Below are 144,179 nucleotides of genomic sequence, written 5' to 3'. Positions count from 1 at the left end.
TCCCTGAACAGTGCGGAGCGGCTGCAAGCCACTCCACTCTCTTCAGACTTATGCCATCTCCGGAGGTGGTACAAGTCTGAGGAGAGCCATTGGAGCTGCAATGGCTTACCAGGGGTAAGGGAAAGAGTGCCTCTGGCTGAGCCACTTCAGGCCTCAATCTTGCTCTGGATATAGCACAGGCTTCCTGGCCTGCCTGTTCCAGTGCAAGATTGGGTTGTGCTGTATGTTAAGTAAGAAAGATGATCAATATGATTAAATAATGTGTAATATGATGCCAGCACATGTATGCACGACATAGTCACCATGGAGACAGTGATTATGTGGCAGTAGCGAGTATTGGGAACATGGCAGTACAGGCATCTTGCAGGAAGAAATACTAAAGGTCTAAACCTGCAGTGAAAACAGATTCAGAGCTTGCTATTCCAGACTTACAATAACCCCCTTCAAGCTGTTTTGAGCTTTATCCAACATCATATACCTGGTCCTGGAGTAGTCTTCGGATATTGTCAAAAATGCCAAGTGTGTCCCTCTGAAAGCCTTTTAAGCTTCAAATGGGCCAATAACTGAAACGTTATATGCACCTTTGATATATTACAAATGATTTCAGAGCTTTACAGATGTGTCTTATAATTTTGTGCTCTCCTTCAGGCAATTTTATGAGTGAATTTTACATGCCACGATGCCAGATTGCCTTCATAAAATGGTGCTGGCAGGTGAATCCTACTGTTTTTGTTTCTATCCGCCCTCCAAAAGCATAAGTCACATTCTGTTAAAATAACATGTGCTTGACTCTCTCGAGGTATTGTAGAAAAGCCTCCCAAGCTCAGAGCTAGCATAATTGCAAGTCAGATGCATATAAATCATCCAGAATGTCCTGCATTATACATGTTTCTCCTCCCCCAGCAAGAAAGAAAGCTCAAGGCAGGCTGCAGTCTTTGCAGGGTCCGTTTCCTCTGGAGACAGATTGCGGGAGGCACATGGTGATTTGGTGTCGGGGAAAAAAAATTCAACATACAAGTTAGGAAGAAATTTGAGCCTGCTCTCCACCAGTGACTGCTGAACTGTACTTGTCATAAAAGAAAATCAGTGTAGATTCCTAGATCCCAAAAGCAGTCCAGAGCACAGCAAACCACCTCTGCACAGCTTCAGTTTCCACTGGGGGCTGGGGTTCCCCTTTGGCCCAAATGGGGCTGCATCTCTGTACAGCTTCCTAAGGCTGGGGCCCTTTCTGAGTGAGGGATGGGCAAGAGAAGGCTGAGGTTGTTTGCCTCCGCAGTTCTCTCCTGCCCACTTACAGAGTGAGCCAGAGAACTATCACTTGTCCCAGCCGCCGGAAACCATTTGAGGCCAGCATCCCCACCACTTCTGATCTCACCCCTACCTGGCCATCTCGTAAGAGCCGGGAAAAGTTGGAAGCAGTGGCCAGCTGTGGCTTGTCCACCCGCCACACCATGGTACAACTGTTTGGAGGCAGCAGTGTCCACCCACTGGCCATGCTATGCTGCCACCTTCCCTTTCACTGGCAGTGGCTACTGTGGCCCCGCCGGGCTGGATGATAAGGGCCGACACTCACAAGGACACCAAGAATACAAGCGGAAAGGTTCTCTGCTGTGAAGTGTTGTCATGTTAAATAGTTATAATACAGTGTTTGTTATTAACATAAAATGATACTTGCTTGTGGATCAAATAGGAGAACACATTTCAGGCCTACTTCCTGCCAAACTTCCTTTGCAGGATGGTAGTAATTCTCTACTTTGTGTGTGATCAGAACATTCAAAACCCTCCTGATATAAAGATGAGATAGAGTTACCCAGAGGAGCCTGACTTGGGTATCTCGTTTTGTGTCACTGCTGCTGACTTACTTCGTTCTAATTAGGAGATATGTCCAGAGCAGAATACCAGGGATAGAGATGGTAATTCATGACTCAGCACCAGGAGTTTGACTCGATGTGGATTCCACCACTGCAAAACCTACCATTGCAAAATGCTAGTGGATACTAATCCAGGCCATCCTATTGTCTTGTCAAGGCAAGCATCGCTTTCCTACTGAGACAGGAACAAGCGTCTGAGCATTGGGTGATCTTGACTTGTTTGTGTGAGTTCACAGCCCAAGACTCCCCCCCCCCAGCCTTACATTGGGAGAATGCCAAGTTTTCATTAAACCTCTTATAAACTCAGAGCTCCTGTGAGGCTCCATATGGCAAGGAAGCCATCTGTGATTCGTATAGTCCTGCTCCAACAAAACGACAACAGTGTGAAAAACTCTTTTCTCTGGTTGGCAGTGAACTGTAAAAGTAATGTTAGTAATAGCTTCTGCAGGCTCGGAATGACATAATTGACATTGGCTTATAGCACGAGCATTAGCTGCAAACTCTTGCCAAAAGTTCTGGATTGATTAATACCTTCATTTAAAAACAGAGACCAGAATGGTCAAGGGCCTTCTCAGAGTCAGCTTTCTATTGAATCATGGAGGTTTCTGGGTTGCTATTGAAGGACAGTATTTTAAGCCCCCTCATAATCCTTTCCCATAATGCTGCTCTCTTTCAGAAGAACCCATTTGCTTTCTCCATAAACAGAGCTTGTATTTCTGATTGTTTCAGAACCTCACGGCACGGCCCACCTCTCAATCATATCTGTTGCAACTTGACCCAGTGTCTGTTATTTAATGCAGAGCTGTAGCAAGGAGACTGGGCTGGCAGCCATATGTGCATACATTTCTTGATTGCCTGATATTTTCATTTTGCTGCAGAAGACCTGTGTTGTGAGGACTGTCCATTTACAAGGTCCGGGATTTTTCTAGAATATGTTGTTGCCACCCTTGTTCCACCTTTTCTTTTTCCCCAGCCAAGCAGATGTTCATATTTGAAAATAAGCACATGAAGGCAAGAGTCTTATCTCTTCAAAATATGGAAAAAAAGAAGAAATCTCTTCTTTGAAAGCTTGGAGTCTTTGTTTTTGAGATCTCCACTGCAATGAGGTTTAAAGACCTCAATGGGACCATACGGCATTCAGAGAGGGCCTGCCAACTGGAGCAAATGTTTAGAAAAACAGCACCTAATAACAGCAAGGCTTCCTTTCCCACCTCTCCAGTCTACTATTTTTATAGATAGGCTGAGCTGAAATGCAGAAGCATTTCATCGTTTGTTTGGATAAGTAAGTGGCAAAACAAATTGGACCAGTTCCTAGAGGCTTTACGCATGTTCTGCGCCCCTTATTTTTATCCAGCTGTCACTGGGAATTTCTCAAAAGAAAAGAAAGCTGAAAAAGTAAGTGTGACATTGGAGTAAAGACTGACAGATTTCCATTTAAGGGAGGCTCATGTGTTGACCTGGAAAGTAATTCCTCTACCCGGGTCACCTTCTTCTGCAGAATGGTTTGTTTGTTTTCCTGATTTATCTGGGAGTTTTTCACTAAACTAAACTAACTCCTTGACCCACATGTTCCTGTAGACTGGCCCACCTTGGTGCTTCTACCAAGTTTACACTGCAATCTAGCCTGGTTTTAGTTGTCTTGATTTCCTCCTAGGAACTCGGGGAATTGTAAATCTGCAAAGGTGCTGAGGATTCTGTATTAAGTATCATTATGTTGAATCCCAAGATTATCTTGGGGAAGACATGACACTTCAAATGAGTTTATGGGTCATGTATGGGTATGACTCAGCTTGTGGTGCACAGTAATCAGGGTGATATAGATTAAACTGTCTGGAGAGTTAGAAGACATGTCTCCCCCAGTAGCATGTGGTATGGCTCAGTTCCATGTGTCATCTGGAGTGATCATTTCACTGCTTCTGTAATTTGAATGTGTGTGTGGGGTGTGTGTGTGTCTGCTAATCTAATGGAAGAAGATAATTTGGGGAGAAACATGTTTTAGATCAGAGAGTTTGCACATGAACCCATGGATACTTTTTCCTTGAGATTCTAATGTTTCTAGGATACGTCTTCACTATGAGAAATCAGGCTGAGTGGTCAAGTAGTCTTATTTTAATTTTCCTGTTCAGATATTTGAATATGTAGCATGGTAAGACTCCCAGTTTTAAACAATCCATTTAACTTCAGTTCCTAGCCATGGAAACCTCCTTAGGGCGCAATCCTAACCCCTTATGTCAATGCTTTCCAGCACTGGCATAGCGGTGCAACTGAGACGTGTGCTGCATCCTGCAGTTGGTTGTCACTCACGGATGCCTCCTCAAAGTAAGGGAATGTTTGTTCCCTTATCTCAGAGCTGCATTGCCCTTATGTCAGTGCTGGAAAGCACTGACATAAGGGGTTAGCCCTTAGATACATGTGGGGATTTGCTGATTTGTGCTAAAGGAGAATTGTCTAGTATTGCAATGCACTCCAGTAGTAAAGCCTTTGGCTGACTTTATGTTACAGTGTGGTAGCAAATCAGGAAGGAGGTCACTTCTATGGGCTAATTTACTCTGAGCATACAGTTCTACTGAATGACTCACATCTTAGGTGTGAGACAGACAGAAGAGCGGGGGAACTGGTGGAAGAAGCAGGTGTCAAGGCAAGAAGTAGACCAGGGCTTGAGAAAACAGCAAGCTTTGGGAGGGAGGGAGAGATGGGAAAGGAGAGTAGCAAGAAGTAGGAATAGACAAGTTTGTTCCTAGAAAGTTGGAAGAATAGAGAAAGAGACTTGTTTGGTCTCAGAAGAGAATGTGACCAGAGGGAAATATTTGAAAGGGACAAGACAGCTCAGATGGAAAAGGGGCCAGGTCACACAGGGATAACATTAAATTGCAGTCATATTCAATTGAAATAATGAGCCAAAATTTTGGCTTCATACCTCTAGTTGTAATTCCTCTTGACTGGTCTGAGAAATGTTCAGCTTTGAAGTAATAGTGTTTAATTTTTCAACAAATATGATCTTTAACATACCTTGTTTCTTGTCTGTAGACCACCTGTTAAGACCCCATTATAATCCTCTTCCGTTCTTCAGAAAATGGATATAGAGGGAATGGCTACTCTCCCAGTACAGGGGTGTGGAAGCATGCCAGCTAGCCACACCCTTGGTGCTTCTGACATCTGTGGCCATGTTCCCTGCTGTCCCCAGCATGTCTCCAAAGGCAAGTGCTGATCTCAGGGGATGTTCCTCCCTTGGCAGCAGTGGTTATGGCCATGGAAGATGTGGAAGTAAGGGACATGCCTAGCCAGAATTCTCCCATTCTCTGAACCTGAGTACGTGCCTGTAGTGAACTTGTGAATGTTGTCATTTATAATCAAACTTGTAAGGCTATTTTGTCTATTAACTGTAAGATTCACACAGTATGTGGTTTGTTTGCTGGTCAAAAAGTAAAATCTAAGCTGAGTTCACCACTGGAGCAACTGAGTTCTCTAGTGGACTCATGAAGTCAGCCTACATTGTTTATATAGCATGTCATGAACCATACTTTTGGCAAAGGAGCAATTTCATTTCAAAGTACTGGCCTTTGTTTTCTATATTGGGTACTGGAACAGGCAGGAAGACTTGTGATCAGGCTGATCTCAGAAGACTTGTGTGTGGGTTGCTAATAACAAAAACTTTTGGCTGGCAGTGGGTCCAAGGAATAACAGACTACAAGTCAGCTTGCCCATATCTTTAACATATACATATTGTATGATAACTATATTTTTGCAGAAGAGCCATGAATGAAATCAGCAAATTGCCATGCCACAGGCACTTATCTGCTTATGTGTTCTGCTTTTAGCAGCTATTGGGATCAGAATTCAAAGTAATCTAAGCCTTATGCCATTATTGGTGTCACATCTCATTATGGCACTGAAGACCATGTTCCACAAGCAGTTCTTTGGCTTCTAGCTTGAAAGTTGGTGTTAAGAAAATTCCTGAGTTGGTCACAACCAACAATAGACACAACCACAATAGACACACAAAGCAGATTAAACATTGGACCACCTTCAGTTGTTAAAGCTTTCAAAAGTTTGGGGGTTTGACAAATACCTTTATATTTTTTCATTGACAAATAAATCCTCGTGCTTATCCAAACGTCTCCCTCACATTTTTGTTGCTCTTTTCTTAGGTGATGGGAAAAGGGCCTTTTGTCAGTTTGGTGACATGAAGATATTCTGGATCGAAGATGACTTACCAATGATAGCAGCAGTGGCATTTCTTCGTTCTCTGAGGAGGGGAAGTCTTCGGGAGGGGACTTAGTTGAAGAACCCAATTTAATCCCTGACATCTCCTGGTAGGATGGAGAAAAATTCCTGACTCGAATCCTGGAGAGCAGATGCCAGTCTGTGTTGACAATACTGAACTAGATTGAATGAATGATCTGACATAATGCAACGCAGCTCCCATGCTCTGTGAATTTTGACAGAAAAACCTGTAAGGTCACTTCCTAGGAAGCCAGGGGAAAATTCTGGGGAAAAATGGGGGGGGGGGGGTCAACAGAAACTGACCATCGCAAAAAGCAATACAGCTGCCGCCATCAGCAGAGATGGATCATTTTCTTGAAAAGAAAAACATGCCACTGGTGACCCATCCCCAATACCCAAAGTTATTAAAAAAAAGTTGTGTTCCCCCCAGATTTACCTGGGATTCTCCTGCCTGCATCACCCTGAATAAATACCGGGGGGGGGGGCGTATTTGTGGATCCCATATCTGTAGTTTCAGTTAACTGCAGTTCCATGTCCACTCCTGTGCCCCTTCTAGAGGCGAGGCGAGTTGTGCTTCCCTTGCCTCTGAAGGGTGTTCTGTGCCCCACAGAACAGTGCCCCTCTGCAGGCCTCAGAATGGCTGTTAGAAGGGGGAAAAGTTACTTCCAGTTTTATTGTAAAAACTGGGCCTCAGAATGCCTTATAAGGCAATAAAAACATCACTTCCAGTTTTACAATAAAACTGGAAGTAACTTCTCTAACAATCATTCTGAGGCCCATAGAGGCTGTGGGCTGATGCGCACAGCTTCTGCAGGGCTCAGAACATCCTCTGGAAGCGAGAGGAGCACAGCTCCCCTTGCCTCCGGAGGGTGGGGGGCATCCCCCCATCCACAGATTCATCTATCCATGGGGGTTTCTGGAATGGAACCCCCACAGATACAGGGGTACACCTGTATTCCAAAAAATTTTCAGGTCAGTACTAGAAAATGCTCAGTATGGTCACAGTGGTGGCAAATGTCCATGCTCCTGCCCAATCATAGCAGTTTTTGCTGTTGGTGAGAAGAACAAAGCTAAATTCACAGATTAACATAGCATTTTTCTGTGGCATCCGTAGTGTACTTATACTTGTTGGCCAAAAACATATTATTGTGACTTTTCCTCACAAACAAATCCAGGTTGAAGCCCTGTGGTGTTAGCGTGTTACAACTTTTATTATATTGTCTTGCTACTTCACAGGGAGGGGGGAATGCCAGAGCACTGTTGATCAGTCTTCTAAGAATGGGGGAAAGGAAACCCACTCCTGGACCACCTTATTTTCACCTGTTCTACTGAATTTGTGTTGGGATGAGATGTAGCATTGACCACACCAAAGCGACACACTTCAGAGTTGAAAGGGAGATAAGGGTCTATTTCTAAAAGGATAACTTATTTCTACCACTAAGCAACCATTCTAAACCTTGTCTGGCCTCTTCCGTTTTATAGAGGTAAGGGAAAGAGCACCCTAGAATAGTAGTTCTCAGAGGTTTTAGCACCGGGACCAACTTTTTAGAATGCCAATCTGCCGGGACCCACCAAAAGTGATGTTGTTAACCTGGAAGTGATGTCACAGCCAGAAGTTACATAATCGGTTTAGGCTTCAAACCTAAGCTGTGATCAGCCAAAGGTCCCATTACACAGAGCGCTGCTATTTTGCATAGCTCAGAATTCAAACATTCCAACTTGGAAGTCAAAAGCAAAACACAAACTTGGATCCTTCTCCAAACACATAGCCCTCTCCCCTTTCCAGTGTCCCATCTTTCCACCTATTCAGGTCATGCCTCTCTCTCTCTCTCTCTCACTGGGACCTTGCCCTGCCGAGCAGCTCTGTACCTTGTATTTTCAGCTCTGTATTTTCAATGGCAGCTGAGTTAGGTGCTACGTGACCCACCTGATATTGGCTCATGACGCACCTAGTGAGTCCCAACCTACAGTTTGAGAAACACTGCTATAATTCCATGCATTCTGTAGGGTTTTCTTTCTTCTTTGGCTTTCTTGTATGCATAGATTCCTGGTGGAGTTACAGAATTTTCCCCTGGGCAACAACCTAGAGAGAAAAAGGGATATTCTCTTATCAGAAAATGACTCAGAGCCCAATCCTGTGGCCCGCGGCACAGCTCCATGCCACGGACCACAGTTGCAAATGTGCCAGCTGGAGCTGGGCTAGCACGCAGCAGTCACCCGGGTTCTGTGGCTTGGCGGTCGCACGGGTTCCGCGGCTTGGCAGTCACCTGGACCGCCGGGCTGCGGAACGGGAGGTGGGGGCATGGGAGAGGTATTCCAGGGAGGGGTGAAGCATGCCAGAGGGTGGGCGGGAGACGTGTCAGGGGGAGGGGGAGAGACGGATCCAGGGCGCTTGTGGTGGGCTGCGCGCCCTACATGAGGTGCCTCCCGAGGTGCCTCCTTTCTCCCGAGGTACTTCCCGCGGTAGCGCGGGAGGCGCAGGATCCGGCAGAAGCCCTCCACAGAGCAGACTAGCCTGGGCGCTGCGGGCAGCTCAGGATTGGGCTGCCCGGCCCTGAACAGTTTGACTTGAGATTTTTCTGTTTTCTACATTATTGGGCACTTTTCCCCAATAATATCCATGAATTGTGCTTCACAAACTGCACATTTGGAATAGATTTTCCAGATATTTTCCTACATGTTCCTGTCCCCTGCGCTCCGACCCCCCTCCTCTCATGTTATGAGTTCTTGGAACTTGCAGGTTTACATACAATGTAGTTGAAATGTTGGGTTGTCTCTGAGTTTCTAAAAAAAAACAGCTGTGACTTAATGTTCCTGTGTGTTGGTCTCACAGGACACAAGAAAAGGTAGTAAACACTGGGGGGAAAAATAGCAATGATGCTAAGCAAGAACATGGAATCCAAACTTACTTGAAAGTTTATGATTTTGGATTCATACTTGGTGGCTTGTCTTGGAACTCATTGTGTATGCAGAAATAGCCCTTGTTGGGTTGTGTAATGCAGCAGCAGCATTCTCTTTGGTTCCCTGACAAGCCTTGTGTGCACCCGAATGTCACAGGGGCTGAACCACACGGTAAATGTTAAGTTAGAGAACCAGCAGAACAAATACCAGAGAGAGATATTAAAAGTGGCAGAACAAACACCAGTGAAGTAAAAAAAACTCCATGGGAGAGCCTGTCAAAATATGAGGTTTTTTTTCCTTCTTTTACACTAAATGTTCACACATTACATTGAGCCAGATTTTCTCAGCCTCTCTAAGCTCAGGTGCAACCTTTATGACGGTGGCAATCTCCACCTTTGATGTTGCTCCACTGAAAACAACAGAACGGTGCCAGGAGTGGCCAGACATGCAGTGCCCTTTTCCCCCAGGGTGTTACCTAGAGGTGTGTGAGAAGTGCTATTTCTCTTGCCATGGCAGGGGCTCAGGAATGGTGCCACAGCTGGGGAAAAAAATTGCTCTCGTTCAGTTTCAGAGCTTTCTGCAGGGGGTGAGGGCGGAAAGTGCAGAAAGTCTAGCCGTGATTTTTCTATGAAGCAGTTGTTTTAAATTTCCTGGAAGGTTAGGTAAACAAAATAATGCATGTTGTCATACTTTAAAAAAAAAAAAAAAAGACTTGTGAAGTGGATGATCCAATATTACACCAAAATGGACAAGCTCCTAGAAATGCCATGAGAAATGCCAATTACTGCTGTTCATTGCAATTCAAATATTGTAGCTTATCATGGGTAGAGAAATATTGTCAAGGTGTTCTGTCTAGCATTATAATTCTTTTCGTCATACATTAGGTCACATCCTCAAGCAATTTTATTTAGTGCATAATCCACACCAACCCTTGGGCCTGGCTGGTTGGCAACCTTCAGTCTCGAAAGGCTATGGTATAAGCCTACAGCACCCGGTATTCCCAAGCAGTCTCCCATCCAAGTACTAACCAGGCCTGACCCTGCTTAGCTTCCGTGCCAGCCTGGAGGTGTCCTGAAAGTGCTGTAAAGTGGCGGCAGGCAGGTCCGTGGGCAGGCTGTGGATGAGTGGGGGGTGGGGCCAGGATTCGACACTCGGGTCGGATCCTCACCCCAGTCTTGGGCGACCCAGCTCAGCTCTGGGCTGCTCAGATCTGTGCCACCTCTTTAGGCCCATTAGGACTGCTGCCACATTGCCTGGGGTAAGGGGAATGAATCCCCCTTGCCCCGGGCTGAGCTGCAAGCTGCTCTAACCCTGCTCTGGATATGGGGCAGGCCAGCTGGTCTCCCCGTTCCAGCGCAGGTTAGGGTTAGGCTGCCTGTCATATTCAGGCGAGTGTAGCAAAGATGGTGCATCATTTCAAATGCTGACTGAAAATAACCTCCCTCCCCCAAATAGAAGCACGCCAGTTAATTTAGGGAGCTCTTAGCAAACAAGAGAAACAGCCCACTCCTATCCAGTGCTTAGGTTGATGGACCTCTACGACTGTAAGTCCTTGATCAGCAACACAAAAGCCTTGCTGCTGTCGTGTATACAGTACTGAGGTCGCCAAACAGCCAAAGCACAAATGCACATGCAAAAGTGGTTGTCCAGTGCCCTGCCAGATCAAGTGGGCCGGCAGAGCTGTGTACTATGAACTGGCAGGGGATAGAATTGGACTGCCAGCTTTATTGCCTTATTCAAACCAGGAGGACTCCAGAAACAGACAGAATATCTATTTCTTAAAATGTTACGGCATTCGGTAAATGTAGAAGATTAAGCTGAAGTGTTCCCCTTCGCCCTCACAGAGAAACACCAACTATCCTTTGAGGAGGAGGAAAAGGAGGAGGAATAAAGAGAGAGAGAGAGGCATACCCTCCACCTCCACTTTAATTTTTATTCTACTGGTATGAAGAAAAAAATACAGAAAGACGCCATGGGCATCTCCCAAAGAGAGATAAATACTGTATGTATGTATGTATGTATGTATGTATGTATGTATGTACAGAGTTCTGACTTTCAAACTTATCCATTCCAATTCCCTGTAGCACCACGTCCACCACATGCCATATGTGTGTGACCCATCACACACACCCTTGAGGACCACATTGGCAGGAGCAACAATTCACTTTGCCTCCAAGGGCATCCCAGTTATGACGCCATGGAAAGAGCTATCTATAGATGGACTCCAGGAGGCAACGGTATTTTATCATTCTTATTGGAAAGACTGTTCTATTATTGCAGGTTTTGGAATGATGCCACTCACTGAAAAAGCCTGTGTTTCTGTTTCACCTTCCACATGACTTTTTTTTTTTTTTAATTAAATCCCACTGAACAAGACAAATTACTCAGGATCCATCTTAATGGTGGAGATTTAATTAAAGGAAAGTGAGACACCATACTGTGCTCTCTCTGAAACCCTGATGACTCAGGAAGTAAGTAAACTCCAACTCCATTTCAAGTCATTTTGTTTCTAGGAATGTTGCAGTGGAGCCAAGTTCTTACTTGGAGCCATTACCATCTACCCTCCTATGAGATTACTGGAGAGCAATGCCAGTCAGTTAATGGAACTAGAGAATTACAAAACCACTCACCTGCTGCAGGGTCATTCTCCATTCTCATTTGCAGATGAGTTTTGTTCTGCAAAATCCTTAATAAGCTTTCTATTTTAACTGTGGCAGATGTATAAACTTATGAATCAACATTTCAGTTACAAAGTGTGACCAATAAAGGGTATGGGATCAGGTATGGGATCAGGGATCAGAAAATAAAATTGTCAATTTCACAAGCATCCAAAAGAATACCTAACTGCAACCAATGTTTCCACTGCTTAACAGGATGTGACACACACACACGAGAGAGAGAGAGAGAGAGAGCGCGCATTATAGGAAAATACAAATACTTTCTCTACCTTGTTTCTAAAAGAGGAAAACTATATTTCCCACTCACCTTAATCAGCACACATACAAAATACCTTAAACCTTTTGAGAGGTCAAACACCTTGTGGTGTTTTCATACATGACCTTACAATTGCCCTTTATGAATTGTTAGTTTAAAACTCACAGGATAGGCAGACCATTTAATTCGAATGACCTCTTCATAAGTTACAATGAGCATCCATAGAGGAAAGAGCAGGATCATGATCACTGTCCTTATTCCTGCAGTCTACACATGCTTAGCACATTAAATGCCCAATCCTATGGGCCACCAGCCCCGGCCCTGGGTGTCACAAACATGTTGTAAGACATGTCTAGGGCACCTGCTAGGACCAGTTGGCACTGGGCCCAGCACCAAACGAACACTGCCTGGAGCAAGGTAAGAGCTCCCAACAGCATTATGGGTCTTGGGGGAGGGGGGAGACATTCTGGGCCAGGGGAGGGCATGGCAGAGGAAGTGACCAGCCTGGGAGGGTAGGTGGAAATGGCATAGCTCTGCTATGCCAGATCCTATCCTCCCTGTCAGGCTGCAAAGCCTGACACAGAGGCTCTCAAGTCTGCATCAGCAAAATAGCCAATGCAAACTTGAGAAGTCCCCTTCTCCAAGGAGATCTCTGGTGACTTCAGTGGGGCTGCTGAGTACAGTGGTAGCCATTTTGGTGGTGCTGCACCAGGTGTTGCCACCGGAGATGGGCTGTTAGGCTTTGTTCAGTTTATATGCAAGTAGGCTTCTTCACATGTTCTACTGAATGAATGTGGGCGATGGGAATGCAGGTAGCACTAAGATTCTACTCCATGCTACCCAGGTACATCATAACATGTGAAAAGTGCTGTAGTTTTTAGTCCAAGCACAATTTGTATCGGGATTAGTAAATTTTGTCAGTTCTACTTTATAATTAATTGGTCCACTGGACTATTTTTCTCATTGTCAAAAATATATTCAGAAACAACATGGCAGGTCCTCCATGACCCTTCCTAACTAGACCTAAATGACATACCATAGGCTGATGATCTTCTTGCACCAGCATGCCATGTTTCCACTCCACGCTGCAGCAAAGATACTTGCTGTGAAGATCACTTCAAGAACCCTGTTAAGTGCCTCCAGAATCATTCTCCAAATCAATGGGAGCTAACAGAATCTATTTCCTAAGTTTTGGCAATATCCCTGGTTTTACATTTACATTACAGATCTGGGAAATGCAATAAGTGTTTTAAGCATAATTTGTGCAAACACATCATGGGGCTGGAGCTACCTGAAGATTATCTTTTTCAAGCACCAATATTGGTCCGGACTTTATTCATGCATTGAAGTTCAACCAAACCATACATTCTCTTTCAACGTGACCATCTTTCTCAGTGGTTTGTGGGAATATATTATAAGTTGCTGTTTGATAAATAAATAGCTGTACTAACCCAGCATCCAGCAAGTGGTGCTTCTCTCTCAGGATGCATAAAGATGGCTAGCACCTGTGTCTCATAGTGAGAGTTTGGATTTTGATCCAAAAAGCATAAATTGATATCTTGTGAGTTGGAGCCCCTTCACCCTTCCTTTAATATTCTGGAAAGTCTTGTTTAAGTTTAAACCCTAAAGTGAGAAGTCTTGCTTTTGATGCCACCCTAGCTAACTGATCCACAATTTCCCCAAGCTGACTGTAAACCATAATCCTTTGGCACTAGTGAACAGGTACGCTTTTAAGCATATTTGGCGAGCTAATCACCCAGCAATGAAAATAACTGTGGTGGAATTAGTTCTTCCTCTAAATCTGGTGAAAAGCAGTCATCCTCCTCACACTATGAAGTGTCTAGAATATGAATAATGTTCCCAGAGAAGTCTTGGCGTCTTTGGCTGAAACCACATTTTTGTTTTGAGCTTTAAAAAAAAAAGAAAAAAGCACAAGGGCTTTTCTTGTATTCAGAGCCAGAAGCAGCATCTTTATGTGCAGAAAAAGCACCTGCTTACCATTTTAATGAATTCTACACTCTTCGCATAGATTCCCATACAGTCAATTGTTTGCCAGAAGAAAGGCTGTTTTGTTTCCCCTTGATCAAGAAAATGAAATGCAGGATTTGGGTCAATTTGCTAGATGAAACCATGTGAAAAGAATAACCGAACCAGAGGTATTTAATTAGACTTTCATTAGTATGCATGGAGCTCTCTGAAAGTCCTTCAGAACAGAATCTAGCGGGCTGGATGGCTCACTTGTCACACTTCCATCTTTCAAAGAATGGGTTTCATTTTTTTTTCTACTGTGTGTTCATTGGAAGCCATTTATTTTTGCTGCTTAAACATAAAAGAACTCACATTAATTCACATAAGAAATGCACCATGTCTGTCAATCACCTTCATTTAAAATATCGTGCATGGAGATGAGGCAAAATCTCAAATATTTTGTCAAATCAAATTTCTCCTTCATTTAGCAATTCCCTCCAAAAACCCAAAGCCTCCCTCCATAATTTCCTTTGTTTGTGCTTTTTGCACCAGTGTGCACCAGGATCCTATCCCCTCTTTTTGAACCTCTCCCCTTTTTACTCCTCTGACTTCCACCAGCTATACAGCTGGCATAGGTCGAAGGAGACTCATCGCATGTCACCAGGAAGTCTAGGGAGAGGTAAGGGAAAAATATTTTTCCTTACATCTCCCAGGTCTCCTGATCACCTCTCTCACCACAGCGTTTAGTATGTCCTCTGTCGATGCAACTGCATTGTTGCCAAACTTTGGGGTAGGATTGGACTGTTATTTATGTATCCAGGCTAAGTGAATGAGGCTATATGCATATTCCACGAACTGTGTGCATGGAGTTTCAGTCTGCTCACGTATAGCTTCTCTGCAGGGCTCTTTCCTCAAATTTTGAAATGGGGTCCCCAGTCATATGGAGAGAGCTCTCCAGGATCTCTGTGAGGTGAGAAGCATTTAAAAAGAGATGCCAGAGGTTGGACCTGGGAAGTTTTGCATGCAAAATATTGGCCCCACCAAGCAGCCAAGATTCCTTCCCATCACAGCAAGTAGGCTAGAAAAGCCAGGATTATCAGGTGAATGATGTTCTAAACAATGTACCAAGAGAGCCCCTCAAAGAGTAGAGGAGCCCTGCCACAGGATACTGAAATGTCCATAGGAAAATAAACCGCCATCCCTTACTAGTAAAGTGATGGTCACCATGGGCTAAGTGCAAAACCAGCTCCCTTCCCTGGCTCTTGAAAATCCTCAAGTGAACCTGAATAGTTTGGCTCCAACTCCGAAATGTTGATGTTTTTCTATGTTGTTAATGTGGTGTTGAACTAAACTCCTTTGTGTTACACGTTGGGAAAGGTCTGACCTACAAAGTATCCTGTTTTAACAGCTTGTTTCTCCATTAAGCAGGTTTGGGGGGCACTGATAAAAGACATTACGCTGCACGCCATGATGCATATCTACATTATATTGTATTCAGCAAGGCCAACTCCTGCAGGCAACAGATTAAAAAAATCATGTGCAGAAGCTCTATCTGGTTTACTTAGGGATAGATTCATGTGAGACAATGCATGTGTACTCATGTACACAGCTTTTCCATAAATAAGGCAGGAATGTGTTTTAAAGAAGTGTGCCAGATAGAAACATTTCCTTTTTCAGACAAAAAAACAGCTACAGGGGCATGATTCTCACTGGAATTGTGGCATACGAGGAGGGGGAAGTTAACTCTTTCCCTTCATGCTGTTTTCCCATTGAAAGTTGTGCAGCAGCTATTGGGTTGGCACCAGGTTGTCGGGGTCACCGAGGGGGAAAGTCATGTACTGTGTAGATTCTCTTGTCCTTGTATGACAAGCTGCATGAACTAACAAAATCCTCTCCTCTCCCCAAATGTCCCAGAGGCATCTGTTGGGCTACTGTGAGATACAGGAAGCTGGACTAGATGGGCCCTTGGCCTGGTCCATCAGGGCTCTTCTTATATTCTTATGTTAAAACAGCATGTACATATATACAGCATGTATAAAACAGCATGAACCAGCAATTTTCAGTTGGTGTACTGTGACACATTGGTGTGCTGTGAAAGGTCCACAGGTATGCTTTGGGAGTTTGGGGCACAGCAATTTGAAAACTGCAGAAATCAGAAAATCTCTTCCGCTTTCTGTGACCGTTTCTTGGGCAACTGTCTGTGGTTGCAAATTCAATATTACAAGACAGTTGCCTTAGAAACAGAGCCAAAAAAACATGGAAGAGTCTCAGGAAAGCCGGAAGTGACATCACATAGATGTTATGGTGATCATATAGTGACCATAGAGGTCAGTGTGCCATGAGAAGAAAAATGTTGAAAACCGCTGCGTTAACGGTACCAAAGCCCTCCTTCGCCTCTAGTCACCCTGGGCGGGTTTATATTCACATCTCCCCTTGTCTCATCTTGGCCTTCCATTATGTTTCACTTTTATGGCAACATCTAGCTGCCGGAGAAGCATTTCAGCAGAACATGTAATGAATAATCCTCCCTTTCTTTGTGTTGGCTGTGGGAGTTCACATCCTCTGCCTCTGCTTCCTCACAAGTCAGTTCCCTTAAAATCGAGAGGCATACGAAAATAACATTAAAATGAGAGAACAAAGAATTCTTCCAGCCTTGTAAAAAAAAAAAATGTTCTGGGAAGAAAGGAGCAATGGCCAAGTCATTTAACAGAGTCAGTATATTTAACAAAGCATCAGGAAAGAAGAATCCAAGCAAGGTTTTGCACACCCACATTCTTGAACAGTTGCCGATGGCAGAGTTGACTTCATCTCTTTCTCTTCTGTCTCTGCTAATGTACCATTAGTTGTTTACCTGTAACCTCATCATGAGTGTCACATCACAGTCTGAAGCTACTCACAGCTAAAACTATCATGTTTCCAGAAAAATCCTCTTCTGTGAATTTTCCAGAAAAATCCTCTTCTTCTCGTACCATTCCAAATATAATTATTGTTAATGATATTTCTTTTAGTGCTTCATCTGCTTGGTTGTTAAGTTAATAAAATTAGGGCCCATCCTATCTTTTCACCAACATAGCCAAAACAGTCTAAGCTACATGCTGTGGTGGAGGACCAATCAGGGTGCTTAGAAGGGGAAAGGGAAAACATATTTCTTTATCCAAATGGGTATCCTTGGACCCATGCTAGCTTCTTAGCTGGTGGAAAGCTGAGAAGACAAAGGGGGTGGGTCACTCTGAGGAGGACAGCATTCAGCACAAGTTGCCTGCAACTGGCATGATTTTTTGTGCTCATTACTGTTGCTCCAGCAGCATGTCTTTCTTTTCATTCCCACCCCCAGATGCCTGCCATGCCATAATGGTGGCCTAACAGATATAAAGAGTGATGAGAATTGTAGTTTTCCCGTATTACTTTCACCAAAAACCAGAAGTGCATTTTGGAGGCCTCCAGGAGGCCTTCTAAGGTGCAGAGAGGCTATGCGTGGCCTCCCCACTCCTCAGAAACCCTCCCAGATGCACCTCTGAAAGTACACCTGCCTCAGAATCTGCCATCAGGGGCAGGGTATGTGTTGGTACCCCCTCAAGGTGTGGTACCTGGGGAAATGTAACCCACTGTCCCCCTTAGCTATGCCATTGCTGTTTCTTAAGGCTGATGTTAATGCTATAAAGTCTTATATAAGTGCAGAGGACTTATGGCACAATCCTATCCAATTTTCCAGTGCTGGTGTTGCTGTGCCAATGGGTTATGCATTGCTTCCTGGGTTGGGGAGGCAGGCACAGAGGCCTCCTCAAGGTATGGGAACATTTGTTCCCTTACTTCGGGACTGCATTACGGCTGCACTAGTACTGCACCAGTACTGGTAAGTTGGATAAGATTGGGTGCAGCCATGTGGAGAGGACTGCAGCCTCAGAGCTCTTTCTCTGCCTGTCTACTCAGGCTGCAAGGCTATGACACTTTCCTGGGAGTAAGCCCCATTGAACACAATGGAACTTACTTCTGAGTAGACATGCTTGGGCTCTCAGGCTGCAAGGCTATGCACCCTTTCCCAGGAGCAAGCCCCATTAAGCACAATGAGACATACTTCTGAGTAGACACGCCTAGGCTCATGCTGCAGATTGGCAGTGGGGCTGCACCAGCCAGCTTCCTTCCCCTCCTCCTCCACCAAGCCAGTACCTGGGCATTCTGTGGGTGCCGCAGCCCGTCTCCCTGGCTGGCTGGCTGGCTGGCTGGCTGGCTGGCTGTCCGTCCTCCTCGGTGTCGGTGCGTGTCCCCTGTGCCCTCCACCAGCTTGGAAGCTGCGCTGGAAAGCAGAGCGCGGGGGGAGGGCAGGCTGGTCTCAGGCAAGAGCTTGGAGATGGGGCAGGAGGGGGTTGTTGTGCAGTCAGGCAGGGGCCAGGCACCCGCCCACCCTGCACCCCCTAGCACCCACCCAGCAAATGCCTCTATTTTTCTTCCCCCCCAACTGGAATGCCTCCAAAGGGAAGGGGCCCCTGCAAAAAGGTGCCGGAACTCCGTCCCCCCCGCGTTCCATTAGAAAAAAAGCCCTGGCTAACACTATTGGAATATACAAGCTAAACAGGAGTAAAATGGAGGAACATTCTGGCCTGAAAGGTGGTTTGTTGAGTTTCTTCGTAGGCATGGGCATATACCAGGGAGTTCAGTAGAAGGGCACCTGCTCTGCATGCAAAGGGTCCCAGACTCAATGCCTGGCACCTTCAAGTGAAGCTGGGGGAGATTCTTCTGTCTGAAACCCTGGAGAGCTGCTGCCAGTCAGTGTAGACCAGCCATTTTCAACCACTGTGCCATGGCACACTGGTGTGCTGCAAATGGTCTGCAGGTGTACCGCAGGAGTTCGGGGGCGGGTCGTTTAATAGTAGAGCCACTGGGGGGTGTGAGCCCCCACCAACAGTACAGTGTGCCTTGTCAATTGTCAAAAAAACTGATGGTGTGCCTTGACAATTTTGGTACCTTATCAGTGTGCCATGAGATGAAAAAGGTTGAAAATCACTGGTGTAGACAATATTAAACTGGATGGTTCAATAGTTGAATTTAGTATAAAGCAGTGGTATTCAAACCACTGCCCCTTAAGGGGCGGGGGCAGCCAGGAGACAGGGGGAAGGCAGCGGCACGATCCACAGGACCGCACCGCTCAGGGGGGCCTGCAGGGACTTGGGTGCACTTGCCCAAGCCTCCTGCAGCCTCCCGGGGGTGCGGGGAGCCCTGCACAACCTTCGGCAGGGCTCCCCTGGTCAGGAAAAGTGAAAGTGGAGCAATTGCGCCCCGCTCCGCAAAACCGGAAGCAGAGCACGATCGCTCCGCTTTCCCTTCTGACAGGGCTGCAGGGACTGGGGTGCACCCTCCAGTCCCTGCAGCAGCCATCCCTGTGTGCAGGGAGCCCTGTGTGAGTGCCTGCAGGGCTCCCCACGTCAGGGAAAGGGAGAGTGGGGCGATTGCACTCCGCTTTGGCTTTTGCAGAGGCAGAGCAGATCGCTCCACTCTCCCTTTCCCTGACCTGGGGAGCCCTGCAGGCGCTCGCGCAGGGCACCCCACACACAGCGATGGCTGCTGCAGGGACTGGTGAGTGCATCCCAATCGCTGCAGCCCCCTGAGTGATGCGATCCTGGGGATTGCATCGCTGCCTCCCCCCCCCCCGCCCCTGCTGCACCCCCTCCCCGCCCCTGCAAAGACTTACTGTAGGTTTCAAACTCTGGGAGAGTTTGAAAACCACAGGTATAAAGTAACCTCCTAGTTATATAGCCTCCCAGTTATACAGCCCTATGTACCATGCATAGATGCAACATTGTGAACTACTGAAGAACCCAAGTGCCTGTTTTTGGCTCTAGATTCTAGTCTAGAGCAGGGGTGTCCAAATTTTTGGCAGGAGGGCCACACCGTCTCTCTGACACTGTGTCGGGGGGGGGGGCGGAGGAAAAAGAATTTACATTTAAATTTGAATAAATTTACATAAGTTTACATAAATGAATATATTAAAGATGAACTTATATGAATGAATGAAGGTCTTGCAATAGCTCAAGATAGGCCTTGCACAAAGCAAGGCTGGCCTTTCCTTTGCTGCCGCTACTGCATTACAGACGTGAAAAAGCAAGCAGTGGAGGAAGCCCTCATCCCACAGCTCACGCAAAAAGGTCAAACAGTCGCCCTCATGCTGAGAGCAGCTGTGTCGGGCCAGTGCAGGCTCCAACAAATCTCTGGAGGGCCAGAGGCTCATTGGAGACTGCAGGCTCCCTGAGGGCCGCATTGAGAGGCCTTGAGGGCCGCAAGTTGCCCCAGGGTCGGGGTTTGGGCACCCCTGGTCTAGAGGAATGTTCCCCGGAATCTGAGTCACCAGGTCTGCAGGACAGAGTTGGGGGCCATGCCAGACAGTCAGAACTGTCTGTTGGAAGGAACAGTGGTTCAGTGTATCCTCTATCAATGCTAGACCAAGGCGATGTAACCACCTCCTATTAAAGGTGGGCTTGTCTTTTGCTCTCTGGTTGAAACAAATGACAGCTGATGCTTGAAACGTAGCATTCTAAGCCCGCCCCATGAACACCCCTGTCATCTCCTGTTGGCACCACACCACCGTGGCTCAGGTTGCAATCCCATACACACTTACCTGGGAATAAGCCCCATTGAACTTACCACAACTTACTTCTGAGCAGACATGCCTAGGATTACACTGACAGATGTTTACTCCCTGTTCAAAAATCTGGTTCTGGAACCAAATTCCTTGGAAGGTCATTGCATTCCAAATCCTAACAGCCTGATGTGTTTCCTAGCTGACCTTACATGCTGTTGGCATCAACTATGATAAATTCCCATGGGCAATTCCACCAAAGCTTGTAAACAACCCCCTCTCCCCACCCATGTTATTATCTTATAACACTCCCAAAATTGCAAAATGTGTTTGCTTTGACTCAGAGAGGATAAACTATCAAGAATAAAATAAAGTCATATGCGATCCAGTAATTTATTTAATTTCTTCTTACACTGCTCAAGCCCTGAGAATAACTGCCATTTCCTGCTGAAGAAGGAAACAGTGTTTTCCTTGACTGTTATAAATATTACTTCCGTGCTTGTATGTTTTCCCAGTAATGGAAACAGGAGAAGAACTCTTCCCAGCCATAAAGTTTGTTGGCTTTAAAAAAGAAATGTGTACACCAAACTACACCCAGTTTCCTCCAGACTGTTCTGGATTGTTTACTGGAGATAGAAGTCAGAGGTGTAACCACCTTAGTCCATATATCCATGTGTGGGGTTAGGCAGTATATAAACCAGAGAATTCATTGCAAACTTGCAAAAGCACATTGCCACATACATCCCCCTGACACCAATGGAGCTGAAGTTAGTCACGAGGAAATGCCATCATTGCTTTCAATGAGCTGCAATTAATTTTTGCTAGGTGGTAGTTGAGGTGTGCATCAGTATAAAGCCTACAGGTCTCTGAAAGGAGAAGGCTAATTTCAAGAAAATCAGGTGCTGTGCTCAATACCTTGAAGTAAGGCCCCTCCTTACTTGTGTATGTGTATGTGCAACCTCCTGATTTTTGAAATGGGCTATGTCAGAATCCCAGATGCAAGGGAGGGCACCAGGATGAGGTCTTGTTATCTGGTGTGCTCCCTGGGACATTTGGTGGGCCGCTGTGATATGCAGGAAGCTGGACTAGATGGGCCTATGGCCTGATCCAGTGGGGCTGTTCTTATGTTCTTAACTACAATTCCCAGAATGCCTTGCAGGTCTCTTGTCATCTGGTGTGCTCCCTGGGGCATTTGGTGGGCCGCTGTGAGATACAGGAAGCTGGACTAGATGGGCCTATGGCCTGATCCAGTGGGGCTGTTCTTATGTTCTTAACTACAATTCCCAGAATGCCTTGCAGGTCTCTTGTCATCTGGTGTGCTCCCTGGGGTATTTGGTGGGCCGCTGTGAGATACAGGAAGCTGGACTAGATGGGCCTGTGGCCTGATCCAGTGGGGCTGTTCTTATGTTCTCCTACTCGCCGTCACAACCATTCCGGGCAATGACAGTAATGCACAGGAGAAGCAGTTTGGTTCTGTGAGCACCTGCACATTGCCTGGAATGGCTCTGACAGTGAGTAATAGGGGCCACTTACTCGGCCCATTGCAGTGCCTGCAGTACTTACCATTTTACCCCCCCCCCCCGCTACCGCAAAGAGCGTAAGAAGGAGGAATTGTGACAGCAGCCACACTATTCAGTAAGGAGGCAGCATTTGGTACACTGCCTCATGCATGGGAAGGTCTTGGGCCAGCCCTGAAGAGAAGTTGTAATAATTAACAGAGAAGAGCCTCTGGGCCAGTCGAAGACTTCCTACTGCCTGTATTTCCCCCTTACCCAGCAGTGTACCCCGTGGTTCCCTGGATTTTAAAAGGAAGTCGAGCATGGAGCAGGAAGAAAAATGTAGAGGACAGTGGTGAGCCAATGCACTGGAGATGCTTCCTCTGCCACTCCATTTTGCACTTCCTTTTTAAGTCCAAAGAGGAGGAGGAGGAAGAAGAAGAGTGGAGGAAGATGGGCAGGTGGACAAAGATGCAGGTACCCCAACAATCTGCCACCTGAGACAACATTCTCAGGCAGCTTCATAAGTGAGCCAGTCCTTGCCCCCATTCAATCCCATCAGAAGTGCATGGAACTGCTGCTGAACTTCGAGCTAGGAGATATTTGCACTGTGGTGGTGCTTTTCTGAACAAGTCTCTGCACATGCCATTGCTGTGATCTGTACTATTGCTGTGGCTAAAAAAAAGAGAGTGAAAACCATGGCTGCTGATTGCACATGGATGCATCAGCTGATGAGATGGAACTTTTGCATGAGTATGTGTTTCCCAACGGTGTGCTCACATCTCTGAGGTTTTCAAGTGGAAGATAGCAGATACTATGAACCAGCCCATATATTCTGGGATTATCTTACTTTACCAAGAAACCAACAGACTCCAAAGTAGGCTAAACATTTAGTATGTGTCATAACCACGTTTTTTGTTTTTTTTAAAAGATGTATTGCATCTTTACTGAGCCTAAAGATGTATTGCAAATGTTGAGCCTGGCATCAAATTGTGACTTACCTTCAGTGGCGATCCTGTTTCCTGTCTGCTCTAATCCTAGAGTGGAAAGGTAATATCTAACTAAAGGTATCCTGTTTTTCTCTCAAAAATAACAACAACATTTGTTCCAGACAATTAATTCTCTTCAAACAGGGACATCAGCTTGGTAAACAACTTAGCTCATATGAGTTTAGTGGCATCTCTGCATAAGATTCCAAGCTGGATGGAGTACCATATGTTTTGCATTACACAACATTCCTTGTGGAGCCCAGGTGACAGTGTGTTTTGGAAATTTGTGTTTTATAGAAAAAGAGGCCAGAGCAAGGAAGTCTCTAACTTGAGTTGAGGCGAACTGTCATATTGGTTTATTAGAAACTGTGCCTTAACTGGTAGGGAAAGTGGAAATTTTGTAGAGCAGTGACAGTTTTCTAATGCTTCCAGGACAAACATAAAATCATGAGATTATTAGCCCAAAATGGTGCTTTTCCAAATAGGCCAAGTGAAGGTACATAATGTTCAGAAGATTTTAAAAAAATCAAATTTGTTACATCATTGTAGATGACTCCAAGAAAATGCGCTGTTTACTACATTACCTCATTTGTCAGAAAACCTTTCCCAACTGTCTGAAATGCAGTTCCTTCATGACATTTGGAAGAATTCCATTCTTGCTGCAATCCTCTTTATTTGGGATTAGAAAGCCATGCCAACCTGTTCCATCTGTATTATTTTTCCTTTGCCACACAAGGAATTACACTAACAGCTGAATCCTATCCACCCCACCAAAATGGCGACCGCTGCATCCTTTGGTGAGGGAATAGTCCAGGAGTCCTCCTCTGGATAAGGGAACAATCTGCCACCCAGTTTTTAAACACACTCAACCCTAGGACAGCTCTTACCCACCCTACCGCAGAATACATGGGCCTAAGCCCCCTGACCTTGCTTCCCCCACCCCTATTCTCACCAGGAGAGAGCTGTAGGGAGCAGGATGGTGTCCTCACCACTCCAGTAATTGTCACAGTTGTTGCCAATTTTCTCTATTGCTACTGCTGTTGTTGTTGTACTGTTCTTCTCCTCTCCCTAGTCACATAATATGAGGGAGAAGGATTATGTAGACCCTGTATTGTGAGGGCTACCAGGAAAGAGCTCTCCAGTCTGATGTAACCAGGTACTCAGTCTCTCTGGGTATGATCCCCTAGGCGAGTGGCATAGCTAGTGGGGGGTGGGAGGGTGGTCCACCCCGGGTACCACCCTTAGGGGGTGTAACACCAGAAATGCCCCAACATTGCTAACTTTGCAGAGGTTAGGAATAACCCCATCATGTTATATACCGTTGGATGTGTAATTTCCAGCAGAATACAATGCAGAAAACCAGATCAAAATATCGCCTTTCCATCAAAAGTTATGGCCAAAAAACCAGAAACCCAAAAATGCATTGAACCCTATGGAAAATGAAACCGAGCCATATTGCGCGCTTACTCGTGAGTAGGCGAACTTGCCATACTTCGTCGGAAAGGGCAGGCTGAGAGGAATCCAATGACACCAGAATGGTTCCCATCCAATGAAAGTAGCCCGCAAAAAACACCCAAGAAGGAAGTCCCTCCCTCCAAGCAGAAGACTGTATTGAGCCCTATGGAAAGCAAAAGTAAGCCACACGACCACGTTTACTCACAAGTAAGCAAATGTGCCTTGGCTCCTGGTCAAGTCAGGCAAAGAGGAATGCAAGGCTAGCTGCATGGTCCCCATCTAATGAAAGTGGAGCTCAACAAATGCTCCAGAAAGCAGCCCCCCCCCCCAAAGAATAAACCAGAGGCTTGAGCTGGTAAGGTGGGCACTGGGGAGGGCTGAAAATCTCACTGATTTTTTTTGTGGGGGGTATTATTGCAGGAAAGCTACAGCCAAAATTCACTTGGTGAAACAGGGCTGGCTTCCCCTTATCTGTTTTTCTTTAATTTAATTTTTTTAATTATTTTATTTTGCTTGATGATGTCACTTCCAGCCATGACATCACTTCTTCTGGTGGGTAGTGGACAGATTGTCATTCTAAAAAGTGGGTCCCACTGTTTAAAGTTTGAGAACCACTGCCTTAACTCAAAACAGGCCAATGAGACATGGGGGGGGGGGGGGTTTGACACCCTAGTGATCAAAATTCTGGAAATTGTGGCTTTTAGGAATAATACCATCATGTTATATACCATTTGATGCAGAATTTCATCCATTGCTTGGGGGGAAATATTCACTGCATTTATTTTTCTGGTCATTATTATTATTCATTACATGTCACGACTATTACGACATGTACATGACTCGTACTATCTCTGTCTCACCTACCTCACAGGGTTGTCGTGAGGACAAAATAAGGGGAGGAACCATGTACACCACCCTGAGCTGCTTAGAGGAAGGATTGTATAAAAATGTGAATTAATTAATAATTAATTAATTATGTCATAGGGAGTGACAAAAATTTATGGGCCCCGGATGTCAAATGACCTAGCTTCGCCTCTGCCCTGGGCCTCACACCCTGGTGAGCCAGGGCTTAAATAATATCTGGAGGAGAGGAAGGGTGCTCTGATGAAGACTCACCAGCCCAAGGCTGTTCCCCAGTAGCTCTCTATTAACTCTCCTTCGTCTCAGAGTAGGCTGGCTGAGCTGTCAAAATATCAGAATCTGAGCTTTGGACCAACTGTCCCTCCCCCCCCCCCCCATGTAAGAAATCAAACCAGCCCCTTGAAAGAGGGAGATGGCCAGGATGTGCATGTGCTATGAACACCTGCCCCCCCCCATTGTGCTGGGGTGGTTGAATGGTTGAAATATCGTCTGAACCAATTCTATGACTGATATACTGAATATATATTTGATTGTGTTCATTAGTACAAATGCAAACAAAAATACATGTAAGCCCATGCTTGAGTAACTTCAAAACATCACAGTATACTGACAAATTTGCTGAAAACCATTGCTCTACACCCTGGACTTCAGTTCCATGCTACCTCCGAGAAAGATAATTATGAGCTCAGTTAATTTTTACTCAGAGTATTACACTCACTTGGGAAGAAACCCAGCATATGTCAAAATCCAAAGTATAAATGACTTCATTCATTATAAACTATGCACAGCTCAAATTTTAGGAGAACTGTCCAGAAAAGATGTTTTTTAAGCCACACAATATGATTAATTTTGTTTTCTCAAATTTGCAGTGCTTCATGTCAAAAATAAATTGATATCTTTTTCCTGGAATTAAGATTTGGATTGGTCTTCAGTACAGATTAAACATGAAGTGGTGTAACATGAAAATGTACAACAAATGAATATGTTTACTTTTCATTGAAGAGGGTGAAACCAAATATATTTTATAAACAGTACTTAAAATATATTTCATTTTATTCAAATAGGATCTCCTTACAGTTGTTCCAAAGACCTATCAGCAGAAAAGCAGTGTTGGCTTTCCTTCGGAATGTTAATTTGTATTAGGAATAAGTGGACACATAAGAATCCTAGAGATATTTCAAATTGTAATCATTAGAGGACTTCATTGAAATTGTTTCCTTCCCTTGCCCTTCCCTGTTGACCCATAGCCAGGTGCATGAACACTGCAGTGCACTGGCTATTGTCTATCTGTGCCTCCCATACATACACCACTCACCTGCCCCTCCTTAAGACTTTACACACAGGCTGTTCGTTCTCCATGGCCCTCTGAAGGAATGGAGTTCTATTAGATTCTCTTCCATGCGCATTGCTGCACTCACAGAAGGATCAATTCATGAACATTGTAAGCAGGTGGCCAGATACAATGGAAGACAGAGTGCCGATACCTTTAACCATTGTACGGAAGAGGGAATTTTGGCAGGTGTTGCTTTTTAAACCCTTCCAGGTTGAGTTGCACCTGCTAAAATTCCCTCTTCTATGCAATGGTTAAAGGTATAGGCACTCTGTCTTCTGTTGTATCTGGTTACCCTAGTTGTAAATCATTGCAGAGTAGGGAGGTTACTGCATATTCCTGTAAAAAGGATCAAGAAGAACCAGCCTATTTCAAATTCACATGTAAGGGCCCAATCCTATCCAATTTTCCACTGCTGGTGCAATTGTACCAATGGGGCATGCACTGCATCCTGCAGTGGGGAAGCAGTCACTGAGGCCTCCTCAAAGCAAGGAAACGTGTTGCTTTACCTTGGGGCTGCATCGCGGCTGCACCGGTGCTAGAAAGTTGGATAGGATTGGACCCTCCATAAAAGGTAAGAATTGAAAGTTTTAAAAAAGCAACATTTTTGAAGTTTCGTGTTCTCACAGGAATAACTCCTGAAGTTCTGGTCTTTGATCCTTGGAAAACAGAAATGAAAACTATTGCAAGTTTTATTGATCTAGGGCAGTGGTTCTCAAACGTTTCTGACCCATGACTCCCCTGATCCTTGTGGCCATTGACCACAGCTCCCCATTACAACACCTCACCTTAGTTACCCCCAAAATGGGGATGAAGGTGTTATAATTATACACTAGAAACCACAACAACAACAACAACAAAGCTGCCAGCACTCTGAGGCTGCAATCCTAACCACACTTACCTGACAGTAAGCCCCATTGAACAAAATAGGACTTACTTCTGAGTAGACCTGGTTAGGATTGTGCCCTGAGTTTGTTAGTAGCACAGCTGGAGGATTTTGGAAAGGGAGGAGGGAAGTGATGAATTTGCTGGGGGAGAGGAAGACTTTGTTTTGTGTGTATCTGCTAATTGCAAACTGAGACCCAGAGACTGTTTGGCTGCAATCCTAACCTCACTTTCCTGGGAGTAAGTCCCATTGAACACAATATGACTTACTTCTCAGTAGACCTAGCTAGGATTGTACCTTTTGTGTTACAATAGCAGCCAACATGTTAAGGAGCCCCCCCCAACCAGAAGGAAAAAGGGGGGGGTTGAAAAGGAATGAGTATTTTTATTTTTTTAATCAATTTTTGGAGACAAAGCCATCAAGTGACTTTTTTTCTTTTTTGAAGGGGGAGGAAAAAGAGAAAGGTGAAGATCCTTGGTTAAGCTGACACAGACCCCAAGCCTAGGTAGGTCTACTCAGAAGTAAGTCCCATTTGAGTTAATGGGGCTTACTCCCAGGAAAGTGTGGATAGAATTGCAGCCACACAGAGCAAGATTGCAACTCACCCCCTAAGTAGATGGGGGCTGCTCACACACATACACCCCAACATGCAGATGCCACCCCTATCCCCCAGGCAAGGCGGAGGAATGCAGGTTGGGGCATTTGGACACTAAGAGCAGGCTGGGCTCCCCAAGCAGAGGACTTACTGCAAATACTCAGTATAAGTGACATTTTTGCCAAGTAATCAAGTTCCAATCATCACTTTGCCTTATCTCCGGGTCAATCAGAGGGCAGAGCCTTTCAACTCTGACCAGTTTCCTTGCACTGCTCAGCTCAGCTCAGGCAGGCACCTCCTTAGTTGCTATAGTGATTTTCCTGGGACACTCCAGCCAAAGTTAACCTTTTATTCTCCTTCCTTCTGCTGCAGCCTGGTTCTGCTTGGCAAATACTTGCAAAGCAGGACTGTTTTTTGAAACACCAGGATGGGATCATCCTTCCCAGGCTACAATTCAGTGCACCATTACTTAAGAATAACACCCATGGAAAGCAGTGGGTCTACTTCTGAGTAAAAAGGGTTGCAAATATCTCATCTCTCTGCTGTAAATTGAATTGCACACTCTCAGTTATGTGTTATGGGTTGTATGTTGTATGTAGAGCTTCTGGCTTAACACACCAGACACCTTAAAGGTGGATTTGATTCATGGTGGTTCCCAACCTTTTTCACTTGCCATATCCCTTGGCAGCCTATTTCCATAAATTGTACCCTTCATATTAGCAAAATGTTCGTAATTAATAATACAAGCCCTCATCTCCTCTATATGAAAGCCCAGACTTCATGTATTCATCACACATTTTCTCTTTTCATCTGTTTGAAGAACAGAAGACTCTGCCTTTGCACTGTTTTGCACCAGAAGTGTGCTGAGAAATTCTGGCTGATTGATCACTTTCCATATTATGTTTCAGCTTTTTTACTGTGCTGGTTTTCAATCACTGGTTTGTACATGAATTGATGACCCAAAACTAGCTATTGGTGAAGCTTTCACAGCCAACTAGCTACCTCCCTTCCTGCCTTGCTGATCCTTGCAAGGCATTCCTGTCTTGCAAGGCATTCTGGAGCACGGCCTGCCATTTTCTACCATTATTCCATTCTTTTTCAAGTACCCCTAAAGGTCCTGTTGAGTGTCCCTGGGAGTACATGAATACCAGGTTGGGAACTACTGTTTTGCTGGTATGTAGTTTACAGTGCACTTACTCTGATAGTGCTTACAAAAAGGTGGTGAAGACCAGAATTTTAAAAAGAATAAAATGTATCTTATGATCCTATATTTTTAATAAATTAGAGACTACAGTTCTTAGTTAGTTCTTAGTGGTAGGTTATTTTTCAGGATCTGACCTTGGGTAAAATCAGACAAAACTATAGTTGGACACCCCGCTAAGTTTAAACCCCCACCCCACTTATCCAAGGGTCATAGAAAATTCCATGATTGTTGGCTCAAAACCTGCCCTTGACATCTGTGGGGTCGACTTATAGGTGAGTATCTGCGGTGCTCTTCCCTCTTGGTTTGAAGCCTGCCAGGAACGAGTCCTGTGCTGATGAGATGCAGCACCTCTGCCCAGCCAGCCTTCTCTCCCTCCCCCCACATGTTTCCCACACCCTCCCTACCTCACACTGCCCCACCCACCTCATTCACAGCCACAGAAAAGCAGCAATTAGGAGTACAGCTGAGCTGAGCAGTGCAGCTACGGCCATCTCTCTCCCTGAGATGCCTCACGATGCCTCTGTCAGCTAGCCATGCCTCCCTTGGGATTCCCTAGGAATACCTCAGATCTAGGATTAGCAAAAAAATTATGCACAAGAAAAAAGGGGAGATAACTGACATGGTTTCACTGTTGAGAAGGATTTTCTGTGGCCCATAAATTAGTTGTGAATCTGTTATGTGATGCTGTGGTTCAGGAGACTAAGGGCTCAATCCTATCCAACTTTCCAGCACCAGTGCAGCCACAATGGAGCCCTGAGGTAAGGAAACAAATGTTCCCATATCTTGAGGAGGCCTCTGTGACTGCCTCCCCACTACAGGATGCAGTGCATGCCCCATGGACACAGCGGCACTGGCACTGGAAAACTGGATAGGATTGGGCTCTAAGAGCCCAATCCTATCCAACTTTTCAGCCCTGGTGTAGCTGCAGTGCAGCTCCTATGCAGTGGAACAAATGTTCCTTTACCTTGTGGAGGCTTCCATAACTACCCTTCCACCACAGGATGCAGCGCAAGCCCCACTGGCACAGTTGCACCAGGGCTGGAAAGTTGGATAGAATTGGGCCCTAATGACCCTAAGACCATTTTCCAGTGCTAGTGCAGTCATGCTAATGGGGCATGTACTTATCCTATGGTGGGGAACGAGTCACAGAGGCCTCCTCAAGGTATGGAAACATTTGTTGTCTTATCTCAGGACTGCATTGCAGCTGCACCAGTGCTGGAAAGTTGGATAGGATTGGGCCCTACATGCCATTTTATGGCTAAATGCCATGTAAACAGAAACATTCTTCCAAAATTTAAAATGGTGTGTCAGAAAATTTTCATTACCAAGACTAATTTCTTTTTTGCCTTTTTTCTAGCTGCTAATCCTAACCAACTTTCCAGCACCAATGTCCCTTGTGCCAGTGGAAGCCATACTGCATTTTGTGGTGCATTGGCAGTCACAAAGGCTTCCTCAGGGTAATGGAACACTTGTTTGGCATTGCATTGGCATTGCAAAGTTGGTTAGGATTGGTACGTCAGCAGGGACATGTGGTGTGGGTGTGGCAGGCGAGGCAGAACCACCCCATCCATGGAAAATCCATGGAAAAGCTCCACAGCTGCTCTGCCTGCTTACAACCAAGGAGGCTCTCCTTACACCAGCTTTCTCAGGTGTAAGGAAAGCCTCTGAGGTGTAAGCAGACAAGGCAGCTGTGGTGCTTATCCATGGACTACAAAGGGGTGGTTCTGTCTCTCATATCCACACCACACATTCCTGTCCATAAGATGAATTAGGCAAGCAGGTCAGAAAGGTTTAGAAGGAAATTTGAAGAAAAGCAAAGCCTAAGGAAATGGAACTGCAGTTCAGTTATTTTATCATAAGGTGTTTTTGTATTTCAATTTTTTTTTGTTTTATTCAGCAATGTTTTTAATATGGGGAATACCACCCTGTGGTTTCCATGGACTTTGAATCAATTTTTTTTCCCAACTTAGGAATAAGTATCACAAAAGCGATCCTGAACAACTTCCATGTTCATCCATGTTCATAATGACAGCCATAAGATGACTTGTGGAAAAGGTGCTCCTGTGGATTTATTTCACCTTTTGTCAGACAGTTTGGCAGCACCAATTTCTAAGGCTGCAGGTCAACATTCATGGGCTTGTTAATGAACCACAGGCAGATTTTCTTCTACAACACTTGTGTCCCAAATCCATAGTCAGAATATGATCATCAGGATTGTACCCTATTGGTAGTGCACTTTAAATGCACTCAGATCTCGGTAGTAATGGTGAAAGATACTGGACTAGAAGGGCTCCCACATTTAGGAGATGTACTAATCAATTATCAGCATTCCCACAACTAAGGCAAGAGATATGTGATTACCTGTTAAAAGTGTATAATTTTCCAAGTCTCCTTACCTTGCTCTTCTCTTAAATCTGTCATTAAGAATTACTATATATAGGGTTCCTCGTCTTATCCTTTAGCATTTCCTCTGTACTTAGCAAGTCATCAAAATAGAATCCCTCTTGTTTCTTTGTTTACTTCCTTTAGAATTCTGGTGTGCAGCTCTTAGGGGACTTTTTGATCTTTGACTCTGTTGACCGGACAAAATATATTAACAGGCTTTTCACTTTTGCTCTCCTCCCAGGAAAATATATCCGATATCTAGGGTGTAATAGCCTTCTTTGCAGAAATAAACAATTTGTTAAGCTTCAAAACAATAACAACATCATCTGTCATTAGCCTCCTCCTCTGTCTCCAACTAGACCTGCTGACTCCTTGTCAGTTTCCTTTGATAGTATTTAAAAATATCAAAATAGCCATCTTTTATGTCCTTTGCTGTTTTTGGTCTATAACCTTGATCTGTGCTATCATTTTTCACTTCAGCTGTATTTAATCAGACAGTCCATTGTCAAGGTTATGGATAAAGAGAGAAACCAATAGGAGCCATTCTGTGGGGTGGGTACAGATAAATGTTCCTTCAAAGAAAATCATGTTTGGCAGCCTGTGATGAAGAGACACCTGTCCTTTACTTTCAGTGACTTTGCATTAGTCTTGAGCCTCAAAGTACAGCTTGAATGCAGGAAAGTTGAAGCATTTGCACCAGGAGAAGTTTAGCCATCTATTTATGTCATGGTTCTTGCCACATCTTGCAACAATGAAATCCATATGCTGCTTCATACAGCATGATAAAACATTTTATTTTGTTTGTCCTGAAACTATGTGCAACCTCTGGGTTTTGGAGGTAGCCTGCCTCTGAATGTCAGATAACAAGGGTTTGGCAACAGGATACAGGGATCTTGTTGTCTGTTCAGTCCAGTGAAAGATGGTTCAAGTTATAAAGTGCCTGTTGAAACAACTTTCTTCTTGTCATTTTGGAAGGTGGTTGGATGCAATAAAGCATCACTACTGAGAGACATTGCTGATGATCATTTTCTAGATCATGATTCTAGTCTGTGGGTGTAGATATACCCACAAGCTTAGTAATATAACTCAGTCATGGTCTGCAAACACAGATACAACCTGACATTTTGATCTCTGTAGCAGCAACTTCTCATCTTATGGGACATGGCATGTTTAGGGAATGCATTGATGAATGAAAGTAAGGGAGAATCAGTGACCATCATCACATCTTGCGGCTATGAATTCCACAGGCAATTATGCACTATATAAACAATGTTCTTGTCTCTGTCCCAACTCTATTGTCGATCAATAAAGTCTATAGCATGGGCAGCAGAACTGCTGGAAACCTGGAAGGAGGAATCAGATGGAATGAGGAACTTGTCATGTTGCTGGATCTGATGGGCTCTTTGGGCTGGTGAATGAGATTTTTTTTACTAGCAGAAATGTTGGCCTTTTTCTTTCTTCGAACAACTGCTGCTCTCTGTGCCATATCACAAGCTGGTTCATGCATGGTACTTGTGATTGCCCAGTGACAGTTTCAATTTTGTAATACTTTGTACAAGCAGCCCCACGTGCCATGTTGCAAACTGCTTTAAAATCCCCTTTGCTTTGATAGCAGTTTCCAATGCTTGAATGGAACAGGCAGTCCCCTTAGCTTTTGTTACAGCCCCCTTGCTACTGTTTTTAGGAGACTAAAGAAGGGCCATGATTGGTCTAAAACTGGAGTACTTAGGGAGTGGAACTATTGGATTCCATTTCATTATGGGCCCTCTACTATGCCCCCCTCCCCCCATAATTCAAGCACTGGGCTTACTAATAATATTCATTTTCTTTCTGGAAAGAGTTTTGAATTTCTAAGCGACTGCAAATTTGGAAAGAATTAAGAATTCATGTGGAGAGGATGTTTCTATGCTCTTCAATGTTTCTGTTTCTGTGTCACTTTTCCGTACATTTCCAAATGAAAATAAATTGGGGGAAATGTGGCATTTGCAATATCAATTTTCACAGCCTGTCATGCCAAGCTTTACAGCCACTTCATGACCATTTTTGATAACATTTCAAAGAAGTTGAATTAAGGGGAAACTATCAGACATTCTAACCTAAAGAGAATGCCTGGCTTTTGCAATCATACATGTTTCAAACTGTGATCAGACACACTGGTAATTGTTTCATTGCAAAATTAGTCCTGCTCCTGGCACAAATCTACTTTATGGATTCAAATCAAGCTTGCTGCATAGCAGTTGTTGGAAACTGTTGAAGAAAAACTAATGTTAATGTGCACTTCTATATGTTCAATGTAACACAGAGATCTGACATGTTGACGGAGGAGACCACCCCTTATGTCTATCTATGTGCCAAGAAACCACGTGTTGGAATCCAATTTTTATTTAATGTTTTCTTCAATGTCTCATAACTTTTCATTTTAACTCTTGCTTTCTTAGGGTCTGGCTGTGGTTGGGGAACTGGCTGTGTAACCACTTGAAATAGAATTCAGATGAGAAAAGTAATGAGAATAAGTAAACTGTAAAGAACCATGACCCATTCTTAATCTGTGATTTAGAGGGCTTCAGTCTTTCTTGGCCCCCAGGCATTCAGTATGCCAGACCCCATTAGTGCAGTGGTTTCCAAACATACTAAGATCACAGTGCCCATCTTTCATGGTGGTTTCCTCTTCCTGGATCTCCCAAGAACCACCATCTTGAATCACACAAGATTTCACGTAATCCATGTTGGTGGTGCCTGGGACAGCCAGGAAGAACAGGCCGCCTGGGACATCTTGCAGTGCCCCTGTGAGTTCACTGCAGCTCTCAGGCACTGCGGCACAGTATGGGAACCACTGCATTTGTGTTATGTAGTACCTCCATCTTACATTTTTTCCGGTTCGGGCCTATTTAGTCCTGCAGTACTTTCACACCTTGCAATCTCAGTTCTTGACACAATATAATAGAATCCAAGTGAAGCTCACTCTGATGAGTTTGTTCTGCTCCAGTTTGTGCAGAATGTTATGGTCTACCTTTGGATGATGTTTTAATTAAGATTTCTCTTCTGAATGTGAAGTGAACAGGCCATCTTAATTTGCGTTTGCAAGTTGTAGGTCCAAGCCCCTTTGCAAAGCGTCTGCATAGTCCAGAAAACAGAGTGCCATGAGATAGTGATTTGGTAACATAGCCACTGGGTAGGCTGTAGCTGAAGATACAGGCTTGTTCCCTGGCATCTTCAGAGAGAGCTGGGAAAGATCAGAAGGTCAGTGGCGTCGCTGGGGGGGTACAGGGGGTGCGGGCCACACCGGGTGACACGCAAGGAGGGTAACGCACACTGGGGGGTGATGCGCTAAAATTGCAGTGGTTAGGAGTAGCCCCATCTTGTTATATACTGTTGGATGCAGAATTTCCAGCAGAATGCAGGCAAAAAACCGGAGCAAAATATCTCCTTTCTCTCAAAAGTTATTAGCAAAAAACCAGAAAACAAAAATGCATGGAGCCCAATGGAAAGTGAAACCAGGCTGTATCGCATGTTTACTTGCGAGTAGGCAAACTTGCCTTAGTCCATTGGAAAGGGCAGGCTGAGAGGAATCTAGCAACACCAGAATGGTCCTGGTCCAATGAATGTAAACACCCGAGAAGGAGGTCCCCACCCTCCAAGCTGAGGAATGTATTGAGCCCTATGGAAAGCGAAACTAAGCCATATGGTCAAGTTTACTCACAAGTAAGCAAACGTGCCTTGGTTCCTGGAAAGGTCAGGCAAAGGGAAATGTGATGCCACAAGAATGGTCCTGATCTGATGCAACTGGAGCTCAACAAATGCTCCAGAAGGCAGCCCCCCCCCCCCCAAAGAATGAAACAAAAGCTTGACAGGGTAAGGTGAACTTTTTTCTGTTTTAGGCTGCAATCCTATCCACACTTTCCTGGGAGCAAGCCCCACTGACTATAATGGGACTTACTTCTGAGTAGACAGGCATAGGATTGGGCACTCAGACTTGTAAAGCCAGGTGGGTCCTGATAGTGATATGCTTGAAATAAAAGAACTTAAATTGAACTGGATACTGGGTAGGGGTGAAAATCTTACTGATTCTTTTTTGGGGAGGGGTGTTATTGCAGGCAGGCTACAGAGAAAATTCACTTGGTGGAACAGGGCTGGCTTCCCCTTATTTAATTATTTGTTTACTTTAATTATTTATGATGATTTATTTCAATTTGCTTTATGATGGGTCCTGGACAGATTGTCATTCTAAAAAGTGGGTCCCAGTGCTAAAAGTTTGAGAACTGCTCCAATAAGGTGTTAGTAAGTTGACACCCTAGGGGGAGGTGACACCACTAATGACCAAAATCACTAAAATCGCAATTTGTAAAAATAATACCATCATGTTATATATCAATCAATGTGTAATATCATGCAGAATGCAATGAAACAAACTGCATTGAAATATCTTTATTCTATCAAAAGGTACAGCCAAAACCAATGAGGGCAGGGCGATGGTAGATCACCACGCCCACCACCTGCCCCGCCCACTGCATGGGGGTGACGCGCTGGCCTCCTGCACTGGGTGACACGAACCCTAGTGACGCCACTGCAGAAGGTAGATGGTTGTTTCCCATGCTGTATATTGACTGGCCCCTAAATGGATACATTCAAGCCTTCTTAATATCAGGAGCATAAAAATGGAACACATAGTTGTGTCATTGTCAGATTGTGCTATTTATTAAAGCAAGGCAAAGCCATGCACTGTCCAGTCACTGTCCATTGCTTTCTCTGTGCATAACTGTAGCATGACTCTGTCCAATGAATGTAAGTTGCTTGAGAATAACCACTTCTGTCACAGATACCAAGTCAGGTGGTGGGGCCAAAGGTGGTGGAGAAACCCATGCATGCTGGGCTCAGTATTCATTATCAATGCCCAGCCAGTGAGAAAGTCCAGTTTTGCAAACGGTTACTGTTGGCCAAGCTACTAGTAAGGCATGATGGCTAAACACTGTAGCCACAATCCACCACATTTGGTTCAGGTAACTGAAAGCAAGGGTCTTAAGTATGCCTAACATTGTGTGAATGTGACCTAGGCATCTAGAGGGCTGCAGAAAGAAACAGTCAGTGACCCCTTAAAGCAGCCATTTTCAACCACTAAGCCATGGCACACTGGTGTGCCACGGATAGTGCCCAGGTGTGCCGTGGGAGTTTGGTGGAGGGTCATTTATTAGTAGGGCCATTGGGGGATGTGAGGCCCCCACCAACGGTATGTTGTGCCTTGCCCATGGTCCAAAAACTGACAATTTCAGTGCCTTGTCAGTGTGCCATGAGACGAAAACAGTTGAAACTCACTGCCTTAAAGGTCATCTGGACAAATTCATAGTCTTCCCCTGCTGCAGCACGTAGGGCTGTAGCCAGTCTTCCTCACTTGGTAAGATTCTCATATTTTGGGGTAAGCTTTCAAAGAAATGAATGAAAACTCAGTAGGGCTCTAATATTTAGGCTGAAACCCTTTGCACACTGACATGAACATCAACTCAGTTACTCAGTGGGATTTACTTTTGAGTAAATAGACATCAAATTGGGTTCTGTAATTCATATAATTAATTTTCTATAAATCAGGTGACAGCTGTAAAAATCCATGGCTGAATTCAGATGGAACACTAAAGCATGACTTCAGTGCTACAGGAACAAGCCTAAGAAAGCTGCATGCTCACTTCTCCCTTCTCCTCTCTTATGGGCAAAGCGACTCATTCATATAAATGCTGAACGATGATTCCATGCTATGTCTAAGCCAGGTCAGTGATTGCCTGATATCAGTGATATTGCCTAGGGCAGGGCTGGCCAAATCCCGGCCCCCGAGCCACTTGCGGCCCGCAGGGGGCCCCAATTTGGCCCCCCAGGGAGCCCCCATCTCCAATGGGTGCTTGGCCTACTGGAGACCCGCTGGAGCCCTCACTGGCCCCATGCGACTGCTCTTCGCGGCAACAGCGAGGAAAAGGTTAAGCACTCACAGGAGAGCAGGAGCCCCGCCCATCCGCAACCCTCCCATTAGGTTGGGGAGGCTACAGCTGAGTCCAGGCGCTGGATGGGGATGAGAAGTCCTGGGTCTGTTTGCCCTGCTGTTTGGGTTGGGGGGCGGGGGTAGGCACTGAGGAGGGATGGGAAACTGTGGGTCTGTTTGTGCTGCTTGCATGTGCTGGGGGCGGCACTGCAAGGGAGAAATCATGGGATGTTTGAATGCCGCTGGAGAGCATGTCTACTCAGCACTAAATCCCATCAGACTCAGTGGGGTTTACTCCCAGGAAAGTGTGGATCCAATTGGGCTGTGAGTGTGCTTGGGGTCAGGGGCTGGCACTGCAGGGGAGAACTCACGGGATGTTTGAATGGGGAGGAAACCTACTGCTTTTGCTTGTTGGGGTTGCTGGCAGAGAGGGAGGAAGATGGGGGTCCGTTTGTGAAGGGGGAAATACACACAGCTCTCTGCATGCTTCTAAGTTTGTTTGGTGCTCCGTGCAGGCTGGAGGAGGGGGGGACTGAGAGAGGGAGACAGGCAGCTCCCTTCTCTGTGTGAATGAGGAGCAACAAACTCCTGTCCTGAGGGGGCGGGTGCCCACCAGATCCCTGACTGATTGTGTTCCTTTGCTGCTGCTTGTTGCCAGGATGGGGGTGGGGGGAGGAGAGAGAGAGTGAGTAAAAACATGCTCCTGCATGGGGGGGGGGGGGAAGGAGCCCATGCTGACTCCTATTAAGTTTGTTCTGTACTTTTCCTAGGGAAGAGGTGTGTTATATGTGTCAGGAATTATTTTAACAACCCCCCTTTTCTGGATCTCATGTGTATTGTAAATAAGCTCAGTAAAATTAGTTCGTTCATATAAGTTCCGTCTCTAATATATTCATTCATGTAAATTTATTCAAATTTGAAATGTAAATTTCCCCCTGCCCCCGACACAGTGTCAGAAAGATGATGTGGCCCTCCTGCCAAATATTTTGGACACCTCTGGCCTAGAGTCAGGATATCACAATAATGGGGTCTCAGAGAAGGTAAATGGCTATTGCCATTTTCCCCCAAGTGTGGCCAGCACACTTGGGGTTTCTACTAGCTTAATTTTTCCCTGCTGCAGGTTGTTTTTATTAATTCCATAAATTACAATCATCCCAAGCCACTGTCTCATGTCCTTCTTGGGTGGTGCCTGGGTATAGCTCTTATTCTATGAATAGCTCTCATTCTATGGAATGGAAATGTCACATTTTTAAATACTGCTGTTTTGTGAAAGTATCTTAACATGGACCAATTCAGTGATCTAGACTGTGTAGGGTTGTAAACACTGGCTTCACTTTGGTAATAATACATTAAAATTCTTAGCAGGTTATAACTGAGTTGTAACCTATACACTCTTTCATGAACATTGGAATACAGGTATGCTTGTAACATCTGTTCAGTGTAAAATTAACACATTTTCCTTCTTGGTCTAATCATCTATTTCTTTTAGGGTGACTATGGCATGAAATAATTGTGGCTGGAACATGCATTTATAAAACACATTTATACAGCAATGTTTTGCAAATACAAACTTTAATTTTGTACTCTACAAAAGTCTTGTGTATTCCTCTTTTTACAAAAAAAAGAAACATTACAAAAATACAGACAATTTAATATGATTTTTATACAATTGTCTTTAGTTGTTATTTTCATTAAAATATTGCTACCACAGAACTACAATATTTTAGTCGACTATAAAAAAAATTAAGTCAATGCTTTTTTTAAGCAGCAAAATGTAAATAACACAGGTCAAAACACAGTTTATAATCATAGTGGATATATCTAAAATTGTTTCAGAAATAATATTTTACATAGTTAATTTTTAATGTTTTATACATTATTTATATAATATTTATATATATATATTTATAAAAATCATAGCTTGCTAGAATTGAAATGATAGGACGGATTTTGGGTGATAAGGTTGTGCAAAGGCCAGTCTGCTGGGTTAGCATCATCGGATCAGGTCTTGAAGATTTTTAAACACATAGGACTTTTCGAGTTCCGTTGGAAAGCCTAGAATTAGAGTTACAGGCAAAGGTATGCTCTTGTTTGCCTTCTTCCTGTGCTCCCGGTGTTGCTGAGAGCAGCATTCAGCCAAGTGTCTAATGAATGGTTTAGAATTATCCCTCTTCTCCAGGCCGTGGAAAATACAAGGGGGATTTGAGTGAATATCAGGCTAGGACAGTCCCGCACAGCAGTCTGCCCCAATTCTGGAGAGTTAATGGATTCTAGGTCTCAACCCCAGATCCCATAGTATGAGCATGCTTCAAGACCGACCACCAACAAGAATATTTTATAAATTCAACATGAGGTGACCTTCAATCATTCTGAAAAATAAGTTCGCTATTTGTTTGGATCAATGGCAGAAAGGGGAGATTTTAATTAGACCATCCAGCTAATTTTTGCAGGCTGAACAGTTTATACAGTACTGTTGACATGAGAGATATAGAAGTATGGGTTCCATACTTCAAGTGTCCCTTTATTTGACCAATCCAACCTGCTCTTTATGTATTAGAGATGGTAGGACATGAAAATGAGAATGCCAGATAATGAAGGGGATACGTGATAGATGAAAACAAATATGGAATGATTCCTACAATGAAGGATACACATGCAGTAGGTTGGGTTCCATTCAGAAGGAGATTTTCTTAATCAGTTATAGAAAGGTATTGTTTTTCCAGGGTTTGTGTAGTGGGAATAGAAACCTTTCTAACATCTTACTGGGCAAGCTTTCCTAAGTCACAGTATAGAAATGAGTTAATGAAAACCAGTATTTAAAATAAAAGGCTATCCTTACAAAGTAATCGCAAATCCAAAATCAGTGCTTATTTCTTGAGAATAGTGCTGTAATTTAATTGGCAAGCGTTTTTCCTCCCCCCTCCCACCCCTTAACAGGAACTGGAAATCTTCATAATTGAAAAGAAAAAAAGAAAAAACAAGAAAAGGCAGAGATGGCCAGTTTCCTAGTAATCATATAGTGTTCATTAAGCTATGAACAATTCAGCATTCACTACAACATGAACACTTAGCCAATTGCACATTTAGAATTCCTGCATCTTGTTTGGATTCATTTTGTAATTGTTGCCTTTGCCTTTGTTGAACAACACCCAATTTATGCAAATGTTGTAAGAGTGAAAAAGGCCACAGATTAAGACCTTACTGGTCAGGCAAGAGTCTCTTCCTACATTCTACTGTCTGATGAGATTGAGAGCAGCAGGTAGTTGCTGTCAGCAGTCATTTTGCATAAAAACAAAACAAAATAAAGTCAAATGTCTACACCATGTTGTGATGATTGTTCCGATCAATGATGTCCACAGGTGAAAGCGTCTCCCTCCGGATTGGTGGTGGAGGCTGGGAAATCTTTGTTTTTTGCTTGAAGAGGTCTGAGACATAAAAGACCTGTAAATGCAATTAAAGTTAATATATATATATATACACACGTATATGTTCACAACTTTATTCCTACTCCATTTTTCTTTACACATTCTAAAACGCCCGTTTACACACATTTTAACCTTCCATCAGTAAACAGAGTTAACAGACTGTTTAGAATGATACTGCTTCTAACCACACAGTCAGGATCAAGTGTGTACTATCCTAGAGTCACTTACAGGCAGAATGTCTGAACCGCCCTTAATTGCACAACTGATATGCTACATTAAAGAGGCTTATGAACCATGTAATTAGGAGTGGCGTAGATATTCTGCCCCAGCTGACTATGTGGCAGCAGGGATAGCATTCTGGGGTGGGTGAGAGGAGTGTGTACACTTGCTCCTATAATCATGCAGTGGGCAGGAGTTGCATATGAACCAGCACAATTATACTGCATTTCCAAAAGTCTTGATCGCTCCCTATAACACAGCTAGGTCAGAGACATTTTCAGTCTGTCCAACAAATGACGCATTACGGAGAAATAATCCAAAGAAATCCAGTGGAGTTTGGCAACCAATTCCACAAGGCATTCCAAATCAACATGAATCACTCAACTCAGGGATATGAAAATGCACCCCCCTCCCAATTTCATTTCTAAGTTGTTTCTGTTTTATTTCTGCACTGGGCTAAACATTCCTCATCAGTTTAATTCAACTACTATATTGATATGCATGTATGTGCAAATGTGTGTGACAGAAAAAGAGATGATTAAGGGGCTTGAGGGGAAGGGAAGAGTTTTGCTAATTCAGGAAATAGCAAATGTTCTGCCTTTCAAAATGATTATGCTGTTGAGCTTTTTCCCCCTTTTAAATATATTCTCCTGTCCATAATCAATGAAATGTTGACATTGAAGTTCACACAACTGCATTTCCTATGATACTTAAAACTTGCCTAAAATTAAACTTCCCTTGAAAGTCAATTCCCTGCAATCATTAGTCAGGGTGGCTGGATATTTCCTCATTTTCCCACCCCTCCTCTTCCCCCACAGGCTTTTCCTTGATACTAGTATTAAAGCGTACTCAGGATGACTGTTCATCGTTTTGAAAAAGAACAATGTTAAGGAAAAGATATTCCTGACTACCTTTCCCTGAAATAACTAATGACGTCTCCATTCCTATGGGTGGGAAAAGGCCTAACACTTGACAGTTCAGAGAGGCAGTCATACAATAAGAAAGGCCCAAGAGGAAACTTTGACATCCTCTCCCAGTTGCCACAGTCTTAGTCTTACTATGTCAGCATGAATGATGTACTTTCCCTCTTGCAAACTACAACTTCAGTGCTGGCAAGGAAAGGAATCAGCAGAATTCAATCCATCTTTACTTAAAAGTGGGGCATACTCTCAGAAAATGTGCATATGATTGCATTCTAAGACTCATATTAGACGCTGTTTCGGAACCATCATTCAGAGCACGATACCATAGTCTTTCAAAACTGAAGGTTGCCAACTACTAAGACTCATCTAATGCCAGAAATTTGGTACAAGCAAACCCAGTTTTGAAACACATTATATATAGACATGGTGCAATCCTGTGATCAGTTTATGCCAGAAGAACATAGGGTTGCTATTATTAAATCTCTTATGTCAGTGCAACACCAGCATTTCTCTATTTTAGGTGCAATCCTATCCACACTCACCTGGGAGTAACCCCATAGAATATACTGGGACTGACTCCTGAGTGGACATGCATAGGATTGGGCTTTTAGTTGCAGTGGTGTAACATAGCAGTTTAAGCATTAAAGCCTCTATGCTGCTATAACTCCACTGTGCTGCTCAGTGAAGTTAGAATGACATAGTGACAAAGATGCCATTTGTAGAAGCTCAAGTTTGTGTAAGTGCTATTCTAAGACAGTATAAGAAGGAGAATGGGAGGTGCTGGGAGTGTACTGTCCCTAGTTGTCCAGTGATTAATTTCTAATGCTTTAATGGGAGAGGAGACAAATGATATTCTGATGCCATGCACTTCAACTGCCTACTACTTTTTAGGACAAGGATATCCACAATCTACACTGAGATCTCCATGACAAATCAATTTGTGGCAGGAGTGAGGTGGTGGTTGCATGGTGCAAGTGGCAGATGGAGGATTAGATTCAATCTGGTCTGTATTTTCTAAATGAATAAGTTATGGATGGAGTGTCATCGTGGCTTTCTTAGCCTTTGCTCTGTAGTTCATGGCATGTGTGGCTTTAAATCGGATAGTTGGTAGTAGAATTAATTTCACTCTAAACTGTATTTCACTTTGGCAAGGCTTGAGGTTATAAAAACACTTAGAGAAATCATGAAACCTGATCTTCTAAGGTTAGAACAGTGTGTTAAACCCTACTAATGTTTCAGCTGCTTAACACACACACACAAAAAGAGAATAAATGCATGGAGTGTTTTTCCTTGGATTTATGCCATTTCCTGTAGAAGGTGCTCTCTGTGCATAAAGAAAATTTGACAGACAACTGGGAACGTGCAATGCAAACTTGTAAGCTGGTAGCTCACAACTTCAGCTGATCAATTTTGTTTTTCTTCATTATGTTAGAAAACACCCCACTGGATCCAGAAAGCTTGAGCAAAAATCTGACATGAATTGATGGTGGTAAGGACAGGGAAAATGGGTTCTGGATTCCCACACTACCCTGTTTCACAGCTATGTCTACATATTTTTGCTGCTAATGTTGTATCTGAAAGGTATTTTGATTGCAGAAATCCTTAGGACATTTCAACTCCAAATAAAACAGAAAAGTGTTTCATCAGCTGGGAGGCTTTGAAATAAATGTTTTTTGAATGTGTTATTTCAGGATGGGAAAAGCAAGTGTGGATATAGTTTTCGTAACCCTTGAAGATGAAACTTCAAATGGCTTCAGTGGAGAACTGCTGCCTAATGGTGGGTAAACTGAAGAGTCTTGAAATATTATCAGGGCTGAGACAAAGGGGATTTCTGAGTCATCCTTGCCTTCTTCTGGAGTGAGGTGAAACACTGCTGTGAAGAAATACAGTGGCAAATGATAAAATTGGATTGTGGAACAGCAAAGAAACCGCTGGAGCAGAGGCCAGATTTCCTCAGTGATCTTTCCTGCCTTAGCGGGGTAAAACAGAGGAAGAACCAGTCCAGTGAAATGAATATGACTCCGTATGTCAACTTGGAAAAGTTTCCATGATGAGGAGGATTTTAAGTTCTCTACCCAGATTTAATAAGCTTTGAAATGGAAGGAGATAATGAGAGTTGGCAGTGGCAGATATTATTCTGCACGGCTTAAGGAATTACATATAATATTAGTTCACAACACTGACTCCTCTACAGCCTACAGGCTTCTGATGAAATTCTGGGTGTCAGCTTTCAATTTGAAGAGCTCCCTAGCCTTCTGAGTTGCAGCAATTGGCTTGGAAAAATATAGGCAAGAGGTATGACTTTGAGGCACACAGTCACCCATGTCTCAACAGCTATGAAACAATATAAAAGTATATCACACAGCTTTTTCACTGAGTGAACACATGAAAACATGAAGTGTTGTGAAATTTACAAATCATCTCGCCAAAAGATTTTGTCTACAGGCCTGCTACAGAAAACACTACTGCCCCTGTATCCTATGGGCCAGGCAGACTGAGGTAGTAAATAAACATTTATTGACCTCTTCTGTCGTTCTGTGGTCCCCTTTGGGCCTAATCAGATATACGCAAGCTCTTTTGCTGGCATATATCTGTTGGGTCAAAGGGGGCATGTCTGGGACAGGGGTTTAAGAATCGCTGTCTGCCAGTGCCACCAAGACCTGCCCCATTGAACACCGGGTTCCTCGCCTGATCCAAGTCCCATTCTCCCTCCATGACCGTGCCAACAGCCTGTCTCCGTGGCACCACTACCAGCATGTGGCCTTCCAGTCTTTGCACCAGTGGTAGCGCTCCACAGACTGATGGAGGAGCTGTTGCAATGGCAGACCACGTGGTGCAATGGTTGAGCTCAAAATCCACCAGTAAACTGTGTGTATAGTATAGGGCCATCTATACATACATGAAGGGCCATCTATACATCTATAGGGCCATCTTATACATGAAGAGGATAAATACTACAGCCGAATAAGAAGGCTTTAACTTCAAGGGATTTTCATGGTCCGTATGCTCTACATACTGGAAAAACTTCTGTCTAAAATCTTGAAGGGCTAATGCTAATCAATACTCTCTTAGACAGATCAATGATCTAACTCAGTAGAGGAGAGCTTCCTATAATGTTTTAGAGGTCAGCAGGACTACTGGCTACTGGGAATTATTGTTGCTAAGGGGAAATACTAAACCTTAAGGCCCTGTCTGGTCCCCAAAATAGGACATACATGGGAAATAAATCTTATGTAAATATATATAAAATTGTAGTGAAATGGTGGATCCTAGGGTTTTCTGAACACTAAATGACATTTTAAAAACAAAACTCAGGATCTAATTGGAAACTTAAGCCATTCCTTGGCAACAGGAAATCACAAGAAGACATAGGAAATCACTAGCCACCCCTTTCTCAGCTTCCTACTATGTCTTTTTCAGACCAGTTGTGAAAGGGCAGGGCAAATAGTGACCAATGTCCTCCCCATATCCTGGCTAAGGACGAAAGCATACAAAAGAACAGCAGATTGGGAGGGCGAGACCAGGGCAAAAAAGGAAGAACCCTGCATGTGTGTGGTGTTTCTCATGCAGCTGCTTCCTCAGTGGTTTTATCTCGTCACAGGAAAGTCAGCCTATCGCAGCCGAACTCTAACCCCTCTTTTGGCCCAGTAAAACATACCATCTGTTTACGGGTCAGGGAGAGAGTGCACCAGATTTGCAACTTGTCATTAGGCAGGAAATGGTGAAAACGGTCATCTCTTGTATTGGGACCCCTTATTGTCTGCCAGAAGCTGTTCTGGTCTGAGATCATCAGCACCTTGCTACACCCTGCACTGTATGATTTTTTTCTCTCCTCCCTGTGCTCTTTGACAAAGCTCTTAGAGTGACAAACAAGAGAGTTTACAGGACTGTTCTATACAGCCAGTTATGACAACGCACACGGATGGCGTCTAGTCAAAACCACATGAAACAACATGCAGCACCTGAGCCAAACAGAAGCTACTTCACTGTTGAAAAAAGTTGCCCAAAGCCTTAAAAACAATTCCAAGTGTCTTTGGGGTGATGCATTGTTTCTTTAACTAGCGGGAAGAATAATAAAAAAAAAGTCACCAGTGCTTTGAGGAATACTGTTATGTGCTTGCAAATCAGAAATGTGGGGCCTAATAATCCTGCTACCAAAAAAAACAGCCACAAAGGTTCTCTTCCTCAAAATTACAATTGGGGGCTAGCCTAGATCACAATGCTAAGCATGTCTACTCAAAAGTCCCATTAAGATCAATGGGACCTACTGTCAAGTAAGTGCATCCACATTCACCTGGGAATAAGCTTAATTGACTATTATGGGACTTACTTCTGAGTAGACATGCATAAGATTGGGCTCTTAGTCTTTTTTTGCCTGGAAAACTAGTCTCTGAAACTAGAAGTGAGCCCACCTTGGGAACAAATGGTTGTGGAGTTGCAGGGCAGCAGTCCTTCTGTGTTTAGTATGTGGAATTTGACAAATGAAAAAAAAATTTGAGCAATAAAATGAGAATGCAAAAATAGCCATTTTACTACTTTCCAATTTCTTTAGCTCCATTTAAAAAAAAAAGGCAGCACAGGGTATTCTACAAAAGTATCACATAAATGACGCCTTTCATTTCCTACCCAAGACAGCAAAGGCTGTTAGTCCTTTCATTGCAGCTTGGCTACACTGCCTACATGAAAAGTGTTTTATCATTTTGAATTAAAAGGGCTGGACAGCCCCCCTTTGGAAAGTGATTTGCCTAAGAAGCCATTTTTCACACCAAACTTTTCAGCATAATCAAAAACAACAAACGCAACCAACTTCTGCACTTCTAATCAAAATAATAGTCCTAAGTTTCACATTCTTGCATTTTGTGGTTAAATTCAGAAGCGAGACACTGATCTGTGCATGCTCTCTCAGGCTCCAAGCTTTTCTGCTTGGGTTTTCAATCTGTACTTGGGAAATCAGAGACTACATTGCTCATATAAATGTTGACAGTGGTTTGGCTAAAATTGGCACAGATGGAAAAGAAAAAATTATTCAGCTGTCTTTGAAAGTGTTTTGCCTTTCAGGAAAAACTGCAGTAATCATTTATACATTCACCTACATGAACTACCCTGGTAATATTCCCAGTTTAGCACATGTTCAAGGAGAGCTCCTTTCCATGCACTAAACACATCAAACCTAATACTAAGAGGGTAATGCACAAAACAGCTGTTTCACATATGTTTTGATTCTATGCATATCACACCTGAAAGGTCACAGTCACTCTGCACTTATCTTTCTAGTTTCCAGAATTATTATTATTATTATTGGAGCATCTCAGATTTGTTTTCTTTACTTAAAACTGCCTATCTTTTTATTTGTAGTCTCACAACACTCTGGATCGATCCTATTTAAAAGTAGGAGAATGCATCCCATCACAGTGTGAAATGGGTTCAGCTAATTAAAATTGTTTCATTTTAAAAAAATCATTATTTTTGTTTCCTGGGTCACTACAAGTTTGGATCTTGTCGCACACTCAATGACATAACTGAATATGTGATTGATCCGAGCACCTTCACCACAACAAACCTCTTCCCACAGACTTATAGCATCATCCCAGGTGCAAGGAGTCCTGGGTCATACATTTTCTAGGACATATATTAAGTCCCTACTTACTCATACAAACTGCAGAACTACATGTCCCAACATCCCTAGTGTTTGGGGCACTGCCTCTTCAGCACTTTCTTTCCTAGAAAAGATGCCCCACAGAGGAGGCTTCCATAAGGTCTCCCTGTTGTCATTGTCAGAAGCAGCAGCTGTGGTGGTAGGGAGTGAAGGCAATGGTTGAGGTCATTCTGCGCTGGGCTGAACCCATGGCTGGCTCATTCATGAAACACATAATGTGGCCTGCATTGAGCACAGTGACAAACAGCTTCAAGGTGCCCTTTATTTCAAGATAGCCACTGCCTCCCTCCAGCCTGCTGCAGATGAAGCCACGTTGATTCACTTCCCAGTCACTAAATGGGAGCAGGAAGGAAGTGGCTCAGAGGGCAGCAATCCACTTACCGATTCACTCACCTCTCTCCCTCCTTGTGTGGTCCCTTTACATAAAAGACACAAAATTCTACACTTCCTGTTTTGCTGAAAAGGGCCATCATGTTGGACTATTCCTGCTTGAACCTCAATAGAGTTTGACAGGGCTAACGTTATAAGCTCCTCAATTATCTGCCATCACCTACCCTATGCCTCAGTACTTCTCCAAATGCAAGATTCCACTCAAAATGGGAATGCATAAGCCAATTGGTCATGAACTGAAGTGAAAACATGGAGGAAACACCAAGCCCTTGTTCTGTTCTCACTAAGGCATTCCACTCATTGATAATGCTGTTCTAAATAGGTATTAAATTATCACTGTTTTATGTTAATCCATGACTTTTATTCCATATTAATCAGCCAAGAATGTTTTCCAGAGTTATCAGCAGGAAACAAAAATCCTACTCCAATTCTTAGACCTTGCAGTAAGCTATACAGTAAGCCCTGCTTTTAGCACTTTAAGTACCTTAATTACTACCTTAATTACCATAAACAAATAGATGGCTAAAGGGTAATCAAGCAGTCTGGGAGCATGTGAATGCACTCTACACTTAAAGGTTTGTTTCTAGAGCAAAGCAACATGGCAACTGCACCAACACCTTTGAGCCACACCTAGTCATCTTCTTTATGCATATATTCCTGTCATTCTCCATTGCTCTGAGTGAGGGTGAAAGCTGCTTAAATGATTTTGGATACTGTCTATTGGCTTGTGTAATGTCTCATAAGTGCTAGCTGCCACAATGCACCTGGACTCCTATTATTGTCTCAATTACAACCTAATACCTGTCAGCTGACAGATAAACAGCAAGAATGCTGTCTGTACCCAACTGCTTCCGCAAGCTGGGCAAAGAGACATCTTTTAAACTGGTGGTTCTCTTATCTTTTGCAGGGTGAAAGCATCTGTCCCTGCTCACTCCATCACAGGATCCTTCCACTGGCTGTTTGCTGACGTGTCTTGTTTGTATGTTAGATTGTAAGCCCCCCTTTGGACAGGAGGTTATCTTTTAATTCACTGTGCTATGTTAACCACTTTGCAAACATTTGCTGAAATCAGCATGTACATTTTAATCATCATGACAGTAACCCATCTTACAGGCATATACTGATGCCTTAACAACAATGGTGCACTGGTAATATGAATATGGTGCACTTACAATGAAATAAGCCACCAGGGCCCCTTGTGCAAAGCCTGCCAGTACGTCTGATGGATGATGTTTGTGGTCTGGCACCCGAGACAGTCCTGTGTAAAACGCCATCATTATCAATGTAAACTGTAGCAGGGGACGCAACAGGCGGGCTCCTTTCCAGGTGAACCTGGCCTGCAGGTACAGCTGTAAAGAAAAAAAAAAAGTAGGAGAAAAACCATTATAATGCTGCCTTCCTAACAAGGTCACAGTGCAGTAAATTTAAAGTTCCTTGGCCGTCAAACATAGCAAGTGGGAAATGATATTGTCACTTCAGCAAAAGGGGGAGGGGAAAACCAAATCAATGATCAAGATTTGACCTGAAATGAAGTAGCTGAAATGATGTCAAGCAAGCATTGTCCCCTGCCTCACCCCTCCCCACTTATCCTGGTCTGGTTTCCGCTCAAAAGCGGTGGGCACAATCTATTCCTTGGGTTCCTGTGGGAACTGGGGAAGCCAAAAAAGGAAGAGTGAACAGGAAAGGCATACACAACTACCCACAAATCAAAGGAGCTGTGGGCTGACCCAGCCCAAAAGGCAGGGTGAGGGGAGTGTGTACATGATTGAGTCCTTTGCCAACTGCTGCCTTCCTGTGCAAGACTGAGGAAGAGAAATAATATAGGGCAGAGAGTACACATGCTATGAGGTCACAGGAATGTTTACAGTGGAATCTATGCAGAAAACTTTTGGAGAAGAGGGAAAAGGAGGATGAAGATGTTATAAAAATGGTTGGCAACCTTCAGTCTCGAAAGACTATGGTATAAGCCTACAGCACCTGGTATTCCCAGGCAGTCTCCCATCCAAGTACTAACCAGGCCTGACCCTGCTTAGCTTCTGAGCTCAGACAAGATCAGGCATGTGCAGGGTAACAGTTGCTATATTACTATCACAAATTAGTGTATAGACAGTTACCCAAATATTTTTGGTTATGAGCTATGCGCCTCATCATTAGTCCTCATCCTGCTGGTACGTTAAGGACAGAAAATTTTCAGTGGCTACTTTCCAGATCCCTGAATAAACAGTGTGTGACCAGATTCTTTGTCAGTGCTTAATTACTAAAATTCTGGGATCAGACATGAGTTGGAACTTGCCCTTTGTAACCAGGAAATCTTTTTTTCCTTAATCCCAGGCATGTTAATAACAGTTATGGTAACTCAGTGGCTGGGGAAAACCCTTCTTTACTCTGCTTGGAAGCACACTAATTTCTTACTACTTTATATATTTTTGGGCTTCACTGCAATCCAGCACTGTAAAGGAGGGACATGCAGGAACACAGACAGACAGGCAGACAGATGAAAAATTTCATTGTCTTATAGCAAGGGTGGACAAACATTTTGGCAGGAGAATCACATCTCTCTGACACTGTGGGGGGGCAGGAAAAAAAGAATTAATTTACATTTCAAATTTGAATAAATTTACATAAATGAATATATTAGAGACAGAACTTGAATGAATTTTACTGAATTTTATTGCCCAATCCTATTCAACTTTCCAGCACCAGTGCAGCTGCAATGCAGCCTGGCGGTAAGGTAACATTTGTTCCTTTACCTTGAGGAGGCCTCTGTGATTGCCCCCCACCAAAGGATGCAGCGCACACCCCACTGGCACCACTGTACTGGCCCTAGAAAATTGGATAGGATTGGGCCCTTTTATACACATGAGAACTATAATACAGGTATGTAGAACCACATGAGAACTATGAAATGTTTGCCACGTGCCTCTTGCACAGTGAAAACATACAGACCAAGCCAGCGACACATAAGTTGTTCAGAGGTAATTGGGGGGGGGGGCAAAATATTGCCCAGGGTAAAGCAGAAAACACATGGAGACTATAAAAAGCCTTGCTCTAACTTGGCCAGCAGCTCATGTCTAGCAGCTACGACCAGCAGTCACAGGCCATTGCAGGCTCCAACAGGCCAGAGGCTCATTGGAGATTGGGGGCTCCCTGGGGGCTGAGACTCCAAGGGCCATAAAAGTTCCCTGGGCTGAGGTTTGCCCACCTCTGTCGTATAGAAATTGATTTAGTTTCTCTTGAAAATCTTCAGATATTTCTTCTTGGGAGAAACTCTAAATCCATTTCAAATTTCACTTTTTAAAAAAGTATGACCAAATTTTAAATCACTATTAATTGGTGAATAAATTTTGTAACAGTTTGCAAAGGGTTAACTAACCCATTCTTGGAAACGAAACCCATTCTGTGCCTCGTCCATGATGCGTTTTTGTCATTGATACTATATTCTTCTGCCCTCCCTATATCCGAAAGGTTCTCATTATATAAAGTGAAACCAAGCTAAAGAAAACAAACATTTCAAGTAAAAAAAAAAAATGTCTGATTGCATTTAAGTTGTTTTTACAGCAGACAGTAAGTGAATTACAAGTGGTTTTTGCTAAAGTCTCCAACTGCTGCGAACTCAGTCATAGGAGGTTTCTGGAGGCGCCTGTGTGGTGTTTATATAGTGACATAAAATGAATAACTATTACTGCAGACCAATGAGTGGCAATGGGAAAAGAGGCATCCAATAGCAAGAAGGAGATGAGTGTGACGAGACCAAAGAGGGAGGGAAGAAAGCAGTGACCTGGTGACCATATCTAGCACTAGCTATTGGGAAACCTCTCAAACCTCTGGCAGTAGCAGCATCACCACAGAACAGACAGCTCTGAGGACAACTTGCAATGCTTCCAGTGCCAGGGGACTTCCACTGATGTCAGTAGGAATAAGCTGTGGTCAGCCAGTGATCCTGCTAAGCGTATAAAATGAGATGTTCATGTTCTTGCAGCCAGTTAAGGAGCAACAGGGGAAAAAAATTAAACAGTTGCTCACATCCTTGCTTTTCAGATTTTATTTTTATTATTTTTTTCGTAAGAAGATCTTTCACTCCATTTCCAGACAGTGATTCAAATTGGATTCATAAATCTGGCAGGATTGTCCAAGCCTATCCACTACCCAAGTGTCATTTTTAGTGATGCTTATAAATACATAGGACGTGAAGTCAGTGTTAGACTTGGCTGTGGGAAAGCATCTTTAGCTAGTTCATGGAACTGCTCTGGGTTGTTCTGTTTGGGCAAAAGAAGAAAGACGTGGAACAAATACACTCAACCTTTGTTTGGCATTTGTATGGTGCTACAGCAACTGTATTGGGTTCGGACACTCTAGTCCCATATTCAACTCTTATCTTAACCACTCCTGGGAGGAATGGCCGAATCTACAGCCCAAGGTCATTGTGGAGATGATTAAGGTAATCATTGTAAAGTACTTTGTAGGCTGAGAAGTGATTTTGGAAATGGTTCACAGTTTCCACAGGTAGTGGAAAATTAACTTTTCTTTTCAAATGAATGACTGCCTGAGTCTAGCCTCATTCAAGTAGATAGGTTAGAAAAAAACAACAAAGAAAAAGTCTTTCCCTTTGTTGAGTCTGTTAGTTTTTAAAATCTGTTACTGATGTTTATCTAATGACAAACAGATTGGCCATGATCCCACTGCAATATAGTCAGACCATTGCTATTTGGTGTCCCTGAAGCCATGAACACACTGTTCATCATCTGTCCATAACGCAATCCAGGGAACTCAAACAAGCAGCATTTAAGGTGACCACCTCAAGGGGTTTTTTTTCCCCCCAAATGTCCTAAATGGCACAACTGCACACATGTCACTGTAGTTATGTAACAAATTAAATTAAGTCCCAGTGGGTAACATTATACCTTGCATGCAATGCAATCCTGCTCCTGTCACATGCAGTCAGTGCAACTTACTGGTTGCACCCAGGTAAGAGTTTGCAGAATTGCAGTCCTAATCTAGCAACCTATGAAATTATTTGTTATAAAAGCAAAACAGTACAGGTCGTGCCTCATTATCCACTGGGGTTCTATGGATACCAAACCAGTGGAAAAATAGCTTTAAATAATAGCTTCCAGGTTTCTTGCTCCTCTATTGTCGGCCCAGAATGCATTGATATAGACACTATACTGCATTCAGCCACTAGATAGGGTGATTAATGGAATCCAATGGACTGAAACAGTGCGAAGGTAGGAAATTGGATTTTGGTGCTTTTTTCCCCTTGTTAGAAGGCATTTAAAGGTGAACCTCCATATCAGTGATGAGTCAAATCAGTGGATACTGAGGTCCCACCTGTACTAGACAGGTTTTTGCGCATGGGAATGACAAGGAAATGCGCAGTGTACAAGAGCTAGTGAACTTTTGTCTACCATGTTCTAATACCACATTCCAAATTTCTGTAGTAAATTCGTGAAAAGTTGTAATTCCATGCCCACTACCACTCCAGGGACCTTCATGGAACCAAAGCTGTTAACTCTTTCATTTCCATTGACAATTATCACACCATCAGGGATAGTCATAATTACATTGCGATGCTTGTGATAGTGAAGTTAAATGATTAACAAGATACTAATCATATGCTGGGGGCCTTCATCTCTCTGGCTCATAAACCTCACTATTTCCACGGTGAATCAACACTCAATACACAGACTATGCATGTGCAGACATGCATCCATGCTGACTTCACTCCTCTATTCTACTTATGCTAAGAAGGCTACTGGTGGTTTATCTTCCATCTGGGTAGCCACATTGGCATATTTGCCAAAATAGTAAAGAGTTCTGTGGAACCTGAAGATTGCAATATACCTTAATGGCCTACAAATTTATCATGGCATAAGGTTGTGGAGACTCAGAATATGGTCATTCTGTCATTTGCTCAGTGGAGATGAGATTTAAGCATAGCCTGTTGTGAAGAACATGGGGTGCCACAATATTCTCCCATAGAAATACTCTATATTTCCAAAGAGGAGAAATAAGGCAGAAATGAATTACAGGTCGGACCCTGGTATCCATGGGGGTTCCGTTTGGATACCAGGGTTCACATTTAAAATGCTTGAAAAACAAAAAAAAGTGCCAAAAGCGGGTTCCCACCATATCGCAACCAAACTGCACCATTTAGCAGCCTATAGAGCTGTTTCTATCACTGAAAAAACCACATCTGGGTCACGTGGAGGCTTGCCCCAGTCAAATCCGCAGATGCTGGAACTGTGGATACTGCAGATTCACTATAGCTGGCAACAAGCAGGTTCTCCTCACCTGTATTTTTATTCCACAAGGAGTTCTGGGATGTATAGCCCAGGCAAAATCAAATCTAGCAGATATCTGGTTTTATATTTATGAATATGGATGACATTTTATGAATGACATATATGAATCATATGAATTATATGAATAAATATGAATATTTATGAAGAATAATGGTTATTTCCACACAGTAATAGGCCAGAGTGTTGAAAAGCAGTGTCTAGGATCCTCTCTTTTGGTGGCACTGCAAATGAGGTGGGTAGACCTAACTTTTAAAAACTCACTTAAAACTACTAAAGGTGCAATCCAGAGTTGCCCTTGGGCCAGCATAAGTCCCTTGCGCCGGCCCAGGAGGGTCGCAAACCTGCCACTCCACTCTCCTCAGACTTATACCACCTCTAGAGGTGGCTGAGTCCGAGGAGACTTATTGGGGCTTCAGTGGCTTAGCCGGGGGTAAGGAGAAGAGTTTCCCCTTGCCTCTGGCTGAGCCACTTTGGAGCCCTAACTTGTGCTGTTAGGCCTCCTGACTGCCTGTTCCAGCGCAAGATAGGATTGTGCTGTAAGTTGACGTATTAGAGAAAACAGGAGAAAGTGAATCAGGAGGAGCTTCTCCACCTGTTATTATCATAGTATGTTCATGCTGCAGACTGATGTTGTATAACCACTAAAACCATAATGTGCGCAGCATGTACTTGTGCACACTCACAGCTCCACAAAGCACATGTACACAGCATATAAAGGTGTACAACGTTTAAAAAAGAGACATGTGGAAAATGCTTCCATTGTTACAGCTTTGACAGGAACAAAGCATGAGCCTATATTGGAGATCTAATGTGTCAAGTGGCCTGAGGAACACAAATGCTGAACTTGCAGGAACCAAAAAAATGCAAGCTGGCAAGTTTCATGAACATCTACTCCCTACAGGGTTAGAATACAAGTGGGAGAGCCTGTCAAGCCAAACAAGTTCAACAGTGGCAGTTTCCTCCACCTGAAGTTAAAGCAGACCAGGAGAAAACACTCATGGGAGTGTTTGACATTAGTCAGCACTTCAAGTTCTATTTTTTTGCAATATAACAGAGGAAAGCAGCAGAGCTGGTTTTTTTTTTTATGATATGATCAAGCTAGGCCCACAGAACCTGTAAATTGCTTCTGCAGATTCAGAATCAACAATTGCATGGTGATGACAGTGGTAGAGGTGCATTGTGGGGTGGGGGGGAGAAGAGAAAATAAGCTAGCAGCATATTTTCAATGGAATAATACCCAGAACACCAGACCTAGTCTTGCAGAAACTGCCATATACTTGTTTGAATATGCCAAGTTCTTTTTAATGAATCCAAAACTAAAAGTGAGTCATTCAAGCAAAGGAGACTTATATGAATATTGGAAAGCATACCTAGTATCAGTTCACCTACAATGAAAAAAACACGCGCGCACACACCTTTTTCAGTATCACTTGGGGAGCAATGGCAACTATCGCACCCTCAGGTGGTAGTGCTATCATTAAAATTAAAACTACTTGTGTCAACGGAATGTACTCTTTCTGGAAATAGTGTAGTTGTCAGATAGTATGTGGTGATGGAAGGGGAGCCCTAGTGCCAGTGCCTCCCTCCTCCCCTCTGACTGACTCAGATATACTGGGGCCAAAGCACTGCCACCATGAGCACATATTCAGGCAGAGAGAGACCATCCACCTTCCAAGTCACAAGGGGATTTCTCCCAAAACCTAACCAATAGCATGTAGCCAAGGGTCAAGGAGAACTGGTGCAAAATGCTGATCAAGTTCAACCAAATAGCAGCAGGAGTTTTGGCCATTTTGTGTTCTCACCAGGCCCCTTTTGTGCTTAAATGCTGAAGAACGTTCAGCTCAGTTCTAGAAATTTATCCAAGTCAACCGTGTTTGTAATCATATGATGTTGCCCTACATAGTGGTTTCACCACTATGAATAGTCTCCCCCATACCCCACATGGAAAGGAGTTTTTCTACTTCCTCCTTATTGAAAGCAAGTTAACAGAATTCACTTCTGAAGAGATTGTGCGAAGGGTGTATAGAACCACATGGATGGGAAAGGAGGTACAATTTCATGGCAAATCGAAGTAGTGATTGGTAAAACAAACAGTTTATTCAGGAGACTTAGAGACCAGCATCATTGCTGCAACCATGTGCCATACACACACATTCCACCCATGAATTCTTAGTGCAGAGGAGTGGGGAGGGGGCCCTCCTCCAAAGAAGTTTTAACTTCTTTCATGTTGCATATCCACCTTCCAATTCATTGGCAATGTCATTTTAGCATCGCTGAGAGGAAATGGTGTAAATGTTTATGGAATAACTTTGAAACATTTAAAGAAAAGTGAAAGGAAAAATATGAGGAAATAAATTCATGCAGACCCCCAAACAGTCTGAAAGGCATGGTAATTAAATTACAGAGGCTGCTTCCAGCTTAAAGAGTGGAGGGGAGGGGAGGGGAGGGGAGGGGGGAATACAGCAGGGAGTTTTGTGTTAATTTATCTTTTTGGACTGTAAAGAGAAGGAGTTGTGGTGGAGAAGGACTATTCATGGATATATAGACATTCATGTTTAATGTTTTTTGTAAGTTTAGGTCTGTTTACCTGCTCCCCCTTTATTTAATATCTAAGGTTACAGGAGATGCGGGGCCCACAAATCTTTTGAAAGTCACACACGCAAAAAGCTTTCTCCTAATTACATTTACCACAAATCACTCCCTAAATATCTCTCCTTTTTCCTTCCAAAGAGCTTATGGTCGTTCCACCCATAATTGACCTGTGCTGGGTTCCTTTCACAAGCTCTATCAAACATGCTTCCAGCAGCTCCACTCAGGAAGCACTCTGGCATAACAAGCCGAGGAAAGGAAGGGCAGAGCCATTTTTCATTGACAAAGAAAAACAAGACCAGCCCCATAGTTTTGGGTGAAACTACGTGGGCAGGCCTGGTCCACCTGCCCTGCTTCCTGAAGGGCTGTGCAGAAAGGAGACTTTTTAAAAATCCTAATGAAGCAGATAATTATGATTTTTACTCAATGTATGCAAAACCTAGATAAGCAGCCTAATATTACACTCAATTATGTCCCCTGATGAAATGACATACATGCAGACCTACATTCCTTGCGGTGAAACTAGGACTGAAACAAGTTAGGCAGATGTGATTTTTTGAGGCAGATAAAATACGCAATCCACCACTCTCCTATCATAGGATCCAAATGCCTCTTCAGTCTTAGTGTAAATAAACAATGAACCTGTTTTGTAGGTCGCTGCTGATGAGGACCAAAGCAAGCAAATGTCTGATGTTACTCCCTGTGCACAACATTCCATGATAATTTCCCTTTACCTCTCAAGTACAGATAAGACAGTTCTTAATGCCACACTCTAAGCCAGGGGTGCCCAAATCCCAGCCCGGCAGCCACTTGCGGCCCTCAGCGACTCACAGCGGCTGCGGAGAGCATCTGGCCCTCTGGAGACTTGCTGGAGCCCATGCTGGCCCGATGCAACACTCTCAGCATGAAGGTGACTGTTTGACCTCTCACATGAGCTGTGGGACAAGGGTTCCCTCCACTGCTTGCCTTTTCACATCTGTGATGCAGCAGTGGCAGTGAAGGAAAGACCAGCCTTACTTTGTGCAAGGACGTCAGAGAGATGATGTGGCCCTCCTGCCAAAGAGTTTGGACACCCTGCTCTAAGCCATGCTGCTACATCGGGTACACTGTCTTGAAAGGTCACTGGGACCAGAAATGGACCAGAAACATTTTACTCCAGCCTATCAAACCCTGCCTGTAACCCCTGGACATTCTGTAGAAAGTCTCTCTCTCACACTTGTGCCAATTTAAATCTAAATTGAGATTGACATTCTACAAATCTGATAACCATAATTCTAGGGTGAAGGTTGTACAGTGTCTGCCATGTAATTTACAACACGATGATACATTTATAAACCAATTCTGTCCAGGCCTTACAATGGCAGATCTTGTGATCCACCAGGGCCATTGGCACCACAACGGTTTCATCATTCCGCAGCCCATTCAAGATAACATGGGAGCTGGTGAGCCCCAAACCAGCAGCTGTCAAAAGTTTCAAGAGCATACGTCTTAAACAGCATGAATTGCTAAAGAGCATTAGGCTGTGTTTTATGCACAGATATAAATGTTATGTACAATCTATGATGGTTAAAATAATAATACACTTACCACCAAATAAAGCATGGTGTAGAGAGAGAAGGAAGCATGCCCAGAGAAGAAAGATTTCCTGTAAAATACAGAAGCAAAGTAAGGAACTAATTGAATTACTGAACAAATGGCGAAATGCCATCAGTTTGGCTATACAATACACCTGCATACAGTAATGCAGTTTGCATTAAGGTGATCGCCCAAACAATGATTGGAGGAATAGAAATTAGCTTTGTGCCTTCCCTTCCTCCTCCCCTCTCACACTTGCAGCCTAATGATTTACTTCCTGGCTTAATCAAACCATAGCTTACCTGTAAGCCAGGATTGTGTGTGTGTTTTTATTAGATAATATCCCCTATCCATTTTGTCTGTGTGGTAAAAGGTGGCTCATCTGAACTACTCCTCAACACACCAATGAAATGACACTTCAAAGCAGCACTGAATTTGTGAATTGAGAAGTGCTTTGGAAAACTCAGTTTATCTCTCCCTGTCTCCCCCCCCCCCCATCAATGTTGAGCAAGCTCAATCAGTATTATTTCCTTATTGCAGATGAAAGGCCAACACTGAGAGCTAACACCACCTAGTCAGTTCATAGCAAAATATGAGATTCAAACTGAGGACTTGCTTGTTCATAGCTCAGTGTATTAGCCACTGTGTTGTACCAGCACAGTAAAAAATATACAGGTGTCCTCCCATATCCATGGATATGTATGTGGATTCACTATCTGTGGTTTTCTGCACCTCCCACACCGATTAACTATTTGCCTGAACTTTGGAGCCAAGCACTTCTGCCTCTTCCTTTACAGAATGCTAGAAGAGGAATGAGACAAGCAGTCATCTGGAACTCTGTAGGCGGTGAGTAAGAAAATGCTAACAGGAAGTAAGAAGCTTCCTACTTCCTGTAGCGTTCTGGCTGCATCCCTCCTCCAGCGTTCCAGATGGCTGCTTGTCATGTTCCTCTTCTAGCGTTCTGTAAAGAAATGAGAGTTTGGCACCGCACAGAGTTCCCTTTTATCTGCAATTTTGGTATCCATAGAGGAATGCATCCCCCACAGATGGGGGGGGGGTCTGCCTGTACTTCCACTTGAGAAATAGTGTGAAAGCAAATAAAGAGTGAAAAGTGTTCATTACAGTTTTATAATTCCAAGGATTATGAAAATTCCTATTTTTTCTCCTGGAAGAAAAACACTTCATAAATACAATAGAGACATGTATTATAGCTTGCTCATATTTAGCTAAGTTTATTTTACAGTATGTTACAGTAACCTCAAATGATGATTAACATTTTTCCAAGGGTCAGATTATCCAGATATTTTTGATGCTTCCCATCGGACTATGAAACAAAAGCACCATTTTGATTTAAATCACATCTGTCTCTGCTGGAATTCTACTCACCTGGCTTCCAAGACTTCTTTTTCAGTTCCTTCGGCGCACTGATAATTTTCGATATAACCCTCAGAGCAGTTGATCGTGGAAAAATTCACTTTGCAAACAGCAAGGAAATTAGGTCTCAAGCGTCCAACAGACACTTTTGCGATGTCTGTGAAAGATTGGCTGATGGCGCAACCGAAGGCAAAACAACCCACTTGCTTGTACAGGGCGGCCACATATGGGTTCTGGATGAAGGATCGAGACTTCTCCTTCAAGCAACAGATCCGATAAAACTCGCCTATGATGATCTGCAAGAACAAAGATCGGTTTTCAACTTCTTAGAGGAATAATATGCAACTTCAAGTAGGCATGCCACATGACAGTAACATGATAAATCAAATGTTTGTTAAGAAATATTAGCACAGAATTATCTTTTTCAGTTATCCCACTTCTGTTCTCGTAAACTACCAAAATCTTTCTGCCGCATATGTTATGAAAAATATGTTCAAGAAAGATAAGCAGGGTGGTCCATTAGAAGCTTCCATTAAGTGTGACTCTCCACACTCCACACTCACTCTCCACACTCCACACTCCACACTCACTCATCACATCCAGTGTGATGAACAGCTGGTTATCAATGGGAGGAAAGGTCTCAAGCACACCTGGTGAATTTATCAGCATATTCAAAATTTTGAACCAGTCATTTGAATTGTTCAAATAGAAAATGGGCAGCTATCTGAATAACTGGTACATAAGAACATTTTCTTTACTTTAAAGACTACCATATCAATGTAAATAGAATTCCATAAGCATTCACGCTTCTGTTTGTGTGTATATTGGTTTGTTTAATCCAGATCCTGCAATATAGATGGGATCACCACACATTTTTAAATGTTGTGCAAACTTTGTCTGAACATTTTGGAGAAGTAACCTTAGATATCTCCCTAGAAGCTTCCCAGGGATCTAGAAATTTGTGCCTTTACAAATCTCCTTTGAGGAATTCTCCATATTCTAGCTGTCAACAGAATGGTGGGAGAAGGCAAAGCTCCCTGGTGTTCAAGTCTGGCTTCTGGATGCATTCCCATTTCACTGTATCAGAGTGTGATTAATGTGAGGAGGGCAAGCCTCCCTCTTGTCCTTGTTACGTTGCATCCCTCTGCCCACTTATGAGTGTGTGAATTGTATGAGTTCGCTGAAGTTCCTGTTGTCTCCCCACAAATATGCAGTGCCATTATATGAGAAAGAGAGCTGAATGACACCTAAGGCCTAAGTAATTCTCTTAACATTGCAGCCACATTGAGAGAGAGTATTTATTAGTACATAAAACAGACAGTACATTGAAAACTATTAAATCTAGCATAACTTAGGATGCAACATTCAATCAGAAGGCTTCAGGGGAACCGTATACTGTTGCACATGTTGCAGCTGGAACATTATTGTTATAGGAGGGCCCCTGTATCCAGAGATTCACTTATCCATGAATCAGGTCCACTGGTCACTCACTTATGCACGCACCCCACGCACACCTCTTGAAGGGTCCTCTGAGCCCAGCAGAGGCTGCAGACTTCCCCAGGCCTCCTAATGCCTTATAAGGCACCTTCCAGTTTTATTAAAAAGTTGTAAGTTATGTTTTTCACCTCTGGGGCTCCGTCTGAGCCCAGCAGAGTTGTGAATGGATGTCCATGGCCTCTGCTAGGCACAGAAGACCCCCCCCCCCAAGGCAAGAAGAGTTTCCCAGCCTCCAGAGGCTGTGGGTAGGAGTCTCCTTGTATTTGCAGATTCAGGTATCTGCGGGGGTTTCCAGAACATGCCTGTATATCTGTTATTCCACACAGGTAGCAATGACAAGCTCAAAGACATCATTATAAAAACTGATCTCGTTACTTCCATATGAAGACCCTTTCTATGGCATCTTACCTAAAAACTAAAAGCAACAGGAACAAATAGAAAAGAATACATACACTTGGAAACATTATATTCTACATGGTAGAAGCGTCAGGTTACTAAAAATAGCATTATTCCAGAGACATAACAGTTGCTAAAAGCTGAACCACTAGGACTACCTTCTCACACCCAAGAGACTTGAAAATCCTAGTATCCTAATTACAGTTTAGCCTCCATGGTAGAAGACATCTAGGTCACTTCTCATTATCATTTTTTAAGTTGCAAAGAAACTTGCTCCTTCAACATACACAGAGTAATGTGGTTTTATGAAACTAACACCATATGGGAAGATCACAAGCCACCACATCCTGAAAAAATTACAGGCGTATGGACCAAAAGTCATACTGTCATACTAACTGAAGCGTCCAAAAGACAGGGAAGTTTTGGGTTAATCATGTTGTCTTTCCTATCCTTGTGAATGCATCAACGAAACAGATTAAATGGAGAATCACTAGAGAAGGAAACATTATACTTTCTAGTCATCTGCTTTTCTAGCTTTTGAAAAGGGTTTAGTGTTACAGTATAGTATTCCATTTCCAGTAAAACATAGTAATGGGCAATACTTATTTTCATTTTTCATATGAGGCAAGTCAGAGTAACTCACAGCCCAGTCCTCAGCTGCCCAGCGTCCAAGGCTTCAGCAGCGCCAAAATGCCTGCCGCTGCATCCTATAGACATTGGGCAGTTGTGGGCGGCTCTTGACACCTCCTCGGGGGAAGGGGACATTTGTCCCCTTCCCCTGAGTAAGGGAAGTGGCCCCACAATTGGGCTACTTGACTCTGTGCTGGCTAGTGCAGAATAAAGTAGTCCTGTGTTGGGCTGAGAGGCCCAACAAGGGGCTGTAGATCCAGCGGAGCTGAGCTCTGCCAGTCTAGCCCCCTCTCACCCTGCTCCCTTCCCCTGCCATGCCTTCTCCTTGCCTTCCCCCCCCCCACCCTGGCATGCCTCCCTCCACACCCCCACTCACCTCTCCACCACCTTGCGCTCACCTGGAGCTCTGGGTGGTGGTTGCCCATCCTCCACCCGACGTTGGTTCACGCTGAGTCAGTGCCCATGCTGGCCTTACAGCACACTTGCAACACTACATGCTGGTGCTGAACTGGCACAAAATGTTCAGGATTGGGACCTCAGTGTGTTCCTGGGGAAACACAGTTGTCTATTCAGTAGGCAAGTGTTCCTCAGACTATGGGGTTGGGGAGAAGAAACAACATTGCATGTGTGAAAGGCGTCTACTGGTTGTGACTTGGCTATAATCACTGAAAAGAAAGAACAGGGTCATAAGAGGGTCACAAGAGAAGCAGTGACTGCTTCTTTTGGCGATGGAGGGCCCTCAAGATAGCAGTGAGTTCTTCTGTAAACACAGTTCATGTATGTAAGGCACAATATCCAGTTTTCAAAAGAGGAAATGCTCAAGTTTGAAAGTCAGCAGACAGGAAAGGTGAAGGGGAGACTAGCCACAGGAAAGAAGATTTCCTGAACTTGGAAGGCTGGATTCACAAGGAGAAAAAAACAACTGGTTCATAGTGGTTCAGAAGAGCAGGAAGAGGATGTGAGAAACGAGCATCAGAAATGAATGGGCATTTCAGGGCTACTTGAAAGTTATGTTTAGAGACTCAAGAAAGTGCATACTTGCTAGATTTGTGAGTGGATAAATAAAAATGCACATGCTAGTTGCAATGAAGAGTTGCCACGTCTTCGCAAAAGGAAATTGCTATCAAGGTCCCTGGAGTGGGACCAAGGCTGCCTAGGGTTTATGAGCTAACCTGTTCCAGTGCTGTATGCAGGCGCTAGAGAATACAAGTGCTCCACAGCTGACAGCTTATCTAGTTCCTGGACTCTCTTCAAATACAGGCAATGAGCCAGAGCCTATGTTTGCCTGTGGGACGAATATAAACATCTGATTCTCAATATCTCCTTCTTTGGCAAAATATAATTAATTTACCACAGATGGCCTCTCTTACTTGTTTACAGGCAGGGTCTCTCTCCTGCAATCGTAGCACGAGTCTCTTTTCTGTACTGCTCATTTACTGGAAGGACAAGTACTTTACAAATCCCCTGAGGCTTTTGTGGACTCTCGGGAATGCATTTCCACCACATACGCACATGCAAAAGTGGCCTGTAGGATTACCACATTTCGAAGGGCAAATAAGAGGCACAAACGCAACTTGAGTCAAAAAAATCCATCTGCCCTTCAGCTGTCCTAGGATATGAATGTAAATGGTCAGTGTAAAAATGTAGAAATCTGTATTTCACAGAGGTTTAGAATTCAAGGAGGGGAAAGAAGATGAAAATGAAAATAGGTACCCCGTTCTATCCTCAGCATTTACAAACCTATGGTGCCTCTTAAACCAAAGATGCATGACCAGAGGTATCCATGTGAATATTTTGACCAGGGCCAACAAAGTCTAGGGATTAATATTTTTTCTCACTGCTGGTGGTCCCGGTAATTGTGCAGATGTAGCAGACTGTAAATTGGAGACTTCAGCCCCCCCACCAGCACACAACTGTGTAGTCGTGACCCGTCCTGCTTTAGTTGAAATCAGGGCTGAGCCCTTAATGAGAAGCCGAAGTAGGATAAACTTGTTCTTTTGGCAATGCTGTCCCTGATTTTGCTTTTGAAAAAAAAAAAAGAAGGAAAGCAAGCAAGCTCAGGCAACTAATTCAGCACAGATGTGCAAAAGCTGAAACTCCATCCTGAATAAACAAGTCCTAAAGATATTAAGCTCCTCTTCTGACTTGTGTCTCCAGCAAGTAGCATGCATGTGGTGCCATAGCGCAAATGGCTGGAAATGCTTAAAAGGGGAACAAAAAACAAAAAGTTGAAAAATGGTCCAGTTTTTGAAAAGCAGTGCTACAACTCTTTTTTCATCAGATCCTGGAAATGACCTCCATGCAATTACAGTCCAATCATTCAGTTGCCCTCATTGCATCCTTCTCCTCCCCCCGCCGGCCCTTTTAGGAATGGTTTGTTTTCAAGGTACAGTTTTTACCAGGATCTAGTCAAGTGAGAACATGTAAAATGTAAATCTAATCAAACATTTCTAATACATTTGAAAGCCCCTTCAAATAAAGGTTGCAAATAAATGTCCAGATTTTCTTCTCATTTTGGTTGGGTTGATTCATTTTTCTAAACTGAACCAGAGATTTTGTTTGTTTTAAATAGCATCATGTCACATGAGTGCTTGAGGTTGAGAATGAACAATGATATTCCCCAAAAGAGGGTTTAGGGATGGATAAACTGTCCCCTTTCACTTCTCGGTCACTGATTCAAATCCAGCTGTGACCAAGTGCCCATGTTTCAGCATGAAGGCTCTGGTGCAATTCTGTGTCTTAGAAAAAACCCAGTAAAACTTACATTCTGTTTAGAAGAATTACATGGCATCAGGTCAATGCTTGCCTCCTCTGTACAGGATGAACTTTTGTTACAGGAGACAAATGTTCAGGCTGAGCAGAGATGGCAAGAAATGGACACTTATTACTTATGGAAAGACAAAGAGAGAAGATCTCTATCACAGATGCAAAACTTACTGGATAGCCAGTTAGGGGACGTAGGCATAGTTGCATCCATGACTATGGAAAAAGTAAGGATCAAACAACTCGTCCTTTCCAATGTAAATGAAACACATTGTGGAATATTTTAGGGGAGGTCTGGAAATCACAGTCCCCAAAGGCAATTAGTATCTCAAGGGTCTTGTGCATTCATATCCTCCCATGTACTGATGGAGTCAAAGGTCATAGCCTCTGACGTTTACTTAACAAGAACTTTATGGGTCCTGCAAGCCCCATAAACATGACCTAGACCTTTTGCTCCAAAGACTGTGAGTCTAGAGACTCTGCTGATGACACCATTTAAAATAAAGGGTTAGTAGTGTGAAAATGATTGTCTTGCTTATTGTTCCCCAATGCCCCCATGCCAGTCCTGTGTTTGAAAAGCAAACACATCCAATAAAAAGGGGACAAATTTATGCTTTACGTATTTGGGAGTAATTCATATCATTCTACAACAGTCCTGATGTTTGGGTTATGTCTTTATTAGTAGCATTATTTAAAAAAAAAACAAACCAAAAAAAAAAACAACACCCCACAAATGTCTTTTTAAAAAATACAAGCACTGGGAGAATAGGATTTAGGACTTAATCCTAAATTGGGCCAGCGCTGGTGCCAAGCTCCAGCACGAGCACTGGGTGTCGCAAATGTGCCATGAGGCACGTGTGTGACACCCTGTGTGGAGTCAGTGCCGGAGCTTGCCCAGCGTCATTTGGACCTGAGCCCAGCACTGGTCAGACACTACCCAGAGCTAGGTAAGAGCTCTAGGTGACGGTGAGGGCCTTGGGTATAAGGAGGAGGTGTTCTGGGGCAGGGGAGTGCAGGGGAAGGAACTGGGGTGGGAAGGGGGTGGGACTGGCGGAGCTCTGTTCTGCCAGATCCTGAACTCTGTGTCGGGCCAGAAGGCCCAACACGTAGTCTCTCAAGTCTGTGCCATCAAAATAATCAGCACAGACTTGAGACTTGCAGGACTTGGGTCATTCCCCAGGGGAAGGGGACAAAAGTTCGTTCCCTCCGAGGAGACCTCTGGTGACCTCAGTTGGTACAGCTGGATGCAGTAGTAGCCATTTTGGCACTGCTTTACCTGGCAGGATTCGGCTGCCCACATCTCATCATGGGTCAGCTTGGTGGAAAGCTATTTTAAGGTTTATCGAGATGGCATCTTATACCAGAAAGAATTGCAAAGATTTATAAACTGGAAACTACCAGCTGTTGGTGACGCAGAGCTGAGAATGGTGATATAGACTATGTGTGTGGTTGTCTTTAAAGATTTGGGAAACAGATGATAGACATTTTTCAGATTAGAGTAAGTATGAGCCCACTGGCTATAGAACTTGGTTATTTCAAGGCGCATGAACAGTTGATTTTTTAAGGCTGCAATCCTAACCACACTTTCCTGAGAGTAAGCCCCATTGAACAAAATAGGACTTACTTCTGAGTAGACCTGGTTAGGATTGTGCCCTAAATCTATTAATTATACTGAGGATATTACATTGCACTAGAATGGAAAGCTAATGAATTATCCTTGAATTGTCTTAATCAACAAGCTTAATATATCCTGGCCTGTAATTTTCTTCTAAAATTAGCAGATGCCTACAAAGGAAGTTACAATTTTTGAATACATTTTGCAAGATGCGTTATGGAGAAATTAGCTACATCAGGTAAGAGATTATCAAATTAATCATGGTTGATTTTATGATAAATTGTATTTCTTTATAAGTGAGGCCTGTTGTATGTAGCATTTTTGTGTGCATGCTTGTTTATATAAATACAAACATATAAATGCTTGTTTTGTGTGCATGCTTGTTTATATAAATACAAATATATAAATGCTTGTTTATATAAATACAAGTGTTCAAAATAAGCCAGAGTGACTTAATTTTTCCATATCTTTTATCACAGCAGTACATGTGCTATTTTCACTAGCTTGGTTAAACCTTTGTAACTCTTCGTAATAAAAGCTCAATTTGTTTGCATTTTCCATACAAGGTCTTGCGGCTTCCACAATAAAAATAACCAAGTGCAGAAGCATCTATTTTACCATCAGAGTTCCTGAGTATTTCCTTTTTTTTCTTTGCCAGCTTCTAATTAGCCAGCCATTTGTGTTAGAAAATTGATGGATTATATAGGTAGCTGATTAAGTTTCCAGTCACATTTCCAGCACACACACCCCACTGACTTGCACCACTGATCAGAAGCAGACCCTGCAAGAGTCAAAAATGATAGTATGGTAGGTAGTAACATGAAAATGAAATGCTTCTTCAATTTAGTTTATGGCTTTTCCATAAATCGGAAAGCTCCCCTGCAGGGTGGAATTCCTTCTTGTTTATAGGTTTATTGTGCTAGTACCCCCCAGAATAAGCACACATGACACAGATCTGGAAGAAATCAATGGCCATGTTTACTGGTTGTCAGCGCATGAATGTGTTTTGTTTGTAGCAGGTCCTGCTTAGATGGTCAACCTCAGCTGTGCAGGCACCTAATCTGCAGAAGGCAGTTACAGCCTGAATCCTTCCTTCTGGTATAGCCTCCCTGGCTGAGAATCTAAGATCTGAGCCTTCAGGCTCTCCCAGTTTATTCACAGCCGACCCCCAATAAAGGGAGTCAAGGAAGCAGAATTGCCCTGCTAGCCCTGCACCCAACAATCACTAAGCTGGCATTACAATCCTAGTCTTGTGGAGGGTTCATCAGCCTGCACCCCAGTGCCAGAGAGCCACTTGGAACTGGTTTTGGTTGTGCCTCCTAACTCTTGCTTACTAAGGACAGACACCTTGGGATCCCTCTCTCTCATCCCTGCCCATACTATACTGCCAGGCATGGCTGACCTAGCACCGCCTTAAAAAACCACACAGTCTGGGGTAGGTGTAAAACGCACATTCCTTGGGTCAATAAGGAATGTGTCAAAAACTCCTACCCACCACCCCAAGGGGTGACCAGATGAGCATCAGACTGCATAAAGACAGGGGGCAGAAGGGTGGGGTTCACATCCACCATAACAATGGTGCTGTTCTTCTTGCTGGCCAATTACAGGCATACCTGCCTGTTCCAGCATGACCAATAGTGGTCAGGCAAACCCACAGCTTGTGCTGGGGGGGGAGAGCCTTTCATGTTAACCCCGCCCACAAATGCATGTAGACAGAGTGGTAGTCACATGCTTTTTCACTTATGTGTCCAAAACAACAGGGTCTATTGGTTCTTAGTAGTAGCTTAGTGATCGTATACCTTGCTGGCAAATCAAAAGCTTACCCCACCTCCCAAAAATGCCTTGTCTCTTCCTCCTCACTGCAGTTCCCCCACCCAAGTTTCTAGAGGACAAGGTGACCCTCCAGAATAATTTGGGATGTGGCTCTGGGGCTGCAGGGGGAGAAGGACAAATCTCCAAAACATGAGTTCAACTCCTATTTTTGAGGGCCGTTTTCAAGGATTCTCCCTCTCCCCTCCAGTGCCACAGTTTCTGAGGGTCCCCCTCCCCAACCCTTTGGGATGGCTTTGGGGAGGGACTGCAGTGAGGAGGGGCAAGAAAGATTTCTTGCACATTCCGAACCGTGGATGCAACCCAATGAAAATAAATACAGAGCCCACTCCATTCAGTAACATCTTATTCAGTAACAAGATGCTAGCAGAATTCCTAAAGAAAAACACACCAAGCAGAATGAACTATTATAATGCAACGCTATCTGGGAACACAGACATTGCTCCTTCTCTTTAGCCCACCAAGTTTCAGATTTCTTTTAAAAAATATGCCTGGTTTACTATATATTAGAACCTAATACTGCTTGTGAAATGTTTCCAAGTCAGTGGCTGGCTGCAAAGGCAGAACATACTTCATAACCCAACATGAAAAATGGAATATGTAAACACCACAAAAATTATCCAAGTGGGGACAACAGACACCAAATCCTTCAAGGCTCTAAATTCTATTTTGGCTGACGAGCACAGATTAGCTGAAATACGAAATGGCTCTTACATTGGTTTATTTATTTGTTTAAATGATTTACATGACAAATCCCCCCTCCCGCAAATAAACCGAGTGCTCAAGGCAGCATAGAAATGAAATACAAATGCAATAATAAAGAATAGTACAATTAAAAAAAACATTAAAACAAAATGCAACCGCAAAACCCCAAGAGATTACAGTAGGTTCTCAGTGTCTGTGGGAGATCTGTTCCCAGACCCCCTGCAGGAACCCGCAGATAACTGAATACACAGGTGGGGGCCATTACCCGCCTCCAGGAGACCTTTAGAGGCTTCAGACCACCTCCCAGATATGACTGGAAGACTCTTCTGGTCACGTCTGGGAGGTACAGGTCAGCCTTTCTGGCATGGGTTGGGACCCGCATTGGGTAAAATCTGTGGGTCCCGAACCCATGAATAAGAAGGATCAACCTGTACTTTAAAGAAGGGAGGGCCAATAGGAAAAAAAAATTAAGTTTTCAGCCCTTGCCAGACGGCTAACAAGGGAGGGGTCAGTTCTTAATCTCACCAGGAGGGAATTCCATAATGAAGGCACTGACACAGAGAAAGCCCTGCTCGGCCCCTTGTTGCTTTCAATCTGGCCTCTGCCAAAAGGAGCATGTGCGGCAGGGCCTCCTCTGCTGATCCTAGGGGATGGCTCAGTTCACATGATTGGTTCAGCACACAGGATTTGATGTGCTTCTGTATTTTTTAACGTCTTTACAGTCCAAACTAAGTTTATTTGCCTGATACCTGTATTATTTCTGGATCAGATAATGAACAGAGCTCTTCCTAAATTAGAATTCCAGGGAATGTCTCAATCTTATCTTCACAGTTTGGATAATATCCTAACTACTTAAGTCTATGGATATTTAGAGGAGTCCTATTTGCAGATAGATTGGTTCTACTCCACTTTCAATGGTGACCTAAAGGGCACTTAAAGTCTAATCCACAATCCACTTTCTTCCTTACAGTGTTTATTTATGATGCTATCTGCATACATGTTTTTATTTAAAAGATTTGTATCCTGCCTTTCTGCCAATGGATCCAAGGCAGTTCACAAGGCACAAAGTAGCAAACAAACAATTAAAAAAAGAGGAGACGAGATTATGAATACAGAAAAACATCAAAAGGGGTTGGAGAAGGCCTAGAAATGTTTTCAGCCTTCTGTGAAAGTTGGTAGGGATGAAGTACATAGCATCTCTAGTGGAAGGGAATTTCATAAAGGGGGGGCCATCACTGAGAAGGGTCTCTCGTATGTCACCACAACTTGTTCCTCAGCCAACAATGGGACTCATATGAGAGTCTCACAGGCCATCTTAGGGATGAGTAGACACATAATGGAGGGAGACAATACATGGCAATCTATGGAGATATTTGAGGATTGCAGTGCAATTCTAATACTATTGTTTGGGTTAATTTCACAAGAAATTAAGGACAATACGTTTAGAATCACTGAGTAGCTGAAAGGTTTGCTTTTATTTATGAATTGTTACAAGAACAAGCATACTGCTAAATGTTTTTTTTAAGTACGAAGTAACTTTACATACAAAAGAACCTGATTAGGGGAATATATAACGGCAAGTGTATTGCTCTACTTACAGCAAGTATGGCTATAATAATGCCAGCAGCACAAAGGACAGCATCGTTGATCGTCTCTCCTTCTTTCACAGGATACCTGATGCTCTCATCATTGCAGTAAAATCCCCGCTTATAGGGTGCAATTGTGCTTGTTTCAATGATCAGAAATGGCAGACCAGCTAGTAGGGAGGAAAGAAAAAAGGAGTGATAAGAACCGGAGACAAGCATGTACCCCAACAACCAATATAAATCATTGCTGCCCACTGAGGGGAACCTAATAAAGGCTCCCGTTCAATTTTCCAAAGGTAGATGCATCTCAGCAGAACTTTCAGCCCAACAAAGAACCACCAGACCAATTTCATTAGATGTCTTTACATCAAATGTCACAGTGATGAAGAGGTGCTAGAAAGGTTCCTAAGTTTCTCTACAAAAACCAGAACAATGCTTACTACCCAAATGCAAATTATCAGATGAAACTTTCTATTTAGTTTGACAGACTGAAGGAGGCCTTTGAGATGTTTGAGGCATTACTTATTGCAAAATAAAAAAAGATCAATCACCACTTCTCAATAGAAATAAAACATTAAAACTTGCAAACATTAAGATAGTTCTTAGTATTTAGCCTGTATCTACAGCGATATCTGAAGCAGTAAACAGAAGCAATAAGATAGTTTGTTGCTCCCAGGTATTTCTGAAGGAGTTCCATTCACAGATGGAACTCAGAGGCAGAGCACATGCTTTGTATGCAGAAGGTATGAGTCTCAGGGCCCAATCCTATTCAATTTTCCAGCCCTGATCCAGCAGTACCAACAGGGCACCTGCTGCATACTGCTGTGGTCTCTCAAAGCACTCCTCAATGTAAGGGAATGCTTGTGCCTTTATCTTGGGGCTGCATTGGTGCTGGAAAATTGGATAGGATTGGGCCCTTAATCTCTGTCATCTCCCGGAAGGGTTGGGAAAGAAAGAGGGCAGTGGACCCCACCCCCCACCAATCCACCACCTGAGGCATCTCCCGGAAGGGTTGGGAAAGAAAGAGGGCAGTGGACCCCACCCCCCACCAATCCACCACCTGAGGCAACCATCTCAGCTAGCCTCATGGATGTGCCATCCCTGTCTGACACCACTGCCTTGAAACTGATGGTGACATAATCTTGATAAGTACAGGCTGAGCCTCATTATTCGCGTGGGTTCAGTTCCAAGCACTCACATGGATGGCAAAAAATGAACTATAGCAAATCCATTTAAAAATCAAAGTTTCTTTGCTCCAGTGACTTAAAAACAGCCTTGCTGACCTTTGTGATGTAAGATAAGAAACATTAAGAAGACAATCCATCAATCCTCCAAGCTTAGAAAGGCGCTTCACTCAGCCCCTCCCTTCACCAATGCAATGTGATCACCTTTGGGGGAAGGGAGGGGTTGCCTGGAGAGAAAAGGATTGATGGATTGTCAGCCAGCTGCCCTCTCTCTCTCTCTCTCTCTCTCTCTCTCATATTAAGGAGGCTATTGTTAAAGGACTGTTCAGTTTTTTAAACAGATTTTAAAGGGGTGCATTTTTCCCCTTCTCCAGGGATCAGCACATTCCTTCTCATTTGCAGGGGCCATTCGTGTTGAGTCAAATCCGTGTATAAAAAATCTGTGTATAAATAGGCTGGACCTGTAGAATCAACCAAGGGCCTCCTGTGATTACTGGAAAAAAAAAAATGGAATGATACAAGAACGCAATACTGTGTTCTATACTGAGGAACTGGAAGGTGGCTCAGTGATAGTGTTTTGCATGAATAAAGTCACCCCCTCCTGCCTCTGACATGCCTCTTACCGACCCATGTTCTGCCCCATTCTGCCTCCCCCCCCCCCCGCTAACCTACATTTGTCCGTTGGCCTTCCTTACCCTGGCCTGGGCGTGGAGGGCGGCTCCAACCTCTTTGGCAGAGATCCAGAAACACACAGTTCTGTGTGCTGCCAGAACACCGTTTGCAACAGCCATAATGGCACTACTGCTGCCAGAATACTAGTTCCAGCAGTGGTAGCAGTACCCAATAGGATTGGGTTGTGATTCACTGTATACAAAGGTGCCTACTTTGCAACACACGAATAAGATTGTGAATAAGAGGCATGCTTCTTAAAAACCAATCTTTGATTTTGCAACCCAAAACTTAACATATTGTGTGGATCCAGGCCCTTTTCATTCTATTAGCAAAACGTGTTGGAAGAGAGCCGACTTGGCCACAGAATCTCTCTCCTAAGCCAACAATATATGATATTAATAGCCTGCTTTTCAAATCCCATAGTATCGCAGTGAAAAATTGCTGCCTAAAAGTGAACACTGCATGATGCGATCTAGTTTCACATTGACTAGAAGCAGCAGTTTAATGGTCAAACTTTGGGGAGTTCACCATATCCATAGTTACGTGGCTCATTGTTATTGCTCCAGTTCCTCTTTTTAATAGCTTCAACATGACAGGTCTGTAAAACACATGTTCCTTCAAACAATAAAACATATCTGAAAGCTAAGTCGGGCTTTACGAAAAAAGAAAGAAAAAGGGGGCATTGGGGGTGGGAGGCAAGAAAGACAATGGTGTTCCTGTGTATTATGTGAACTCTGGAATAATAAAGATTTGTTTTCCCTTCATTCACTGAACAGCATGGGGTAGTATTTCCACATTTCAATTATTTGCGGGACTGCCACCACTATAATATGAGCACAACTTGATCTGTATTGTATATATTTTCTTTTAAAGCACACAGACGTGGTTTTGAAAATCCGATGGTTTTGTTTTTTTCCCCCTACAAACTTGTGGTTCAGTGGGATATTGCCAATTGAGTCTTGACATTTTTCCAGCACAACAGTAACCTCAGATTCCCTATTTTCATATGAGAAATATAAACAAACCCTCAGGAGCTGAACGGATATTGCTCACAAAACCCACAACATGCCTAGACTCTGGGGCTGGAGGCCATATTCAAGGAGGTCACCATCTGGAACAGGGCACACGCTGCCCTTGGAACCATGTGATGCCAGGCCCCTTGCTAAGGTAGCCTTGCTTCCAAGAGGGGACCTCTTGCAGCCCATGTTGTTTGTGGAATGGTGTCACCACCCACCACTTTTGGCAACAACCTCGTCTTCTGGGAGTGGTTAGCACTGAGGTTCCAGCATGGATAGATGCCAACGGCCACCCTGAAAATAGGTTTCTAGTAGATAATATGACTAGGAATCTAGACAAAAATGCCACAGATGAAAATCAAGGGCAAAGGGGTGGGAAGAAATATCAAAATGGAAACAATTTTTGCTGCGTGACTTTTCCAGGAAAGACTCCTGGCCCTGCTTTCATATACACCAAAAAAAATTCATCCAAAGATGAAAAGCCATTTCAGTCAGTAGTCACACAGCTGTCCCAACCCTGCCAGCTTCCCAAACAGAACATAGACTATTCTGTTAATAACCACCACCATCAGATTCTGATACAGCTCTCCATCCATTAATGACACCCAACATTATTGAAATCAAACTTCAACATCATTTGGTTCTGACATTTCAACATTAGTGTTAATGTCAATTTTTGGTATCAGAAACATTCAACAAAATTTGACAAGATCTAGTTCCTGGAGTTATCAGTTTGCCACTAGATTGTGTGGTTGAAGTATCAATCTCTGGGTCAAATCTTACCCTGCAATTTTCACAAATAATAGTGGATATTCTGTTTCAGCTGCAGCCATTTCAGAGACTTAAGTTCAAGTCCTGAATCTCTTTTTGTATCCTATGTTATACAGTCTTTTCCTTCCATGACAGATGCTCCTGGGTGGACAAACTGGCTCAGTTCTCCAATGCAATGGTTCCCAAACTGTGGATCAAGACCACCAGTGGATCACAACCCTATTCCGAGTGAGTCGTGAAACTGACAAACTGATAGCTGACAGGGAAATGGTATTGGGGCCTATGAAAACCAAAACGGAGCAGCACATGTGAGTACTACCTCAGTCCACTTCGAAGGGCAGGCCGATAGGAAAGCAGAATGGTCCTGATCTGATGAATTCAGGCCCAATAAAGTACAATGAAGGAAGTCCCCACCCCCAAGCTGACAAGGAGAATGTATTGGGAAGCACCACAGGTTTGCATTTACTTGTGAGTAGGTAATGTGCCTCAGTTTGTATCATAAGAACATAAGAACAGCCCCACTGGATCAGGCCATAGGCCCATCTAGTCCAGCTTCCTGTATCTCACAGCGGCCCACCAAATGCCCCAGGGAGCACACCAGATAACAAGAGACCTCATCCTGGTGCCCTCCCTTGCATCTGGCATTCTGACATAACCCATATCAAAGGCCAGGTGAATGCAAACATAAGGCCACCAGAATGGTCCCAACCCAATGAAGGTGGAGCTCAACAAATACTCCAGAATGTAGCCCTCACCATACTAAAAGGATAAAAATGGAGGCTTGAGTGGCTGGTAAAGCTAGGTGGATCCTGACATGAATGTCATTTTAAAAAGTAGGTCCTGGTGCTAAAAGGTTTGGGAACCACTGCTCCAGTGTATTTCCTCTCCTTGATAAGAAGGACTGCCTTTTTACAAGTCAGACCAACGATCTATCTAACCTAGTATTATTAACCTAAATTGGCAGTGACTCTCTGTGACCTCAGTCAGTTCTTTCTTAGCCCTGCTGATCAAGTTATTTGAGATTTCATGGGGTACTGTGGAAAACCAGCTTTACTTATTTGAAACCCAAGATCGACCCTGGATCTTTTACACACAAAGAACACAGACTTTCAAGTTAGATACCGTCTCGTCCCAAGTTCTTAAAAGGTCTGTTTCAGTCCACCTTCTTTTTAAAAGCTGCATGGTTGGGAGATTTTCCTGTCATAAGTAATGCAATGGTTAGATATTTATGACCTCTCACTCTTTTACAAATAAGAATTATTTGCGAAATCTGTCAAGTGATCTTACATTTCCAAAAATTGCACACATCTTATTCAGGTGAGTATTTGCTCATGGATCATTGCAGTTAAATCTTGACTGCATATAGGTGGATTGGGGTAGAGTAAGGTGAGGTGGGTGGGATACTGACATGAAAGACCTCTTTGTCCATCATAACCAACTGACTTTTGGAAAGCTATTTTTCAGCATCTTGGTTCACAAAAGCCATTTTCACACACCAAGCCAGAGGTTTTGCCTCTCAAATACTAAAAGGGCTAAGAATTGCAGCCTTCTTTCAGGGCCTTCTGCTCTAGTAATTCCAGGAGGGTTTTGTCACTGACTTCACCCCTAACTAGATGAAACAGGTGTGGACATTAATGAATTCAGCTTGGCCCAGTAGGGGCCTTGGCTGCTGGGTACAGAAAAAACAACTGCCAAATGCTGCTTTTGTTGGGAGGAAGTCAAGGTGACTTTCTGACTCCTCACTGCTGGGGCCTTGTGCAAAGCTGCTTCAATGAAAGGCTGACATTGCATTCTGCTTTGCATTAAGAAGGGGGTTACCGCAGCCGACCTGAATCCAAGCAGGGTTTGAATATCAAGTACAAGGAAAGAATTATTTTATTTAACTTCTTTCTCCACAATCAATTAATATTTCTGAACCTCCTGGGAATGCTAACAACCTCAGAGACACGGGTGGGCAATAAAAAGAAGACGAAGAAGTGTGCCCTCACGGAGCACACCGGGCAGCAAAATCAAAGGTCTCTGTGTTGGATTCGATGCTTTGAAACACTGAACCTTTGAAAATCTAACACTTGGACAGACTAAGGTGGAGGGGGAGAAAGAGGGCAGAAGACAGGATAAGCTTTCATTGGCCACCCATTGATAAAGTCATGTGGGATGTGTTAGTGTGGTGACCCAGCCAAGCAGCTCTGATCTTCCCAGCTGAAGTTTCACCTTTGCGCTAAATTGAACACAGTTGCTTCCCCCACCTCCAAGTTGCTTCCCCCCACCTTCCCTCATTTTAAGCTATGGAAGAACCATCCTCTTTAGCTTCCTGTAGACACTAAAAGATAGAATTATATCCCAGCAAAAGCACCTCAGGAAATTTTCAGTATCTGATACATAAACCCACTTTGTGACATATTTCTTTTACGGTTCCATGTTCTTGGGTAGTCAACCGTTTAATCTAAAATAAGGATCCCTGACTTTTTTTCCACGTACAAGGGGTGACTATGGGTTACATACAGGAAAGAGAATCCCACTGAATCATTTACTTTTTCCTTATCAGTTTCAAGATGTGTGTTTCCTTCTCATGTAGAACAGTGGATTTTAAACCACGCAGCAGGGTACACTCTTGGTTCACACGCAGACAGCACTGAGACACAAAGCATCTTGCCAGTGATCTACATAAACTGACCACACATCCTAGATTATGCCCCAGAACTTCCACTGGTGCTGGTAACTTGGTGGCAGGGATGGGCCGTAGGCAAGGAAAGAGCAACAGATTGTGTTGGGGGAGAACCCAGGGTGTCAGGGGAAGAAAGGGGCAGATATGGCAGTAACTGTGCACTCCAGACCTTATCCCCCATTTTTCTGGCTGTCCCCCTCCTTGGCTCTCCTAGTTTCATGCTAACTATGAGAGTAGCAGGTGTCAGTGCACAATATACCAGCAACTTGCTGGCTCAGTGAAAAGAAAAAAAAGTTGCTTGAACTTTTTAAATCAGGGTTATTGAGGCTGCAAAATCTTAATTGAACACATTCCTCTCACTCTCACTCTCCACAATCATACTCCGGTTTGAAACATTTTTGCAGCCCTGAGTACGGCCGACTCCTAAGTTATGATGCTGGCTCCCAGGAATTTCAAATACTTGCCCAGCTCTGAGTGGAGAGTATCCAGAAGAACTCTGAACGACAAGTTCAACAGGATTATTAAATCATTTTGGTCAGCTTCAGCCACATACTGGAATTTTTCATTCCAGGTACCCACTGCAAATGTTGGAGTGATGTGTAATTTGAACATGGCTACAGGCCTTGGAAATGCCAGAGCCTTATTTGTTTTACTGTTTTTGTTCAGATTCTTCTAAGTTGGATATAATCCAGTTTTAACTAAATCAGGTTCTTATTATGGCTTTCGCTATATATTTTTTAAGAATTGCCACTTTTGATGAGGAAACTACCATCACCGTCCAGTATTAATATGAAACATTCTCAGCATGGAGCATTTAATTAACCCCATATTTCCATTCCCCCCCCCCCAACATACATAGCAATGTTCCACTTCTGTCATGATTAGGGTTACCAGATACAAAGGGCGACAGAGTGCCTATACCTTCAACCATTGAATAGAAGTGGGAATCTTGTCAGGTGCAGCTTTTTAAACCCTTCCCTGTTGAGCTGCACTTGCCATACAATGGTTAAAGGTATAGGCACTCTGCCCCACTTTGTAACAGATAACCCCAGTCATGATCATCAAACAAAATCCTCTTGTTAACTTTCCCAGGTAAATTCTGATCCCCTTTTATAACTCTCTGAGATTTTCAAGGAAAATCTCTGAATTCTAATGGGCACCAAATATAATTCACCTCCAACCATAGCAGTGGCGTAGCTAGCGGGGGCAGGGGGTGGTCTTCCCTGGGTACCACCCGAGGGGGGGTGACACCACAAACGCCCCAACATCGCTAACTTCGCAAAGGTTAGGAGTAACCCCATCATGCCATATACCGTTGTATGTGGAATCTCCAGCAAAATGCAATGCAAAAAACCAGAGTGAAATATCTCCTTTCCATCAAAAGTTATGGCCAGAAAATCAGAAACCCAAAAATGCATGGAGCCTTATGGAAAGTGAAACAGCCATATTGTGCGTTTACTCGTGAGTAGGTGGACTTGTCTTAGTCCAACGGAAAGGGCAGGCTGAGAGGAATCCAACGACACCAGAATGGTTCCTGTCCAATGAAAGCAGCCCAAAAAAACACCCAAGAAGGAAGTCCCTCCCTCCCAGCTGAGGAATGTATTGAGCCTATGGAAAGCTAAAGGAAGCCACATGGTCACATTTACTCGAGAGTAGGCAAGCATGCCTTGGTTCCTGGTCAAGTTGGGCACAGGAGAGTGATGGCTAGCTGCATGGCCCAGATCTGATAAAAGTGGAGCTGAACAAATGCTCCACAAGGCAGCCTCCCCCCCCCCCAAAGAATAAAACAGAGGCTTCAGCTGTAAGGTGAATTTTTACTTGTTTTTAGACTTACAAAGCTGGGTGAGTCCTGATAGTAATATGCTTACTCCCCCCCCCAAGCCTGGATCCCCCTACAATCTCTCTTTCTCTCCCCCCTTCCAAGCCTGGATCCCCCCCCAATCTTCCTTTCTCCCCCCCTTCAAGCCTGGATCCCCCCACAATCTTCCTAGTGACCAAAATTCTGGAAATTGTGGCTTTTAGGAATAATACCATCATGTTATATACCATTTTATGCAGAATTTCATCCATTGCTTGTGGGGAAATATTCACTGTAATTATTTTCTGGCCATTATTATTATTCATTACATGTCATGACTATTACTATCTCTGTCTCACCTACCTCACAGGGTTGTTGTGAGGACAAAATAAGGGGGTGAACCATGTACACCACCCTGAGCTGCTTAGAGGAGGGTGGTATAAAAAGTGAATTAGTTAATTAATAATATAATATAATAATTAAGTCGTATGGGGTGACAAAATTTTATGGGCCCCGGGTGTCAAATGACCTAGCTGTGCCTCTGAAAAATGCTTGAAAAATGATCTAATAAAACAGTTAACAGTGCAATCCTATGTGCAGTGCAGATTTATTCTGAGAAGGAAGACCCTCTGTGTTCAATGGCATTTCTTCCCAAGTAAGCGTGCAAACAAGTGGGAAAATGCAGCCACTTAAGCAACCAAACAAAAACAGAGACAAAGGTAGTAATTTAGATGGCTAAAGTAAGGGGAAGGAAAGAACCTGGCATTTTATCCAACTTCAAGAGGCTGTCTGGTTTCACAGCATATTATACATGTAAACATTTGGAAACTTCCAGAAGCAGATAACATGTGGCTGCCCCTGAGTGACCTCACTGGGACTGGGAAACTTACAATTCTAAGATGGTCTTCAGAGCAATGAGAAGTAGTTCGTAGCTTACCTATTATGTGAAAAATGAACTAAGGCAATACTCATGTTTACAATAAATGCTGTTGTTAGCTTTTGGAACTGTGTAGTAAGCTTTGCTTCATTACAACAACATAGCATCATAACCATGTCTGGTTTACTCTACTCTCTGGTTCACAGCACAGAGCTTTACTATATTTGTTCTACAGTGTGCTTCTCCAGAAGAGCCACGAAAAACACAATAAACTTTGCATCCTGGAGCTCTGATGAAGTTCACAATGTGTTGAGGCAAGGAAAAAAAATTAATCCTGCTAATAAAAGATTTTGAATTGCTGTGCTTTGAAGGTGGGTCTTCATCAAACATTTTAAGGGTCATATGCTATTTCCTTAATGCACATTTACAGTAGAAAAGTGCTAGAGACTTTTTAAAAAGTTGACTTGTTTACTTTAGGAGACAGGTCCAAAAAGGTTTCACTGACAGGTAACTAGAGTTACACAATTTAACCTCTGTGGTCAATGCCATACAGCTCTAGCTGAAGTGTGACCTGGAACTAACCGATCCCACATTTAAGACTGGGAAGGAGTTATCCCAGGGGATTCTTACAAATCTTTCACAGTAGCCTATTGAATGGGTTGTGGTTTGCTTGGAACATCTATATTCATTATTATTATTAAAATACTTATAAGCTTGCCTTTCTTTCCAACAAGGTCCAAGTCATAAAATCACCATAAAAAATTCAAACAAATATGTACAGAATATAGCAATTAGTTAAAACAAAAATACCACACCTCCAAGTTGTATTAAGTAAACCAACCACAATACACAAGCAGACCCCCAAGCAGATAAAAATCAAGGTTGACTCTGGTGCAGGAGGCCACCAGAGAGGGGAAAAAATGAACCTCCTTTACAAGGGAGTGCAACCTGGGTGCAGATTCTCACGAAGATTCTCATGAAGCCCCAGCTGTTCAGCTTCCCCTGGTTTGTTAGAGTTCAAACCCAGAACTTGAGCAGAGAGGGAAGATAAGGGCAGTTGAATAGCCTTATGGAGTGAGTCCAGCTGGGCAAGAATAGTGTTAAGCTGTTTACATACAAAAAGAACCGTGTTTCCAATAATAATGTTGTAATCACCCAACAAGGACAAAAAACAATTGCTGAGACCATTCTCCTGAGATAATGACTGCTTGTCCTGTGGAGAGGGAGCCGAAGGGGTGGGTGAAGGAGGGCAGGCTGATGCCTTGCCAATATGACTGGAGGGAGACTGGTAGTTTCTCTCCACTTCTGTTTCGGAAACATGAAGAGCTTCATATCTGTTGGGAGAAGCGAGATTTATGAGCTCACCTATTTCTGACCATGCTGGGAGGTCCTCCAGGCATAGCTGCTTGGCTGACTTGATAGGAGAGTTGCCCTGTCCAGGGGAGTGTTTATGCCTTCTCCTCTTCCCCATTGGAGCAGCTTTTTAGAATCCACTGTAATCCAAAGACAAGGGTGCAGACTGGAAACAGCTGGTAGTATTGCTTTGCTCTACCAGGACTCAGAAAACATCCAGAGGAGGAAAAAGAGTCAATGGATTCAATTGAAAAATAAAATAAAATCAGGGCATATAACAGGAGCACAATAGCAGGGATTCTACCAGGTGGCCATCTTGGAATCCATCTTCGTGAGAATCTGGATTGTGGTAAATCTGCCTATTGCTTGTTGAAAAATCAAATACTGCTGGAATTCCGGGACTCCCCCATCCATAAGGGGCGCTGGTCCAACAAATTGAGGGCTAAAGACTCTCTATGCAGATTGTTATACCTTGATCCATCCCAGGCTGTGTTGATTGCAGGAAATCATAGAACTACCCTGGATTCCCCAGTCTACAAACTGGACCCGGCTTCTTTTGAAGTTTAGCACCTCTTGGATCCTGGGCCAGCTGCATGGAAGAGTTGATTTCTTCAATCTTTTGGCATCTTCTTGCGGAGAGTCTTTGCTGACATGATTGTTAAACCTTTGCTCCCAAGGCATAGAATGCAGCCTCCCCCTCCACTCCTTCCATCAGCCTTGAAGCTGGCTCAGGCTGGCTCTGTGCCCAGTCACCGGAGGAGAGATAACCGTCCCCAGAGCGTGGGACTTGCCAATTGCTTTTCTCCTGATTCAAGTCCTTTGGTGCTGCCTAATGTTAATGAGTTAAAGGCTGCCACCGATTCTTTAGGAAATGCTTTGCCTCAGTTAAAATCTTCACTGCATAACCCACAAGCTTCAGCTTTCTCTCAGCCAGCTAATTTAACAACTGGCTGTTCAACTAGTGCAGCTTCTAATAGTGAATGGCAAGCTCAGCATTTTGGCAGTAGCACCAAACCTCATGCACCAGACCAGGTACATTTGTCAATGATATCTGAGATGGTGGGAGCTCAGTCACCTTCCGTTTGCATGCTCCCCCTGACTGGAGCAGTGGAGCCTATGGATAGCTCTTCTTCTGAAGTCTTTAAGCCTGTGGTGATGAATGAATCGGCTAAAGAGTTGGACTATCTCAATGGGTGGGTTTGCTGTGCCATTCGACTAACTCGGAGGAGGCCTTGCATCATGTTGTGGCTATCCAACAATTGCCTAGAGACTCAGCCCAGGTCTTGTCATCTCCCCCAAAATCATCACAGCCTAATATGAACTCCTTATCTAAAGCCCTGGATGGGGTGCCATCAGGGGCAGCGTCTGCTGATGACCATTCACTCATTGCAAAGGCGCTCACAGCCCCCAAAGGCCCCTTGCCAGCAGAACAAGGTGTTAGGGCAGATCCTCCTGCATTGGTGGCTAAAGGTCTGATAATGGAATTACAGCTGCAGGGGGATGACATTGTGGAGGGTGCCATCAGTGCCTTTAAGGAACTCACAAGACCAGAACAACTAAATATTATTAGATCCCTGGACAGAGTTAAAGCAGAACTTCTCAATCACAACGTGGAAACTTTGACCTATGAAATCCTTCCAGTGCAAGCATCAGCTCATCTATCTGTTCCAGAAGCAACCACGGAGGTAACTGCCGCCCTTCATTCCAGGGATTTTATACCATCTCCTGTGGCCAGTTTAGCCCTGAGTAGCTGTGCGTCTCACAACCCTCCTGGTGCTGAGTGTCCATCAGGAAGCAAAGATTGACTAATTAATGCTTCTCCAGCCTCTACTACCTCTTCCCATCTAAGAATTCTTTCTTGGAATATTGCAGGGTGGAAGAACAAGAAAAATGACAGTGGCTTCTTAAGCTATCTTAGAACCTTTGACATTATTCTGTTGCAGGAGGCATGGGTTTTGGACCATCTGTATATCCCTGGCTACAAGGCTTTTGTAGTACCTGCAACTAAACCCACCTCTAATGGTCGTCCTTTGGTGGGTTTAGCCAGCCTTGTACTGAAGCGGTTTAAGTCATGCCCTTTAGACATCATTCCAGGTTGTTGTAAGATACAAGCACTGAGGGTGTCTTTTGCAGACATTGACTTAATCTGCGTCAACACTTATATTCCTCCTTTGCTTAATAGTTTACAAAGGACCCAGCTCTGGAATGATCTATCGTCATGTATGAATGACCTTAAGAGGGCCCACCCCCATGCTGAAATTGTTTTGCTGGACAATTTAAATGCCAGGGTGGGGAATTCAGCAGATATCTTCCGCAGAGCCTGGGATGTGGATGATGACAGCTCCCTCCCTCCCATTTGCGCACTAAGCAGGCGGTCCAAAGATGCATACTATAATGCTAATGGTATGGCCCTTGCTAAGTTTTCCATCAGCTCTAACATGATCTGGCTCAACGGTCTAAGAGAGTTCCCCAACACTGATGAATTTACTTTTGTATCCTCCCGTGGCGCCAGCGTTGTGGATTACATTTTAGTTTCCACTAAAATGAAACATCATGTGAAAGATTTTGCCATTGGGGACCTAACCCTTAGTGACCATCTACCTTTAATCTTGGTCCTTGACCTCCATTCTGGGAGTGTCCCATCACAAGCTGAGATAGATACAAATCCAGAGTGTAGGTATAAAATTGTGGCTAACAGCACCCTTTCCCCAAATTTCCATTGTCTAAGTACGGAACCAGCAAGCAGAGATTTTTTATCGGCCATTCTACAGGATCCGGATCCCCTTGTTCAAATCAAATCCTTTGAAGGTTTTATTGGTTACGTTTTTAAGGTTTTGAGTACCAAGCCCAAGTTGGTTAAATCCTGTAGTGCATTTGACAAAAAGGATTGGTTTGACAGTGAATGTAGAAATCTTAAGGTATGTATTAGGGCTTCTTATTTAGATTTTAGAAAGTACAATGACCTTGATTGTTTGGTTAAATACTTTATCCTTAAAAAACAACTAAGAGTTTTATTGACAGAGAAAAAGAAAAAGTTTGTTTTAACTCAATGGAACAAGCTGCATCAAGCAATTCAACAAAAAATAATAAACAATTTTGGGCAGTTGTAGCAGGTTTGTGTAGATCAGAAACATACGACCCTGCTATTATTCCATCATCTACATGGGTTCAACACTTCACAGACATTCTTTACGATAAGAGCAAATCCCCAGACACCTACCCTGACTTCACCTCTGTGGATCTGCCTACCTGGCCTCCTGTGACCCCTGAGGAAATTAAAGAACTAATTATGCAATTGAAGCCAGGGAAGGCCGCAGGTCCAGATGAAATACCACCTGAGCTTTTAAAAGGCGATCCGGAATGGTGGGCCCAGTTACTTGCCCACGTCTTTACAGTGATCGACAGTTCTGGCCTATTGCCCAATGCCTGGCTTACAGCGACAGTTATTCCTATCCATAAAAAGGGTGACCCTACCACACCAGGAAATTTTCAGCCCGTTAGTTTGCTTTCTGTATTAGGTAAGATTTATGCTAAATATCTATGCAATAAACTTACTCTCTGGGTTACTTCGCAAGGCATCTTAGGCCCCGAGCAATCTGGCTTCTGTCGGGGCAAATCAACTTTGGACAATTGCTTGATCCTATCTCATTTGGCCCATAAGCAGGTTAGGATATGTAAGGCTCGCCTTTATGTAGCCTTCCTTGATCTGAAAGGTGCCTTCAATTCTGTGGATAGGGAGCTTCTTTGGTCCAAGTTGGAAAACATGGGGATTGATAAAAGATTGTTGATGCTGATTAGGTCCCTCCATCTAAATACTTCATGCAGGGTTAGACGCTCCTGGAGTGGGAATCTAACTCATTCCATCGCTACTAACAAAGGGGTCAAACAGGGCTGTGTCTTGGCCCCCATGCTTTTCAATCTGTTTCTAAACGATCTTGCCCCATCCCTGTAGGAAGTAGATAGCCAGTGTCCGAAGCTTGGCACAAGCCAAGTGTTGCTACTTCTGTACGCGGATGATGCAGTACTGATATCCCGTACTAGGATTGGCCTAAAACATCTGCTGAATCGCACTGAAGAGTATCTTTTGTCCAACAAATTGCAAATCAATTATGCTAAATCTAAGATAATGATATTTGCCAACAGATGGAAGGCTTTTAAATGGTCTTGTAATGGCAATAAAATGGAGCAGGTTAAGCATTTCAAGTACCTGGGAATCAACTTCCATTACAGGCTCACTTGGGCTTTTCATCGTAAGGCAGTGCAGAACGCATCCAAACTAGCGTCCTCAGCTATTTCCCGTTTCTTTTTCACCTGCGGCAATGGTTATGTTCCAGCCGCTCTGGAGGCGTTTAAGGGAAAGGTTCTTTCCCTGGTTCTTTATGGCTCTCCCGTCTGGTATAAGGCTATTAACCAACCACTAGAACGCACTCAAGCCTCCATTCTGCAGAAGATCTTGGGTTTACTCAGGTGCGTTCCCTACTCGGTTCTGTGTCTCGAGGTGGGGTTAATTCGACTAAGGACAACTGCTTGGCTAAGATTACTGAAATTTTGGTTTAGAATTTTATTTAACCCTTCCTCCTCTGGTCTAATGCACCAATTATTGTCGGATTCAGTCCTGCCATTAGAGATCACTGATCTTCTAACCAAACTCAAGTCAATAGGGCTGGACACTGCAGAGCTAGGCATGATTGGTTGTGATGCTGCTTACAGAATCGTCAAAGAAAGAATTCTTGATATTGAACAAGAGCTGTTTAGTGCCGCCAGAACCACATGCTCTCCACTCTATCTCCATGTTCCAATCAGTTTTGGGAAACCAGCCTCCTTCTTTTATCACCTGGAGTGCCCACAGGCTCGGAGAGCATTCACACTTGCAAGATGTAATGCTCTTCCATCAGCCGTGTTATCGGGCATGTTCCCGATAGTGCTATTCCCTACTCGGAGAGGAAATGCAAGTGTGGTAGGGATTGTATTGAGACCATAACACATACCCTTTTCTACTGCCCACTTCATGACGTTTTACGCAAGAAATATATAGGCCCTTTGCTAACTAGGATGCAAGATTGAGGAGGACTCAATCTTGCTTCAGTCTCTCCTTTCCACACCTGACTCTGAGACCCTTGATAGGGTCGCTTCCTTTTTATCTGGAGTAATTGCCAGGCAGAGCTCTGGAACTCTGGGCAGTATGTGAGGAAAAGACTGATGTCTATGTTGTGTTGTCTTTGTATATTTTTGTTTTGTTTTGTTCTTTCTCTGTATTTTATGCCAATAAAGGTCTTACTGAACTGAAGGGTCTAATAGGAGTGTCACACCTTCTGATATTGAAAGTCCCATCCCTTAATCTCAGATTTATGGTGATGGGACTGTGAAAACTCAGTGGTATCAGGAATGGCACTAAGCACAGAACCAGAAGTATCATCATTAAGATTCCAGGACTGAGCCACACCAGTAGAGGAAAAAAGGGAGGACAGAGTCCGTCAGCAAAATCCTGTGCAGGTTCATTCAGAAGTAAGCCCACTGTGTTCAATGGAGCTTACTCCCAGGAAAGTGTGCATAGGATTGTGGCCTGAGTGAACTCCACCTCAAATTCAGTTCTGACAGAGAGACAGCAGCGATGTCACTATGAGATCCCCCCTCCCCCACAACATTATTATTGGATCCAGATAGCCATCCCGTGCTTTCATGGCTAAAATAAAAGGAGTGATACAAACTCACTTGGAATGAATGCCCTTATTTGCTCCTCTTCCTTGCTTTGTAACATACATTTTTCTAACACCCCAGGAGTAAGGTTGTGGCACACCTGTGTAATACTTAACACATAGTTAACACATTAGAAGAATTAAATAGTATAGAAGAACATTAGAAGAAAAAATAGCCAGGAGTATGCAGCCTATTTGTTCTACTGGTGATGTTTTAGATACAGAGAAGGTAAATGACCTCCAGGCCCATTTAAGGGCTAGGGTGTTTTTTCTAGCACAGATTTTCCCTTACTGGACAGCTACTCTTCTTTCTAACTCAATTTGTCAATGTTCCTATTGTAACTGCAAGATTTTTTTTTTTTTTTGGTGGCTTCTTTCTTCCACCTGCACATAATTCATTCATTCATTTAACCTTTATTGGCATAAATGACCTGCACATAATGATGGATCTGAAACTAGAGGCCCTGAAAACATTTGTAAGTCACAAAAATATCTTGGACCTTTAACTTCAAAGTTCACTGATCATTGTTCAATTGCATTGCATTTCCTCCTCTACAGATCATATGCATTTCCTGTGGTGAGCATGAAAACCACACAGCAGTGACTCGCATCACACAACTTCTGCAATTGACCATTAAGTGAAAGCTTTCCCAGGAATGCAATTTGGTACCCTTTTTACCCTTTTTCAGAGTGTTCCAGGAAGCAGGTTGCAATATGCCACACACACACCTGCATAGGTCATTTAAATATTCCATTGGGTGTTAGAGAATTGTGACCCTCAGTAGTCTTGGTTAAGTCTGCATGTAGCATCTGAGCAATATACCATTGTAAGGGTATATTTTAATGGTATACATTGTATACCATTCTGGGGCTTCTTTTGAAGTGCCTTATCCTTGGCCATTTCTGGTGATACTTCCTCAGTTGGTTCCTGTTACTGGAACATGGGACATTTTTTGCTTAATTGCATGGAGGTGGTTTGTTCAAACTGCCCTTCCACACATGCTGCTAAAACTATTTTAAATTTTTGGATGGACTGCCACCCCAAACCATCCCTTATTAATGCTTCCAGCATTCTTGTAAGTGGGCAGGGCATGCACATTCATGATGAGGTCATCTTTCCAATGCATCAGAGGTTGCAGTCCAGTGCTTATACAAAGTAACTAATCATCTTAGATAGGGATGTACACCCCCACAGCATAAAAAGAAGCACCCTGCTTGTTCAGTGAGTCTGGGTGCATACCCAGTTCTGGATAGCAATGCACACACAGATGCACATCTGCCCCCCACATCAGCTGTGTACAAGGAAATCTGTTGCAATTTATGTATCTCGTATAGGATTGGATCAAAGGTGGTCAAAAGCTAATCCTTGTTTTTCATTGGGAACAGAGGCCCCACTCAATTCTCATATGTTGTCCCATCTCCTCTTCTCTAGTATGAATTCAAGAAGTAACTTTTATCCTGTACCAGCTCCATATTCTCCCAAAGACTTATCCTCAATCACCCCAGGATGCTGAAGAACACCCCTGTTTATTCAAGTCTGGAGAAAGCTCATGGTAGTTCAAGAGCAGTTAGGCAGCAGATCAGCTTGTGTCTCTTTGTTTTACATGGCCAAGTCTCTATAGTACCTTATGCACCTTTATGCATGCAATGCAATCTTACATGTACCCAAGGACAAGGAAATATTATCGGACCTTCACCAAAGCAGGCTTTGCAGCCTCTCGGGTAACTGGTTATTCCCTACATGTGCTTTTTGGAGATATGCAGTCTAAATCTGGACCCCGTTAATAAATCCCCAAAGGAGCAGGCAGTAGCAGAGCTACACTTGTTCTCTTGGGCCACAATATGTATAGTGTTCTTTTACAAATAAAAATGGATAAGTCCCAACTTCCCTTTTCAGACCCCTTGTAACAATGCTGTGTCCTGCTGTCAGGCAATGTGTGAATAAATTGGAGAAAAAAGGTTAAAGAAGCCTAAGGGAATAGAGTTTCTTTTTCTCTCTTCCCCCCCCCTTTTTTTGCATGCACACTTTATTGCGGTAAATTTTGGACAAAGACACCCCTGTTCTCTCTACACCCTTTTTTTTGTAAAGGGCTTGGTGCCAAATAACGGTACTCCACTTCACCATGGTACTGCCATGAGAGCAGACTGGTATGTTTGCCTGAAAATCGTAGGTTTTCATAGAAATGGCTGCAGCTCAACAACAACTTCCTTTGTCAGATTAGATGTGAAAAGGAGAAGCACTCGGATGAAATCTAATTGTCAGAATTGGGGACAAAGCACCATGCAGATGCCACAGTGGCCACAAGAGCCCAAAAAACAGTTAAATTCAGCAGCACACAGTATAGCTCTCAGACTTCATTAAAGTGTGGACTCCCTTCTGCAGACAATCATGTTCTAAAACTTTCTGCCTATATATAGCACTGAAGCTGTTATCAGATGCACAACTTCTTGCCCATAACTTCTTCACAGATGTCTTACTTCAGCATCCTGAAAGCTGAAGAAAAGCACCTTTTCCACACTGCTGAGTGAGTTCTTTCAACTGATTCCGATCCGGAAACTTCAGCTCATTGCCTCCATACATTTGCTCTCTTCTCCAAAACCACAAGGATTGCAAACCTGTTCCAGCTTCAGTGGCAATTTTCAAGATTGTAAATAAGGCATGAATGCCTGCACTTGTCTCATCAAGACACTGAACATCTCTAGCTTCCAGAGAAGGTGCAGGTTTTGGAAAAATCTCAACTCATTGCCAGTCAGGTTTCAAAGCTGTCTGATTTAGGAATAAGCAAATGTGTGCTCTGGAATTTAGGGAAACCAATTCCCTTTTAAACCCTGTCTTAAAGGAACTCCAAGGGTTTTCAAGATGCTTTCTCATACAACATTTTGAAAGGCCTGTCAAACTTCTCAAACTGAGCATGGGTCTGGCTTTGGCAGAAGTTCATTAGCTGTCTAAGTCTTTCTGTGGGTGGTTTGTAATTAAGCCTAGACCTGCTGCCAGATTCCAATCTACAAAGGGATGCCAATTAAACCAGCTGCTCATAGATCCACAGGTAGATAAATGCCAAAACTTATGGAACCAGCCTACTCAAAATCATATATTTATTTAACAATTAAAAATAATAACAACAGTAATGAACTACTAGAACTCTGGAGGGAAATATAAATTGCAGTCAGAAATTGTGAACCACCTGAGTAAGCAAAATGCTTACTTATGGGCTAGAAAACTTTGCTCATGATTGATCAGTGGTGAAGTCCCATTGAAATAACTGCTGAATTAGGACAATTCTAGCATTGGATACAAGTCCTCCACAGACAGGTCACTCTGAAGCATTTTGAATGATAATGGATTGTACTTCACTATCCCTCTGACTCTCACATATGCTGCAAGTACAGAAACCTGTAAGGCAGCCATTTTTCACCAGTGCCCTGGCACACTGGCATGCCACAAATGATCCGCAGATGTGCTGTGAGAGTTTGGGGAAACAGTCATTTATTAGTAGGACCAATGGGGGATGTGAGCTCCCTACCAGAAGTATGATGTGCCTTGTCAATTGCCAAAAAAACTCATGATGTGCCCTGGCAATTTTAGTGCCTTGTCAGTGTGCCATGAGATTATAAAGGTTGAAAATTACTGTGGTAAGGCATCATAGCATTGAATCTGGCTCTTTTCTTTATGTGTAAAGGTTGTAACTTAATAGCAGAGCATCCACTTTGAAGTCCCAGCTTCAGTTCCTGGTTATCTTCATACAGGGGTGGAAAAGATCTCCGTGTGAACCCAAGTACAGCAGCTATATAAACAATACTGGGCTAGATAATGGTCAGACTGAGGATGGCAGCTAGCAGCTTCAGTCATTTTTAAAGCTGGAACAGGTCTGAAGTCATGGTTTCAGAGAAAGGGATTAACATATGTGGGCAATTTCTGCAAAATACTCCAACAAAAAGAGGACCAGGTGAGAAATTTCAGTGGCCAATGATGGGTTTTCAATAGGTTGCTCTAGTCTGTTTAAACATTATAATTTTAGGGGGCATGTCTCACCTGCATTGTAAAATAGTGCAGAACTTTCTCTATCATTGGGGTTGCTATGCTGGTTGACAGAACAAGCAGAGACTGTATGAAATGAGGGAAGAGAACACAGCACCAGTGAAGGAATTGGCTGGCATTCTGGCAGTGGGGGGGTGTCAGGGCTGCACAGACCCAAGAGCCCATCCAGTTCCAGCCTTGGGAGTTGCTTCATGAGTCGTGCAGCATAACAAAATAGAGTCACATAGTGACTCTTTTCTTATCTGTGTATGCAAGTCACATACAGACATAAGAAAATATAGAGTCACTATGCAGTGTACATTGTCTCCTACTTCATGACAGGCAGGCACTTCCTTCCTTCTTCTCTACTTCCCACTGTTAATCAGGTTCCTCCTACATCCCTGAGATAACGCATGTTATCAACTCATGTGGTATTTCCTCCTCCTCTCATCCTGCCCGCTGGGCAATCAATAAAACCCTTTGGCAGGGGTGTGGGCAAGGAAGAGAAGCTATCCAGGCATGGGACTAGACCTGCACCAGAGGGGCACCCACCAAGAAGCCAGGGCCTAGCATAAGCTGGCACTAGCTGAGAGAGACTGAAACATATGGACCTATGAGAGAACAAAGTGAATCTATGAGAGAACAAAGCACTTGAAAATTCTTAAACACCAATAAGCTGCATGTGCTCTTTTACTGTAATTTGATAGTGCCGTATTTAAAACTTGGTTCAAATTCTTAGTCACTATGAAAATGTTTCACACTTTACATAACAGCAGGCTATGGTTCCTATCCAATTTTCCAGAGCTTGTGCAGCTGTGCCAATGGGGCATGCAGCGCATCCTGTGGTGGGGAGGCAGTCACTGAGGCCTCCTCAAGGTATGGGAACATTTGTTCCCTTACCTCAGGGCTGCATTGCAGCTGCAGCTGTACTAGAACATTGGATCGGATTGGTTCCTAAATGAGGAATCTTCAAAACTAACCACAAAGAATTGGAAATTTGAGCTCAAATGCTCGATCGCTAGCTCTTAGCACTGACACCTCAAGCCAGCTGCAAATGTTCTGAACTATGGACAACACTGACTGAAAAGACCATGTAGGCTATGAATTCTAGCAACTTACAATCCTAGACTTGCAACTTACAGAAGTTCCAAGCCACAGTTCAGAACTGTATGAATGAAGCACTTTCTAGGAACCTTGCCGTGGAAAATTAGAAACCAAGTGCTCCTCCTTATCCCAACTGGAACTCTCTAGTCAGCTGTGTAGTACTGCTGTAGCTGCCCTACAGATCAACGGCATTCTCTGGATAACCAACATCCATCTATCCTGCATTTGACAACCACTTGAACAGGCACCCTCAAGCCAACATGCAAGAGAAATACAGAGCAAAATATATTTTTCCAAGCTGTAAGACATGAGAACAGTCTACTGATAAGATCTACTAACATCTTCCCAAGAAGGTATTCTGATAAAGATGGCCTGTGAGAGCTGAGGAACTCATATCATTATCCTGAGTATGGCCCAATCTCAGAAATAAGAAAGAGAGACTATGCTGGAAAGCTATCTAAACAAAAATATCTTGGAAAATGGGGAGCAAGAGAAAGGAAACTTGATAGTATGTGACTGGCCTGCTGCTTAGCGTAGCTATAGTCAGGACCTCAAACTTCCCAAGGGCTTAAACATTGTGGAATTCCACTCAGCAGACTGGTGGAGGCTCAATGGATGTACATGGACTGCTAGAATCTTAAAAGCCTTGTATGAAGAAAGCAATTCAAACAATTCATCAGATAATACAGAGAAAGAAGCTGCCATAAGGGAGGAAGCCGTGCATTTATAATGTGCAAAGAACTTGGGTTATGACAACATTATGATTATATTAGCACTTTGAATATGCAAGGAACTTGTCTTTACCACCAGCTTTACTGCTTTTGGACATCCCATACATTTTCTCACCAGACAAGAGGACTGGACTTACTACGAATTCCCATTCTGTAGTGATGGAAAGGTAGTTAGCCCCACCCAATTTTTGGTTACCGGGGATTCTGTTCCATTCACTGATGCCCACAGAAGTCCTCTGGGGTGTTGTCTGGATGCCTTTTCAACTGCTAAGTTATTTCCGGGCCTCTTGAGGATGCATTTTTCTGATATTCACCCCTACTCTTACCTCTTTTTTTCTTCTGTGCACTGGTCCCTGTCCATAGAGACTACTTAAAAAGATTCTTACAAGTTCCACAGATTTCAAGAAATTGAAATGTGTCAGTTGAGGGTGGGTTTGGGGTTGTTAGTCACCTCCTGATAGAAGCAGGCGTTAATCCCTATCTTCTCATACAGGACCACAGGAGTTAATTCTGACTGTCTTTTGGAGTTCAGTGTTCCTATCTCAGGTGTACTCATAATCGTTATGTCATCAAGGAAGCTTCTAGTAGGAGGGAAAGAATCTAGTTATTTAATGGAGGAGTTTCAAACAATGTATTGGGGGGGGGGGTTAGAAATCATCCAGACCCAGTTCTGGTTGAGGACCCACATCCATTAGAAGGCCCACCTAACTGGGCCAGCCTAATGAACTCTCCTGTCAGTCAGCAATAAGCTGCTGTAGATTCTCCCCCCACTTACCAATGGGGGGATGCTGCCAATAATGATCACCACCAATAAAGGGGGATCTAATTATACAATAATACAGGCGTGCATCACTTAACAACCATTCACCTAATGATGGACCACATATACTACTGTGATCAAAGCACAACAAAGAGATTCTAAATGAGATAGTCAGATCTTCCATAACCTGCAGCAGAGTGTCTGTTTACACAACGAAGAGGATCTTAATGCAAAGAAGAGGCTATCTCCAGTAGCCTATGCAGCCGCAAGTGTCTGGCAGGGAGTGTCTGTTTACACAACAAAGGTGCTAGATTGGGTTGAATGTTCGCTTAACAATCTAATCACATAACAACAGGATCGGAGAATATTTCCCTGTAGTTAAGTGGCACACGCCTGTATTTTTTTTTTTAAAGAAAAATAGCAGGTAAGAATTTCAGTAAGATTTATGATGTCACACTTGTCTACTTAACTGCATTGCTATCAACATCTAAGACTGAAAATTGCAAATAAATATTTGGAATAAAGTAATTTCAGAAGTCTTCTGCACTGCTCTTTCATAAAGAACTCCTCTAAAAATGTTTGAATTCTCTGCCAAAAGTTCATACTTAAAGATGTGTCTACTTCATTATGCTATTCATTTCCTTCCACTGTTTAATTTTCCACAGAAAAAAATCCAAGTTTAAATCTACAAGTTCCAGATCTTCTTAATATCACTATAGACTGTAGAAACAATTTTCACTGCATAGTTTGTTGATCTCCTAACACGTTCAATGATCCACCCTTCCTTCTTTTCTTTTTTGATTTAAATAAACATTTCCTCATGCTTGAAAGGAAGCAAGTCTTAACCAGTCATGAGAGTTTTTTGCTTACCAGAAATTTGCTAAAATAAACTAAGGAGGAATTGGAAAATATGAGTTGGGCATTTATTGCTTTGCTTTTTAGATAGCAGAGGGGTGTCTCCAATTTGTCGTCATGCTAATCCTTTTCACTAGAATTGTTAAGGCTGCTAAATGCCAAGTGTCACACTTGGGAGAGTTTATGAGAACACAAGTGCAAAGGGGAAGCGAGGACTTATACCAGATGGATGCACGGAAGGAATGCTGAATGCTCTGCAAACCACTTTTGCCTTTGCCACTAATGGACAACTTTAAAACAACAGCAACCATACGTTAATAAAAAAGCAAAACAACATTGGGCTTGTTCACATAGCAATATTTACATTCCATGAGTTGACTCCAAAAGGCACCTTACCACATTCTGAAAAATGTCTTCTGCTCACAAAAAGACTGCTTTGCACCTTGCACAAAAATTTTGTGCAAGAAAAGTGAATCAAAATTCAAAGACTCTTCTGCTTGCACAGAAGATTTTTTGCCCAAGCAGAATCCTGAAAATTACATATTACAGCACTACAAAAACTCTTGTCCCAGCCCTCGCACAAGCATTTGTGCAACAGTGTTGCTGCTGTTTTCCTTCAGCTTGCCACCTTCTGGATACATCCAATCCATCATTTAGAAAAATTTCACAACTGTTTTCAGGTCAGAGAGATGTACAGATTTCATGCGCTAATCAATTTGGGCAGATTTGATGCACTAACAATGCTTTGGGGAACTAATATCTTTGAAAGGTCTGCACCACAAAGGTGGAAGGAAGATTAGTTCTCCACTGAGTGGGGGAGGGGGGAAGACAACCCCCCCCCCCCAAGTCAACTCCCAAAACTCTCAAACAAAACCATGCTGTGCTTAGTACTGTTCTGTTCCATTATCCAATATATTTCTGCTCCTCTCCAAGACCACCGGATGCTTCTCCGACCCACAACTGCTCTTGAGCAAAGCCAAACCTCAGCCTTGCCACTGAAAAGCTTCTTTGTTTGCCATCCCCTTCCAATTCAGCGTATCCTGCAATTGAACCCTCTCAGTACTGTATAATACTTACAGGCCTTGGCAGCCTTAAGGTCTGCCAGCAGGTCTGTAGTTCCTAGATGTCAATGCTGGGGCACATTCATTTTGAACAAAAAAAAAAAAATAACTCTTTCCTTTGAAAAAATAAAAAGAAAAGGAAATCAGTGGCAAGGAGGAGAGAATATTTCAAAATTAGTTCAAATACAACTTTAATCTTTAATTACTTCCAGAGATTTAAAGCCATCCTTCCTCAGGTTATGCGATAGAACTAGTTAGCCTCCAGCAGCATACATTTCAGATGTATCACAAAGCTGAAAATGGCTTGTTTTGCTACTGAGCTAAAAGTTTTAAAGATGAGCTAAAAGATATTACTGCCTTATCTGAAAGGCTTCTTCTGAACTGTAGCAGGATTTTTCCTTAATGAAGGCACTGCTTTCAGAATCTAAAATATTAAGTTCACAGGTTCATAAGCGATATTTGTGCATAACTGTAATTCTAGGCTTTGATCCCCAATCCTTTTCTCCAGGTATATTCTATCCAATTACATACACCAAATATGTATAGCACATGTGTAAGGCACACAGCAACACCTTATCAAGGAACCAGTACATTTGTATAATCCAGGATGTCTAGATAGGACAGAACCCAATACTAAGCATAACTGAAATCAGTCATACTTAGTCATAACAACATTCCTTAGAATTTCAACTACTAAACATGCCCTTGCCACAAAAATGACAGCCACAAGCCTGCCTCCCTCCCTCCCTATGGCAGCCACAAGCCAGTTCCCCTCCACTGTATTTAATTCAATGTGTTATAATATCAGAATTTTCTGTGGTTCCACATCCCCATCTCATTGACAATCAATATACAAAGCAAGGACACAAAGAATAATATGATGTAATCACAAGATGTGTAAGTTCTATTCAATATCAAGGAGTAGGGAGTTAAAGACAATAGTTGCCATATCATGCAGTGCCATAGCCAGATCATTTGACACCTGAGACTCATAATTTTTGATACCCCCAGCCCGGCCGACACAAGGCTCACCGAGGAAGCTGGCAGAAAGGCTTGCATCAGCTTCCGCAGACTTACTCCCAAAGGAGCTTACTTAGCACCCAGGTTATTCCCAAGGAGGCGCAAACACACTTCACAGCATGTTTGTGACCCTCCTGGGCAGGTGCAAGGGACTTCTGCTGCCCAACTCATTTTCTGGATTGCACCCTTTGTTACATAAGTCAGTTTTGTTTTCTCTTTTTGGTTATTTGGCTATAATTTTTGATTGAACACAAATATTTCAATGCAGTTTGTTTCATTGAATTCTGCATTAAATTACACATCAAATTATATATAAACATGATGGTATTATTCCTAAAAACCATGATTTCCACAATTTTGGTCACTAGTGGTGTCACTCTACCACCAAGGATGTTACCCTACTAGCACCTTATTGGTTCCATACTGTGTCATAACAACATCTCATTGGCTCTTCAAACAATTGGTCCATTTTGAGTTTTAAAAAATCTACTTTTTGTTACATATGACAGTTGTATTTTTGTTTTTCTGGTGTTTTGACCAAAACATTTGATAGAACAGAAATATTTCACTCCAGTTTCTTTCATTGTATTCTGCAGTAAATTATGCATCAAATAATATATAACATGATGGTATTATTCCTAACATCCCCTATTTTTGCAATTTTGTTCACTATGGGTATCAGCCCCCTGAGAGTGGCACCCGGGCTGGCCCCTTGTCCCGCCCTAGCTACACCACTGCCTACATGTTTGACCCAAGGTGTTCACATTGAACTCCTTAAATTATTTGCTGCAATTTTTCGGAAGGAATTTTCTAGTCTTTATGGTTCTTTGCAAACCTGATGATAATATGTTGGCTTCAGGGCACAAAAGCCAAGATGTGTCTAATTATCAAAATTTATCATAAAGATATCTCATAAAGATAAAGATATTCTCTGGTTACAATATCACAGGCATCATGTTTATTAGCTCTAATAAACATGACATAAGGTGCCATGTTTATTAGTTCAAGCCAAGTGGTAATTTCTCTTATATGCAGCGTAGTACAGTATAAACATTAGCCACAGCCAACTAGCTCAAAATACACTTTCGACTTGGGATGCTGCTGAATTGGAAAGGTCAAAGTTAATCCTTTGCTTATTAAAGATCCACAACATTCATTTGTGCGTAGTGCAATGACCTGGTTTGGGACACTCAGTTTTTATCACCATAAACCTATTTACCTAAGACTGTATTAATAGGATTGTGATAATCCAGGTCCTACAGAAACAAGTTGAAGATTGGAATCAGGAAAAGCTGTTTGCAAGGAATAGTTGGACTCTGACAGCGGAAGTTTGCAACAACAACATTAAAAAAAAGATATCCCAAAGCTGACATTTTTTTACTAAGTTCCAAAAATAAAACTCAGTTTTTCAAGCTAAGCTCAACATGAACGCATAAACAGATCAGTCTGAAGTCTAAGAGCAAATGGGTGTGTCACCATGCTGTGACATTCAAATAATGGGATGTGCTCTTCAGACAGTACTTTGATGAACTGACTCAATACATCTAATCATCCTCCAGTCTTGTGGAGGCATTTTCTAAACCCATCAGACACTGTGCTAAATTGTCAGCTGATTACAGGGGTGCCAAGCATCTACTGATGGAACACACCAGAACACACAGCAAATTAAACCACAAAGAATTAAGAATTGTCTCACTCCAGATAATGGAGCAAGCGATATCTCCATCTGCTTCAAACAGCCTTTGAATCCACATCTCGCTCTCCATTCTGCTGTAGGTGAAGTCAAGGGAGACTTGTTTGCAAGCAGGTGAAGAGGCCCAATACTGTAGCATCCAAATAAGCAGGGATGTTGTGGCGCCATTGAGTATGATCACCTTTAAAACCCTGTTCATAAGCATGCCAAGAGGTTAGCAGAAGCCTTTGGCTGAGCTGGTATATAGTCTGTCACACACTGCTAGAAAAAGAAAACGTGAAGTCTAGGAATACATTCCAAATAACTCACAGAGCCAAGTCTTCAGAAAGCTTCTTTGTAACTTTAAACATGTGAGGATATTTCCTTCTCCCCTCAGACAGGTCTTCCAGAACGTTATATGACTTTTTCCCATGCATTTGTGCATGTCACAAAACAACTAGTGCAGGCTCCTAAGAGAAAGGGGGTGTGGGCTTCCACTCTTTTCTGGAAACTTGCTCATTTAATCCCGAATAGCTTTTCAACAATGGTTCCAAGAAAGACCAGAAATTAGAGACTTACTAAGGGTTGCTTCACACAAAATGATTTTCATGAACACATACCTTGTCACTTACCAGTAACACATGAGACAAGGATTTGGAAGTATAAATGGGCCACAATTTATTGAATATTACATATAATAATTTGCTGGGGCCTAACTATACTGCCACTCCTATCCTTTTTAGTACAGGCTCCCAACTTGAGAGAGACAGCCAATTACTGTCTTGGGCATTCCCTCTCTGGCGCCAAGCCACTGATCGCCCTTTGACAATCACATTTTATCTATGCCAATCTCCAGGTGGCATAGAAGAAGTTCTAGACTGCACCACCCTCAAGCAGACTCTAAAGATTGGTTTTGGGGCCCCTGGCAACACCTCAGGTTGCACACAAAGGGATAAAGAACCCTTTTGTCAGTGTCTTAGCTAACAGGGGAGTGAGTCAGTGGGCAGAGCCAATGCCCACAGCTCTTCACCCCTTGTTCAGTATAAAATTATTTGTTGACAAGGGATGTAGGCTGAAGAATGAAGAACTATGGGAAGAAAAGACTTGGAAGAGCTAAGGGGAGATAAGCCACACACAGGGGAAAGTTTCTCCTCTCCTCACTAATGCGCTCCTTTTGCTGTTAAAATTAAACTATTCCCTTTTTTCCCAATGCAACTAAGGAAGTTGCAAGGTTAAACACACAAGACAGCTGCTCAGTGGCTTCACTAGGGCTTGCAACACCCGGTACAGAAGGCCACCACGTCACCCCCATGATGGACCTCCTCCCATGCAGTGGGTGGAGCAACAGCCCAGATGGTACGTGTGGTGATGTACCATTGCCCCACACCCACAGGTTTTTTGGCCATATCTTTTGATAGAATAGAAATATTTCAAAAAGGTCTGTTTCAATGCATTCTGCTGTAAATTACACATTGAATGGTATATAACATGATGGTATTATTCCTGCAAACCACAATTTTAGCAATTTTGGTCACTGGTGGTGTCACCCCCCCTCCCCCGGCTATCACCTTACTAACACCTTATTGATTCCATGCTGTGTCATAATAACATCTCATTAGCTCTTCAAACAATCAGTTGCATTGGTCTGTTTTGAATTAAGAAAGTATACTTTTTAGTTATACAAGACAATTGCATTTTTGTTTTCTGGTTGCTTGGCCATAACTTTTGATAGAATAGAGATATGTCACTCTGGTTTTTTAAATTGTGTTTTGCTGTAAATTTCACATCAAATGGTATATAACATGATGGTATTATTCCTACCTTTCGAGACTGAAGGTTGCCAATACCAATTATTCCTACAAACTGATTTTAACACATGACCCCTCCCAGTGCGCATCAACAGTGCGGATTGCACACCCCCACACCTCCCTAGCGACAGCACTGCAGCTGCCATCGTCTAGTATGGCCTACAGTCTTTGGTTGTTGGATTTCATAAATGTGAACATCACACTATGACTTGAGGCCCTTTTTCTTCTGCTTAAAGCATAAGCACCATAATGAGACAAAGTGAACTTGTAACCTCAGAACTTGTTTAACAAGTCATCAGTTTTCTAACATCTAAGAAGCTCTAGCACTTTGATAGCAGAGAAGAACTATGTTCTTATGTTCCCACTAAAATAAACACTAAGATGTTAATCTACTAATACAGTCATAAGAGATTCTAGTATGAAACTAGATCTTTCACCTGCTTCAAATTGGATGCAGCAGCTTCAAACTATTAATAACACATTTTACAAAGTCTCCTACCATTTAAAACCTAGACTATGCCTTAAAGAAATACAAGTTATGTACCAGTCAAACTACTGATATAATCAAAACAGGAGACTCCGAAGTGCAATACAGACAGAGGTGCCAATTAGTAGGATACAGCCAAATAATTCAAGGAAGAAATTAACGTCAAAATGAAGGCCAAACAATGAAATGCACCAGATTCACTAGCCTAGTCTACCTAGGGGAATTCTTCAATGATCCTGTAGAGACAGGCTATTAGCGAGACTCCAAGAATGTGATTAGGATCCAAAGATAAGCCACCATACTCATTCTTCTCATGCCATGGATGGATCTCTCCTTTACTGCTTTAGTAAAAGACAAAAGAGAAAACAAATCCCATCTTGAAGAAAAAAAGTTCAAATGATGGAGAGAGAAAGTCACACCGATTCAGTTATCTCTTAGAAAAATGGGGGTCATCTCTGTCTTGTTCCCTTAGCACACAGTGCTTGAAAGTACAAGGGAAGGAGTAGGCTTTGCCCTTTGATGGCCAACTGCCCTAGATGCAACTCACATTTGTCTGTTTTTCTCTTGCTTAACTGTAGCATGTGACCAAATTAGTGCTCATCACAGCATAAGGAAAAGAAAAAAAATCCCCCCCCCCCCCGAACAGGGACAAAAATTAGTGTGATTTCAATAGTCATGATTTTCTGTGTCTAGCAGACAGTTGACCCTGTCACTCTGGAATAACAGAGTGACAGAAGGTAAGGCATGGTATCAAGGAGAGCTCAATTTCACTCTCCTATGTGTTCCTCTTGTTAAAGTAAGAGGCTCACAGTTTTTCTCACTTTATGAGCAAATGGGACGGGCCAATGAAACAACAACACTTGCCCATCATCACTGTGCCTAGTTTGACCCTGAGATAAAGCCACCATCAATCATAAGACAAGTCTTCTCCATTTATTCCAGAGTCCTTCCTTTATTCCTTTAGCTGGCGATTGGGACGACAGGTTGTCTTCTTAGCCAATACGCTGCTGTAGGTGCCGCAGGTTTTGATGCATTAATCACAGTGTGCTTCCATTCATTACAATCCATGGCAATGATTTTAGCTGTATCCATGGGCAATTGCTTCCACTGATTCAAGAGTGATCACATTGCTCCCACGGCGTATATCAAAGAAGATGCACTACTCCGCTACAGCGTCTCACTTCTTACATGTTTTCAGAGTGGAAGTCTGGTTTCACTTTGGAGAGTTGGGAAGCTGCAAAGGGAATCTGAATGAACAAAATACAGTTTGCATCCTTAGCTTGTAGCCAGTTGAGACAAAGGGTTCTCAGGGTGTGAGATGGGGCTCTTTAAGAAAGTGGACATGGTTGACAAGGGGAGTGCAAAGTGTCCAAAACATAAGACTAATTCCAGAATGTTTAGCTTCTTTCAGATTAGATGCAGAGTGCTGAGGGCTGCCTTCAATGAAACCTGGACAGGATGTTTTTTCTTTCCCCCATTCTTCCCAATTTTTTATGGTAAAGGCATGAACAGCTCAATTCTGTTTTTGCTTCCATGGAAGGAAATTGCACGGTCTTGAATTGGGCTTATTCCCAAGTATGCATGCATTGGATTTCACCATGAATGTAGCAGTAGCTCAGAGTATGGTCTCACTGGGATTTGGCAGATGTGGTCTATCCCTTTAGCCCTCTCTTTGCCACAGCTAGGCATTGGCATTCCAATGTTCCACATGCTTTTCCAAATGGAAACATGGTGTAGGTCTCTAGTGTATCAGGCATTTTAGCTTCTTCTGCTTCCTGTCATCTATTATAACTCCCACCAGGTGCATCACAGTTGCATGCACTAAGATAGAAGCTGGATAGACATACTGTGATACCCTTTCAATCATGGTTTCCCCTACTGATGACTCAGAATCACTTCGGTTTGTCAACTCTGCACACAAACATGTGCATTTTAAAAGGGATTTTACATTGTTCTCTGTAATTTCTATCCCCCCTCCTCCCCCAAACCTTGCATGCTTCGTATTTTCATTTCTTCTATCTATCTAGAATAGATCACTGGTAAATGGTGCTAAAAATTATGGGCATAGGACTCCTGAATTCCAGGTTATATTTATGACATTCTGAAATCACACACAAGCATCACCACCACAATTGTTGGGAGCCACGAGGGAATGGTTGAAAAGCCACCTTTGGGGCACGTCAGGACACTGCAGCCCTCATTATTGTTGCAGGATTCTGGGTATACCCTGACAACTTGGATTGAGGCCAGGCTTCTACACCATCCATACTGGACCAGAAGCAGATCCTGAATAGCACATGCTTGGAGAATCCATTGCTTTTAGTGGAGCAGTGTCACCTCAAGAAAGTTAAGATCTAGTCCCAGATGATCAGGTGAGCTAAATCAACGCCCTGTAGTCAATTACTACAAAGGCTCACCAGAATGGAGAAATTTATTAACAGAGGATTCACTGGGTCTGTTTCACCAAGCACAACAGTTAACAGCATTCAAGTTACCACTTCACCCAAAGCTTTGGGGGATTACGCTATTCTTCCCTCAAAACCATGGAGACAGAATCTCTTTTTGCTAAGAAGATCTGAGCGGGGAGTTCTTGGCTGGTTGCCATGGATACCCGGCTTACACAATGCCGACCCTGAAAGCAACAGTGGGAAAGACGGACAGCTCTGGCTTCTGTGCCAATTATGTGCGGCAGGAACTGACCTCTGCTAACGACTTTGGAGTGAGAGAAAAGTGAAGAAAATGCCTCTTTCTCCCCACCCCACAGAAAGACTGAAACAGCTTTCAGACATTCCAAAATGCTGGGGACAGGCACACTTCACGTACTGGTTGTTCTCTGCCCTTCTGAAGTCGGTGTTGAAGCAAGTTCACCAGAGGAAGGGGAGCCTATCATGATGGTGTCTGAACTGCATATAAGGCTGCAATCCTATCCACACTTTCCTGGAAGTAAACCCCACTGAACACAATGGGACTTACTTCTGAGTAGACATGCATAGGATTGTGCCCTAGGGGCCAAATCCTATCCAACTTTCCAGCTCCAGCGTAGCCACAATGCTGCTCCATGGTAAGGGATCACATGTTTCCATACCTTGAGAAGGCACCAGTGACTACTCCTCCACTACAGGCTGCAACGCATACCTCACTGGCACAACTGCACCAGCACTGGAAAAATGGATGGGATTGGGCCCTAAGTCTACTATTGTAATAGCCTAGAATTGAATTAATATGTTTTTGGGGATCTTATTTCAAATTTGGAGCAACGAGAGCCATGGACAACTCAACACTATTTTTTTTTTGTTCTTAACTTTTTTCAAATCTATTGCGGTTTTGAACCTGTACAGAAAGCTAATACAGAAAGCTGGACTAGATGGGCCTATGGCCTGATCCAGTGGGGCTGTTCTTATGTTCTTAAAAAGGAAGCAATGGGAAGGTGTCTTGCTCTAAAGTCAACAGCGAGAAGTTGTGGCTTTTCCCAAATGAGGCTGTGATGCTGGGGCAGGTGGACAAAGCAGTCATTTTCATAAACCTAGGATGAAACAAGAGCCTGCTGGGAAGAGGACTTCTCTGCCAGCTGTCATTCAGTTCATCTTTGTGTCAACTGGTGAGGGCAGGAAGACTCCATGGTCCCATATAAATATATGAAGCTTCCTTATACCATGAGACAATTAACGTAGCTAGAGTATCATCTGTGTTGACTTGTTGCAGCTCTTCAAGGGACTCACCTTTCCAATCACCTACTATCAAATTCGTTTTTTACCTAGATATGCCAGGGACTGAACATGGTACCAGCACCATACAAAGCCTGTTCTCTGTCACTGAGCTATGCCCTCCTCCCAGGCTTTGTCCCTCCCTGGAGTTCTGCACTCTTCCTTTCCAAATGTTCTATGCCCCTAATGTTTGAGAACAAACAATATACACCCAAATGAGCCAACAGGCACATATATGGCCATTCAGATTGTCCTGTATTCATGTCTGACACCAAGAACAGCTGAGTCCTCAGTACTACAGTTACCTGCATGACAGGGAATATGGAGTGGGGGAAGCAGGCGACTCACACAGGTGACCCAGTTTAACCCATTTTTGCCTGGCCCACAAGTGTACACATTTGCATATATGCAGAAATGGTTTAAATTCTAACAAGGGAAGCATATAACAAACTATAGGTTTGTAAGTTGGTAAGACACTAACAATGGAGACATGTTCTTGGAGGTTTTTTGTTGCTTTGTTTTCTCCCGAAAAGGAAGCCACACTAGTGGACACAGACCCTGGTTTCCCAAGCACTGGGTAAAATGCCTTCTTGAGTTTCTAACCTGCTTGCCTGTTTCCTCTGGCTTTTTTTTTCTTGAAACAACAAAGCCTGCAGATTAAACCACAAAGGGTCAGACAGAACTTCCTCAGGCAAGAGCAAATCTGCAATGTGCTGTGACAGTCATAAGGGAGATCTGACAGGCATCCCTCACTTCACATTGCTTCCAGGAGGAGACTGTAATAGCACCAGGGGACCTACTGAAAATCTTTGTCCTTTCATTTCTCTGTCTCCATCTCCCTTCCCTTCTTCCTTTGGAGACTTTGAAGGCTGTATGGACTACAACTGAGAAAGTCTCCAAACAAGCAAGGCTTCTGGTGACAAGTGCTCTGTCCAGTTCTTTTCCCTTGTCCCACAACTACTGTTTCCTGCCTCCACACCCCCAATTCTATTTCCCATATTGCAGTAATACTTGTGATGCAGTAATACTTGTGATGCTTTTTCCAGGCTCGTCATCTCAATTGTTATACTCTGCAGGCTTGTGGTTCGCTACTTCCTAGAACACTGCCAGAAAAGACTTCAGAGATTAATCTGGTCTTTGGAATCTGCCTTGAATGAATGTAGCATAAAGGGAAAGACATCATACTCTAATCACAGAATCATAAAATTGGAAGTCAAGGCCATCTAGTCCAACCCCCTGCTAGAAACAGGTAAAAACATGACAGCCGCCAGCTCCTGAAAAATCAACCAATCGTTTCTGATCCCATGATTTGAAAAGCAGTCAAATAGCTCAATACCACTTATATAGTAGCTTTTAATGCAATTATAATCATGCATGAATTCACTTGTCATATAGCCTGTGGCCTGTAGACATTGAAATTTAGAAGAGACACAAACTTGAACCATCCCATTTCTAAGACGTTTCCAGTCTTCTTGCCAGCCAAACAAATGATGTGATAAAAATTGCATACAATGCCTACCAGCGCTTGTTGTTCTTCATGTTAAATTACAATCCATCAGCCTCCCCAACGAAATAAACAAGAAATCTAAGAATTTCCAAAGCTGGGTTAGATCAATGGTCTTTGCAGCTCATCGTTCTTCTGATCTAAACGAAAAGACAGGTATATGCCTAAGAGAGGTTCACAAGCAGGGCATGATGGTGATATACGTTCTCAGTTGTGAACCTCCAGCATCTGGTAATTAATTGAATTAATAATTTTTAGAAGTGCACAGTCTCAATAAGAACTTATTAAGGGTCTCAGGTCTAAGGAAGTGATTGATTATTCTGACACCTGTCGTTTGTTTTCTTTCTAAATGCAAGCTTCATCGTTAGCAATTTTGTTCTCAGTGCAGATGTTTAATGCTGACCAAATCATAAGAACATAAGAACAGCCCCACTGGATCAGGCCATAGGCTCATCTAGTCCAGCTTCCTGTATCTCACAGCAGCCCCACCAAATGCCCCAGGGAGCACACCTGATAACAAGAGACCTGCATCCTGGTGCCCTCCCTTGCATCTGACATAGCCCATTTCTAAAATCAGGAGGTTGCACATACACATCATGGCTTGTAACCTGTAATGGATTTTTCCTCCAGAAACTTGTCCAATCCCCTTTTAAAGGCATCCAGGCCAGAGGCAGTCACCACATCCTGTGGCAAGGAGCTCCACAGACCAACCACACGCTAAGTAAAGAAATATTTTCTTTTGTCTGTCCTAACCCTCCCAACACTCAATTGTATTGGATGTCCCCTGATTCTGGAGTTATGTGAGAGTGTAAAGAACATCTCTCTATCCACTTTATCCTTCCCATGCATAATTTTGTATGTCTCAATCATGTCCCCCCTCAGGCGTCTCTTTTCTAGGCTGAAGAGGCCCAAACGCCATAGCCTATCCTCATAAGGAAGGTGCCCCAGCCCAGTAATCATTTTAGTCGCTCTCTTTTGCACCTTTTCCATTTCCACTATATCCTTTTTGAAATGCGGCGACCAGAACTGGACACAATACTCCAGGTGTTTTGTTCTCAATACCTTTTCTAATTATCCCAAGCATAGAATTGGCCTTCTTTACTGCCGCCGCACATTGGGTCGACACCTTCATCGACCTGTCCACCACCACCCCAAGATCTCTCTCCTGATCTGTCACAGACAGCTCAGAACCCATCAGCCTATATCTAAAGTTTTGATTTTTTGCCCCAATGTGCATGACTTTACACTTACTGACATTGAAGCGCATCTGCCATTTTGCTGCCCATTCTGCCAGTTTGGAGAGATCCTTCTGGAGCTCCTCACAATCACTTCTGGTCTTCACCACTCGGAAAAGTTTGGTGTCATCTGCAAACTTAGCCACCTCACTGCTCAACCCTGTCTCCAGGTCATTTATGAAGAGGTTGAAGAGCACCGGTCCCAGGACAGATCCTTTGAGCACTGGTCCCAGGACAGACCCTTGCAAAGGATCCATGCAAAGTTGACTGAACTCTCCATTTAGTCACTTGTCTGCTTCTGCAAAGCGAAGACAACTTCTCATGATTTCACCAACTGCTTTTACCGATTAGAGTCCTTACACTTGTAGCCAGCTGAATTACCTATCAATCAAGTGAAAGTTATACCTTTCAAATATCTTTTGGCAACTGTCAAAACAACAGCCTCACACACAGAAGTCTGATTTAGAGGCTGAAGCCCAAATCCTAACCAACTTGCCAGCACTGGCACAGCTGTGCCAATGGGCATGTACTGCATCCTGCAGTTGGATGGCATTCACGGAGGCCTCCTCAAAGTAAGGCAATGTTTGTTCTGTTACCTCGGAGTTGCATCGCCCTTATGTCAGTGCTGGGTTTGGATTGCGCCCTTAGTTTCCCACCAGCAAAGGAATCTGCACCTTCTGGAAACACAGAAGCTCAAGCATTCTGAAAGCTACAACTACACAGTTGCAAAATAGGCAGGCAGGAAATGAAACCAAAGCCGGTTTGAAGTTGAAGGCAATGTAGTGCCCCTGCCACTCAAGCCCACAGGTGTTGATCCAATTCACTGTGTGAATTTAAACTACAAGGAAATGGTAGGAATTTCCTGAAAAGTTCATTCAGTTCATTGGGTACATCAGGCATGTATCCAAGACACGATATCAACTTCAGAGTCTGAATCTTACATGAAGTTGCCTGCTCCTGAAGCAGACAGACAGCGCATGTTGCTTGAACTGCCCTGAGATACAGGCAGCTCAACCCCATTCCGCTACCCCACTGGAGAAACAAGTGTTGTGTCAGCATAAACTGCCTTATGGCAGTCACAAAACACTTTCTGCCAGCATGCAGAGTCTCATGCTGGTAGGACAGTCAAAGCCTCCTTGCATGCACCGGCAGACCAGAGAAGGCCCGCCGACACTGGTAGGATGGTGGAGGTAGTGAGATGGGACTGTGGGAGGGCAGAACAGGGTAGGGTGCGAACAGATCGTGATAGGGTGGGTTTAGCAGCAGTGGCAGCTGCCGCTGAATCTTAACCCCCTTCCCTGGCTCACTCTGCCTTCATGGTGAATGCAGACTTGACAAAGGTCCAAGCTGACCCACCAGGTTGGCACAGGCTTACCCTGGGGGAGGGGGTCAAATGTTTCCTTGCCCTGTTGTGGCCTCCCAAGACCAAAACTCCACCACAAGATTCAGTGGGCACTGCATTGGCATTGCTGCATTGCCATACATGCAGTTAGGTAGGACTGGGCTGTAAGACACACTTCTTAGTGTTGCACCTGTCTATTCTCCTTCCAGAAAAGTCATGGTTCCTATATGATAGCCTCCTGCCCTCAGACTGTTAAAGCAACACATTGTTTTTTGCTCCTGGAGCTGACAACTGTATTGCCACAGCATTCAGAATTCAACACTGGTAACGCAACAGCTGTGGAGCATTAAGTTGTCTGGTCCAGTCTCACCTCAGTTACATACTCCATGAGCACCTTTCTCTCTCTCTCTCTCTCTCAATTCCTGCTCCCACTCTGTAAAAATGGAAACATTAATCATACTCATGATAATCACAGCTAGCCTCCAATGGGGTGGAAGTTATTGGGACTGATCATAACAAGTTGAATTATACAGCTTGTAGCTGGTATACCTTGTAGCTGGTGAATCTTTGATTAGCAGTCCACAACTACTATGTATTCCCTCAGTTTCTGGTGCAAATGTGGCATCCACCAATCCAGAGCATTCACTTGCAAATAAAAGTTTTGGGTCTAACAAATGCAGAAGAAAACAAAAATCAGAAATGCATGAATAGCCAAGGAAGGGCAAAGAAAATCCAGGTAGGGGTTACAAGGGCTGATCAGCTGCCTATTACTCTCTTATTACATAAGAACATAAGAACAGCCCCACTGGATCAGGCCATAGGCCCATCTAGTCCAGCTTCCTGTATCTCACAGCGGCCCACCAAATGCCCCAGGGAGCACACCAGATAACAAGATAACAGATTACAGTTTCCTCTCCCCCGTCAAGTCTTATTACCCAGCTACATACCAGCCATGTTTTAAATGTGACAATGAACCTTACATTCTAAGCCACTGGTGCAGGACAGGCATCTGAATAAGTAAGAATAGGGTGATCTGAATAGACATATCAAATCTGTTGCACTCTTGCATTACTACTGCCAAAAGCTCTACTCTGCTGAACACGGACCAACACACACAATGCTAATGCACACCATTTCAAAAAGAAACAAGCCTATACAGCCAGCATACATCAGCAGTGTGGGCATCTCCATATACAGTCTAGGTGGACTGCTGACTATCTTACACAGTGGTACTGCAAGTCCTAATAGGAGTTGCACAAGTGACATCACTGCATCTATTTCAATGGACCTTGATCATCAAGAGCACCCAGTAGATTGTGCCCAAAGTCTATAAGAACTGTCTCCACAGCAGCTGCCTATACAGGTTGAGTCTCATTATTCCTGAGGGTTCTGTTCCAAGAACTCAGGTGGATGGCAAAAAACGCACTATAGCAAATCAATTTAAGAAAACAAAGTTTCTTTGCTCTGGTGATTTAAAAACAACCTTGATGACCTTTGTAATGCACACAGATGCCATCAGTCTCTCTCCAGGTACTTAGGCTTCACTAGGAGGCAGCAATCCCTCCCTTCAACAGGAGCCCCAGCAAGGGGGAAAGAATGGAGGTGGTGATAATCGCTGCCATTTAGCCTTCTTTCATGTGCTCAGGGGGAAGGGAGGAATGAAGCCTGCAGAGAGAATGATTGATGGATTATCAGCCAGCTGCCCTCTCTGGCATTATTAAATGACTCTTTCCCTTTAATTTAAAGGGCCCTTCTCATCAGCTTTGAGATGATTTTTTGTTTCTTCTTGCCATGCCTCATTTTCAGGGCTCCAGTGGAACTATGGATACTGACTCCCACAATCTCTTCTCTGTCCACCATAATTCTGCAATCCTCTCCCTCCACTACCCCAGTTTGGCTGTACTTGGTGTAAGAGGCGATGAAACAGCCACTGGGTAGATGAGGCTCATCAGCCTGGGAAGGCAGCTCATCTAATAGAAGGAAACTCTGACCTCAAACCTCCACTGCCTTGTGGCTATATCCAGTTGTGGAAAAGGCTTCAGGAGTCAAACAGAGATGCCTGCGTTGGCTTGGTCATGTCATGAGAATGGGAAATGGTCAGATCCCAAAGGATCTCCTCTATGGAGAACTTGTGCAGGGAAAGCGCTCTACAGGTAGACCACAGCTGCGCTACAAGGACATCTGCAAGAGGGATCTGAAAGCCTTAGGAATGAACCTCAACAGATGGGAAACCTTGACCTCTGAGAGTTCTGCTTGGAGGCAGGCTGTGCAGCATGGCCTTTTCCAGTTTGAAGAGACACTTTGCCAACAGACTGAGGCAAAGAGGCAAAGAAGGAAGGCCCATAGCCAGGGAGACAGACCAGGGACAGACTACACTTGCTCCCAGTGTGGAAGGGATTGTCACTCCCGAATCGGCCTTTTTAGCCACACTAGATGCTGTGCCAGAGCTACCATTCAGAGCGCGATACCATAGTCTTTCAAGACTGCAGGTTGCCAACAAGTGGAACTATGTCTGCTTTGCACAGGTGCCGCCAAGAACTGCTCTTTCTTTGCCAAAAGGAGGTGAAGTAAAAGATGGGCAGTGCAGATATGAGGCAGATGAGTCTTGATTATTAGTGTCTAGATCCACCTGTCTGTAAAGCATCCACACCTCTCTCTGCTCCTCAGTGCCCTGAAGTCTTTCCTAGAGGCTGCATGCTTTTTGATTGGCTAGGTCACACTATCTTGAACATTCAAGCACCTTGATACCTAATGAAATGAAACTACCATGGCATAAGTAATGAACTAATTGTTTCTGAGAATGTCCTTCTTTCAAGCAAAAATTAAAAATGATAGGTGGATCTAAATCACATCTCAGGGAGGGGTGCATAGCTCAGCTGATAGAATGCATACTTCATATGTACCCAAATTCATCCCTCTGGCATCTCTAGGGAAAAAAAACTCTTAGGCAGCAAAGCTGAAGAGCACTACCAGGGCTGCCCCCTAGTATATAGGGATGCTTTCTAAGCTAGATGGATCCAGGGTCTAGCTCAGTATAAGGTAATTTCTTATGGCAAGGCATGATTAATGACAGACTATGAGTACGTTTACCGCACTTATATGCTCCAGTGTTTGACAGTGGAAAGCAAGTACGCTTGATTTGCATTAAATGAATGACTGGTTTCACAGTGCAAGATTGAACAAGCTAAATGGGTGAGCTATTGATTTAATAATACTTAATTCAGAGAAAGTATACATACTGTAGCCTTAATGGTTTCGTTTGGGAGCAGTCAAATCAGTTCACAATTCAGAAGTGATAAGATAGCCTAACATTCTCTCTCTCTCCAAAAGATGCATTTTATTTCAAAACATTCCCCCCCACCATCAATGAGAGTCCTTTATTTCATTCACTATCACCCTAGGAGATGCCTTTGGCAACTGTTCGTTAGAAATAACGAACTTTGCTAGAATTTACACTAGTTTAAGAGACAGCAAGCTCATTACTTATCAGCTCATCAGTGATGTCAGCTCATTACTTATTGTTGTTGGATATCTGAACCTGGGCAGCAAGGGTGACATGAAGATGCTTCCATCAGCCAGTCCAGACACTGCTTTCAAAGATGAGCAAACAATGAACATGTTTTGGCTGGTCGTCTGACACACCCTTTATACCTATATCCTTTCCCCAGTTCTTTGTCATGAAGGGAACTAAAGCATCTTGCTTAAGCCCTGTTAATCAATGACCTAGCGCCCAGTTATACTTAACCCAAATGTCATAGCAGTTAATTAATTTACAATTATCTTATCGTTAAGAGAAACGGTTCTCTTAATGTTTGGAAGAAAACACAAGGAAACACAATTATTCACACTAGATGAAAGATAAGGGAGGATTAGCAGGTACTAGTTGTACCTATTTGACATATAACCATAAGAAATGTTTTTTAAAAACCATTTTTTTCCTGCAGTTAGCTGGCTCCAGCTTGTCTACACAGAACAACAGTCCAACACAAGGTTCTGTTTTTGTAACTCTTTGTGAATGTGTGTGCGCAAGTAAAATAAAGTGGAACTTTTTTTCCAGGTGGTCGCGTGACATACAGGAAAGGGATTATTGCCAAGATGGCACAGAAAGGAAAAAGTATCCGCATCTGAATTGTCATTTCAAATTTAAGCAGCAAAGCAATATATAACACCTTTATATCCAAATCAGTCCAGTTCAATCACTGCCATAAAATAAACCACTTGATTTTATCATCTATGATGGATATTCTAGATCAGTAATAAAGAAATACAGTTTGGATATTCTAAGTATTCTGTGTTGCTATTATAACCATATTTACCCTCACAATATATTCCTGTTTTAGAGTAGTTGAAAACATTATCTTGTCCCAAACCACTCAATCTGACTCAGCAGGAATGTCAATCATCTTCTCCCACTGTCCGTGAATTACAGGCTCTACTGATATTTCATCTTCTTATGTTTCCCTTAGCTGAAAACTACATTGGGTGTCAAAAGCCACATCAAAATCAAGTGTCCAATTAGACCAGAATCAAGTACTGTACTGTTAGCATCCTGCAGGAAGACACTCAAGTTCATCAGATACGCGACCTGCATGGAAGAAGAATGGCTTGTCTGCCTCTTCATTGTCTGGAGAATTCTGTTACAACCATTGTTCTCAGCGTGTAGCTGAATCACACAAAAATATCTGCTGGGTGGCAAAATTATAGAAGCTCATTCATTCCCATCATGAATTTCAAATTAGGTAATTGCCTAATTATATTGCAGGAGTTGTACATTTCTGCATGACTGAATTACTCTCACTAACATCAGTCCATTGTTTTTGTTCTAATCCCTAGTGGTTCCCAAACGTTTTAGCATCAGGACCCACCTAAAAAAACAGTTTCATTTCACCAGCCACTCAAGCTTCTGTGGCTATAATGGTGATTGGGCAGCAGTGCTCCCCAAGTGATAGCAAGGATGGGAAAACCCAGTGCGGCGCTACTCAAGTTGTGTCCAGAGTCTCCTACTGCCACGACTTGACCTGAAAACGAGTCATAACAGGGGCACTTTCTGAGTCACCCCTTCACAAATCGATAGGACTCGAGTCAAGTCAGACTTTAAAAAGTCCGCCACAGCTCCGTGGAGGGAAACAGGGCTGCTGCCAGGGTGTGTGTGTGTGTGTGTGTGTGTGTGTGTGTGTGTGTGTGTGTGTGACAGAGTTCACTTTAAACTCTCCCCTGATGTCCCCACTCATCTGTAAACAGGGTGGGAAGGGGTAGGAGGGATTGTGTGAGAGTCCATGAGTCAGTGAAACATGCGTATTTTCACAAATTGAGTCCAAGTTATCCCAGTTGTGTTCCCAGCCTTGAGAAGCAAGTTTTTAACCCTTGATGCACATAGCCTAAACTACCCTGTCAGTTTTGGGAACCACCAAAAATTTGGTCATGACCCACTGGTGGGCCATGGACCCACAGTTTGGAAACCACTGCAATGACTCCCTTCCTGAGTTCAGAATGGAATAAGTTGGATTAAAGCAGTGGCATAGCTAATGATTGTGCAGTCAGGTGCAGAACTCAAAATGATGCCCCAGAAGTGATGTCACAACCAAGCTTTTAAAAAAGTGAAAATTGGAGGCAGGAAAACCTGCCTCCTTCCCCCAGCATCTTGTTCCCTACTTTTTCTGCCACCTTCCATCAGCCAGTGACATAACTAAGGGTAGAAAGGCTCCAATACATTGGGGGACATACAGTACTACCCTAAGCAAATTCACTATGCAGTCAGTCCTATTAGGTCAACCGAAGCTTATTCACTGCTAAGTATGCACAAAACTGCGGTCTTAGAGCTAAACATTCCAGTCCTAAACTTGTTTACAAAGAAGTAAATTCCATCTCATGTAGGACACAGAGGCACCAAATGGAAGATTCACAATTGACTCAGATTGATCTTGATTACTCTGATTGACACTGACTTCAGTGGCCTTATGTCCAAGTAAATATACATAGAACCAAAGCCTTACAGCCCAATCCTTTCTGTGCTTACTCAAGGGTAAGCCCTGAGATTACAGTCTTGTTCTGTCAGATATCCCCTTCTAGCAAGTGGTCCCCACAGCCAACACACAAGCCTGTGAAAGAGAGGGTGTGTGTGTGTGTGTGTGTGTGTGTGTGTGTGAGAGAGAGAGAACAAGAATGAAATCCTTACCACACTCAGGTAAGAAAGGAGTTTGACTCAAATGCTGATAAAGGTAAAATAAACCCAGGAATTTAATCTTCGGATGAGGTGTGGTAAACTAACTGTATGTTTCTAGTTATCAATTTTACACAGTGCATATCAAATATTTTATTTCTTCCAGACTCTTGAGGATGAAGTTTTTTTTTCCACAACTCATGTGGAAATATAAAGCAAAAAAAAAAAATCATTCTCTCTGGCTAATATATTAGTGCCTGCTAATAGAGACCAGATGAACAATAAACTACACAAAAATTAAACCAAACTGACAGTATGGAGAGAAATATCCTCTAAGCAGAAACAATCAGTTTAAAGACTATGATGTCTGGATTATTAAAATCATATGCTGTTGTGTTCTTCATTTCTTTCTTGGAAGCCAGTTGATTGTTCCTGCCTTTGTATCACAACGAAATGTTTAACTTTACACATCATGATGCTATTTGACTTTTTTTTACTTGATTCTTCAGCACATAAGTCATTCTCAAGAAGGTTGTTTGTAATTCCGTAGCTTTCTGCAACATTGGACTCTGCACACCTTCATTTTATATTCCACCTGGGTACCTGCATTAAAGTGCAGAAGCAGGATGACAACAGATGGTGCGTGACTACTGGTTCATTGTGGCATGAACTGACCAAGGAAATAACCTACTCAAAATTAGAGAAGCTGCTCTGTCTGTTCATTTTATGCATGGATCTAAAGCTCACAACCAAATTTTATGCATGTTTACTTATCATTCATTACCAGTGAGTTCAGTGGGGTGACTTCCAAGTAAACATGCATAAGACTGCAACCTAATGTAACAAGATTTTTCAACAGCCAAATCAATAGCTCCAAAACTCTACAAATGTAATACGTTATTGGTTTTCAATCATGGGAAGAACCTATCTAGCTTGTTCTCAATCCACTTACATATCTGACTAACAGCCCAATCCTATTCACACTTTCCTGGGAGCAAGCCCCATTGACTCTAATTGGACTTACTTCTAAGTTGGCATGCATAGGATTGGGCTCTTAGTTTTCCTATAAAAAACATTCCACAATAAGCCACTTGGTTTCTAAAGGTGTAACTCCATTCAGTTATTTCATTACAACTGAATTTATAACACCTGTAAAAAGATGCCTTGTCTGTATGTGCAGCTTTCAAGGACCAGGAACTGATGCCACCAGCTACATGGATGCTATTAAACATTTCAGGGTTGTCCCTGGATTATAGCAAATTGACCAGTTTGTTCAGTGGGCTCATCATCACAGCAAACAAACACAACTTTCAGCTTCCCATGTACACGTTCCTGATGTTTCACTGCCCTTCTCTCTTGCTGCTGCTACACTGTTCGTTTAACAAAAACACACAAAAACAAAATGCTGTCAAAATGGGTAATAATTGCCCATGGCGCATAGCTGGTGTAGCCTATAAGGCAAAGGTATCTGGTTAGGTCCCCAAAAGCTTGCACTTAAGACAGGATTGGAACCCAAGGCTCTTGAATCAATGATATACCTTATCAACTAGACCACAGCACCCCCTAGACTTAGTTTATGGTCATAACCTTTTTCATTTTGCCAGCACTTTGCCTTGTAATACTTCATCTTGATTAAGGTGGATGGGGGGAAAAAAATTCACACACCAAATTCAAGTCTCTTCTCTTTAAACTCTGTTTTATTTGCATTTGTTTGTCCAAGAAGATTACTATCCCTGCTAGATAAGCTTACCCCTTTAATCCCTCTATAATCAGAAGTAAATCAAAAGAAAGTGCTTCAAAAATGGTCATCTTTATTTGCCAAAGGTGAGTATTAGCCAGATGAGTATAAAACCCCCCTCCTAATCCCTTCAAGTGCCTCTATTAAATGGCAAAATTCCAACCAATATGGAGTAGTAGCAAGACTGTGGACATATAAGAACAGAGCAACCAATAAGAAGATGTGCTTCCAGAAACTCTTGTATTGACTTGGGGGGGGGGCACCGATATGTGTGGGTTTGCTTTGCAAACACATTGGATTTCTATCCACCACTTAAGAGAAGTGAGCATCAAGCATGGAGATCTTTTCAAGTTGTTGGTTCTTGATCATCTTCTAAAGAACAGAGGAACCCAAAATGCCCTTTCAAAAAAACACTTCCCAATGGTTTAAAAAACATGTAGCAGCCCAAGTAGCATGGAGCATGCTAGCAATCTAGTTCACTGAAGTGCTCTCTCACTTGTCATCAGACAGTACAACTATTCTACTCTTAGGATTTAATTCCTCTCAACACACACTATTATTATATATACATCAAATTGTGCAATTGGACAGTAACGAGCAAATTGCTGCTTTCAACAAAGCCACATTCTCAGCTAGCATAAACTACAATAAGGCTTTGCCAATTTGCACAAGCTGGAATTCCCTTCCATGGTCTCTTGATGCCAAACAGCTCAGCTGCTGCACATAAGGCATTTCCAAGGGTAGCTAAACATGTCAAGTATGAATGGGACAAACTGGGTATTTGAAAACACATGTTGTCTTACAGGTTGGCTAATCGGAAAACCAAAATTGGCCACAGCTCCCTGCCGATTATATTTTTAGTGGTAAATTTTGTTTTTGTTGCCCTGTAACATGTGAAACTGTCCATATCCTGATTCAGTAAGGCACCCCTAGCTGTTTATTTGCACAATTCCTTAAAATATCTCACATCCCTCTAGTATACCAAATATACCAAGTACTACCAGGATACAGAGGACTGTGAATAGAGTAGTTCTATTGGTGTCTCTAGGTTTACCTCTGTGTGAGCAGTTTGAGAAGACTGTCTCAAGACAAGAAATATTTCAGAAACACATGACTCTTCTGATTTTTAACTTTTCCCTAAAGGAGGCTATTTAATTAAGTTTTGTATCTTCACCATCAAGGGATCAAAGGGCACCACAAACAACAGTGATGTTTGTTTTGTTAAGTTTTGGTGAACCCTAATCATCCAAAATGAGGCATATATGAGAGAGAGAGAGAGAGCACGAACATTTATATCCCTTGGTAGTTTGCACAGTACTTTTACAGCTGAAAAAATCTTGGTCAGCCATGGATAGGATTTCCAGACATCCCTTGGTGTCCTCATCCCACCAACTCAGCGCACCTTCAATCCAAGCACTGTCTCTGCCCACCACTTTCTCAGTACACTCCATGGGATAAAACGGGGCTTTGGCCCAAGGCAGTTCATCATGCCACAATAAACCAATTCTGACACTACAGCAGGATTGCCACATTGTTTTTCAATCATAATTCCCCTGACAGGACTCCTGAGCAGCTAAGTGGCAGGCAGAAATTCAAAAGGTGCAACTTTTTTTCAGATGTGGAGGTGCAATGTGGTAGATCCATCAGTTGCACTTCTGCCTATCACATAACTATTAAAAGGCCCAGGAGAACTGCCAGGAAGAAAAAAAAAACCGGTGATCAAAGACAACTCTCTGGAACTACAAGCCAGAATTCCGAGCATATCAACTAGACGTAAACAAACCCTTTTACTCTTTCAACGTGGAGAGGTCACAGACCTCTGAGTGCACGTGCGTGCCAACCATACAACAACACTCCTAGGCAGGCTGACCTGAAAGTAAACCCCACTAGACTCTATGGGGCTTACTTCTGAGTAGGTATGCTCAGGATCAAGACGTACACCCCCCCCCCCCAAAAAAAACACTGCAGTTTGGAAACTACAAACTGTGGAGGCTGAGCAAATCCTACACTACACTCGCTCCAACTACAACTTTCCTCATCGTGATCACCCTCCCCTCTCCTTCTCTGTAAAGGGCAGACCAAACGCTCCCTCACTCAGTTTCCCAAACCCCAGAAAAAAAACCTGGGCCAAAGGTTTCCAACCTTTCCAACCAATCCTTTCACCAGGAGGAGACCCGTGGGGGGAGCACGCTTGTTGTCCCTGCTTTGGGATGAGACATGCTTTGTTTACATATAGGGCTCCGCTGCCTGCTGGGACATCCATTTCATTTGGACTGACACCAGGACTGCTTGGGGTTTCCATACGTTGCTGTGGTTTCTCTGGGTGCTTTCCTAGAGTCCAATGAAGCCTCCCCAAGCAAACCACCCTCAGCTGCCTTGTCCCTCCTGTGTCAAGCAGGTCGTGCATTTTGCGCGCACACACACACAGCGGACTTCATTAGTGGAGCACCTCTTGCAAGGCAGTAGAGGGTCTCCTTGGTCACCTCCCCCCCCCCCCCCACACACAACCCTTTCCCCTTCCATTATCCTTTGGCATAAACCCTCACGATATCAGGAGCAGGAAAGCAGGAGCTTGCAGGATTCCCAGAGGGAGAAATTGACTAAAATGTAAAGCTTGCAGGATTCGCAGCGGGAGAAATTGACTAGAAGTTGTTGCCAACGATTCCCCTGGAAAAAGTTGATCCAGTCGCAGGCTGCGATTCTATCCACACTTGCCTGGGCGTAAGCCCCATTGACTTACTCATGGGCTTTACTTCTGAGTAGACATGCTTAGGATTGGGCTCTCAGTCGCCAACTTTTTCGTGTGTGGGGTGGGGTGATCAGCAAGAAAGGAGAGAGCCATCCAAGTGTGGAGGGGGAGTGAAGAAGAAAGACAAGGGAGGAGGAGAAGGAGCCTGGTTAGTTGAAGCAGAGTAAAGTTTTTGGAAGAGAGAGAGGGGGAAAAAAGTCTGTGCAAAGCCAGAGCTGTGTGAAAACAGGCCAGCAGAGGTCCGAGGAGTTCAGCAGGAAGAGTGGGGTGGGGGGGAGCGGCTCCGTTCCGAATCTCACCCAGGAAGAGGCAGACGAGGTCGAGGCAAATGAGCAGAGCCTTCTTGCTGGGGCTTTTGGCGGGGTTGTTGTTCAAAGCGGGGCTGCCCCCGTTCTTCGCCTCGGGGACCATCGCCTTGTCGTACTTGTAGTTCTGCATGATGGGGAAGGCGATCGCCGCTCCGGACCGAGTCTTAGAACCGATGGGAAGGGGAAATCCAGGAGATGGAGCGGTGCTGCCTGTGCCGGCTTCCCCGCTGGCAAGGAGGGAGAAAGAAAGGGGGCGGGTGGGTGCTTGCTGGGCAGGCTTTGGTGGTGCCTGGTCTGCCGCGGGCCCTTTAAGCCTTGTGCAGAGTCGGTGGTGGTGGTTTGGGCTGTCCCAAGCTCAGCCACCCCAAGAGGAGCCGGGCGAGAGGGCGCGATTGCCAAGCCCGGGCTGGCGAGAGCGTCCTCGCAAAGAATGGTCGCTTTGGAACCAAAGGCTGGGAAGCAGAACTGCGGCTCCGCGTAATCAGGCGCTCGACCAATCCCGGAGGCGCGTCCCGGCCATCGGAGTGCGGCTGCGAGCCAGTCCCTCGCTGGATGAATGGGAGGAGAGGGCGAGCGCTCTCTCCACACCACGAGCTGCTCCGCCGCCGCTGTGTGATGCGACCGCCTCTCGCTGCACTTTTATTTCCTCCCAGCTTTTCCACCAACCCCGCAACAACCCCCCTTCCTCCGGAGTCTTAGGAGCGATCCAAGTACAACCCCCTTCCTGAAACTGACATATACAGATGATAATTAACTCCACATTTCCACCTCCCTTTCCAGAGAGCAAGTAAGGAGTAGCGTTGCTCAGGACCAGAAGGAGGGAGCCCCTAGCGTTCAGTCCACCGCCTGAAGGTGCACATGGGTCCCATCTCTTTAAGGTGGAACCGACCCTCTTCTTTTCCCCAGTGCCACCCGCCGCCATCCTCCCTGGATCTGTCTGCATGCTGTCGTGTTTATCACTTTCCGCATCTTTTGGGTACCCCTTGGGAAAGAACCTGGTCTTCTAGTGGGTGTCTTTTTGCTAACAGCCCTGGTGACCTTCCCATGAAACAAACTTTCCTAGGACCCAGGTAAGGAGGTTTGTTCAGTACAGGACTGAGATTCATTGCTGGGTTGTATATGTGAGCATGTACAGAATGCCTTGTGTTAGCAGTGGTTCTCAAACTTTTAGTGCTGGGACCCAACTTTTAGAATGAGAATCTGTCAGGACCCACCAGAAATGGTGTCATGACGGGAAGCGACATCATCAAGCAGAGCAATATTTCACAGTCGTAGGCTCAATCCTTACCCAGGAGTAAGCCCCATTGACTATCATTGTTAAAAACATATACATAGTAGCCTGTTGAAAGTACAGATCTGTAACATTTTCCCAATTTCGGTCACATACCATGGGAGCATCAAGTCTAATATATTAAAAATGAAATATTGAAATGAATGGGGACCCAACTGATATTGACTCACGACCCACCTAGTGGGTCCCGATCCACAGTTTGAGAAACACTGCACTACAGTATAATCAGAATAACTCTTTCCTTCACAGTCTCCACACCTGATCTAAGAAAGGCTAAAGGCCTTCAGTCTCATTCTTTAGAGATTGAAAACTCATTTCTGTCCAACCCATAGGTGTACACATTTGATCCCTGTTTTGTATATGCAATGTTGGGCAGAAAAGGTTTAACCCCTGTAAACAACGTACTATCATAGCAGCCTGCTTGTGAAAGCTTGCCAATTACAGTACAGTATATCCCCAAATCATGGGGTTAGCTGCAAAAATATCATATGATTTGTGAGTCATAACTTTTTTATTTTGCAAATACAGTTTTGTAATGGGTTTTGCGTTTGTGCGTGTTTTTGCTTTCTTTGCCCTTTTAGAAATGCAACTTTACTGCTTTTCTGTTTTGCAGTTGTAAGCAATTAACTGAAGTTATGTGTGAACACATATAAAGGAGCTCAGGTACTTTCCCTCTTCCCCATTTTTTTATGAAGCTTCATAGGGTGGGATTTTGAGTGATGAAGTTGCATTGGGGAAGGGGTCTGTGTGTATGTGTGTGCATGTGCTGAATCAGAACCAAGGAAGAAGGGGGCTTTGCTCTCACTGTGATCCCAATCCAGACTGGCTCCCCACAGTTGATGTTTGCCCCAGGAGAGGCTAAAGCAGAAGTGGCCTAACATGAGGCAACCTACCAGAAAATGTGGGTGGTGAACACATGGAGCTGAAAAAAGGAGGAGCCAAAATGAAAGAGGTTATGCACTGCTGGCAAGAAGGAAGGCAGGGAGGTAAGGGCATTTTGGAGGGTGAGTACTGCAGGCCAGGAAGTCAAGGCCTTCCAAATCTACAGTGTTACCAAATCTACCAAATCTACAGTGGCAATTCTGACTGAGAAATTCTGCCAGTTGCTGCAGCACAATGACCTGGGAACCTTAAGAGGGCCAAAAGCCAAGCTGGACTGAAATTCACACATGCAGTAATTGATATGAACTAACCAGCCTGTTATTGGCTGTCAGCTTCTAGTATAACATGGGGAAGCACAAGCATCAGGAGGGCAGGAGGTCTGGTCTAGAGGGTAGAGCCTCCGCTTGCCTGAAGATAACACCCGAAGGTCACCAGTTGGAGGCCACCAGCACCATGAACGGGGAGACCTTGAAGCAGCTGACAGGCCTAGCTGAGTTATTCCACCTGCTCTTTGGCTGCTGTCAGCCTTTGTGGGAGGAAAATGGAGGCTAGAATGTGATACCAGATCATAAAAGATCCATATGAAATGTTGTGGTTCTTGAAAGACAGAACCTTCTTCAATTGTAAAAATCTCTATTGGGATTTAGTATAGCCTGCCTATGTAAACTGCCTTGAATCAAAGTCTGAGGAGAAATCTGATTGCCAAGAAAGGCAGTATATAAATACTTGTATTATTATTATCATTATCAGTGTGGTGCAGTGGGTAAGGCAGACTCCTGGAGCACACATGAGCCATATTAGAATCATGTTTAAGCCTCGACACTCATTGTCTGGTCTTGCACATGTCCCTAGTAACAGCCAGCAGCCTAAGTTTACAATCCTATCCACACTTTCCTGGGAATAAGCCCGACTGAACACAATGGAACTTACTTCTAAGTAGACATGCATAGGATTGGGTTGTAAATTACCCAAGAATGCTGATAAGACAAATAATTAAATATTGGAAAGCATTTCATGTAGAAAATAGAAGACATTATGTTTATGTGAACTCCTAATAGTAGTAATCTAGTGACAGTGCAATCCTTTGCATGTCTATTCAGAAGTCTCATTGAATTCAGTGGAGCTTACTCCCAGGCAAATGTGTACAGGATTGTAGCCTAAGTGCAGTTCACTCAGGTTGCTGCTGTAGTTTTAGGCTGCAATCCTAACCACACTTTCCTGAGAGTAAGCCCCATTGAACAAAATAGGACTTACTTCTGAGTAGACCTCATTAGGCTTGTGCCCTCAGAGTGGTACTCTGCGGACTAGACAATCCATCTGCATTCCTCTTGGATTTTTAGTTCTAAGTGTCCTGGAACAGCTTGTTTCATTATTGTGAAATTCCAAAGCCAATCCAGAATGATAAAACTTCCCTTACAGTAATAATACCCACATGATCAAAATTGCCATTGACCCGCAGTTATTCTTATCTGAGGAGCAATGCTCAGAAAACCACCTCCAAATAGAAGCCATTGTTGATCTATTGTTGAGACTGGGAGGTCTCCTTGCACAGGCAGTTGCTCATTCATAGCTGCTCACCTTGAATATTTGAAGAATACAGTTATCCACATGACTGCAAACCCCCTCCCACAGCCAAAATAATATGCAACAGAAGAACGTCTCTCAGTATGCTACAAGATATTTGTATGCAGTAGGCCACTACACAGGTTAGAAACTTTCGTCAAAGAGCCTTTGAGTTGTAAAGGTAAAAGTTTCCCTACCCTTATTGACAAGCCACTGCATTTTCTTGGATCAGTGGTATACCCAGAGAGGCAGGGAGTGCAAATGCCTTGGGTGCCAGAAATTTAGGTACTGGGAGCGGCACTGTGACTTGTTTCTCCCACTACTGGTTTTTTTTGCAGACGGAACCACACAAACAGTGGCTGTGCTGTCACAGTCATTGTTGGCACAGTTCCATGCCGAGCTGAGAACTTAAAGGGGAAGAGAGGAGAGGAGGAGGAACTTAAATAACTTTAAAGGGGAAGAGAGGAGGACTGCCCTCCTTTCTTCTCCTTTAAAGATGTTCATGTGGATGGCCATTAGGACCTGAGATACCTGTGCATGCAGGCAATGCAAACAAACACCCATGTGGAGGCTCTTTCTTACGCCCTGGCCCTTCATTGAGTCATTGTAGACATGAGGAATGTGTCCAGAGATATCCGTCCTTGATTTTATACAGTTCATCTAGTCACACCATTAGTCCTTCAAAATACCTAAAGCTCAGAATTCCAAGATTCAGGCCAGACTAGGGAAGGAAGCACAATTCCCAGGAAAATCAAAAGGATTGGTGCCAACCAGACCCCCTTTGCATGGATGCTATAATATGTGATACACAAGGAGAATCACAAGTTTTACCTACTAAATAGGTAAAGTTCCCGTTTCCGGGCTGTAATATATGTTGATAAGAGCCACATGCACTCAGAGGCATACGCTTCTTGCGTGCAAGAAGTTCCTATTCATTTCAACAGACAGAGCAGATAAATACACACACAAAAATTACATGGAGATTTGCCTCTTGTATTGAAATTGAACCAGAAAGTCATTCTGGACAAAGAAACTATGCATGTGTGTGCTCACACTGGAGCTTTGGCACCTGATGTGAAAAACTGGATCAGGGCATTCATTTGTAAGTAGACTTAAGGGGGTATGTAGGGACACAGTTACAGTTTCTGTGCACTGTATGTAGGAGAAAGGTTAATATGGAGGTCCCTTGAATGCATAATCCACTTAGCATTGTCCCTTTAAGCAAGGTTTAGTTAATTAGCTCTTATGGAACAGAATGATTGACATACTGGGATTTCGACAAATCAATTTCCAAATTGTAAGAATTCAGTCATACTCTTCATTTAGGATTATTCTTATTACTTAAGCTTCCTTCCCTGCTCATCTGAAACCCTTTTGGAGTGGTGCAGGTTCTCCTGCTAAATTACTGGCGTGAAGTTAGTTCTGGCATATGTGAATGCAGGATAAAGGATTGTTACATTATGGATTTTGACTTCTGTAATGCTGAGGCCATACATTTTATCTAGTGGTAGTTCTTATTTTGCCCTTAAAAAACTCATGTTGGTGAAGAAAACTCAATTTCTACAGCCAGAATAAACTATACTGTAACCAGATAAGCTGCAACAAACTGTGCAATGTCCCTTTTTGCTGCATAATTGCTCAGAACTTTATTCTGAACCTGATCTTTGAATGTTTTAAGATCTTAGAATTTTTCAGCAATGACAGTTATGGTGCCAAGAATCATAGATGTATGGATGGGTGAGGAATAGTTGAACGTTGGACAAGAAAATAATGAAGACATTAAAGATGTGATCCTTTTATCTTGAGCCTTTTGCAGACACTTCACTCTCTTCCAGAGCACTAAGAACACTTCAGTGTGCATGAGCTGCTCCATTCAAAATAATGCACATATGGATCCCCTCTGTAAAAATGAAAGGGAAGCCCTTACAGGCAGAGAAGCATTGTACCTCCTACACCTACAAGCCATTGCTAGATTAAGGTGACTACTTGCATATTTCAAACTTATCTCTGCATCAGGAAGACTAGAAACTTGATATTTAAAATCTAAGCTAAAATTTCAAAAATCGAAAGCTGAACATGCATTCCAGATACAAAGCATGAAATTGAGGAAGAGAAACAACCACAGATTTCTCCAGCACAGAAGGAGTTACTTCTCCAGCACAGAGGCTTGCATAGAAAACATGCTGTAAATGCATAGAAAACATGCTGTAATTTTCTTTTCATTTTAATCAGAGGGGCAAGCCAGGCAGATAATTTGCCAAGATAGCCCACAAAGAACTGTTTTCCAAGACTACACAAAGAATTAGAAAAGGGGCAAGCAGTCAGTTTATTTGTTTGGAAACTTAATACTCAAAAGATTAGTTTTGTTTGTTGTGGAGACAACCAAGTCCAATATTGGCTTACGTTGTAATCATGCTCATAGAGATCCCAATCTAAAGAGAGCAATCTACAAGCTGAAATGAGTTTCTGCAAAGAAAACTGCTATAAGGGGAGCAGGGTGTGTGGGGTTAAAAATGGGATTTTAAAAAGCATGATATAAATATATCATAACAATAATATGATGGCGATGATTTGCACACCTGGGATAGGAAGTTGCAGTCTTCCCACCCCATATTTGATTGTCATTGGGAAGGTCTTTGCTTTCTACAAAACTCTCATAGCTTGACCTGATGTAGGGAAGTGCCAGAGAGTCCTGGATCCAGAGCTTTCTGCTCTTCAATCCCAACAGTTCAAGAAGATCCAGGAGCACAGAAGCAAACATGTACTCATCTGTGCATTTTTGTCGTTCCCTGAACGTACTGTGTCTAAGTTGTCCTCCTGACTGAAAATTCCAGGGGCTAAGATCCAACAGACTTTTGATTGAGGAGGGCAACAACTGTGATGACCACATTTGCACCTGAAGAAGAAAATAAAGCTTTGTATTTGCTTTCACAAAACCAACTGGAGAATAACACGCACAGATAAACTGAGATGTTCTGCAATCCACCAAGTCCTCAGAGAGTATGATTATGTCTTTGAAAGGCAGAATTCTGCAGTAATTTGATGTGTCCTTGTGTCCACACACAGAGAAAATCTCCTGCTTACACCCTACTGATATGGAAGGGAGTTGGTCAAGGACCAAATTCTGCAGTTATCCAGTGTTATCAGGTCACATGAAGGGTCTTCTACTTAAACACTATTAATGTGAAAATGAGTTGGGCAAGAGTTATAAACATCAGCAGGCTGCCCTTTTCTCTTTGCAGCAAAGCCCTGCAGCTATACAGAAAAAATATATAGAACATCTCCCATCTTCCCCCTTAAACAAGAAATTCTGTTCTCTGCAAAAAGTGACATCCCCACTGCCTGTTGGTTCTAGACAGAAGCCAGAACTGGGTATTGCAGTTGACTCAAGGCTGCTGCTCTGTTTGTTTCCTTCATAATACCTAATGATGACACAAAACATGTGTGACGTCACTCTCACCCTGCACCACTTACTGGGCTGATACATGCAAAGGCAGCCAGTGTTGCAATGCATTGACATCCCATCACATGTTTTGTATCACCAAGGACAGGGAGAAGAGCAAGATGGGAATGCTGGTTTGGATGACAAACACGCCCATGCCAAAATGACTGGTTCTAGACTTGTTTCCATTGCACCAGTGGCAGACCTCCCATTCATTCTATGGGGCAAATGCCCCAGGTGTGAAGCCTTGTGCACCTTTAGGACCCAATGGAAGCCTCTCTGAGGCTCCTGACAGGGTCAGAAACTGTGCTTCCAGTTTCCCGACAGTTTAAAGTGTCGGGGAACCTCAGAAAGGCTTCCCTGACACATCTTGGAGTTGCTCAAGGCTCCATGAGCTCCTGGCAAGTGGGGGGGGGGGAGAATTTGCACATGGGGCAGTGATATCCCACGGGGGGGGGCACCATCACTGATCTTTGCCCTGGGGCATGAGGCTGAGGAGGTCTGCCACTGCATTGCATTGGGTAGCCTTGTCGAACTCTCTGACAAGGTCTAAAATGCCATTGAGGCCTGCCTTGACTTGTCTGCGCAGCCCCTTCCCTGCACCTGTTTGGTTTCAGGAACCCTTTTATGATGGGATTGCAGCTACTGCAGAGAAAGGCCAAATTCTGTGGTTGCCCTGTGTGCTCTCATAGCTAGACCAGTCTGTAACACTGAGGAACATGTTTACTTATTATCTACAGCAGCAATTTTCAATGTTTTTCTTCTCATGGAACACTGAGAGGTCATAGAGAAGACCTCTATGGCCTTCTCTATGGTCATCATCATTTGCGTTCTCACTTCCAGCTTCCAGGAGACTCTTCTGGGATCTGCACCTCTGTTTCTAAGGCAACTATCTGTAGTACTTGTCTGTCCTAGAGGGACAGACAATTAGTTACTACAGTTGCCCTAGGTACACAACTGCAGAACCAGGAAGAAATTTTCAGGTATTTTCAACACTGTGCTCCAAACTCCTACAGCATACCTGTGGACCTTTACGGCACACCAATGTACCATGTCATAATGGTTGAAAATGGCTGCTGTACAGGAAATTGGAGACGTCTTAATATGAAGTGTTTCTCCAGGTGTACAAGCCCTAAAATCTTGTTAGTATTTTCTCCTTAGCAGTGCTACTACCATGTCACTGGGTTCCCTGGAACAAAGCCCTGAACTAGTCCAACCATTGGCCCTTTGATGATGCATTGAATGTTACAGATACAACCAATATTGAAGGTTGAGGCATAGGCCTGGCCAGGTAGACCCTCCAATAGGATGTGCCTGACCTGGTCCATTCTAGATGTCATTCCTCCCCCCATTAAGAACCACTTGCTGTACAGTGCAGTGTTCCTCTGTTTGACAGTTGCTTCACCCCAGCACAGCATTTTTTCACTGGCCTTTTCCTATCATCTTTTTTGAGTCCATGTGACCCAACACATGGGCTCTTTTGGAACAGGGAATCATTTCAAAATTTTGCTATGTATGAGCTTCTTTTGCTAAAAAGTATTATATAAATATATCATAACAATAATATGATGGCGATGACCAATGAAATAGCTCAATTAGGGAGAACACAAACAGTGCTATCCTGGGCAGTTCTAGCCTCATTCTGTTCAATGGTACTTACTCTCGGGATAAAGGGAATAGAATTGCAGCTCAAGTGGTCTGTTTCATTGAACTGGTTCTTAGGAAGTTAGCACAAAATCTGCAAGGTTAGTTGTGGTGGTAGTTCAGTTATGACAAAGGATTTTTCCATCACTTCAGATTTTTCTGTCATCCAGTACCTTTCATTTAAGAACATAAGAAGAGCCCCGCTGGATCAGGCCAAAGGCCCATCTAGTCCAGCTTCCTGTATCTCACAGTGGCCCACCAAATGCCCCAGGGAGCACACAAGACAACAGGCACAACCTGAGTCCTGGTGCCCTCCCCTGCATCTGGCAATCTGGCCTCTAACATTAAATGAGATTTTGTATCTACACGCTTAGAGCTCATTTCCTACTCTACTATGTGAGTGACTCGGTTCTTATATTTAGTGTGGTGTATTCCATTTTTATTTTTGGTAATCATGAACGGGTAATCATGAAAGGGTTGATGAAAGAGAATGAGTTTACACCTCAAGAAAGTAGCTCCTGCCAAAAGTGTTTGGAAATCACTTCGCTTGACACTTTTCTTCAGTATGATAAGACAGCCTGCTGTGTTACGGCATGTTCATACATGAAATTCCTGCTCTCTGATCCACACAGCGGTCTCTGACTTTCTGCTGTGCTTGCATTCTCTTTGAAGTTAATGGGAGCTTCACCCTTGTAAGCAAAACCAGATATCAGAGCTGAGATCCACCATGTTGGTTTGAAAGAAAAACCAGGCTCTACCTACAAGCAAACCCCACAAATGACTGGGGAAATCCCTCCTGCAAATCAAATGCATTATTTTTAGGAGTTCAAAGGACATCACAAGAGTGGCAATCCACAATTGATTCTGGATCATGGTTTAGGGCTCTCCTGTTAGTTCATACTTCCTGTTTGTTTTTTGATTGTTTCGTTGTAGCTTTTTGTGGAAAAGATCTTGTTTTTATTCATAGAAAAAAAGAACAGCAGAATAATACAGAGGCCAGGAAACCGATTAGCGCAAGTGATTCAGCATAATTTATAACCCTGCTGAATCATAACATTGGTCATCTGGTTTATTATTGCCTACACTGACTGGCAGATGCTCTTCAGGGTTCAGACAGGGGTCTTTGCCTTTTCCTACCCTACCTGGAGATGCCAAGGGTTAAAACTGGACCATCAACATGCAAAGCATATGTCCCACTACAGAGCTGCAGCCCTTGACCAAAAGTCCAACCTATAGCCTAGGCAGAAATGGGTTAAATCAAACAATCAAATATGTAAATGTTCAGATGTGAATCTTTTAAGAGAAGCAGCTACTATACATGCTGAAAAAATATACATACATTTAAGAACAGTTTAGTACAGTGTTTCTCAAAGTTTGTCCTTTGCCCTACCACTTCACGTGGTCCACCTATTCAAAGTACCACCGGACGTAACTGGCGATGGCATCATTGCCAGTTACTTCTGGGCTGGGAGGTCAGTCGCAACATAACAAGCACCAGTAAGACGTTCAGTGTGCGCAAGAAGACTTTTTTTGAGCATGGAATAGCATGCTTTGGAACCTCCTACTGCTGTCACATTCCTGGTCTCTCTGCTGAGTGGTGGGTCATGTGAGAGGTCCCATGTGTACCACTAGACACCACCTCAAGTACCACTGGTGGAACCAGTACCACTGGTTAAGAAACACTGGTCTCCTGTCCCCTAGAGATGCAAATGTGACTGATTACATATTTTGCCTTTCCTAGTCACTTCTATTGAACAGCACCTGACTATTTATAGTTCTCCTAAAGAGCTTAAATATTGGTTTGCTACTCTCCCTATTTTGTTTGTTTGGTTCTCGTTTTTAAATTTCCCAGAACTTCACAATGTTGTTGGAAATCAAGCCAACAATAGGCAGCAGTGCGCAAGATGAGTCTTCATAGTTAGATAATTGAAAAATGATTACTTGCTGACTCCCATCTACCCGACAACAAGAGTCTGATTTGTTTCTGCTTTGTGGAGAGTTGAAGGTCCATTCCATTCTTTTACATGTTTTCATAGAAGCAATTTTGGAGTGCGATGATGACACCGCTTACAAACTCAAACAGAAGCAAATACTACCATCTAGTGTCCCGGGCAGGAAATGCAGACAGAGTAAATGTGCCAATCTTGAGTACAGGACCATAAGGATTTTGGAACATAAGGAGCTTCCATAAGGACACATTTGCTGCACTGATCAAGATGGGAAGCGTTTCCTTTTGCTCAATCAAGAGACAACAGTTGGGGAAAGAGATAAATAGTGGTTGCAATATTGAACTGGGACTAGGGAGATTTGGATTCCAATTCTCCCTCAGCTGTGATGGTAACTGAGCAGCCCTGAGCAGGCCATGCCCTCTTAGCCTGACCGACCTCACTGAGAGCCCAATCCTGAGCTCTTTTGTGCCATCGGTACACTTGTACCACTGGCGCTGGGTGTTTTAGACGTGCCGTGAAGTACATTTATGGCACCTTCCATATAGGGATTGCTGGCACCAGCCCAGCTCCAGTCAGTGCTGAGCCAGTGCTAGACGGATGCAGCCCCAGAGCAAGGGAAGAGCTCCGGGCAGTGATAGGTTTTGTCAAGGAGGGAGGGGGCATTCTGGGGTGGGTTGAGGACAGGGGAGGGCAGGGCAGGGTAGGGAGAGAACCAGAGTGGGAGTGGGTGGGACCGGTGTAGCCCTGCTCTGCCTGATCTAACGCTCTGTGTTAGGCTGAAAAGTCTGTACCAGCAAAATAGCCAGCGCATTGTAGGGCCTGCACCCTTATCCAGGGGAAGGGGTGAATGTCTCCTTCCCCGGAGGGGAGTCTGGTGGCTGCCATGGTGCCCATGAGTGCAGCGGTAGTCATTTTGGTGCCACTGCTCCTCTGGGCACTGGGCAGCTCAGGATTACTGGGCTGTGATTTGTTGTGAGGATTCAAGGGGGAAGGGTGGAAACACATACACCGCTTGAGCTCCTTGTAGGAAGGGTGGGATATAAATACAGCAGAGAAATCAGAGAGACAGGACAGTTATCTATAATGCAGCCTGGCAATGCACTTTGAAAATAATTAAATAAAAGCAATGGTTGACCCCAAACATCCCTTCTTCCTTCCTGTTTTCCAGTCCAGCTCTTCTAAAATTTATGTCAAAATTCAACTGCTGTGATCAGACTTGGTTATGGTCAAATGATGAACGCTTTGACAGATGTGTCTGTTCTAAGCATGGAATGAAAGTTTTCAAGAGATGTTGGATTTGTTTCCTTGTAGTATATATACATACGTGTATATAGTATATACATATAGTCATCTGTGATTATTTTCCACAAACTCAACTCACCTAAATGCAACCTTAAATTGCTAAAGCGATGTATTCCTTAAGCTTCAGTTTTGATAGACAGGTGAGATAATACCTCTCCAAAAATAATAATAATAATAAAGTGTGACTTCCTAGATGTCTCAACTGTCAAATAAAAGGGTCTGGCGCAAAATTAGCATCATTATGGCAGGCTGTTAAGTCAGGTAAAAAGGGGAGCAATTGTTGGGCTTTCCAGCAGAAGATAAAAAACGGTATTTCAAAATCACAACATTTCCATATATACATATAACAAATTCTTTTTCATGTGGTTATGGCTAACCTTATGGAGCTGTATGTATACTGCCCTATGTGTTACGTACACAAAGCAGGCATTTTGGCAGTAAGAGGGTAATGAAAGAAATACTATGTGTGCAAGGGGCTATATAAAGGCTGGTAAATTCTGACTTTGTGCTACATGCTGGCCAGCCTCCAGAAGTCAGTTTAGACAGCAAAGAAAGTTGGATGCTAAGACGGCATTTTCAGGTCACTGTGGGGAGAGCTGCCCTGGGCATCACAGTTTCACAGGAGAATAGTTTCAAAGCAGAATGGCCTATCTGCCTGCACTTCATGCCAAGGTAGCAACTGTTGTTTACAATGGAGAGAAGCATGTGAGCACAGGAGTGGGGGGAGCTTTTACAGTGGTGTATGAAGGTCAATTGGCATCCGGGACCCATAAATTTTTGGCACCCCCCCATGACAAAATTATTTTCGGTAATAGTTATGATATGAAATGAATAATAGTAATGACCAGAGAAGAAGCGCAGATAGTGAACATTTTGTTTTATTGAACTTATATATAAAACAGGTTTCACATATGTAGTGAACATTAGAGATCATAACCAAAAACAAAACCTATCAAGATAACATGCAGTGGGCTTATGGTCTATCGTACATACAAAAGCAGTTTTGTTGTAATATAGAAGAAAGACAAAACATACACATATCTATGAAGAATGCATTTGGTGTTCTGAAATGCTTGCAACAAGCTCTTTATTCCTGATGGAAATCCTAGTGCAATCCACTTTTTGTTACAGTGTACACCTTCATTACAGGATTCCCAGTGTAATCCACTTTTTGTTACATATGGTAGTTGTGTTTTCCTTCTGTGTTTTTTTTGACTATAATGTTTGATAGTATAGAGATATTTCAACACAGTTTATTTCATTGCATTCTGCATGAAATTACACATTGAATGATATATGTTGGTATTATTTGAAAATAACAAGATTTTAAAAATTGGGAAGCGGCTTCTGTCACCCTCGTACAGCTTGGCACCCAGCCCCCTCAGCCCTCCCATGTGTCCACCACTGAGAGTGTAGGTCTGTATCAGGGCCAATCCATGACATGCAGCTGCCTGAAGCAAAGGATGAAATTGTGCCCCCCCAGAAAGGTAAAAAGCAACAACAACATAAAATCATTGATGACTGTGTTGTTCCACAAGAAGAAATACCCACAATTCAAAAGATGGGGATACTTTTATTCTAAATCAAGTACAAAACAGCCAGCTTTGGATTTCTACAGAACACTTCACCAAGTAGGTGGTTAGAAAAAGGACAGGGGGAGAGCATGTTAGAGGGTTCCCAACAGTCTGCAGTTTGGAAAGTATAAAATAGTACATGCAGAATGGGATCTGCCTTGAAAAGTAGGAGATGGTTTTAATATACACGTGGGGCTTCTCAGACAAAAGAAGGAAGTCAGAAATGGTCCAGCCCTTCTCCTACCCATTTGGGAAAACAGAAAGTCTGTAAGTGCTAAATCAGGCTGCAGTCCTGGGATATGCAGTCCTATGCAGTCCTAGACACCTGGGGCCAAAACCACAGGCTGCCCCCCACACCGAGCTGCTGCCCCCTGCCTCCCTTTTGGAGGCCCAAGGAGGCAGTGCAGTCCCTGGGGAAGCCTCCCTGCCCCTCAGAAAGCCTTCTAAGGACAAACAAACAAACAAACAAACAAACAAAAACTCCTCAGTGAAAGTGGAAGTGGGTTTTTTTGACCTTCCGAGGTGCTGCTTCCCTGGCCTTCAGAATGTCTCTGGGCGAAAGGCTCTGGGTGGCGCACAGAGGGGATGCTGCAAGGGGGTGCAGCACTGCCCTCCCAGCCTGGTGCCCAGCCTTGCCCCCCTCAGGTACCCACACTTACCTGGGTATGAGGCTTATTGAATCCGATGAGGCTTACTTCTGAGTGGACACGCATAGGATGGCCCTGCCAGTCCAGATTGGAAACACACATGTTGTTTAAAATGCAGAGATGGGGGAAAGAAAGTAGGGACGGGGAGAGGGCAAAGCTGAAACAAACTGTGGGGAGATGCGAGAAGAAAAGAGATGGGGGAATGAAACTGAGAAGAGGAGAAGGGAGAAGGGAGGAAACTAAAGCGTGCTTCAAACTGGAAGGGGAATGGGCACCGCTGGGCAAACTGGGAGGAGAAAGTGTTAGGGGGAAGGGGGCAAAAGAGAGAGGACAATGTGAGGGCAAGGCTAGGGGGAATGAAATTGAGAGGAGGAGAAAGGAGGGAGCTGAAGGAAGGAAACATGAGAGAGAGAGACAGAGAGCAATGCACTGCTTCACTTTGACGATCATTTTGAAGATGCGCTGCTTTATTTTGAAAATCAAAGTACACTCCCTGGCAGCAGCACTGGAAGTTGCTCATTTACAGCCCAATCCTATGGCCCACTGTGCTGCTGTAAAAAGGCATGTCCTCTAATTCCATGACTCCTGTGTACTCAAGAACTTTTGACAAGGGACTTTCAAAACTATGTTGCAATGCCAACTAGACCACCTCCATGCCTGCTAACACTCTTAAAGAACTTTAGTGAGGTGGGGCTTATCTTTGGAGTGCCTACTTGATGCTATCCGCTTTGATTGGTAGCAGCGCTTGGGGTTTCAGAAGGGGATTTTTCCAGCCCTACCTGGAGACAGCAGTGAACAAACATGGGACCACCTGCACACAAAGCAAGTACCTGTACTGAACCACTAAGCTAAAACCCCTCAACTCATTGAAGACCAGAGAGTTGCCAAAATCCTTTTCAGTTCTTGAAGGGATTGATGTAGTGCCATGCACCAAACTTCTCAGTATGTGCAAACAAAAATGCAGGCAGCCATAGGTTTTCCTGCCTGAATAATCCTGAGATTTAAGCACATCCTTTTCACAGTGAATTACATACTGCCCATTGCCTTGCAAAGTGTTTTGCAAAATTCTGATCAACTGTATGCTTCTTCACCATCACTTCTGCAGTATTGAACATGCAATACTTGGTTGTGTCCACAACAGTTCTGTGCTGCAGTTCACTACTTGAAGATGGTTGAATTTTTCTGCAATCGTTGTTTGGCCACAGGTCATTCCAACCATCAAAATAATGCATCTGAAAATAGAACAGAGAAAGATTAAACTGTGTACATTTTAGTCACTTGGAAAACCTTGGAGAACTCATCAGTCCCCAGGATTGAGAGCCCCCCACATTTCTCTGCGATGAAGGCCTTTCTCAGCTTTTGTGTTGTAGCAGCAACGTGAGCGAGCCTCTCAGCTGTGTATTTATTACAGCTGCTCAGCAGATCTTTTGCTTCCATCATTTCCCTCTGCTGTTCCCACCAGTGCCCCTGTCAACAGATGTAGCTAAGGAACTGAACAAATGGAGCAATGCAACAGATAATGGTACATATCTCCTCCAAACAGATAAACAGTCGTTGATTGGAACATGAGGGTAACGACCTGGACCAGATCACCTGGTAGCGATTGGGGCAGTTATTGTCTGGAACTTCAGTGCAAAGTTCAGGTCACTTTTCAGACCATCCCCTTTTAGGGCCATTTCACATAATCACATTACTGCTTTGGGTGCATCAGTCAGAGCTCTGTGAATCACCCCATGACACACCTGTGCAGTAATGCTCAACTTACTTTTCAGATGGAGAGTGATAGGACTTGTAGTTCTCAGGAACCTTTCAAATGGCTTAGTTGGTCTGTATTTAGTGCAGATCATAGGCTTACAAAAAGAGGACAATGTCCTTCTGGTTTGCCCCTTAGCTCTTATCAGAACACTTTTGCACTTTCCCTCAGATTGATGCAAACTATTTAAAATTATCATGTAGGATGTATGCCATCTAGTGTTCACATAAAGTTGGAAACCTTATGCCTTCCATCCTTGGCAAGACTGAATGAGCAAGAGAATGGCTGCTAATATTTTCTAGTGGGGCAGCAACATTTATCCTGGATGGTTATACAGTTTCTTTTAGGTTACTAATGCTAAACACACACACACACACACACACACACACACACACACACACACACACACACGTCTTTCACATGTCAGAGCAGAAATTCAAAAAGCCCATCAAGTTTGTAAATCCTGAATGAAGTAGCTGCCCTTGAATCTGCAAAAAGGCAGGTCATTCTCTTGTAGACTTCCTCAGTCACTCTTGTTTACAAAAAGAAAAAGAAAAAAATCCTCTTTTTCCACTTGCCTTGGCTAACCTGTCAGAGATAATAAGCTCTCCCTGTTCCTATTAGGTATAATAACTAAAACTGTCCAAGTATTTGGTTGTGATTTATGAGCCATTATAAAGATAGACAGCCTGGTTTAAAAATCAATACGGTCATCATCCTTTAAAAAAAAACAAACACCATTGACCCAAGAAACATTTGGCCATCAAACAAGATTCTTAATCAAAGATTTCATTTATTATTATCAAGCAGCACTTAAATGATTGCCAGCAAATAGCCATATGCCCATCATCAAGCTATAGTCTGCCATTTCCAATAACAGCATGTTTCTTAGACTGCAATCCATGGTGCGATATCATCATCAAGGTGATGCATCACCATTTAAACCATGAATAAATAAAATGTTTCTAGATCTTATGGCAGTATTAAAAAAACTTTTAAACAGATATTGTCAATTTCTGCCCAAAGTTTGGACACCAGAGAGGCAACGTGAGGCTCTTGAAGTGGCCATGAGTTGGATCTTTTTTTCCCCCCTCACCTGGGAATTCCCACTTAATTTATCCATTCATTCATTCATTTATTTTATTTATAGTGTGCTCTACCCCTCAGGTTCAGAATGGCCTTCAGCAACGTTTATCCTAAATATTAATTATATTTGACTACAAAATGGAGGGGTATAGCAAGGCCAGGCCTGTATTGAAACCTCTCTCTTTGTTTCCGATTGGTGGATAAAGTGTTGATGCATATGTTGTGGGCATTTAGAATGTGTTAGACGACACATACCAGTTGGACTAACCAGCACTGAAATTCAGAGTGCAATCATTTAGTCACGTCCTTCTGGGTATTCCAAGAGGTCTGCAGCAGAGTTTAAGGAGCTTCCAGAGACAGATGCTAGAAAAATGTCCTCTAGATGGTAGCAGTCTCAGGTACATAAATATGACACGTGAGATTTAAATACAGTAAAAACAGCTGCTTAAATTCTCCTACGGACTTGCTTTGTGAAAAGCAAGTCCCTTGGAGAACCATGGTTGTATGGAGGATGAAGCACTGAACTTACTCAAGGGTAAAGTTTCTCAAACATTTTAGCGCCGGGACCCACTTTTTAGAATGACAATCTGTTGGTACCCACTGGAAGTGATGACATTGACCTGGAAGTGATGTCATGGCCAGAAGTGACATCATCAAGCAGGAAAATGTTTAACACCCCCATACAACAAAATCAAATTAAATTAAGTGAGTAAATTAAAAGTTTATCATTTAAACTTTTAAAATTTTAAGTTTAAAAGTTTTATTTTGACTTTTAAGTTAAAAATTTTAAGTTTTACAATTTATTTAAAATAAGCACCTTCCTAGCGCTCCCAAGCAGTTGCTGATCAGTTTAAAAATAATTACTCAAAGGCTGCAAGCCTATCCACACTTACATGAGAGTAAGCCCCATTGACTATCGTTATATGATAGTCAATCATCATTGTGATGATATGATTGTTATATGCTGTCTTGCTTAAAGTACATATCTGTAACATTTTTCCAAATGCAGTCACATACCACGGAAGCATCAAGTGTAATATATTAAAAATAAAATAAACATTGAAATGGTTGGAGACCAACCTGAAATTGGCTCATGACCCACCTAGTGGGTCCCAACCCACAGTTTGAGAAATGCTGCTCTAGGAAGACCTGAGTTCAGGTCCTTGGCCAGCCATCAACTCACTGGGTTACCTTGGGCTAGTCACTGCTTGTCAGCCTAACCTCTTCCCCAGACCCCAGAGATGTAAGGATAGCATGTTTGTCACCCAAAGCTCTTTGAAGGAAGAATTGAACACCAAGGCAGTAAATAAAAAATGATAGCTTTTGGACATATACCTTGGTGAATGAGGAATCATGTAGTGTTTCTCAAACTGTGGGTCAGGACCCACTAAGTGGGTTGCAAGCCAATGTCAGGTGGGTCCCCGTTCATTTCAATATTTTATTTTTAATACATTAGACTTGATGCTACCATGCTATGTGACTGCATTTGGGGAAATGTTACTGAACTGTACTTTAACAGGCTACTATGTATATGCTTTTAATAATGATAGTTAATGGGACATACTCCTGGATAAGCATGGGTAGGATTGTTAAAAATTTTCCTGCTTGATGATGTCACTTTCGGTCATGACATCACTTCTGATGGGCCCCGATAGATTCTCATTCTAAAAAGTAGATCCCAGTACTAAGTTTGAGCACCACTGATGTATACAAATGAGGCTGTATGCATGGTTCCTCCTTTGATCTGGGTGCCAGGATTGTGCATGCTGCTCAAGATGGGGTGTCCACCTGCTCTGTTCACTCTTCCTCTTGAACAGCTGAATACCTGACCTGGAGGTTGGCTATGCATGGGTATAGATCAGGGGTGTGCAAAGTTTTCGGCAGGAGGGCCACATCATCTCTCTGACACTGTGTGGGGGAGGGGGCTGGAGAACAAAAGAATTGATTTACATTTAAAATTTGAATAAATTTACATAAGTTCGCATAAATTAATATACTAGAAGTGGAACTTACACAAATGAATGAAGGTCTTGTAATAGCTCAAGGCCTATAAAAGGCCTTGCACAAAGCAAGGCTGGCCTTTCCTTTGCTGCCGCTACTGCATCACAGATGTGAAACAGCAAGCAGTGGAGGGAGCCCTCATCCCACAACTAACACAAGAGGTCAAACAGTTGCCCTCACTCTGAAAGCAGTTGCACCGGGCCAGTGCAGGCCCCAGCAAATTTCTGGAGGGCCAGAGGCTCACTGGGGATTGGAGTGTGTCCCTGAGGGCCACATTGGGAGTCCTCAAGGGCCACAAGTGGCCCCAGGGCCAGGGTTTGGGCACCCCTGGTATAGATGGATCAAGATTAATAAATTGGAAATAAGTACAGTGATAAACTAGTGGGCCATACAAACATGAACTAATGCAAAGTCTTGCCAAGAAGTCCCATGATGCTGCTCTACTGAAGGACGATGTGTATGATGGGGCATCAGGTGCTAGAGAATGAACTCCCAAATTGCACACCACTGGATGGGATGCCATATCACTTTACCTCAGTCATAACCAAAGAGATGCCTTCTTTCCCCCCCCCCCCCTTAGCCTAGAATCTTGACTGATAAGGACTTACATTCAAGAAAGAAACTTTGACATTGAGGGTGTTTTCTGAAGCCTCCAACAGCTGGCATTTACTTACAGTATCATGCACAAGGACTATGAAAAATAGCTGGCATTGATAAGATATAGAATTCAAAACAATTAAAACAATTTTGGAAAAGACAGGTCACCGAGCACTCTGCGTTTTTTGTTTGTGTTTTTGTTACTTTCACAAGGAGAAGAGTCGGGCATCATCTTTGGAACATTTGGGCTATGCCCATAAATGCCTGGATAAGAGGGATGTTATTTCAACAAACAATCATAGTTATGTACCCGTGTCCATTGTTCGTGCAGGGGAAGGAAATTTCAGCTGCAATCCTAACCACACTTTCCTCAGAGTAAGCCCCATTAAACAAAATAGAACTTACTTCTGAGTAGACCTGGTTAGGATTGTGCCCTTCATGTATTTAGAATAGTTTTGGGCCACTGTTCAGTCCCAATAAAGGGACTACCTAAAGTGGCTTTCACCAGTCGTTTAAACAATATCAAAACCAGTGCAAACCATCAAAAACAGAGAAGGGAACCAACAAAACCCAAGGCCAACAGAGGTGCCATATTATTTGAAAGACAAAACTCGAGAAAACCAGCAGAAGTTGACAAAAGAAAATCACTCGCTGCATAAAAGAGGGCAACACAGAGATCAACAACGGCTCCTTCAGGAAAGAATTCCATAATTGGGGGGCCACCACTGAGAACACCTTACCCAGTATCCCACCAAACATGTATCAATTGGTTGTGAAGCAGGGCCTCTGATGCTTAATGTAGCCTGTACCAGGTTGATTGCCTGGTTAATATGATAGGTAATGTAAACCAGCAGATGTACAGAGCATACAGAATATTATTGGGGTGGAGGGATCTCAAGACTTGTCCATCCATGCATATGCACTACCTTAAGGTGCAGGATACAGCAAGCAGGTAAATGGATGTGCTCTCCAGTGCTATCTGTGTATATTGGCTGATGGGGAACAGAGCTCGTTCTCTATCTCAGTACAGATACTCTGGGGTGGGGTGGGGGGTGCTGGGGTTCATCCACACAGTAGAAAAGATGCCACTGTGGGGGAGGGGTGTGTATGAGGCATTGTGAGTGCCTCCTAATTAATGAAGACCTTTTCTGTCCCCTATACAGTTTGCAAGGTAATGCTTCTGGTGTCAAAACAAACATTCTTGCTGACCCACAAAAGAAGATGCAGCACAGCCAGCAACACCACTGCATAGGAATGGTCGTATTGGACTGACATGGTGTGATTCTTTGAGGTGACATCAGAAGCAGGGGTCAGAGCCACCATCATCTGAGTTCAGTTGCCGAGGGCCCAGTCCTTCAAAAGGACCCACTGCTAATCTCTTAAGAGCACCTTTATGCTCACGCCCTTTGTGGTGTGATGACACAGTGACTCTTTTGGCTTAGAGAGAATCCTTTTGCCAGTCTCTGCTCCCCCATCCATCATAGTAAGACCCAACTCAAATTGGGGTAGGAGAGGGCCCATAGACAGTATTTTGCTGAGGGCTTCCTGAAATCTGGAGCCAACCTGAGGAGGTATGCTGCTGTACATCATGGCAGTGGCTCTGTAGGGCAACAGTGGGCTTAAGAGATGCAACTTGAGATGCCATACAGCACTAAGCAAAGGGGGGCTCTAAACGTGTGTATTTAACCTTCATTGAGAGGTCAATGTGTGAATCACTCCTCAGTTTCATTCAGAACACCCAGAACTCACTCTAACATCAAGCAACAATTGAGGGGAGGTAACTATATGTCATGACCTCTCTACTCCAAGTGCCCAGAGCTGTGAAAGTCACTGGTTGCCACTTCATCACAGCCACATTCTCAAGCTTAATTGGTGTACAAATCTGGTTACAGTGAAACTCAGGGGAGTTTTGCTTTGGATTGGTTGAATCAGGTTGTGACCTTGTAGAAGCTATGCTGCCATCTACATGGTCAGGAAGTGCTATTTGTTTAGAGAGCTGGGATTTCACTCTTCTCTCAACCCCTCCCCCTATTTGGCAAATTCAGCAACATTATTTTTTGGTTTCAATTTCAACAGACTGTGAAAAGTTAGCAGTCTCTATATTTATTCCCTCTTAGACGGAATAAACATAAAGTAGAGACTGCTAACTTTTCACTGTTTTCACTCCTTTTCTGGGAGAGGGATTAGGATACAGTGGAAGCCTGCTCTGCCAGTTCCACCAGGCCCAGGCCCAATTCTCCCAGGCCCAATTCTCCCACATTTTGCCTTCCGCCTGCCCAGAAATGGCCCCTCCCTGCAACCCTTCCCCACCCCCTGCGCTGCCTGATCAGATCTGTAGAAGAAACTCCTATGAATCAATGTGGCAATTCAAGAAACTGAGTAAAAAGTCAAAATAAATAAATAAATAAAGGGAGTAGAGAACTGTTCACATTTAATCATGACCAGGAAAAGTAATACTTCCATCCACTTCCAGTTTGGTGAATGTCACTGTATCCAGCCATTTTATTCAAAAACCATTTTCTAGATTGACATATTTATTGCCTTCTTCTTTTCTAGTAACATCGTCCTCGAAATATTCAGCAGGGGTTTAAAGAGGCAATAAATATTCTTTATATCAGCTGCGGCAAGAACAGTGCCTTGAGCCTGGGTGATGCTAGAAACAATAAGAATGCCTAAAATTATGCTTGAGATTTCCCCCCCCCTTATATAACAATATTTGGGAGAAATTACTCAAAGCAAAACTCTGTTTGCAATATGCGGTGCCCTTGACTAAAAATAGCACCGTTATGAAAGTCTCATGTGCGGCTTTCATTTTAATTAATATTTCAGAGCAGGTCCTAGCAGATGAAAAAGCAAGGCTCCTATTCATAAATACCCTGGCATACTGCCACAGAAAGTCACATTTATTGAGCAAAGAGGGAAAAGTTGGAATGTGTCTTTCCAGCAGGAATGCATGTTATTTTTATTCAATTCATAAATCCTTTTTCACCCCATTGACTAAAGATGAACATTTTTTTTAGCTTAGTACTGATGTGGAGAGGGTATGAGAGAGAGGCACTTAAAAGGAGACAGAAAAAGACACATTGCAGTTTTCAGTGGTTATATTAAAATAAATACAGAAAACAGTGCCACAATTGTGTGGTGGCAAAATAAAGTAAGTCCAGACCATCTAAAGCCAACAAAAGAGCACAACAATTCTAGCTGACATGCAGTGCAATTCTAGGGCATGTCTACTCAGAAGTAAGCCCATGGAATTCAAAGGGACTTATTTCCAAGTCAGAGTTGCAGCTGGGCAGCCTAATCCAATGCTTCTCAGCACCCAGGGCTGCAGCGGTGCTGAAATGGTGACTGCTGCTTCCCAACAGGGCTGGGAAGCAGCGCAGGTTCTTCTCCTGCCCCGCCACCATTCACCATCCTGCTGCCCGGCACTCACCCAGAGCTCCAGGCGGCATTCAACCAGTCTCCGCCTGGTGCTAGTTCAGTAAGCACTTGCACTGAGCCGGCAGGAGCCCAACAGTAAGTGTCACAGGTGTGCCTTATGACACATTTGCAACACTGAGGACCAACTCTGGGCCAGTGCGGGTGCAATAGGATCAGCCCCAAGATGAGCTACTCTGCAAGTGAGACCAAAGGAGAGACCAAAATGATAACTGAACTGGGGCACCTCCCTTATGAGGAAAGGCTACAGCATTTGGGGCTCTTCAGTCTAGAAAAGAGGCGCCTGAGGGGGGAAACGATTGAGACATAAAACATTTTGCAGGTGATGGATAGAGAGATGCTCTTTTCCCTCTCACACAACATCAGAACCAGGGGATATCCACTAAAATTGAGTCTTGGAAGAGTTAAGACAGACAAAAGAAAATATTTATTTACTCAGTGTGTAATTAGTCTGTGGAACTCCATGCCACAGGAAGTAGCAGTAAAATACCCATCATTCCTATACAGTCTTCATTTTTCTCTTCACTAGTGAGAGACTAAAAGCTAATGGAAAGGTGTTTTTTTCCCCTCTTTGAAGTGGCCCACAATCACAAGGTATGTTGGTATGTGATTGGGGGTAGAACTGTAGCAAAGGCAAAATCCTAAAGGTTCCCAACCCCACCCGCTTGCTTAGGTTATGTTCTTTTTCCCAGCTACCCAAGTTACTATTTAAAAGAAACTCTCTCTCTCTCTCTCTCTCTCTCTCTCTCTCTCTCTCTCTCACACACACACACACACACACACACACACACACACACACACAAAAGGCTAACAAGGCTAACAAGAGTAAATGGGGGACATATCATAAGACCTAGCTGTTCAGTCATTTGTACTGCTGCACTTACCAAAACCAGGGAGATATATTCAGAAAGTACAAGATCATAACAAAGGAACAATGATCATGTACATATTACATCAGGCTGGATGTGGCCCGCGAAAGCTTTTTATCCAGCCCTCAGGCTCTCAGCTGCTGAGCCATGCTGAGGTATTTCTGCTGAAAGGGCAGCCCACTTGAAAATTGAACTCTCCCGTATCTTGAATATGATCAAGATATGTATATTTTCTCTTCTGTCATTTGCAGCTAATGAGTTCCCAAGTGAGAAAAAATGTTTATTTTTGGTCATGACCTGTTTAATGACGTCACTTCCTGCCTAATGACATCACTTCCGGCCCTCAGCAGGCATCATGAATGCTATTCGGCCCTCTGTATGAAATGAGTTCGACACCCCTGTATTACATGGTCTCCAGGATGACAATTGACTACACATACATCATCAGCACCAACAACAAACAATGCCAGTTTATGTAAAGTGTAGAATTAATAAGAAAAGAGATATTTTTTAGGCAACTTCTTGATTTATAGTGAATCTAGAAAAGTCTTTTCCTGGATTCTGCCTATTGTGAACAGTAAAAGATGTAGAAACGTATCCTCTGTTGTATTTAGGCCACACACACATAAGTGTTGATTAATAGCACTTTCTTACGCATGTTTGCTCTGAGGTAAGTCCTGTCTGAAGTAAATCTTTGAATTCAGTTGGACTTACTCAATGATTTGAGAGTTGGATTTAGACCTGGA

At 43.3% G+C, this 144,179-nt stretch overlaps 1 protein-coding gene and 1 pseudogene across 1 annotated transcript; both read right to left on the bottom strand.

The window, feature by feature from the left end:
- Positions 1-39,354: 39,354 nt before the first annotated feature.
- On the bottom strand, positions 39,355-120,007 carry PLPP3 (phospholipid phosphatase 3). Its single transcript, XM_066623919.1, has 6 exons — positions 119,387-120,007; positions 71,120-71,277; positions 60,098-60,381; positions 58,724-58,781; positions 49,418-49,594; positions 39,355-41,073 (listed from the first exon to the last, which is right to left on the bottom strand). Exons 1-6 carry the CDS (start codon positions 119,523-119,525, stop codon positions 40,948-40,950), a joined length of 942 nt encoding a protein of 313 aa, XP_066480016.1. The 5' UTR covers positions 119,526-120,007; the 3' UTR covers positions 39,355-40,947.
- LOC136649994 (5S ribosomal RNA) lies at positions 50,211-50,330 on the bottom strand (annotated as a pseudogene).
- Positions 120,008-144,179: the final 24,172 nt, after the last annotated feature.

The sequence above is a fragment of the Tiliqua scincoides genome, chromosome 4 (assembly GCF_035046505.1).
Source record: "Tiliqua scincoides isolate rTilSci1 chromosome 4, rTilSci1.hap2, whole genome shotgun sequence".
Lineage (NCBI taxonomy): Eukaryota > Metazoa > Chordata > Lepidosauria > Squamata > Scincidae > Tiliqua > Tiliqua scincoides.
The sequence above is the reverse complement of the archived record's forward strand: the minus strand, read 5'-3'. Positions and strand labels throughout refer to the sequence as shown.

Bases quoted from the DNA above. Each gene is read 5' to 3' on its own strand.
- PLPP3 (XM_066623919.1), bottom strand. From the start codon at position 119,525: ATGCAGAACTACAAGTACGACAAGGCGATGGTCCCCGAGGCGAAGAAC. The intron at 71,278-119,386 runs GTGAGATTCGGA...CCTCCCTACTAG, and splicing joins CCTCGTCTGCCTCTTCCTGG to CTGGTCTGCCATTTCTGATC. The intron at 41,074-49,417 runs GTAAGTGCACCA...TTGCATTTACAG, and splicing joins CCCTGGTGGCTTATTTCATT to GTCTTTTATGTCTCAGACCT.